At 34.0% G+C, this 133239-nt stretch overlaps 6 protein-coding genes across 8 annotated transcripts in view; 2 read left to right on the top strand and 4 right to left on the bottom strand.

Annotated features, from left to right (window-relative positions):
- LOC132699435 (cysteine-rich motor neuron 1 protein) overlaps positions 1-21096 on the top strand; it is a 341296-nt gene extending 320200 nt beyond the window's left edge. The window contains exons 3-5 of the mRNA XM_060666138.1: positions 6749-6872; positions 12521-12799; positions 20906-21096. Of these exons, the coding sequence (XP_060522121.1) occupies positions 6749-6872; positions 12521-12799; positions 20906-21081 (579 nt within the window). The 3' untranslated portion in view covers positions 21082-21096. The remainder of the gene's footprint in view (positions 1-6748; positions 6873-12520; positions 12800-20905) is intronic.
- Positions 21097-29632: 8536 nt separating this feature from the next.
- LOC132699434 (uncharacterized) lies at positions 29633-83114 on the bottom strand. Of its 2 annotated transcripts, none has more exons than XM_060666137.1 (12): positions 82979-83114; positions 68684-68939; positions 68502-68628; positions 49431-49544; positions 46602-46868; positions 46373-46544; positions 41424-41712; positions 35887-36124; positions 35727-35829; positions 33262-33401; positions 29826-30003; positions 29633-29770 (listed from the first exon to the last, which is right to left on the bottom strand). In XM_060666137.1, the coding sequence occupies exons 1-12, from the start codon at positions 82985-82987 to the stop codon at positions 29645-29647; spliced, it is 2019 nt and encodes a 672-aa protein (XP_060522120.1). In that variant the 5' UTR covers positions 82988-83114; the 3' UTR covers positions 29633-29644. The 2 variants fall into 2 exon arrangements, with proteins under 2 accessions (XP_060522120.1, XP_060522119.1); XM_060666136.1 differs by having other exon boundaries at positions 49419-49544.
- Positions 83115-86542: 3428 nt separating this feature from the next.
- On the bottom strand, positions 86543-92140 carry LOC132699350 (uncharacterized). Its single transcript, XM_060666007.1, has 10 exons — positions 91888-92140; positions 91540-91809; positions 91273-91488; positions 90964-91215; positions 90607-90914; positions 90298-90555; positions 90003-90246; positions 87250-87527; positions 86926-87196; positions 86543-86874 (listed from the first exon to the last, which is right to left on the bottom strand). Exons 1-10 carry the CDS (start codon positions 92026-92028, stop codon positions 86743-86745), a joined length of 2370 nt encoding a protein of 789 aa, XP_060521990.1. The 5' UTR covers positions 92029-92140; the 3' UTR covers positions 86543-86742.
- Positions 92141-92576: 436 nt separating this feature from the next.
- LOC132698946 (guanine nucleotide-binding protein G(o) subunit alpha-like) lies at positions 92577-94919 on the top strand. The gene is made up of 5 exons (XM_060665288.1): positions 92577-92911; positions 92969-93314; positions 93371-93614; positions 93676-93850; positions 93916-94919. Exons 1-5 carry the CDS (start codon positions 92788-92790, stop codon positions 94104-94106), a joined length of 1080 nt encoding a protein of 359 aa, XP_060521271.1. The 5' UTR covers positions 92577-92787; the 3' UTR covers positions 94107-94919.
- A 1087-nt stretch (positions 94920-96006) lies between these two features.
- Positions 96007-98205, bottom strand: LOC132698947 (synaptogyrin). Its single transcript, XM_060665289.1, has 5 exons — positions 97931-98205; positions 97283-97517; positions 97085-97224; positions 96816-96990; positions 96007-96766 (listed from the first exon to the last, which is right to left on the bottom strand). Exons 1-5 carry the CDS (start codon positions 98057-98059, stop codon positions 96735-96737), a joined length of 711 nt encoding a protein of 236 aa, XP_060521272.1. The 5' UTR covers positions 98060-98205; the 3' UTR covers positions 96007-96734.
- Positions 98206-98341: 136 nt separating this feature from the next.
- Positions 98342-107087, bottom strand: LOC132698945 (cytochrome P450 9e2-like). Of its 2 annotated transcripts, none has more exons than XM_060665285.1 (7): positions 106690-107086; positions 104905-105068; positions 104683-104848; positions 104467-104629; positions 103458-103659; positions 102755-102997; positions 98342-98873 (listed from the first exon to the last, which is right to left on the bottom strand). In XM_060665285.1, exons 1-7 carry the CDS (start codon positions 106884-106886, stop codon positions 98434-98436), a joined length of 1575 nt encoding a protein of 524 aa, XP_060521268.1. In that variant the 5' UTR covers positions 106887-107086; the 3' UTR covers positions 98342-98433. The 2 variants fall into 2 exon arrangements, with proteins under 2 accessions (XP_060521268.1, XP_060521270.1); XM_060665287.1 differs by lacking the exon at positions 98342-98873 and adding an exon at positions 102377-102507 and having other exon boundaries at positions 106690-107087.
- Positions 107088-133239: the final 26152 nt, after the last annotated feature.

The following is a 133239-nucleotide window of genomic DNA, read 5'->3' on the forward strand; positions in this document are numbered from 1 at the left end:
TCCTATAATAAACTGTTTTAAATAAACATACTAGTTTGATGTTTTAATTTAAATAAATATTTTTTGCAACATTTTTGTTTACGGTAGGCCTTAATACTCCCGAGGACCTTATTAGGTTTGTCTACGGTTTGAGGAAATTTGCATCACTGTTATACAATGTTATAAAATGGCTCAGAATGAATGAGCGCAGAATCCTACATTTGTCGGCATTTTTGCTTAATGTAATAAATAATCCTAATTCGCCGGTTTTTATAAAAAATCTCTCAATATTTCATAACACTGTCCACAATATTAACAATAGAAATAATGCCAAACTAACTAACTGTGTCACATCATAACACTGCAATCTTTCAGCGCTCATTTTCATATAACGCCGTAAAGTATTTTAAGTTAATTCCCATCCTGTTTCTTGACATGTCATTACATAATTTCAAAAAAAAAAAAAATAAAAAATATCTTTTAAATCTCTATTAACGGGCTTAAACTAAAATAACTAATATTGACCTACATATCACTGAGGCCAAAAGTTATAAAAGCACTTAATTCTCCTCCAATTTGTTTTTTCTTTAACTTATTTCGGTAGGTATAATTACAGTAATTTCTCTAGATAAAACTTTTATAGTATTTACATAATATTGTTACCTAGGTTTGTCTCTTTTTGGTTCAATAGAGTAGACATCTAGGTCAGGTAAATGAAATTATTTCTTTGTAATAACTTTGTCATATCGTCGTTATTATTATCGTTATTGATTGATTGCTGCACTGTAATTATTTGTATATGTTTGTTTTACGACAGTATCCTAAGGAGATCCGTGCACTTGATTTTTTATGTGAACGCAAAGAAGAAATAGATAAATGTCAAGTTTAGAGTGTTGGCTGGTCAACCAATTTTCCATATTTAGAAAGCAAATTTTTCATGTGAGAAGGCGCACCACAATATTTTGTGTTGATATATTTAAGGACAGATCTTTTAATTATCGTGCTGTTCTAAAAGTTTCAAATAATGGTCTTAGTTAATTTGTGGTCTACCAGTAGTGGATCCAAAATAACTGTGTCTATAACAAGACACAAATCATTAAACGAGTATTACAGCTTTTTCTTGCAGTAAACAAACTTTAATCGATCCATAAAATATATTCTTTTAAATTATTATATCTGTTACACCTATTTAAAACTTTCAAACAAAACTGCATACTCCAATGGCATTGTTTTGCACTATGTAATGTGTTTCAAGAAAATTATAATAAAATTAAGATAAAATATATAAGGAGTAATATTAAAAACATATCAAATAGACTCACAACTTAGAAAATTTGTAGTGTTTTGTTTTACATGTCATTTAGGAAGAACTTGAAAAACTTATATACATATATATATATATATATATATATATATATATATATATATATATATATATATATATATATATATATATATATATATATATATATATATATATATATATATATATATATATATATATATATATATATATATATATATATATATATATATATATATATATATAAACTCCGACTGGAATCCTGCAGATGTTTCGCCAAAATCTCACTTGGCATCTTGTTTAAAAACAAAAAAGTTACAGCCAACCAAAATGTTATCAAGATAAATTGAAGGCACGGTAGACCAATCGGTCAAAATTGTCTCCTGATAAATTCAAACGGTTTCTTAAATCTGCGACGCGTAAGTTAGTAAAAATCACACTTCGGGGTCTAGGTTTATACAGGCTGTAAGTAAAGTAAAGAAATGAAATAATATTCTATGCAACAAGTGCGGTAAACAGCATTTGACTCACGAGTTTATTTGATACGAGCGGAGCGAGTGTTTAATAAACGAGTGACTTCAAAAGTTTACCGAACGTGTTGCACACTATACTTTTTCTAAGACTCTTAGTCTTTGAGTTCATTTTCGCAAAAAAACAAATACATTCACTGACATGACCGTCAGAATTGACAAACGTCAAAATTCAAAGCGTGGGAAATATCTCTGAAAACGTCCGATTGCTCCCAAATACATGCGGTAAAATCAGTGTAATGTCCGAAGTGTTTTGGATTTGTGGGAAACTAAACTTACGTGGTAAAGTGACGCTTCCAACACGCTAGATGGGTGTGTAATTAGGTATTTTATAGACGGGAGTAGAAAAACGGCATTTGACGCGGAGCGAGTTTGAATAAACGAGTGACTTAAAAAGTTTACTGAACGTGGTGCATACAACACGAATATATTCACTGGTAAAATTTCAAAGTTTATTAATTAATAATTAAAAATTAATAACTATTTATTAATTAATAGTGCCAAATAAACTCGTGACTCAAATGCCTTTTATCACACTTGTTGCATAATATACTATTTACTAACATCATTAACATTACATCATGATATGATAACATTAACACCTTGTTTAATGATGAATTTCAAATGAGCGGTCAAATTCGAACAAAGCATATTTCAAGGGTAATTCTTGTTTAAAAATAAATAAAAAGTTTTGGTTTTGCGACAACCTATCACAAATAATTCCCGCTATTCGCATTTAACGTGGCATATTTCACATTAGAAATCTTAATATATACGAAACGAACAAACGTCACTTAAAAAGAATTTCATCCAACGTCGACACGTCACACGTTTACGATCCCATAAAGTCGGTATGGTTAAACCGAGAAAACTAAAAACAAGCTCGCTTCACGCTCACAAAAATCTTTTAGAACAAATATTTGACCCTGTCGAAAATATTTGCGAATTTTGCTTTCCTTTGACGTTTATACGATCCTCGAGATATCAGAAATCGGCGGTATCAGCGAAAAAATCGTTATCGAACATTATTTGCGTCTTTTATTTCATACGATTGTCCCGTTTCTAAAAATGCGTGTTAAGGGAAATCTCCTATTAAATACCTGAAAGTGATGCCTAATCCATTTAACTTCTCTATGGATCCGAAATTTATTTATTTATTTATTATAACAAGGTACCCTAACAAACCAAAACTAACGTCGCAATTTACAAAGGTAGACTTACACTAAATACACTTATCTTAATTCAAAAAATTAATCAAAACTATTTCTAACCTCAAAAAAAAGAAAAGCAAGAAATAATGTAGAAATAAATGTTTTCTACTCCCGTCTGTAAAATACCTAATTACCCATCGATCTAGCGTGCGGGAAGTGTCACTTTACAATGTCAGTTTCGTTTCCCATAAATTCGGCCCACTTCGGACATTTCCGGGATTTTACCGCTCAGATTTTGGAGCAATCGGATATTGTCGGAGATATTTCCCACGAGTTGAATTTTGACGTTTGCCAATTCTAACGGTCATGTCAGTGAATGTATTCGTGTCGTTTTGCGAAAATGTACCCAAAAACTAACGGTCGTAGAAAAAGTGTAGTATGCAACACGTTCGGTAAACTTTTTAACTCACTTGTTTATTAAAAACTCGTGAGTCAAATACCGTTTACTGCACTTGATGCATAATATACTATTCCACCAATTATTTTTAACAAAACCTATATCCATGGATTGTACCGAAATCTGGAGATATCAACTCTCCTCTGCGCTGCGCTGCGCTCCGCTCGTGTCAAATAAACTCGTGAGCCGTTTACCGCACTTGTTGCATAATATACTATAATTTAGTCCTAGCGAAAAACTCTTATTGCTTGAATCCTAAACGAATTGAGTGACAAAGTAAAAATATCTAATGCAAAAAGCAACTGTTATAATTTCTTTTCACGAGAGATATTGGTGAGTTGCTTCGTAAATTTGTACTATATTTAGGCGCATAGAAGTTCTTATCATTAGCACCCTAGCATTAAAGGATAGTTTAGCAACAGTTTTCGATTGTCTACTCTTTCAAAAATATTCTGCAAAAAATGCCACTATATATTATTCGGCTAACAGATAATTTCAACATACGATAAAAGTCAAGGCTTGCTTCATACGATACACCTATTAGATTGTGGTTATATCTAAAGTTCATGAGAAAAATATTTTGTTTTAATGCCTTCAATTCTGTTTACATACTTATGGCGAAATCAAGATGGACAAGTTTCTGTAAGCCCGTTTCACTATGTTTTCAATATTAATTTCAAAACTCAGTTTTTTTAATTTACTGAACTTAAGATAGTAACATTTGTTACTATTTCAAAACAGTCGATTTTCTAAGCAGAAGCCTAAAACCTATCAAAGTCCTCGTGAAACTTGCAACAGTCATCGATACTCCTAGAACTAATGTATGATTGAAGAGTTTTGTAAAGATAACCGTGCACACCGAGGTTTTTAATATAGCAACATCAGTATCTTATATAGTATGCTATGTTTGTTTTTTGATTCACTGCTTCCTTCTTTTCTTTTTTTTTTTTCGCATAAATTTGACACCACTTAAACTTTACATTAGGTGCCCTTTAAAGTCGTAAAATGTAGAAATTTTGCCTGAAGTCGGCGAAAGATCTGAGTACTAGATTAACCTAGATTAATTTTTTCCATATTAAAATTATTAATTCTAAATTCTTGATTCTAGTTTAATGGTCACCTCATGTTTCTTCTTCAATTAAACAGTCGTGTTTGATAAACCCCACACCTGACACCAATAGATACATTTTGAAATTGGTCGGGTTTGTCAAATGCGATGGTGAAATTAAACAAGTCGCTCCACGTAAAACCTAACGGAACTCATGTAAGATAACTTTGGCTTTGTACTTTGACCGCATTTGAAACATATTGTATTTTATTTCAAGAATGTATTTTGGCAAAAACACTATAAGCTGGGACAAATTAACTTTAAGGACTTCATATTAAATTTTTTAACCAATGGCGACTGTTTAAAATGTGAAATTGATATTCTCTGGAAAAATGTTATGCATATATCCGATTATTGGGACAAAAAGCACTTGTGTCACATATGACACATGTAAAACTTACATTTGAAGCCATAAAATGCAAAAATTTTGACTTCAGTTTGCGAAATATTGGATTGACTTGGATAAATTTACTCCATATACAGGGTTTTTAAAATTATTGATTTTAGTTCGATTGTTAGCCACGGGACGCCATGTTCTGATAACAACGAACGATTCAAACATAGATCTGGCAAATATTTGATTCAATAATTAAACAAAAACTTTGCGCTACATTCTAATATGGTCATTCAGAAATGGGTTCAAATGATAGCTATATCAAAGGTACCATAATTTGGAGGAAAAGAAGAATAAAAATAACTAAAATTCGACCGTTTTGGATAAAATAACCAGAATCAAGCAGCGAATTTAAGTATATAATAAAATATAGGGTCTGCTGCAGTTGGTGCAAATCAGGGGTGACTCAAGTATGTTCAAAATGAAAATAGAGAAATTATATAAATTATTAGTCTTGTGTAAAGTGATTAGTAGTGTGTAAGTAGTTAATGACTTTAATGTTTCGTTAAGTTATACGTTTGTTCAAGTGGGGAAGTTTTGAAATTCGTAAAAATTATTCGGGTTCTTCAAACTTTTCAAAGTTGCGACAAGTTCATAACTTCAGCAGTCATGGTTTGGTGTAACATTTAATTTTTAATAGATATTCTTGTGAAAGTGTTTTGCATATATGAGATTACTGGGACAAAAAGAAATTGACAAACATATTGTCATAACTATGAAAGAAAAAAATGTTGATCATAAAAAGATGGACTCATTATTCAGGAAACAAGTGGACATTTTTATACATAGCCTGTTCAATACTTTAATGTTCATCTATTTTCCCGTTGATTTTAAAAAGATATCGTTAAAAAAATGTTCTAATTTGTTAATATTTTTTCCTCGATTATGAAAAAATATCCCAACAATAGATAAAACAAGAGCACTAAGAATGAAGATATCAGGGATAAGTGCAAGATTCAGCAAGAGGGCTCAGAAAGTGATTCAGTGGAGTAAACACGCATTAAGAAAGATTCATTACGACGTCCACTAGGACCAATATGAGGTGCAAGGACTCGCTGAAGTAAATATGTCCTGGAACTATTAATAAAAACAAGAAGTAGAAGAATATCCACCTAGTGAACATAATATTAGACTGTAGGGGTATTAACGAATAGGGCTTAGGAAACTTTTATATATCTAAATTAATAGTTTCTAAATTGGTTCTTTTATCGCGTACTAATAGAATATCTTCTGATTTTGCGATTATTATTTGTTTATTTACAATAGCTTGAAAATAATTTTTGGTAAACTTTAATTTATTAATTGTAAAGAGTAAATAAAGCTACAACCAGAAACAATGAAGTTTAAAAGGGAAATTAACCCTAGAAAACAAACTAGTATATACCATGACTGGAGATGGCGGATGCACAACAAAAAATAAATCTAAACCACCCGGTATAGCTTGATAATTTTAACTCTTGCACTCCAGAACTGCCACAGAAGCCGCAATAAACTTATCGGATGATGTGAAATGAATGAAGACGAGAGCGAAATTGATTAGACTAGATTGATTAGATTAGATTAGATTGATTAGGGTTTTGGAACCCCTCGCGTCCCCCCCCCTTCAAACTCAACGTTTCTCACAATCTAAATGACAACTGAGAAAATGGATCGTCGTTCGCGTCTTCGTCCCTTTCGTTTGATAGAAAAATAAATCGGCAAAGTAGAACAAACTCGTTGAAGAAAATCATACGAAAGTTGAGAACGTTCTGTCGCTATACCAACATCAAAAATGTTCACTGCGGGAACATTTAAATCGCATACATTAAACCAATCTTTTGTCGTAGATCTATCGAGTGGACCCCTGCGAATTCTGCCTCTGTTTGGACGGGGAGATGTTTTGCTGGTGGCAAGATTGTCCTCCCACGATGGAGGGGCCGTGCAGAGATAGAGGACCGTTTTCGCCGTGCAGTAAGTTTTCGAAATTTAAATTCAAAAAATAAGTCTAAGTCATTATGTCTTGAAATTTTATATCTATGTTTTGCATACTTTGTTTCAAAGTATACAAAATATTATTTGAAATAACCTGCCGTCTGCAATAACACACTTGACAAGTAGGCCAAAGCATCAGGCACGGACGGGATAAATATTTTATTATCTTCACTTTTTCAAAGAAACTTAAACAGGCTACTGTAATACTATTTACAAAGCTTCTGGATTGTCTGCGTCGGTTGTTGTTGAGTCGAAGTTGTTGACGTTTCGAAAATCATCATATTGGCTTCTTCAGAGCTTGACTGAAAATATTTATCTTTACTTATAGAAGATACTATAAAACTAAATGTATACACAGTATCAATATTTACCTAAATAACTAAGTTTTTATCCCAAATTTATTTCATTAAGATTAATTACAATGGGATCTATATTATTTTTTATGCAAATATAAGAATCTTTTGCATTTTTCCAGCTCTCAAGAGATATATTAATAATGACCTGGTTACGTAAATTTACTTAGTGCCATGAATGTTTTAGGACGTTGAATTGCTTTGCGTTTGCATCTTCAGGATAATCCACACTAGAGTCCTTAATATTCTTCGAGATCGTAAAGCAGTTTGGAATAAATCGCTCTTGTCTGACAGTTTTTAGTGTAATCAACCCATCTTTTGGATCCTAGATCATGTATATCGATCCAAGTTGTATCTATGTATATCATGCATCAGTTACCGGCTCTAAACTTTTTGATTTCCTGAAAGTCATTAAATCCCCATATATTTAAATATCTTCTAACTCCCTTGTCAGTTTATCCAAAGTAAGAACAATCTGATTTTGATAAAAGGAATATATTTTTCTTCTTCGCCACTGATTTCTCTTAAAATAAAAATCTACAATCGTTTTTAAAGAAATTTAATTTCTTGATTTTTTTTTCAATCCGATGTAAAAAAATAAAAAACCTCTTCTCTGCATGGTCACAACAATATCGTTAATATGACAGCGTGCAGAGAGTTATTGTCATTCTTTTTTAAATAATTGGATATCTGTTTTATTAAAATCTTTCAAAAAAGTACGAAAAGAAATAAAATAAATATAAATAAGAATCGTTGGTTCTTGTTAGGATGTTAGGTTATTTTTCTTTCTGAAGGACACTAATTCTCGATTTGAGCAGTGAAGTGGCGACCTAATTTCCCAAAATATTATTTGCTCATAGACAGTCAGTGGCACGCCACTGATTTTGATCTCTTCATTTTTTTCAGTCCGTTGGTATGTGGCCGCAGAGCTAATTTACTGCTTACATGCGCAAGATGTATTATTTTAAAAAAAGAAACACTTTCTAACATTAAAATATTGCTTTCTGTCATTTTCCGTTTTTCCAGTTTATTCGGTTTTAGATACGGTAGTGTCTGTAGAAAAAAAATATTTCAAAAACTTTTGCCCCCATTCGCCTCCAGACAACATTTAATGTTTTTGATTTATGTTGTAATTAAAAAGAAAAAATAATAAAAATAATATTATGATTTTTTTTTGCGTATACCTAAAACTTTTATAGAAACGAATTTTTTTTGTTTTATTGAGAAGACACTATGCAAACCAAATTCTATTAGGTGAAGTTTTCCTAGGGTTAAGCATTTTTAGATATACAGGATGGTTGCAAATTAAAGAGAGATGTTTTGAATACTGCAAAATCCTTGTTTGAATAAAATCGGAATTCAAGCTGTTCATGAGACTAGAAATAGATAGCTTAATAAGAAAAATAAATAAAAAAAATCTAACATTTTCCATTTGATAACTAAATTCTTTTGTTACATAGTGAGCAAGTGAAAACATGAATCTTAAAAGAATAGATGTGTTTAATTTCTGTATTGATAAAAAGGGTTATCATAAAGATAAAAATCTACAAGTATGCCGCGAGATCTTAAATATAATGAATATCAAAAGCCCCAAGTTTGAAGAGTCTATACAAAGAAAAATTGATGAAATTTGCGACCAGCTATCCAAATGGTGGAAAAAAAGTAATGGTACGAGGAGCAGATTTTTAAAACAAAACACTAAACGGTTAAATAGTACTGTTCTTCTATTCCCGTAAATGGATAACATGCAAACGCCAACAAACTTGCTGGGAAGACCCGAAAAGTCATTTTCCTCGAGTAGTGAAAGAAATAGAAGAAGCAAAATTAAGGAATTAGCAACAAGTTGCGAGGAAAATCAGTTAATTGGGGCAACAAAGTTTAGAAAAATACGGAAAAAGAGATGAAATCAAACTGCTTAAAGAGAGTCTCGAAACCTCTCCTACTAGAGCCTCAAAAATAATAAGCAATTGGAATATACAGAAATCAAAGCAAATTATACCACGTAAGCGAAGAAGCACTTAGCTTGACAATTGGGACTAAGTTATCAAAAAGTGACTATTTAACCATCAAAAGATAAGGAAAATACTTTTATGTTTATCTACAAATTATGTTATTATCTGATAATATTGTGGTAACAGAGTTATCTGTAAAAATGAAGATACAAGGGCTTTTGGACCATACTGTTTTCCGAATTATTTTATATCAATCAGAAGTTTTCGAAAATACATCTGGACCTCTTGACTTAATTTTAATCACAAAATGGGGGTGTGATGGTAACACAGGTAACAGTGAATAGAAGCAGTTTATTAAAACTGAAATTGCTTGGGATTCAAACATTTTTTTAACTTCACTCGTACCTTTGCGATTATTTGGTTACTCAAAAATCGAACCGACTCAAAAAATAACTTATTGGCAGAACCCTAGACCATCGTCAATGAGGTATTGTTCACAATACAAGAAGCAGCGGAAAAAAACAGCTAATTTGTTAGTAAACAAATATCCATTTTACTATATGCAACGTGCATTAAGTTTTAATTCATGATGCATCAATAATTTCGGCGGCAATACTTCCTATAGGGATGTTATCAGAAAAAGCGCAGTAATCACATAACAAAGATCTTAAGCACTACAGAGAGCATTTTTCAAGAAAAAGGTCCAGAATTGATACCAACCAAGATCTTTCAAATAGATTCCTAATCTCTTCTGATCTCTGGGTTAAGAAGCTTGCGCAACAAAAATTAACATTTTTTTTTCTGAAGCTTTACATATGCTTAGGGACGATAGTTCATCATTGGTAAAAAGTGAATCACCCTATTCCGAAGAGGAATAGTATTGTTAATAATTATCTTTCTTAGTTAATAAGTTCAAGTAAATTTTTTTTGTTTATCATTATTTCACTTGCTTATTATAATTTAACTAATTTGTGTCGCCTATTTTCTACTGTAAAAAATTAAAATCAAATAAAAGAATATTTTGGCGTTACAATCGCAAATCCCTCATCCATTGTTTCTATCTATATGTTATATGTATGATTCTATGTAAAAGAGCGAACCTATAAAACAATCAACTAAATAATTAACTTCTTTTCTGTTCCAAATCATAGAATTGTATGGATACAAGCGACCCTAACATTTCAGCTAGGATAAAATACATAGTCGCAAATACTATTTGATAACGGGTGGGGGGGCTCTCCCCATTGCCATTTAGTTAATTTTCTATGGTCCTACCCTTTTTCGCAAATTCTTAGGTCACACACATGTTTTAAATCTCATTCCTAAAATACTCATACATACAAATAAGAAATAATCCTTCCAATCTTTTCCTTAACTCTGTATAATTTTTTATGATGTTTCATTCCGCACCATATACTGTCTTATGCTAGTACACTTTATAAAATTCTAAAGTTTATTTTAAACAAACAATATTTTTTATCTTTTTGACCAAAATTGTTATTCCAGAGATCACTGCGCATCAGATTGAAAGAAATAAAGAAATTAAATATCTAAAGTAGTATTACAAATATTTTTTTAGACGGTCCGGTATCTTAATTATTAACATTCAATTAGAAAATACCCTGTATATCTAACTTAAAAAGTTTCGAATCTTTATAAACAGATCTAACCAGAAAAATAAAGCAAGTACCCCAAGGGACCATAAAATGAAAATAACGGTATTAAACGAAAATTTATTATTATTATTTTGTTAATTATTGTACTGTAATATTGTACTGAGAAATTATTGACAATACTTTGGATACTTTTAGAGTTAATCATAAATTATGTAGATCCTACAGGTTAAACAAAGCCAGGACAACAACTAGATGTGCTAACAATAGAGATTTTTTGGTCTTTTACTAGCTTCCCCTCCTGTAGTTCCCAGGAAAAAAGTTAAAAAGTGATTTCGCTGAACTGTTTTTAGACGTTTATAATAAATGTTAAAAATGAAAACAACACTGTATAGGCATTATTATTATTATTTATTGAGTTAATGTTCATATTGTGTTTTTTTTTTATAAAATTCAAAATATTTATTGTTTTATTTTTTGTAGAATTGCTTTTCTGAATGAATTTATTTTGGGTTACCTGAAAATAAATAGTAAATTATGCAACAAGTACGGTAAACGGCATTTGACTCACGAGTTTATTTGACACGAGGGGAGCGAGTTTTTAATAAACGAGTGAGTTAAAAAGTTTACCGAACGTGTTGCATACTATACTTTTTCTACGACCGTTAGTTTCTGGGTACATTTTCGCCAAACAACGCGAATACATTCACTGACATGGCCGTCAGAATTGACAAACGTCAAATTTAATGCGTGGGAAATATCTCCGAAATCATCCGATTGCTCCCAAACCCGGGCGGTAAAATCCCGGAAATGGCCGAAGTGGCTCGGTATTTTACAGACGGGAGTAGAAAAAAGCTTTTTTTGAATGAGTTTATATGTAGAGTATTTCGCCGTGTTGTGCTCTTTTAACCTTACACATTGAAAAAGAATGGAATATGATTCCTGAAAATCCCATTTAAGCCTAAACACTTTTGAATCTTCTTTCATACTACTGGGGATTTTGTTAAACACTCTCCGTTTTATTAATTTTATTAACTAATTAAACTACCAAATCTTTAATGAAGACTATGAGTGTTTTGTAACAGTTCCCTGTACCTTTGGTAAGTTACATTTAACAGTATGAAGCAGGACGGGCCAAAAACTGCACTACAATATGCAGGCTCCGATAGAATCAAAATAGTACAGAGTTCTCACATATAGAAACCTGCATTATATTTATGCAGGAGTCGGACAATTATAAACGGACGTAAAATCTTTATGACTTATTAACTGAGAACTAAGTGCCAATGACCAACATTTCTGTCTTGGTACCATTCACACCATGAATCGATTGAAGGTCGGAAAAAGAAACGTATAGTTGTTGGCCACGTGGTGAGAATTACATAAGACACATTAGGTAATATAATTCCTTCCCTTCTTCTTCATCTATACTGAAGGTAAGGTTTATGCTTACAGACCCGCAAAGCTTTTAATATAAAATTGTGTGCTATAATAAGCACCAGGGTCAGTTTACGGTCAGAGGCTATGAGAACATCATGTGTTATTTTCAGTAGGTGATAGGATAGTGTGGTTTTATGAACTTTACACTTTTGAGATACAAAGAGGTTGGAATTAGTCTTTTTGAAAATATTCAAATTGCTTAAAAATGCAACAATATACAAATTACAATTTTCTAATGTAAATGTAAAATTGTAATGATCTCATTCCAGTGAGTATTCCGGTAGCTCCCCCAATCAAACCGCAACACGAGGTGGCTCATTCTTCATCAACGACGCTATCCGCAACCAAAACGACAACCCTGCAAAACAGTGGCGTTTCTAATATTCAGACGACGAGTGAGATGTCTTCCGAAGTGAATGAATTGCCTAGCACCACCGATTTTCTCACGGACACGTCGGTCTCCACGGGAGTAGAATCTTTTAATGCTAGCGTGGCGGAAGACAAAGTGATCAGCACAACAGAGGAACCTGTCACGTGCATTGTTATGGGTATGGTTATCAACGTAATATAGCTAACCGTCTTTTCTCTGTAACAATATAGAGAACGACTTACCAAGAATTCCATCCATGTCAGTGCTATCTAAAACGGAAAGTTGCGATATTTTTAGTTTTTAATTACTGCCCTGTTAAATTTTTTTATAGTTGTTCTGTCTCAATCCTTAAATGCACGAATTTTTGTTTTCACAAATGCTGTGTAGGAACATGTTTAAAACCGTTATATCTTTATAGAAACACAATGCCATTCAACTCTTTTCGCATGTGTGTGCCTTTGGGACTATGCATCTAATTTTGCTTTCTTTATTTGTAGACCTGGGTCCTATTTTGGTCACAACCTCCTTTAAGTCGGTCATTTTGTTCATTTTTTGTCTAGCTCGCTTATTTGAAATATGGTTTCTTCTAATTCGGTACGAAAATCTGCTTGTAACATTGTTTTGTCCATTTCTTTCCTTATTGAACTAACTCATTTACATCCAGTCCAGTAAAAATTGATGCAGAAGTTGCATGTTCTAAAATCCTAGTAGCTAAAGTAGAACTACCAAAAAGGGAAATTGGTTTTCATTTACAGTTAAAGGTTTCAAAATTTTTCCTTCTGCTTCTCTCTGTATGCTAGGGAGATATTTGTGGTTTCATCAGGATGTTTTAATTAAGCATTTCTTGTTTCTCTTTGTCCCTCTGTTCTTTGCTCTTGTAGGTTATTTCTTCATTGATCAGATTCTATTACTTTTTCGTCAAAATGTTCATTGGGATCTGGCAAATACTTATGATCAACTAAGCTATTCGTATCACTCTCAACTCAGTGGTCTCGACATCACTCTCGAAACCACCATTTATGTTTCTGATGTCCACGGTATTTATTTTATATTAGTTTGGCAGAAAAATATAAAAGCCTTTTATAAACAATTGATGGTGTCTACTGTGTACCACAAAATTTTGTATTATTTTTGAATCTAGCTGAAGGATAGAAATATTATTGTGATTGACTCATATGATCCATTTGTTTCAGTATTCTAAAAATAAAATGACCTCTAGCTGGATTGAACATTCTAATTGGGTATCTCTATAATTACCTAGCAACTAACATGTACACCGCACTCATAGAGAACGATCATGGAATTATCTGACATCGTTTGTATTGATAGGAGATAAAAATTGCCGTTGCCTGGAAGATTTCCCATAAGAAACCTGTCGAATACGATTTCATAGAACAAGTTATAACATTGTTAAGGAGCTTCGAGGGCATAAAGCAGATGTCGAGCAAGATCGTAAAAGCTACAGTCTTGGGTCGCAGACTAAGGGGTGCTAAAAACAGTTTGAAACTATTTTACCCGGTTTCATGCTGTTGTTAAAAAAAAAACATTTCAAGCAGATTCTCTTGAAATTAAAATTTTATGAAAATAATAGCATATAGAGTTCATAGAATGCAATTAATTCATTTTAAAACGTGCAAAAGAAGATCAAACCAATCAAAACCAACTCGCAGAAAGGAAAACAAAGAGAAAAGGTACATAAAAAATATTAGGAGCAAGTTAAAAATAAAAAAGGTGGGTAGAAAAGTAAAATTGAAATAAACTTTAACAACTTAGATACATAAGAAGGTAAAAAGAAATTTACGTTTATATTTTATTGTCAATAAGCATAAAAGACATAATTTTTATTTGATATTGCGTTTTAACTATTTCTACTTTCGGTAGAATGCAAAAAATGAAGTAATGCATAGGGTTATTCTATTTAAAACACGGTAATCGTTTGAAACTGTGTTATAAAGGAAATAGTCTATGATGGTGGTGGTAGCACCTTCTATGTCGGGTGAATTAAAGCAAAGATTACTAGAAACACACGTTTCAAGCAAAGTTACTCTTGTAGAAACATGTAAAAATGGGATGCCTGAGTATCACAGTTGAACCTAACATGCAGTTCAGGCTCTCCTTAGTGGTTTTTAGGCATTTTTTTTAAAACATTCGCTCGATCTGGATATAAAGCGGTACATAGCTGCACTACAGCTCTGCTACATATATCGAATGATATATTTAGGGCTGCAGATGAAGGCAAGCTTTTAGCTTCATTCATCAAGCATCAAGAAGTAACATATAATGGTGTCACTTCATTCTTAAAATTAACCAAAGGTATACCTCAGGGGTCCATTTTAGGACCACCTTTCTTCACTGTATATGTTTCACGTTTCACAAAATTTCTATTATCGGGTTCTCATAATTATTATGCAGACGACATACACATTTACCTTTCTTCTTCCGGGTGAAGCTAAGCAAGCCTTTGCAGTCCTAAACTGTCGCTTGGTCAGAGAATAAGAGATGTACACTAAGCAATTAAATGCTAGCAAATGGTGATAGGGAGAGATTTCTATTTTATGGTCATTCTGTGGAGATTAATAATAAAAAAATTAAGTTCTAGGATGAAAGATTGGAGATTTTCAGAGCATATTTCGAAATTTTTACAAAAGGCCTATTTAACGTTAAAATTTATTTTATTTTTAAGTAAGAAACATAAAATAGTGTTCTGCTTTGTTATACGCCGCATTCAAAAATTGAAAATTCTTGTCCGAGGTTGATTTTTGGGGTTCGAAAGTTCGACAGAATTAGAGACACTTCAAAGAGTTGGTTAAATCTGGAAATAGAATATTAGTTCCATTTTACAGTTTACTCCGGCAATGCGGGCGACTGAAATTTTTAAAAGCTTCTTTTCATTAAAAAGCTTAAGCGACCTCAAACGTTTTAGAACTAAACTTTTCCAAAAACTACTTGTTGAACAAATTTAAAAAAAATATAGGTAACTAGGTAACGGTAGGTATAGGTGTTAAATGAATTGAAATATTATAATTACCTTTTGATTAATTCTCACGAACGCTGTACTACATCGGTGTTTGATAGTTAGGACTTATAAAATGGAAATTTGTGCACTTCTTTTTATCCTCTCTCGTTCCTCGGGTTAAGTAGGACAATACCACTTGATCAACAAGTTAACGGAATTTATTCATAAAAATGAAAATGCAAGTTTATTCGTCTAAATCTATATTATCCCTTTCAAAGTAATCCCCATCGAATCCTGTTTCGGTATGTCCATCAGCGCTTCCTGCGATTTTTCCATTACTTCCTCTTGGCTGCTGAATCGCGTTCCCCGTAGTGATTTTTTGACTCGATTGAACAGATACAAGTCACAGGTTATCAAATCAGGCGAATTCGGTCGCCGTTGGAATCTTTCGGCGAATTGCTTCACGCAAACAATTCATAACGCCCAAATAATACTTTTTTGTATTGTCTGGCCTTCTGGCAAAAATTCACAATGCACTGTTTTTTTTTTTGGTATGGACTGCTTGTTGTACTCATAAACCCACGTCTCGTCTTACATGAAATTGAGGTCTTTTGTCACCAACTTTGGTGCTACACGATGTGAGGTAAATGTTGGTTTCCTGTAAGGCCTGCGATAAGTTTTTTATAGGACCAGTACCATAGGCTTTCTGGAGATCTACAAACATAAGATCAGTGCTTGATCTTTTCTCTATTATCTGTTTTAGACAAAAAAAAACGTTGTCTGTGCACATTTTGCCAACTCGAAATCGCGATTCCCGATTCATCCTCAAATTTCTTATATTCTGCTTCAATTGAGTATCTGATAATACCTCCATCAAACGACTAAGGTGCTTGTGACTGAAATATCTCTGTAGTTGGAGCAATCTAACTTATTTGCTTTTTTATGCTACTTTCCATTCGTCTGGTATAGGGGTCCCGTTAAGGTAATGATTTATACACCGAGTAAGTACCATATTTAATTAACTCTGCTGGAATATTTCCTGGACCTGCAGCTCGTTCATTTTTTATTTTTTGCGCCCCTTTTCTAAGCGAGATCGATTTCAATTTCTTCTCCCTAAATTAGTGTTTCAGATGATGTAATCGATGCATACTCACTTAACTTAACACAAGGAAAGAACTCAATAATGGGTGAGCCACACAAGAAACTCTTTGATCAAGGGTTACATTGACTGTTTGTGAACAACAATAATTTGAATTTTGTTGTACATATTCGAGAATATTTGGGAATATTGATGCTGGGATATTTATTATATTTATTCGGATAACGTTTTTCCTGTAATTTCTTTAGGCCCATATCGCACCATTGCTTTAAAACGAAAAAAAAAACTTTTCGCATTTTTATAAAAAATTTACAAATGAAATAAGAATACGTTTTTTCTTCAATATAAATAAACATTTTTGATTTTCGTGATTTTTTTGTGAATTTTGCACAAAAAAAACCTGTCATATTTTTTTAAAAAGATGTGACATTAAAACATTACCCCGTTTAAAGTTTTGTCTTAAAATTAAGTTATTGTGGGAAAAGTTGAAATAAAATAATTTAAAAAGTTAACAAGAATTTAGCTCCAGAAACTGTTTAAAATTTAGTGCTGGAAAAGCCAAATTCTTGTAACTTTTCGAAGCTAAATACTTGGCATACATTAACTCTTTTTTGAAAAGTTGGTAATATTATAAATACAAACAATTAAATCCAAGGTACAAACAGAAAGAAAACATCAACTGTTTAAAACATTAAATTATAAGTATATGCCCGAGCTAATGGGATATCTAAAGTTCGCTCCAAATTACCCTGCGATATAGTATTTTTTCATATTTAGCATGTGTACAAACTTAAATGAATTTTCTTCAAAGGAAGTTTTATAGAAAAATAAATTCGGTTCACTTTTTCCCACCTTTGGCACATTAATGTCACGCCATTTTACTTTCTTTTTTTCATTGCCTGTTGTAAAATTGCTGCCAATTTGTTCTTGAACACGATATCGAGGGCCATTTTTTTATACATCTTTTTATGCGTTTCTCAATGACCTTGTGAACATTATCCCCTTCGTTTTGGGAATGTTAATTTTCAATTCGGCTTCTGCACTATTCGCCGAACTGTCGGTCTGTCAATATCACTCGATACACTATATTCCGAATTATCCTGACAAATGCCTCTGCTAGCGTCTTCTAGAAAGTTAAGGGAGAAAACAAATATTATATTAGCAAGTGAACTAACTTACCTAAAAGCTCCGCTATAAGATTCCCTTCAATGCCACAAAAACTGTGACGATTTCTTTAATTTAACCAGTTCAAAAATAGGTAAGGTGTTTTAAACACTTTTCTGTGCCACTGACAAAAGCCCTTTTGTTTATTTCATGATTTTTGAAAAAAATATCACCTAATAAAAAATTAATCAAATTTAAGTAAAAATAAAATATAATAATCTGAAGTGATACATATTAAAATAAAAACAACAATTTGTACTTACGTTTTCTTCAAAACTGATTAAAATTAATTAAAAATATTGTAAATAAAGTTCAAACAATATTCAGATAAAACACCTTCGACAATTCTTTACGCGAATATTAATTGCAGAAACCGTTTGTGTGCAATTTATCTTTTAAAATGACACTTGCGACATTTAGCGACATTATAAAATAAATTTGAGAAGGTTTTGTTGAGAAATAAAGCGTTTTTCTCTGAATAGGCTGATACTATTCGCTCAAAAATCGCCATTTTTGAAATGTGTCACTTTTAAAGCAAGGGTGCCTTGTATCATGTGACTGATGTTAAATTTGGATTTCCAAATATTACAGTGGATCAGTTCGTTAGTTACCTTAATTAAAAAAATATATTCCTCTGAATACGCTGGGTAAGTAAGCGTGGAAATATAATAATAATATATTATTTACGCCTTGCACCACCTCAAAAAATAAATTAATTTAATTACTATACCACATAAATCTGACGTTGTCGAAGAGATTCAACCAGACCAAAATACTCACCCGCTTTGATAAGATGAAGATATAAAACTACCCCCAATAATGAAATATCCAAAAATTCGTTATATTGATTTCGCAATCTCAAAAAAACAGACAGTACAATTAAGATAGAATTTAATGTTTCTAAGTAAATTTGAGTCATTTTGATGTATTGTCAATGTATTCAAAACCAGAGAGATTAGTTTTGTTTCGAAGACAATGTTGTAATACGGATTTTTCAATAATTATTAATATCAATTATTCAACTCAAATTGCCAGAACATGAATATAAAACACAAAAAATGAAACAAAGACATTTATGGCCACATCTAATAATCGCCATTCATCGATCTACTCTTCTTGTTTATATTTATTTTAACACAGTCGGTTAAACAGACGCCATTCTACCACCCCACACTGTTGCATGATAGTATAAAGTTACAATGAAGTTAGAGAGGAATACAAGAGCAAACATAGGAATCAAACAACAAGCAAAAACAAAAAGTAACTCTTTAGACATTAGACCACTCTTTTCCCTTCCTTCACATGCTCTTCCCCGCCTTCCTTTCATCTTCCTGATATCTTCATTTTCCGAAACAGATCTACAGGTACTTCTTATGCAGTTCTCAAAGGCATTTAAACTTATCTGAGAAATAACACAATTGCTATTATGTTGACAAAAAACATCATTATAACTTTTTACACACAGTGATAAACATCATGACAATCATTTTCTTGGGATATAGTTAGTTCTATTAAAGTGCAGACAACTAATACAAAACAGCGGATCTATAAGGCTATTTACAAAAGAGATATTAGCAAAAACTTTGCGACATTCGAGGGTTTTCAGTTTCTAGAATACCAAATAGGAATAATAAGAAAAGTAATGTTTTGCAATGGTCTATTGAACCTATAATTGACTACTTTGATAAATCTTTTTTGAACGTTTTCAATTCTAAATTCTGAATTTCGAAGAATTCCCAACAGAAGAATATTTAAGGACCGGTCTCACAATAGAGTTATATAATTAATTTTTGGGAATTTCATTTAATAGGGTAGTTTTGTACCTTCCCGGCGGTCTCAAGGTTGTTCGCATTACGTCATTTTAAAGCTCTTCTAAGTGACTCTCTAATGGTCTAATTGAATATCTGGGACAACGTCACATTTTTTTGAGAATGTGAAATAAATATAAGGAATTTTTGGATATTTCATTATTGGGGCTATATCTTTCCGGCGGTTTCAGAGCGGTTAAGCAATACATAACCTTTAAGCACTCCTAAGTGGCTCGTCGAAAGTCTAATTCAATATCTCAGATTTTTGAAACTTACGAAATAACTATAATTTTAATAACTATAATGAATTTTAGAACATCCTGCCCTAAGTGGTCTAATTCAATATCTGGGACAACGTCTGATTTCTTGAGCTTTGCGATATAATTATAATGGGTTTTAGGGCATTTCATTATTGGGGGAACTTTTATATCTTCCCGACGATTTCAAGGTTATCATTCTGAAACTCTCCTAAGTGGATCTTGATGGTACAATTAAATACCTGGAACACGTCAGATTTTTTGAGCTTGCGAAATAATTATAATGAACTTTAGAGCATTTCTCTTTAGAGGTGTATCTTCCTAACGGTTTCAAGGTGGCTGGAGCAATACATCATTTTGAAGCACACCTAAGTGGCTCCTCTGGGACAACGTCAGATTTTTTGAGCTTGCGAAATAATTATAATTAATTTTTGAGCCTTTCATTATTGGGGTAGTTTTCCATCTTCCCGACGGTTTTAAAGTGGTTGAGCAATACATCATTTTGAAGCTCCCCTAAGTGGCTGTTCAATGGTCCAGTTGAATATCTGGAACAACGTCATATTTATTGGAGGTTGTGGTATAGTAATTAAATTAATTTATTTTTTGAGGAAAAGGGGTTATTTTCTGTATAGCAACTTGGGATAAGACTTTTTGGAAATTCGCTGATAATATCTCCGTGCGTACTTACCCAGTATATCCATAGGAATATGTGCTTTAATAAAGGTTAGTCACGAACTGGTCCACTGTAATATTTGCCAATCCGAATCCAAATCCAAATCTAACTTCCGCCACATCTTCGTGTCAGTATATTTTTGAACCCATGCAATAGGAAGGTAATTGACTACGCAATTTTGGACCCTCTTAAATCGAACCAACATAGAGCTACAGTGTCGTTTAAGTGTTATTCCGTATAAGAACACTTTAAGTACATTTCGAAGCTTGAAATTTTAAATAGTATTACGGAGAAAACTAATTTGAATTCATTCCGCTAATTTTACAGGCAGGGAGTACCAAATAGGGGATAAATTACCCCACGACACCGGCAACTGTTTGGAGTGCATCTGCGGTCAGGGGGCGAAGGTGTCGTGCTCTCCGAACCAGTGCGCCCCAGCGGGAGACGAAATGAACGACTATCGCCCGCCAGGTCCGCGCCACCCCATACCAGACGTATTTTAATATAATGCAGGGACGGGAAATTAATTTTCGGGAAAATGTCTTAGTCGGTGGTGCCTCTCGGTTGAGGGGTTTTGTTCATTTCGCGTAGATCAGACTGCTTAACGCGGGCAAAATCGGATTTGGCTTGTGATTAGTTTTAGTTTGTTGTATTCCGAAACGTTCCGTGACGGCGGAAGATTATCCGTCTTTACGCAATGAACTAAACGTTACACAATAACGAGTTTTCCAGTCTTATCTTTCGCGGTTCCTTATTTACGGACGTTTTGTGGCCCCATTTTTAAAATGCGAATCGAATTTGATATGAAGGCACCTGATCTGGTAAACTTGATGAAAACGGTTTTACACTACTTTCCGGGTATTAAATCAAAAATGGATTTTTCACATTCGTTTCGCCATTAATCCAGAGTACAGAGTATTCCATTTTGGGAAGTTTTGAGGGCGATCTCCGTTATTTTTATAGATGGAAAATGACGGTTTCCGAGATAGCATGCTACTTTTTCATAAAACTAAAAATGCAGTTAACAAAATTTTCAGAACCCTTCCAGTTTTCAAAACACTGAATTAAATTGAAAATATTGCATTTCAGGCACCATCGTATATCAATTATCAGATAACTTATCAAAAATGTGAGATCTACCTCTTATATTACTTTTGCTAGATTTCAATTCCTCCTTCGGAGTCATTGTACAGGGCCGGGTCCAAAACTTAAAGGGCAATACTTTGTTTTTACTTTTTTTTAATAAAACACCGCGTATTAGAGACTAAAAAATTTATCTGAAAAAGTATTATGTATTATTGAAAAGGTAAAAGAAAGACACATTTTACAGTATATAAATATACAGTCTTCCATTTCAAAACATAATGTAGGTATAAGTTATGTCTGATTATTGATACGAGGGGTGCTTGAAAATGCAGTATTCTTAATCTAGCTCTGAATCTTATAAATTTTTTAATTCATAGTCATAATCTTCATAGCTCTTTTGAGCTATGAAGATTTTGTTTACCGCATCTTTGGTTTCACGAAAAAGTAACGTACTCTCACAAAAACTTCAACTTCCTATCTATAAAAATAACAGAAATACCACTCAAAGAAACCCAATTTGGGACAGCCTGTACATTTTGCGAAGGTTTTACAAGCCATCGCTTGATAGTAAAGATAGAGAAACAAATGATGCCACCCCTATTATGTCGGTTATGCTAACCTTATTAGAAAAGTAAAAAGTGGGTATATTGTCCGTTTTCACCCAAAATTCAGGAGCATATTCAGATTTTTCTTCAATTACATTCTAGAAATATTCCAAGGTAATCTTTTTTTTTTTTTGATAAGACGGTCACTAGCACCCAAAAACATATACAACTCTGTAGTTGCTCTGAATATTATTCTTAATATTTTAGTTTAAAAAATATATATTCATTTTTGTTAGTTGACAATGGCAGGTTATTTTAAAAACACCATAACACGGTCCCGTCATGTCATTCAGAATTTTTGTCAGATTACCGAGGTTTTGTGTTTTTTGTATTTTTAAATAAACATGACTATGACTATGACTGTTATAGTAATTTTACTATCAGATAAAAAATTCAAACTACAAAATACAAACATTAGGCTATGCAATGACGGGTATGTCTTTGATTAGAAGACCTCCAATGAACTACGACAATGTAATCTGGAATAGTTTGAGACATCTCAGTACGCCATTGAACTCTAGATTAGACTTTGTAGGCAATTATCTTCGTACATGCCCAAAGAAGAATTTATAAACTATGCGAGAAATGACTGACAGCTGGTGGAAATCAGTTTGAGTAGTTTCATTTAAATTTACTGCTTTTTGTATTGCATTTTTGTTTCTTTCCGTATTTCAAAAACACTAAAACCGGCACCTTCGTTTCACGAAAACTGAGTTCCCTATCTCTAATAATAACTGTGATGCCCTCCCCCTCCCCACCCAATAAAAACGAAAAATGACGATACTGTACAGTATTTCTAGATCTTGCCGCACCCCTATAAAAACATTATTTCAAGAAACACAAAAAAGATTAAGAAAATTTTTGCAATTTTCTCTAACAATTTTTAGTATTCTAAGCATCAAAACAAAATACCATCGGCAAATATAATTTTTGTTCAACAGGACACCCTATAGACAAATTTAAATTCAAATTCTTCTCTCAAACAATATCAATCTGTTTTTTTTTCGTAACAGATTCAGTGTACCTTTTACTTGAGAACATGTTTAGTTTTTGGTTTAGTGTTTGGTTATGAACTAGTTTTGATCCATAACAATATTGACAAAGCAATATTTATAAACCGGATAATAATTTCTCAAGAACCCTTTGTACGCAGAAAACTGTTTTTTAAATAATCTATTTGGGAAGAATATGAAAAGAAGCTAACTTGACCAAATTGTGCTTAATTTCGTTAATTAAGCAGACACCCTCAATTATTAACAACTCCTCAAAGGTTGAAATTGATTTAAGTGAAATTAAACTTGTGATAGTAGTAGTGAAAAGATTTGAGATTTTCTAACATCACTTCGACATCTCTATTATTTTTACCCCCTCTTCTTTTCACTCTCTATGGAAAACTTTAATAGGGTTGTAAGTCTTTTCTTTTGGTAAGAAGAGAAATCTCTAAAACTAAATTCTCTAGCCAAGTTAAAACGCAAATATTTGCAAAGCTTTGATTTCAATGTAAAATATTGTAATAGCCATCAGAACCAAACAGAAAAACATGCCCCAAACAGTATGGCGCAACCCGTTAGCTTTAAGCAAAATTGCGATCTAATCGCAAAAATGCGCAATATTACAAAATATATATAGACTTATATATGTAAAATTGTTTTCCTCTCACTAAAAGTCGGTCTTGTGACAGATAAAACCGCATATAATCGATTGGACAAACAGCAAGCCAAGAATTTCCATTAAAGCCGCTGCAGATGGGGGGATTTGTTGCGCGAAGGGAAATAATAAGTGTATGGATGAGGAATGCCTTCTTAGATGTTTGGAAAACTGTTTACCAAAAAAGGGGGGTCTTAAGCCGTCATGTTTCTATCATAATCTGAACGTTATCATCAAAATTACGAGTACGAGTACAATAAATAAATGCTGCATGCTCCGAATAATTTATCATATCGAAATCAAAATATCATTATCAAAACACTTGGTTTACGGTCTTTTATAACCGCACACGCTGTACAGGGTGGTCCTCGTAACGCGACCCACTATCCGATCTGAGGTAAAATCCACAAAAACAAATTGAATAGAAAAGATTATTATATTGACATAAACTTATTAAATATATTGTTTTTATGTGTACAGGGGCATTAGTTTTTTCTAACCAAGAACAAAAGTTATTATTTTATGTGGAACTCCGTATATATTGAATCCCTTTCGCAAAAGGCGTTCCAAAACGAGTTCAACGATATATCGAAAGATGCCTGTGATGCGACGTTTCGTATGCAGAAACATTTTTCCTCATTATTTGACACAAATATTATAGATTTTCATATAAACATTAAATAAAGGATTACAGGTTATACTGCCTTACATTAAGAAAGCAAAAAAAAGCTACAATTTGCGTTTTGTAAATTTATTCTAGTTTTTCGAATGGTATCGCCTATATATTATATTACAACTCAATTTCGAGTTTCCGATGTTAGAATAATTTAAAAGGAGTTTTAATAAACATGGGTCTGAGAACGGTGTCAAACTTTAAAACAAATTTGTTTTTCATAAATTTTGTTCACAAGTGGCTTACATAAATTAAAATTATGAACATTTTAGACAAAAAATGTGCGCCACTGGCTTTTTTACCCTAACTAAAAACTAAACTAAAAATGCAACTTTCTTATCTCTCGAATTTTTTTCGTATCATGCTTCGTTTTCGAGGAAAAAAAATGTATTGCATGTCCCTAACTGGAAACAAATTAGGTTTTCTATTAATATCTTAAATTAACTTTATCCAGATTCCTGAGGCAATTTTCTTTATTGTATGAGAGGGCTAACTTATCCCTAACTAATTAAAATTAAAAAGTCCAGTAGCGTTCCGGGGCAAAAGTTTGAGAATATTTTCAACAAAAAAATTTATCGTGTATCTTGACATTATCCTTTAAATTATTCTACTCTCTGTATGATATTATTATGAATTATCGAGGAAATTACTACATGTAGATAGTATATTAATATATTTTTAAATTGTTATAAGAATATTAATAAACAAACTCTCCTCCTAGTCTCTGTTTCTATCCAGTTTGGTATGTGTATGTATTCTATTAATCGCATTATATGACGGAGATGGGTTGTTTTTCTGATTTTTGTTGTGTGATTGTTATCTCTAAAGGCATAAAATACCAGATTTCTATTTTTGATTTTTGAAAATAAAATTAAGTGAATATTTTATTTTATTGCGCAACTTAAGTAAATATAATAAAATGTAGATATAGTATAATATTTTTAAAATATACAAAAGACGAAATGTGGCAGCACTGTAGCAAGTTGCTTATTTTTTTTTACTAGCAAAATGCAGCAAGATCGTCCGTTTTTTTATTTTGAAGATGTACAATTTGAAAAATATATACTCTCCCTGCGGCAGTCAAAAAGTAATTAAAACGCCTCTCGACACGAAACGCCATATCACACATCTCTACTATTACATATCATTTAACTCGCGTAAAGACGCACACTCGGAATATATATCAAAATACCAGAAATTTTGTTTAAAATAACAAAGTTCACAAATAGGCAGAAAAAACCTAACGCCATGTTTAAAAACGATATAGTTAAGAAGTTTAAGTCAATAAAGAAATTTTGTATCAAAGTTTTTTTGCAGATATCACTATTTCTCAGATCGCCATCTTTAAGTGGACCACGCTGCACACCAATCTAGATAATAATAATAACATGAGTGGGAACCATTATAAATAAAAGTACTGAGCTAGGATTTCTATTAGCATTTTTTTATTATAGGCATAATTGAACCAAATAGTATTTAAAAAATATGTTAGATATAGACGGGAAATGTGTTATAACGGGAATAAATGTATTCTTCTGAAACCATTCTACAAATTACGAGGTAATGAAAGATAATACATATACAATTACATGTACGCACGTCTGAGGTCAGTATTAGCAAACTAGCCGTTAGATTTGTATTCGAAAATAAATGACGTGGCTTAATTAATAACAAAATCCGGAGGTCTGAGATTCCGTACCTAGTTAGAGCATTCCTTAATTGCACGAAGCAAGAATAAAGACGATTTTCTATTTATCCTCGATATAAAATATCCTAAAATATTTTTCGAGACTGCGTCGTGGTTACTGCAAAGTCAGTGAGAAATTTCACTTTTTGCAATAATATAAATAATAAAGAATTCGCACAAAGAAGACCTGACCAAAGCGTCAGAGACTCCATTTAATAAGCAAGTGTAAGTTGTGAAATATTTAAACATAAAGAATTTACATTGTACTTTAAGTTGTTAATTGCGTTTGTTTATATTTTCTAGTGGCAAACTTGGTCTATCTGCTTTAAGTAATGAAAGCTTTTTTTTATAAAAAAAATTTTCGCCTGTACTCAAACCGCATGATTTCTCGCAATTTTAATGGTTGCTTTTCCACGCCTTTTTTTTGTAATACGTGACCCCATAAAAGTATTAAAAGTGCAGAAAATTTGCTTGTTACATGTTATATACATGAAACTATTTATAGGCAAATCCAGTCTTATCATGAGAGGCACTCATTAGATGAATCAAATCAGAAAACACAAACTACCAAAATATTGTGCAATAAATAAACACTTCAATTTATTTTAGCCGCTATCTAAAATCACTAGTATTTAAGCAGAATAATTATTTCCAGAAAACAACACTGGAAACAAGGACGTATAATCCAAAAATATGAAAACCAAAACAAACCATTTAATGTTCTTCTTAGTCTTCTTCCAAGATACTGTTGTTCTGAATAGTTGTCTTTAAATCATTTGGTACCACTCCCTAAGGTTTCTCAGCCAAAATTTGAGTCTGCAGGAGGGCGTGTTCTGTCTATGTTTTCTTGCAGGACCAATTGCAACAAGTGATATTTTGTGCATGTTTGATATTCTAACTTGTACCTGTGAATGGTTTCTATAAATTCCTTCTCCTTTCGCATCCATACCAGTAATCGTATGTACTCTCGCCATGCAAGAGATGCGGCACATTCGATAGTACGTTCCTGAGAGTGTCATAAACCAATACCAAGTGAACATATCATCAGAATAGCCTTGTTCTAATTTAAATGTCTATATGATGGAGCATCATGCGTTGATCTAAAGGCAGAACGTGCCACTTCAATGCTAGTTTTGATCTCTTGAAGACAATTGCCATCACTATCCAAGCAGTACGTTTCCTATTGGTTCATTCATGTTAAGCAGGAACATGTTAGGAATGTTAGGATTCCTAGTTACTACAAACAAATGCGACGATTATAGGATGATTAGGATGATATTATATAATGTAAAGCCACTGGGAAACATGTTTAAGAGTAGAGACCTTAATTTACAAATCAAACTAACAAACTAAGAGTGCTGGACATTGACGGAAGCGTCCACAAAGAAACTTGAAGCCTTTGAGATGTCGCTCTACAGACGAATTCTTAAAATTCCCTGGATTGATCACGTTTCCCACAAAACAGTTTTAGAAATGCTTCAGAAAGACACCGAAATAGTGGCCATCAATAAGGAACGTAAATTAGAATATCTGAGATATATAATGAGGAACCAAAAAGATATGGTCTGCTTCAGTTGATAATCCAATCCTTGGACAGAAGAGGACCTGGAAGACGTAGAATTTCCTGATTGAAAAACGTTAGAACTTGGTTTTCCCTGTCAACACGAGGATTATTGAAAGCAGGAGTGTACAAAGTTCAGATCGCTTTGATTACCGCCAACATCCGGAACGGATAGGCACACCAAGAAGAAGAAGAATGTGAAAATATTTCTTTAAAAATTGAACACGCCAAACTCACTATCTGTGACTGTTCACATGAAAAATCTTCGGTTGAAGTCCTTTTTATAGCGAAAAACTAACTTTTCAATTAATTTTCGTAGTGATTCAAGTCGAATTTCCAAGACACTACGTTTTTTAGAGTCTCTTTCAAAACTGGAAAAGTTATATTGGTTTTTGATCTCTATAAATCATAAATCACATTCCCAACTTTCATTTTCAAGTCTTGACTCAAATTTTCTTTGGTTTTCTTCGTTTACACTTCTTAGCCTTCTTATATATTGTTTTTTTTTTCTTGAATGAATACAAAACTCATTAAACTGAGTCCCAGTATTTCCTTGATACTTGTTATTTTCAACTTTATATTTCATTTCCAAAACAGTTTATCAAATTTAAAACGTCACTTAAAAACATTTTTTATGCTCTGTCTAATAATGAAAATATTCAATAAAAAAAATCTATGGTGTATCTCGAAAACTGTTTGCCCTTATATAATCATATTCTTCTTGAAAAAGTGTCCTATGTACTAATTCCAAGATTATGTTTGGCGTATTTTGGGCTTTAAAGAAAAAAAATAAAAAATCTAGCTTTGTATTTTTTTCAATTTCTCAAAAACTATCCACGCTGGAACGATTACAATACCTCTGTGTTATTCCAACCTTATTTTGGACACACTGTATACCTTTGCACAGGATAACTACAAGCTACCTTGCTTGTGGTGACACAATTATATAATATATTGTAATCAAATATTCGCGTTTTCAATGTGCAAGTTTTAGATATTTTATTGCCACAGTAAAGTATTTTTTTCTCTAATTCATACAAAAGTCATTAAACTGAGGTCCAGTATATCCTTGATACCCGTTAATTATCTTCTACTTTATATTTCATTTTCAAAACAGTTTATCAAATTTAAAACCATTATTTTTGCTTGGGAATGAGGTGGAATACGAATTTAAATGTAGTGTACAATGAAACAGGATATAAAAAAACAAACGTAAAAGATTGTCGTTAATAAATCGAAGACCGGCATGCTAGGACCGGTTTTGACTATAAAGATTTTTAATCAGGTTTTGCCAATACTTTGGAATAAAAATGTTTTTTTTTATGTTTCGATTTGAGCAAAAGAACGATGTGAACATTTACACTTTGCTTTTCTTCTTTTTAAATTATCAGTTAGATCATTTACGCTCTTACATTACCTCTTGCAAAGAGGTCCCATTGAAGCAAAAATTTCTCTACTTTCTAAAAATAAAAAGATAAGGTAGCAGCTTATAAGAAACTCGTAGTCTTGTTGTTTCGTGGTACGGAATCGAAAATACATATGTTAATAATTTAATATATCGTTATATAAATATAGACTGTATTTCATTGTGGTTCTAAATTCTAGTGAAAATTGAATGCGTTGTGTATTAGAGATTTATTGGTTTCTACTTTTACATGTGTTAGATTTTGTTAATAAAATTTAATTTTAACTACCGCCTTTTTTTATCCGGCAGGCCTTTCCAGCTCAGACTTTTCAGTCAATATCATATTTCAACTGGGAATTTATTGACTAAGCATTTGTATGCAAAATTGTGACGCAATCGAAATTATTCTGTCTCCAGCCTCAGTATTCTCAATTTTCCCTGGTCGGCCATGATGCAAGCGGCATCATTTTGACCTCCGGCATATTTGGAAGACGAAAATACAGTCAAAAGTTTACCTTTTTGTTGCACCTGTAAAACCAAAACCTCCGTCCCTGTCGCTGTCAAACAATATCAAAATCTATACCTGAAACCCAGCTAAAACCATTTGATGCGCTCTGATCAGGTGAGTGAGTTGATTAGTTTTCAGAAATCTCTCTAGGGCTTCGACGCTGAACACATGGGCTGTACCCCTTCTGCTATTTATTGCAAATCCTTCGTTTGCCAGGAGCTCCATAGCAAGTTTATCTGTAACCGCGTCGAGCCTGCAAACATAAAACTCAAAGAAAAAAATTATATTTTCAGAGAACCTTCCGCAGAACTTGTAAGTACTGAAGTACTGAGTGGCCAATTAGAAAGGGCACTCGGCCCTATGTCGAAAAGTAATTGTCATAAGGACTTGAAGTAAAAAAAATTACTACTACAAGTTGGAAATTTTAAGAAATAATTTGCAGGTTTAACCAAAAAGTAGTTTTGTCCCAACATGTTTGACATGTTTAGTTGTGTATTATCTTCATATTATTATTTAATTCACTCCATTATTACACACACACACACGCACACCCACGCACACCCACACGCACACGCCCACACGCACATGCCCACACGCACACGCCCACGCACACGCCCACCCGCACACCTGCACGCGCAACCCACACACACACTATACTAACGGAGTGTATTAGTATACGTGGACAAAAAAACAAATTGCATGGACCGGTCGGACCGACTCTGCTCCAGCCGATCAAAATCAAACATTTAATAAAACAAAAGGTCAACACCGTTCCTGCTCCAAAAAGGAACTGGTTAGTCGGCACTTCTTCGCCTACCTCATCTCCCACCTTTGACAATAGAGGGCGCTCCGCACGTCACTACCGCACAGTACTACACTCCCACCAATTTTTAAACCATAACATAACCCCCCTACTTAAACCTAACACGATACAGGCATTCGGGTTAGGTACAAACTAAATTTCTGTTTTTTTACTAAAAAAAAATCAATATACATTGATATTGATTGATGTTTTGTTTAGAGACAACCCTGTCATCTAGATCGCTTATTTATAACCTCGTATAGCAAGAAAAATTTATTTGCTTACTTTATCCGAAGCGTCCAATTTAGAAGCTGGTATACTTTTTCGTCACTATCGAGAAGTCGCCCATGTACTAGCACCCAGATCCGTTCCAACAGTGGGTTGTGATATATTTCGTCCGGGTAATTTACAAATTTATCCATAGGATGTATCGGGCTTTTGCCGAACTGCAGATACATATATCGGTTGTTTGTATGTGGTGCATTGTTAACGTTGATTTTATTTTTAGAATCAAGACCATACGTCTGATTTGCCGAAAAATATAACTGGGTTTTCCCAAAATCGATATAAACATTATATTTTTTGAGCCGGTCACAACCATATTTGTATTTAAATTGGGAATTGTGAGGCATGGAATTTCTAGTTCAAGTCCATTTATGTATACGGTTAAAAGGGTTTGTTGTGAAGCCCGTGGTTTTTTTTTCTCCAACCGCTACTGAAACAAAGATGTCATTTGCTGATAAAATTGATAGATTTAAAGTCGACAGATCGCCTTCTAAAAAATCGTGAAATATCGCTGTTACTTCACTCCCGCTATTTATTAGAATGGCGTGTTTAGTTTTATTAATAGACGCTTCTATAATTGGTGAAGACGTCTCGTCTCGACCATTTCAAAATCGCTTTCAAGGTCACTTAGAATATTTTCAGGATCCTCCTTAAACTTCGTAGTTATAAGGTGAAGGTTTGAATTATTTCTGGTTTACTTGACGAGTCTCGACGGAGACTGCTCTGGCATCGGTGAAGCCGATGTTTGGCTGTAAGTTTCGTCTATTTTAAGCAGATAAGCCTCGACTTCATAGGCATCGGCATCGGCATAGCCCTTTATATGTATATCGCTACAAAAATGTTTTTATAGCATTGTAATTAGCTTTTCTTCTGGTATTTTTTCTGATAAATATGAAGCTAGGCTGACGAGCTATAGAAAATGCTCAGAGCGACTTCTCGTTTCAAATTGACCGTAACTGAGCTCTAAATATAAATCGCGTTGCCTATCCACCACCCAGAATCAGTCCAAGAATGAAGTTTTGAAATCGTGAAAAGTTTTAAAAGAGGCTTCTTTTAATGTACCCTATTCCAAGGTTTCAAGAATAATTTATTTAAAAATGCACGAGGGTGTAACTTCCCCGCAGGACCAAAATGCAGTTTGATATATAAGATTTATCAGAAATATCGTTAGCTATCTTATTTTTACAAGCAGTTATATTTCAATCTTGTTCTCTAACTTTAATAGTTTTGGTTAGTTTTGTTGTTTTGCTTGTTAAAGATGGAGGACACCTGGGGTGAGTTTCCCTAAATAATTTTCCATATTTAAGTTGTCACGATCTAAATCCACAGATTTGTGCGCAATGTTGACGTCAGAGTTCCAGCTCTGTTTCTTAGCTTCTGGCATTAGGACTCGCACAATTGCGATAACAAACGCAACAAAATATTGTCACTATCACTTGGCACAATTTTCCGTGCCAATATCGCCGCTTCAGTCTCACATGTAGAAATACCAATTGTAGATCCGCTAGATTCTTGGATTTTCTTTGAGTTACTAATTATGTTTCGTGTACCCCGTTGCAAATATACCTTAATCCATGTACTTTTAAAACTTCTGCCCCCCGTAAGGCGCCACATTGAGATGGATGTGTTTCTACCGAAGCACACCGGGTTCAGAAGCGTCGAAAAACAATACACACACACTATACTAACGGAGTGTATTACTATTATTATTACAAGTTGGAAATTTTAAGAAATAATTTGCAGGTTAAACCCAGAAGTAGTTTTGACCCAACATGTTTGACATGTTTAGTTGTGTATTATCTTAATATTATTATTTAGTTCACTCCTTTATTACACACACACACACATACTATACTAACGGAGTGTATTACTATACGTGGAAAAGAAATACAAATTGCATGAACCGGTCGTACCGACTCTGCTCCAGCCGATCAAAATTAAACAATCAATAAAATAAACAGTTCGTGCCTCAAAAGGAACTGGTTAGTCGGCACTTCTTTGCCGACCTCGTCTCCCACTTTTGGCGATAGAGGGCGCTCCGCACCTCACTACCGCACAGTACACTCCGACCAATTTTTAAACCATCATAATTAAAAATATTTGATTAATTTTCGCATAAAAACATATAATAAAAAAAAATGGCTGTTTTTGGTGATTTTCTTTCTGGTAATGTTAAGTTTGTTAAAATTTCCAATAATCTAATTTTTTTGGCACATGAAGACATCGCTGACGACACACGTCAATAAAAAGAAAAACAAAAAATAGTAGCAAAAATTTCAAAAACGGATCTGTTCGGTCGCATGGAATTGTTGAACGATTAGACAAAGAAAAATTAAAAAATAACTTTTTAAGTTTTTATATTTACTGGAAATTCTGACAGAAGAAACGTCAATTTATTAAAAGTTTAATTGGTCCAAACGATACCTGACTGGATCGTTCCACATTAATTCCCATGCCAAAGGACTTTGGGTATCGGGATCGCTTAAAATTGCCGGTATGTCATTGATGGCGCTCACCAAGGGACACAACCACGGTGGTGGCACCCCACCATGGCAACAAAATATCTAAAACTTGACCATTCAAAACGCGAATATTTGATTACAAGCCAGTCAATAAAGAATTTTGCGAGGCAAGATACTGCTGAAGTACGATTGTGACACCACAAGCAAGCCTGTAGTTATACTGTGCAAATGGTATACATTGTGTCTAAAATAAAGATGGAGAATGGTTCAAGCGTGGATAGTTTCTGAGAAATTGGAAAAAAATTCAAAGTTAGATTTTTTATTTTTTTCTGGAAAGCCCAAAATACGCAATCTTGGAATTAGTACATAGGACACTTATTCAAGAAGAATATGATGACATAAAGGCAAACAGTTTTCGAGATACACTACAGATTTTTATTTTGTCTTATTGAATATTTTCATTATTAGATAGAGCATAAAAAATTCTTTTGGAAAAACAAAACTTTTGCAGGCAGTTGGTAGATTATATTAAACTGGTATTAAAGTTATTTTTTAAAGTCAATAAAGTAAAAAATGTGCAAAAATTTTTACTTACTAATTACATTGGAATACTTTTTACAAAACTTCTGGATTCCTCCTGCGTCGGTCTTTGCTTAGTCGAAATTGCTGACGTTTCGCCAATCATCCTGGTGGCTTCTTCAGAGCTTGATTGAAACTGGCTAGTATTTTACTCTGTACCTGCTTATATATTGTTTGAGGGGGGCGCTAATGAGGGGTATAAACACCGTCGGATGACTGATTCCCAAATTGGTGACAGGTAAAGACCTGAGTCGCGGTTAAGATTGTTAGGTTGTTTATAGATTTCTATAGACTCTCGGATTCTTCGTTGGTAGAAGAACTGATTACATGCAAGAATTTTAGTTTTACCTATTAAAATTTTATGCCCAGTTTCATGAGTGTGTTCGGCAACAGCTGATGAGTTTATTTGTCTTAGTCGTAAGGCTCTTTCGTGTTCTTTGAGCCTAGTTGATATTTTTCGTGCGGTCTCTCCAATGTATTTTTTGCCACATATGCGTGGAATGCTGTACACTTCTGGCGTCTCAAATGGAATTTTGTCTTTGACGGACCGCAGATGTTGAGAGATTTTTGGACAAGTGGTAAATCTGGTTTTGACGTTATATTTCTTTAGAACTTTTGATATGTGGTCAGTGATGTTTTGAATGTAAGGAAGGACCACAGTGGCAAGTATAGGATTGCTTTCGGCCTCATTGCTATTGGAAGGTTGTGGTGAAGTGTATTTTTTGATGAAACGTTTAATATCTTTGATGTGGAAATTATTAAAGAGAGAAGAGCAGAGGTAAGATGTTTTCATTCAGAAAATGTCGAAATTATTCTCGACAGAAAAATTTGTATGCATTTTTAAATAAATCAAAATGCCACTTTTGTATTGTAAATCAAGTTAATCTGTCAATAATGACGCTCATTTTATCAAAGTCCATATTTATAGCTATAATTGGACTTCCAAAACTTTGGTTTCTTCGAACGTCTGTTGAGATCCATCATGGTCTACTATAAAAACAAAATCAAAAAATCGTCATCAATTAAAAGATTTTTTATGCTCTATCTGAAAATGAAAATATTCATTATTCAGAAAACTTAATTTGTGGTTCATCTAGAAAATAAATGGAGACATTCTATTTCGCTTTATGTCGTTATAGTTTTCTTAAAAAAGGTCTTCCAATAACATACTAATCTTTTCTTTTCTCGAAGGTGACAGAAACGACTCAAGCTGGAATCATGTGCGAGCATTTTTAAAAACAGAGAAATATTATGGTTAGTTCCATTTTCATCAATGCAGTAACTAATTTATGGATCAGTTCTATCTCTTCATTGATTAAAGTACTGAGGTTAAGGCAAAAAGAAATGAGAGAAATCCACAATCGCAAAATAAGGACACCCTACATAAAGTGCCCTGTAGACAACAATATAAATTCAAAGTAATGCCAAATTTTAGTAAACATGCAAATATGCCCTCGGAAAAGATAATTTTCGGGTATTCTTAGTATTTTGCCTATTACCGACACATCCTGTACATAATCGAAAAGATGAACGAGATGTCCCGCATTTTTTAGGTACAGAAAAAAAGATTTAAAGAAAATTCTTCCCCAAATTTGCACACAAGATACATAAATACATATAAAAAAACAATAACTACAAAAAATTATGCGTAAGTGTTTTCTGAAGATAGACTGTTGGCTTTTTCTGAATTCAAGAATTTAACGATATTGTTTAATTTAAACTGCATTTGCAGCGTGAATTGGAAAGATTTGCCCACAGTGCATCGTCTCCATTTTATCTTTGCTAATGTTCGGTAGCAGTTTCCTATCAGAAAACTTCTCTATTGACTAGCCTATTAAATCTACGTGCTTTGCCGTCAACCACTGCGGCCAGAGGCATCGCGTCGAAGGCACCGTTTATGGCACCCCATACAGCGTTCCCGAGTTTTTCCCCAAATTTTAGGCAACACTCTCTACAAAACAATGAAATTCAGGGTAATATGGGACAACTGAACGTTCCGCGTACACACCTGAAGAAAGTAAATAGCTTCTGCACCTCTCTGATCTCGTGGTTACCCCGCAATAGGCTCACTTTGTGGGGATTCTGGATTTTGTACGAAAACAAATAGGCTATCACCTCGATACTGTACAATCCTCGGTCAACATAATCCCCCAGGAACAACAAGTTGCCGGGGCTTAGACCGGGACCCATGTGCCACAGCACTTTTTCGAAGTATAACAAGTCTGCCACGTTGCCGTGTAGGTCACCTGTTTGTAGGTTCAAACAGCAAATTTTTACAAAAAGACACTTTCAATATTGCCAGATGTTTTTCTTCCACAAGATTCGAATCAGCGGTCGGAAAATGTACGAATTAAATATGTAAAGTAAACACTGTCATTCTCAGCGAAATTATGATCCATGAGTATTCATGAGTTCTCACTAGTTTTACATACTGCATCTACGTTTCTCTATATTGCTGCCGACGGTTCATTTGAGTGAACAATAATTAACGAAAAAGTCCGAATTTTTAAATTCAAATTTTTGTTAAGCACCTTTTGAAGAATCTAAGTGGAATTGGTTAGAGCTTTCACGGCCAGTCAATGAGGCGTTGTCCTGATCCCTGAATTGCTTCCTCCAACGACAACGACCTTTAGACCCGAAAAAAGTGTTTGGTGAGATGACGTAGTATGTGATATGTCGTAATACCCGGAGAAGCAGTGTGCACTCTGACGTAATTTCACCGAAGCATCCAAATATACAGGGTTTTTCACTTAAAACTCCGCACGCCAATAAGTCCAAAACGAAAAGAAATATTTAATTTATGTAAAAAGTAGTCAAAGTGTGGGGTCAAGTAGATATTTCCTAAAGTTTAAAAAATTCGACGCCTGCAAAGAGCTGGGCGTCGCGACGCGTCGAAAAATTATTCGATTGCAGAGACTTTGGAAATACGCGCATACAAAAGTACATATTATTTAAAAACTTTTTTGTTATTTACTCAAACTTATTTACTTTACCCGTTTCTAAGTTATACCGATTTAAAGTAAACATTTCTTGATTAATAAAACATGAGATTAACGCTTATTTTTACAAGTATGGCATGAATGTTAGTTACTATGGCAACCATTGTTATCGCAGTTGTTTTAAGTGCAATTACAAACATAAGTTGTTATGGCTGTATCAAAAAATTGTCACATTTTGTCACAAGAAATATCCAAATTTGTTCGGTTTAAAAAAAACTAAGAATTATTATGTGAAAATGGTGCAATTTAGCAATGAGGAAAAAGTAGACATGTTACTGGTGTTTGGAGAATGCTGATGCAATTGTAGAGAAGCAAAAAGAATTTACGCACGGCGTTATCCGCATAGAAGAGTCCCCGATGCAAAAACCTTTTCAAGTTTATGTAAAAACTTAAGAGAATATGGCAGCTTCATAAAACCTAAAAGAGATAGGAACAGGACGGCTACAAATGATGAAAATACTGCTGCTGTAATTCAGCAGGTTGATAATAACCCCAAGATATCCCTATCAGAGATAAAAGAAAATACCGGTGTTACCATAAGTTCTTCGTGGAGAATTCTACATAGAAACTCTTGTCACCCGTACAAAAGTAAACTAGTTCATAAACTAGAACCAGGCGATTATGCTAGAAGAATGTATTTCTTAGCGACATTGTCCGATTTGTATAGCCAAGATGCAAATTTTCTCTCGAAAATTTTATGGAGCGACGAAAGTCGATTTCAAAATAATGGAATCGTTAATAGACACAACTGTCGTTTTTGGTCCGAAAACCATCCTCGTTGGATTACAGAAAGAGGTAACCAACGAATTTTAAATTATTATTTGGATTCCTTATTGGACCTTACTTTTACGAAGGAACTTTAAATGCAGATCGCTATTTAAGATTTCTTCAAACTACACTTCCGGAACTATTAGAAGAAGTGCCTCTTGACACTAGAATGAATATGTAGCTACAGCAGGATGGAGCGCCTGCACATAATGCCCAAATAGTACCGAGGTATTTGAACCGAGAATATCCCAATAGATGGATTGGTACTAACGGACCGGTAAGGTGGCCGGCGAGGTCCCCGGACATTACACCACCAGATTATTTTCTTTGGGGCTACCTAAAAAACGTTATCTATGAAGAACCTATCGAAGATATGGCTGATCTCATTAACAAAATTAGTGCAGCGTGTGCCGCTATCACAAGAAGGACTCTCCTACAAGTGACCCAAGCTCATCTGTTAAAAGTTTTTGATAGTTGTGTTCGAGCAGATGGACATAATTTTGAAAAAATTTTTTGAAATGTCTTATTATGTAGTTAATTGCAATAATAATTTTGGTTATTAACTTGTAGGTATTTTACTGTTTTTTCATTTATTTATCATGTTATCAGAACTAAATCGATAAAAAATAATAAATAAAATCATACTAAAATAGTTGAAATCTATTGTTTGTAATTGCACTCAAGACAACTGCGATAACAATGGTTGCCATAGTAACTAACATTCATGGCATACTTGTAAAAATAAGCGTTAATCACATTTTTTATTAATCAAGAAATGTTTACTTTAAATCGGTATAACTTAGAAACGGGTAAAGTAAATAAGTTTGAGTAAATAACAAAAAAGTTTTTAAATAATATGTACTTTTGTATGCGCGTATTTCCAAAGTCTCTGCAATCGAATAATTTTTCGACGCGTCGCGACGCCCAGCTCTTTGCAGGCGTCGAATTTTTTAAACTTTAGGAAATATCTACTTGACCCCACACTTTGACTACTTTTTACATAAATTAAATATTTCTTTTCGTTTTGGACTTATTGGCGTGCGGAGTTTTAAGTGAAAAACCCTGTATATTGTGAACGTCGTTTTTTCCCCATATCGCGTTCATTTGTTCATTTTTCCTTCACTATAACCTTAAATTAATATTGGTGGTTCGCGCGACGTGATACGAATCCCAGGGAAGTTTTTTGCATATCTAAATGTGCCCAAGTTTTATAAACCACAAAGAATGTCAACAGAGTCCAAATGGACTTGGCAGGCGGTTCTTTGAAGGAGGCTGCATAGACCTTTAAGATTTCTTGGACTACCCTCAAAAGGAGATAAATCATCAATGTGAAAAAACTGGTTAAACATATTCTTCTTTTTTCATGTGCCGTATCCGGTGTCCCAACGTTTCAGCTCACCATGGCGAAAACTGTTAAGGGAAAAAGTTCCCTTGCACTACGAAGACTTGAGCTTAAGGTTCCTAGTCTCCTCTTATATATTATCGTTTTATGTCTATGCTATGTCTAAGGAATACGAAGCATTCGTCCACATTTCGAATGCCTCCTGCTGGTTCATCGTCCATGTCTCTACTGCGTCCAGCAGTACTGACTACATTAAACCATATGTCAACTTACCTTCAAATTTAGATCATGTATATAGCGATTTAGTCCACTATACATGTAATATACTGCCTCAAACGAGAGATGTTACTGCGTATGGTCCGCAACCGCAAAACTCAAGAAATGTATTTATATGAACTGGTATAACCTGTGACACATGTTATATACCTGGCATATTCCGAAACAACTATTTACTTAATATCTTTCAAAGATGATAATATATATATATATATATATATATATATATATATATATATATATATATATATATATATATATATATATATATATATATATATATATATATATATATATATATATATATATATATATATATATATATATATATATATATATATATTTATAACAATAAGAAATAAAACAGTATAAGAGAGGAGGGTGGCGAGATCTAGCAAAGCTACTCACCTAATGAATGAAAATAAATAAGAACTAAAAGTTCAGATTTCCACCAAATTATATATTTTTACATGACAATTGTTTCGACAACACCGTGTCTTTATCAAAACATTTGAAGTAAAAGTAAAAGCCACCTCAGTTCAATCCACCATGAATGAAGTGAATTTATGAATTATTCTACATTTACTTGATTGTGTCACTTTGAAGGAGAGGTTATAAAAATACATTTATAAACATTTCCACAAAAAAAGGTACCTCAAATACATTTTTATCCTTAGTCACTTCAATGAAACGGGGGTGCTGTAAGGAACTACACAAATAAGCAAAATAAAAAGAAAAAAAATGGTATTAATTAGGCAGTAGATTAGTTTTAAGGCGGTTTTTAAAGTCCTAAGGGGTCGAGCAGCACTTGAAATCATCTAGAATAGAGTTGAAACATTTAGTGACGTTATAGCTGAAAGAACACTGATAATTATAACGAGTGGAGCGTTCATGAATACCAGATCACTTGACAAGTTTTTCAAAAAGATACTTTAGCTGATCGGACTGCGCAATTTTCAAGATTAATGTATAGGTTGAGAAAGAATCTTTGGTCTAATTTAAGCCAACGGGATTCGCAATAATACTGTGTAATCAAATTTCCTGATATAACAGAACCTTAGACAGCAGCCTCTGTAGTCTTATCAGATGTTTATTGAAGATGGCAGGCCAGTATACTTCATTACACTATAAAAGGGAAAAAACAAGAGAGTCGCCTGACCTTAGTTTGATGTCTATTCAAAATATCTTTGAATATATAGAGGGTTCTTAGTTTTCCACACGTGCGATTCGAAACGAGGATTGCTTTTAAAAAACACACCCAAATTCTTACAATAATGGGTAATATTAATGTTCTCATTATTTACGACAATCTTAAAACCAACGAGCTAGCGTTTTTTCCAAAAAAGAATACCTTAGTTTTCGTTTCATTTATGAGAAGAGCTTGGGCACAAGAAATTTTTGAAACAATGGGCAAACAGAATTAATTTGGCTGTTGGCCAGCAGTGAGTTTACAAACTTAAACATATCATCAACAAGATCCACCGTGTAGACTTCTCTCTGTATTTTTCTGCGGAACCTCCGTGTAATATTAGAAAATGGTGAAAATGAGTCGCATAAGCATACTCTCTGACTTCGTTCACTTAAATGGCTTTCAATGAGACAAACAGGCAACTAGCTAAGACCGAAGTAATGGAGTTTAGCGCAAAGAACCTCGTGATTAAAAGTGTCAAAGGCCTTGCTGTAGTCTAGAAGCATAAGACAGGTATCTGTTAATTCAACGCTACCCTTGAAAATTTCATCGCTTACCTTAAGATCATTTTATCAATTTTATTAATTTTAAAGCATTTTGCTTGAGGTCTATGTGGACATGGTGTCATAAATTAATCATTTCAAATGTCAAATATCAAAAGAGTGAAAAATACTACCCAAAACCGGCACGAAAACCAGATCATTTGAGAGGAAGAATATTATTCACGTCAATACTAACTCCGTGTTCTAAAATTTTCTTAATTAAAAATTAGTTTTGGACAAAGTAGGCAACATTAAGATTGCTCTCAGGTTGACAGGTCCCAGTGACAGAACCCACACATTAGCAAATTTCTACTGCTCAGAAAGATATGATTTCTTTGAACTTAAATCCATATAAATTTTCCGACCACCTGATAATAATTTTCTGGATATTTGGCTTCCCAAAAACCGGAAAAGCTCTAACCGTCTTACCCATTATATAAACGGGTGAGGAGATTTCTAGAAGTCTAGGTTCGTTCCAAAAAATTTCTTTCAATTGGCCACAGATCTGTATCAGATTCCTTGCAAAGTGGGTAGGGTCCAACTGACCCCAGCTGTACGCAGTTGTCGCCTCATTGACATTGTTTATGGTAGTTAAGTACCTCACGCCCTTCAAGAGTTCATTGGACAACGAGCGTTGGCTAAAGACATCTAGCGATTGCCTCTTGCTATGTTCATTTAGCGGTTGCTTGAGTGTCGTTGCTGAAATGGCGCCTTGAATCTGCGAATATCCGGATTACTATATGGTGCATTAAATTATAATACGGCCGAAAATTCCAAGTTCAAGAGCGCACGTGGTGTAACAAATAGTGCACGATCAAATGGTTGAGGGTTATGTATACTTTATGTGGAACTGAATTTTTTTTTTTCTTCAGAAATTATTTTATTTCAAATTGAGAAAACTTTGTGTTCAAACATCCTCATTTTACATTATCACTTAGTTTCGATTGTCGCTATTAATATGTGTTACTTCGTTAATTTTCGAACCCGATTGGAGGGCTGATTGAAAAACTCTACTGATGAGGAGTTTGACATTGCCCTAGGAACCTGAATTCGTAGCAAAATTCCACTGACATGGCAATTTAGTGCTAGAATATTCTGATGATTGTGCCCAGTTACAAATTATATTAAACATAAAGGACAAATAAAATAAATAAATCAAATCTTTTCTTGAAACTTCATAAAATCTAAAATATTAAAACTTATAATTATGCAGATAAATATAATAAATACCAAATATAATAAATACCAACCAACCTTACTTCTTAATCAGTAATCAATAAGAGTATTATTTACACGCAGAATTGAACACATATGAAAGAGCTGGAGGTTGTTTTTAAAATTCCATTCCATTTAATGGTTTCCTGATAATGATGTCACCACATTTTGAAAAGATAATACAGAAGAAAAAACACATATATACTTAAAACTGTTAAATTGACGAAATATCAGCGATCATGTTGATCGTTAAATGAAGCAAGATTATATTGTTTCAAAGCGGGCCTCCATATGTCTTATTACATACTCTTGGCCATCATATTTAATTAAGAAAAGCCATTTTAAGGATTTTTTAAGTTTCGATCAATTATTAAATCACTTTTTTTATAGTCTATTTCAGAGAAATGTAAAGTAATAAAACTTCGGTAGGTATGCAAAGGCAGAATACTTTAGATACATTCATTGTTTGTCACTGATTTTATTGCAAAATTATTTCTCCTTATGGGAACCATACATACATTCTCAAATTCAGAAAATGGTGTGCAATATTTGTTTGTTATTAAAAATTATACAAAAAATACTTTACACAGAAATTATATTACAAAAATATCAGAATATTGTTCGTCATCTGCAACACTGTCATCTCGTCTTGACGATCAACTGGCCACATTTGAACGTCGTATTGTGCCTGGCCACAAATCTTTTGATTTGCTATAGAATTTATTTAGGAATGATATGCTGGTCTACTTCAAGATGTAGTTGAGTCTTATCTATTCGTCGTGAATGATAGCCGAAGATATTTTATCATTTCACCAAGATAATCTTCAAAAACGTCAGAATTTAAGACACGACTAACAGATTAGCCTTCCTATTTTTAAATTCCTCTTCGTGTCAATTATTGACGATTATTGGTTTCTCCCTTTCTCTTGAATGCACCTGTTGACAGGCCAGTTATGTTAAATTCTTATTTTTTTAAGTTTTCTGGAGTTCTTTGGTTATTAAACTGATCAAGCTTTTTTAAAATAATAACATTTATTCTAATTACGATTTTGGTTTTTTCATCTGAGGAGGTTCCTACTGTATTGCTCCCCCACAATAACTTTAAAACCAACGAACACTGGTTGATAATTACTTGTAAAGTACGTTTTTGGTAATTTTATTGGTGGGATATTAATTATGGGATAATATCTTATCTCAGCATCTGTAGGATGATGATCTATCAGCATATTCCCAGATATCATCCGTTTGTTTCTTGAACTCCGATTGGAATCCTGCAGACGTTTCGCCAAGACCTCACTTGATTTTTGCAATGCTAGCGCTCCAAAATCAGTTTAAATACTCCTACTTAATTTCAGAGTGTTAAAGAATTCAAATTTTTTTGATTTACTCGAACCTTAACAAATTTATCCAAAACGACTGTAGTAAATCCAATAAAATTTGGAGGGTAAGTGTTATTTAGACTAGTACATATTTCACAACAAAAAGAATTTGGACAACTTGACCATTAAACTTTTCTAAAAAAACGCGAGAGGGTGACTCTTTGTTTATTTGATAGCAAAATCAAGGAGGCTGAAGGAAAGGTTCTACAAGTAATTAGTAATTTACTGCGTTTATAATTCCACAAGTTTACGTGTTTTTTGTTGCATTCATTACTTAAGGAAAACTGAGAACTTGAAGCCTTTAAAATCAAACTCCAGGCGCAAAACTGAAAATTTTACCCTCTTTCCAAAAATCAAAAAATCCAAAATGGCTGCCATAAGAAAGATGATCGAGACATGTCATACACGCTATCAATTGAACTATTTCGGATTTACTGTGGATTGGAGCCACATAATCTTACAAAAATTATTCCAAAAGCAGCTTGGGAATCCACACCATCCGCACAGAATAAAGGAAAATATGATGAAAATACCAAATTAGTAAAAAATGAAGCTAGCAGTGATCGAAAAAACTATTGTTAAAACAAAAAAAATAAGCAGTTCAGAAATACCTAGAACCTAATCTCCACGGAAGCAACCAACTACTCGCTGTGATAGGCAACAAGGAAGCTAAATAGACCACAGCAACCTACAGCACCCATAAAAGATCAAAATATAAAATGGGCGAGAAGTAATAAAGAGAAAGCTGTTGCGTGCAAACCGTTAAATGAAGAAACCACCAAAGAGGATATTGATGAAATAAACAATTACCTAGAATCCCCCTTTCAAACGGATAAACCCATAAGGAATTTCAGTTGCCAAGAAATTAAAGAAACAATTCTAAAAGAAATTAATCCTTAAAAAGGATTCTCCAGAAGATAACTGAAAAAAGAATAAAAGCAATTATTTAATGATATTATAAGACTCACACAGGTGAAATAATAATGCTCCCAAAGCCAAGTAAAAATCCAATATTAACAAAAGTATTCAAAAAACTTATTATATTAAAGCAAATTGAACCTATACCTGTTAACAAAGATATTATACCGCATCATCAGTTTGGCTTTCGTAAGAAACACGGCAATGTGGAACAGATTGATCGAGTAGTTAAGCAAGGCAGCGATGACCTAGAAAATAAAAGGTTTTGTTCCGCAGCCTTTATAGATATCAGTTCAAGCCTTCGATAAACTATGGCACCAGGGCCTGTTGTTTAAAATAAATCATAGTTAAACAACATATTTTTCCCAGTACAACACCAATCTCTCAAGGAAGTGTACTACCTGTTGCTCACCTCCGACTTACCAATTACAAATCAAACCACGGACTCCACGGATCAGCAAGACTAACTTCTCACCGATACCAAAAAACAGCAACCAGGAAAGTGCAAAATAATCTAAATAAGATAGAACTATGGCTAAAGAAATGGAAAATAAAACCCAGAGAGAAGAGAGAAGAGACCACTGTGCTCCAGTAAATACTAAACGACAGTGAGTTAACACAAGTAGAGAGCGTAAAGTGTCTGTGCATTAATCTAGACAAACGATTAACATGGAGAACACACATATTCAAAGAAAACAACTAGGACTCAGACTACAATGGCTCTACTGGGTAATTGGTAGAAAATCGCAACTGTCACTACAAAATAAGATCCTAGTATATAAAACAAATATAAAACCCGCCTGGACATACCGCATACAGCTATGGGGATCTGCCTTCCAATCAAACAAAAAGACATTAAACGCTGCCGTGAGAGACATCCAAACGTGCTCGCGGGTGAGCTATTTAACACAATTAGTCAAGTGCGCCGCCTAAAACGTTTCAAACCAACAGACCGTTTGACTAGATTTAATTAGGCATTTATACATGCAATCAACATTAAGTATTTAATTTAAGACAGGAGATACTTTAACAGAAATATCTTCTACATGTCACAATTTTTGTATCATAACGTTTATTTATTATTTATATATTGAAAATAGTTTATATATTGAAAACAGTTTAATCTGCAGCCGGTTATCAAAAGCACTAAGTTTCCTTTAAAACTTTCCCCACTAAATCTTTGCCGTCAGAAAAGGTGACTTTTAGGTATAGAAAGAATATAAAAAGTATCTAATATAGAGCATTTTTTTTAAATCAGAAAGTTGTGAATTGTCCAAGAAAGCACAAACGACCTGTATAAACAACGTTTTAACAACGTAAATGAATCCAATAAATCTAAGTTTTTTTGGTATCTTAAACGAAATCGGTGGTGTGACTATTGCCATTTTATTTTTGATCTTCTAACAGTATGAACCATATAGCTATAAGATAATATAGTGGCCCTACTACGGTAAAAATACGGTGGCTATGATTTTTTCATAGAGAAGGTATGGAACTTTTGGGCACGCGTGACCCCCAACTGACCGAGTTGCTACATTGCCGTAATTTTTCTGGAAAATAACTCCGTACCTTATTCACAAACTTGGATAATTTGTGCTTTTAATACTTTGTTCTTTTGCGAAATTACAGCGAATGTATAATGTAATATGAGGACCTGATAGGATCTTAGAGAAACTGTGATGCCTATATATTTAGCATTTAACAATAAATATTCACAATAGAGATCGAAAATAATGTCGATACACCAAGTTTACCTACGAAATTCAACGGAACCGGACGCAATTTCCCATTTTATTACTCCACAATTTTCTCAAATAGCCTATAATCGAAAGGCAACAGAAGATTTTTTGAAAAATGACTACTCACCTCCCTTATTTCGTCCACGTTGATAGCGTGGCCGCTTCTTCGAATTTTAATGGTGTGAACGGCAATTTCGTAATCGACACTTTTCAATCCCGCTGTGATCATTCTACTAGGACTTTCCGAGAAACGGTAGTTTCCCACCGCCGTTTTCGTTACAGTCGTTGCAGCCTTCTCGCTGCAAATGTCGCATATTTTTATAGCGAAAATCGGACAATACAATACAAATACAGACGAGATTTCCCGCAAATATTTTATGACGCCGATCGGGGACCTGAAAATCTGCGAAGTGCCCCTAATTTTCAAATCGCAAACGGCCCTTAGAAAATCGTTGACGTTAATAGTTCGGTTATCCACGATTCCCATCGATTTGTAGGTATCTTGCATGTCCTTGGCGATACTTTGCAAGTCCAAAGGCTGATTTTTGCTTTGTCTTAGATCCGTTAAGAGATTTTTAAGCTCGTCATATTTTAACAGGCCGTCCACGTCTCTGTCATAGAATCTAGAAGTTTATTTAATAATCGTAGCAATGCGTGGTTCATTGTAAATGTTAAACACCTCTAACTTTTTTATTTTACATTTTAGAAAAAACGTATAATTCAAAATTTCTATATGCAGATTTAATATGACGTAATTTTACTTTAAATTATACTTGCACACCCTGTATGTCAATTAATTTCCTGGAAGTTCCTGGAAGAGCTCAGATATTCTTTCCTGGCATGCAATTTTATATGGAACATAAAGGATATTTAAAAAATAAGACTTTGTGCGGAAGTTTTAGGAAAGACGTTTTTTGTTTTTTTTTTAAATATATTTCCCCATTTTTAAATTTTAGGAATAAAACTTACTCAATTTTGTTCGTTTTCCTATTCCAATCTCTTAATTTTTAATTAATTTTCGTGATTTTTAAGTGATATCGACATTGAACACTGGCATTTCGAAGAAAGTTTCGCACATAGACAAATAAATAAAAATCAAAAAATCATATATAAATCACAAGACGTCAAATTGGGTGATCTAGGGTGAACTCCAAGCCTGAGCCAGCTGTCGTAAAGAGCCGTTTCAGTTGCAAACTCAAAGGGCTCTGTAAATTTGGATGTGATCCAAAAATTCTTCCACCGCATTTCTTAAGATGTCCATGTACCTTTGCGACAGTGTGATTTTCGTCATATATATCAAATTTTATTCGATTACCTATTATGAGACAAGGAAACGGCGGCCCAGAAATGTTTATTTCTCCGATTGCAAAGTCCATCCCTGAAAAATTTTGGTTCGTCTGTCCATGTCACTATGCTTAAAAAAATTCTTCTTCTTGGGATTTTATTAAAATCAGTTTACAAAAGTCAATTCGTTTTTGAAAATCTTTTTTATTCAAAGCATGGATGAAATTTGTAATGGTACATTCTATCTCTAGTTATATATGTATCTACCTATTCAGCTTCTTCGGTCCAATATTGAAACAAAGTATCCCCTAATTGCCTCCATGCTTCTCGATCCATCCATCCCGGACACGGAATTTTCGGAAAATCATCTATCCACCGCATCTGAGGTCTTCCTCTTTCTCTTTTATTTCCCCAATGTCTCCTTTGTATGATCACCTCATTCCACCTTAGCTCAGCTTAGCTTAGCGTAGATATTTCTTGTTCTTTTATACTTAACGTTTTGTCTTCTTTATTTTCTTTACGTTATCTTCTGTAAATGCCTCATATGTAAGTACTGGAATGTAAATATTGATTTAAAACTCTGTTCTTCAGGTATTATGGATATTTTTTGTTCTTTAGGAGCTTTCCAAAATCATCTATCCACCGCATCTGAGGTCTTCCTCTTTCTCTTTTATTTCCCCAATGTCTCCTTTGTATGATCACCTCATTCCACCTTAGCTCAGCTTAGCTTAGCGTAGATATTTCTTGTTCTTTTATACTTAACGTTTTGTCTTCTTTATTTTCTTTACGTTATCTTCTGTAAATGCCTCATATGTAAGTACTGGAATGTAAATATTGATTTAAAACTCTGTTCTTCAGGTATTATGGATATTTTTTGTTCTTTAGGAGCTTTCCAAATTCTACCCAGGCATCTCTTTTTTATTTCTGCTGTGTGATTCTCTTTATGCATCTTCATCTGTTGTCCTAGATATATGTAACTTTTAACTTGTTCTATATTGCCCTATTCTGATTGTAGGGTTCTCTTGTGTATTTGCCATGGTTTTGGTTTTATTGTAATTCATTTTGAGTCCTACTGCTTGCATATCTAGTTTTTCGATCACTTCAATCAACTAGTTGTTGTTTACTATTAGTACTAGGTCGTGAACACATCTTAAGTGTCTCAGTTTCTGTCAGCCAATATTGTTTCTTTTTCTGCCCCGATTTAGATTTTTGAATATATCTTCCAGTATTATATTAAAAAGTTTCGGCGATTTTGCGACTCCCTGTAAGTATTTGCTTTACTAGTAAGTGGTCGCCTGTACTAAACCCTTTTCTGGAACCTGCCTGTTCTTTAGATCGGTATCCATCAAATTTTATTGTTAGTCTATTGGGTCAAATTTTTGTGATCAATTTATATATTACACGTTTTAGATCTGTAGTTTTAATGTCTGCTTAATCTCCTTTTTATATAGACAGGATTGGAATATTGTCATCCCAATCGTTTGGTATTCTTTTCTCTTGTAACATTTGCTTAAAAAGTGTATGGAGGGTATTAATGACTAAGTTTCCACAATTTTTCAGCATTTTTTCTTGGAGCTGTATCGCCCTTCATGTATTTTAAAGATTTCTTTATTTTTGATTTATTGATTTCAGGTTTTTTATGAGTTGTTTTTTATTTCTTCTGGGGAAATTGTATTTTTAAAATATCCTTTAAAATGTTCCTCTGTGTCTAGAACTTCCGTTCGTTTTATTTTTAAAATATTCTGTACGTTTTTTTAAAATAAAAAAGCTAAAGGGGCTAACATTTATAATAAGAATCCAAATAAAAATTACTATCGATCACGTCACTTTATATTTATCCTAAAAACACTATACCTACGCCAGTCATTAAATTAAGAAATGACACTCACTTAAACATGTACCTGCATCGTAGCTCGGCTGCGGCGCCTCCGTGCGATGTGTTGGGATCGATTGCTGCCAAAAAGTACAAAAAATCCCTGAAGGAAAGTCCGTATCTGTTATTCAGATCAGCCGACCTAAGAAGATTGATTATCAGCGCCCGGGACAAAATATATCGCCTAAATCGCTTTTTTGTTGTTTCCTATATATGTAAGCATTTTGAATCTTTTTCAGGTGCCTTCAGTTTTTGAGTCGCAACCCAAAAATGCCAGGTTGTCATTCATGGAAGAAATTGATATTGAGATTGAATAAAATAATGGCAGCTGGTGGTATTCCTACAAAGTCTACATATATGCATGCTATACGTTATTAAAAAACACACATATTTTGAGCATAAAATTCAAAAATGCTGTAACATAACATCCATTTCTTTTAAAAAATACAACGCGATCAAAAATCTGTGCACTAATGCCTACTAATCCATCTAAATTTAAAATTCCTATAACTGATGCCTCTATCACGTTTTTCTTGATAGGAGTAAAAATGTATTTAAGAAAAACTTTAACTAAATAAAAGCCTTAAAAATTCGTATAATCGCGATTTATGAAATTATCCAAAGTTATAAATACAAGGTGTCCCGGAAAGTTTTCCCCATGTGTTTTGAAAGAAAACGCATAAAGGACTTAAAATTCAATTGGTACAGGATTGAGAATACAGTATCTAACGCTTGCAACGAGGCGCTCTTTCATTTAGACGGGTAGGTAAGCAAGCATTACTGGTCCTCCGTAAATCCCCAGGAGACACATCAAATACAAATAAATATGGGCTGCAATAAGCACTTCTGGACTTATCGGACCTTATTTTTTCCAAAAAAATTACGGTGCTCTACTTACAGTTACTGAGACTAATTCTCTGAGAATAGATCTCGATAATTTTGCTGGTTTCATTGAGAACGCGTGATTCCAAAAGGATAGCGCAACCTCACATACTGTAAACTTCTAAAGTAACCTCTAAATAGGGGGATATTAAGTCTTGATTTATCTCGCATGGATTTTATGTTTTATGATACCTTACAGAAGGAGTATACAGCACCACCCTAATTTGACCCAGATGTTCAGTTTCGTTTCCCACGGATCCGAGCCAGTTCGGACATTTCCGAGATATTAGCGCACGGGTTGAATTTTGACGTTTGTCAATTCTGACGGTCATGTCAGTGAATGTATTCGTGTTGTTTTGCGAAAATGTACCCAAAAACTAAAGGTCGTAGAAAAAGTAAAGTATGCATCACGTTGGGTAAACTTTTTAAGTCACTCGTTTATTAAACACTCGCTCCGCTCGTGCCAAATAAACTCGTGACTCAAATGCAGTTTACCACACTTGTTACTATTAACATTGATAAAATCAGTTAAATTAAAGGACACGACAATGAGAGCGACGCTTGAGTGTTACAAATACCGACAAAATTTTAGTAATGTTAAATTCATTAATCGTTATATATACTATAATAGTATATTATGCAATAAGAGTAGAGATATGTATAATATAGGCTTCCCCCACTCCTCTCTTTTTTGTGGGCGTGTCCTCCTTACCCACGACTCTCTAGCTCCTCCGCCTTTACCCATAATCCCTTGAAACTGGCCCCCATTGGATAAGCAACCAGAAATGCGGTTTAATCAATCTCCCCACCTCTAGTTTGCGATGGCGGCGAAGCCAATCAGAGCCCAGATATTTTCCCACCCGTATGAAAAGCAATGGCGTCAATGAGACTTGATCATATTGTTCGCGTGACCATCTGCACCCTCTAGCGGTTCGAATGTAAACTAGTGTCCCCTCTTGGAATAAGATTTTCTTTAATAAGGTAACCCCACCTAGTGAATATTGACCAAAACATTTATTTTAAAAACATATAATTCTGCGAATGTGTACCCTCGCGGGTACAAACTGTACTTTTATTGCGCACAAAGGACAGGGGAAATAAAGACGAAAAGTATTGGATTTCTTTTCTCGGGACTGGAAGCTGGCAGGCACCACCAATAATATCTGCAAAACAAAAACCTGGTTAAAATTTTCATTAATAAAGTAGGATATTAGAAACCATATACATTATTAATTTACTAAGCCATCTACCGTGCGTTAACTTCATACATATTTCCGCATGCTTCTGTTTTAAGGTATCGTGAGATATTTGACTATTTATCTGGGAAAAGTTCATATGTCGAAAATATTATGTGTATGTGGCCGTGGTAGGCTTTCTTTGCTATTATAATTTTATTTTTATTATTTAATATTTACAAAATTAATTTATCTATCTTATTGATAATTTTGATTTTCTTTGCTATTTTATTATTTGTTTTAATTATTTAATATTTTCAAAATTAATTTATCTATCTTATTGATGATTTTAAGATATCGCAGTCAACTTTACTATTTCATCAATTTCTTTTATTTATTGCTGATCTTTGAGGATAGTGTACATACTTTTTTTTTCGTAACTTATCTGTATCTACCCTTTAATTTCCTATCAAGCCATAAAGCAAACTCGAAAGGCATTTTAACTAAAAAGTCATATACTTTAAAGCTGCTGCTACTACTACATGAAAGTGTGTTTCTATGGCAATTTCAACAACAATGAAATCTGGACGCTTATACTAAATACTGTAATACTCTTCTCTGCTAACGCTCTAGGAGACGCTATTTGAACCCTGTTCAAAGAAAAACTTCTACAGCCCAAATAACCTCTCTGAACCACACTTAAGCGCATCACTCTTTCACTGTCTTGCAGCCTTTAGATTAATATTCCGTACTAACTACGAATGCCATACACGAAACGTTCTCTTTCTAATTTTTTTCTATGCGCTACATTAACGAACAGGATCTAAACTTTTCTGTCTGTGTATTTTGTTAGCCACCTTAAAAAAAATAAAAAAAGGTATGCGAACCTAGAGGATATTTTCCATATTTTTCACAAATGGTGACAACAATTAATGCAAGTATTATTTTTAATAATAATCCATCTTTCGCTATGACACGAAAACATCGATTTTTTAATTCTAACTTTTCTCATAGAGCTTCCCTTTAGTCTCTATCTGTTCTTTAACTAAATCCCCGCCTTTTTGAAAAACCAACCTCTAAAAATAGTTAATTTTCTCTAATTTAAATTTGTACGTTTTACGCAATATGTGTGAATATTTTTGCTAGAGCATTTAGTTACTTAGTACATGTCCTAATCAATATTTTAAAAATATAATTCTAATGATACGTGTTTACGATTTGAAGATAACGAAACATTCCCCAGTTTTGTAAATGAGAGCTCACCGCCAAACTACCAAACATCACAGTACAAGCTACCGTACTACGCCCCCCTGGACAAAATCAGGTTAGTCAGCGTTATTAATTCTACCTGCGTTAACGAATAGCGTATTTTTAATTAAGGTTTAATACGCAGAAAGTTTAAGTAACAAATAATTGCAATGAAACTCACTAACATCATAAATTATTTTAAAAAAATTAGAACAGTTGGAATTTACTGGAGTAACCAATTTGGCACGAAAAATGGAAATTTTCGATACTCTACTTGGTGCCTACAATAAATTTTACTATTATTTTTAATGCAGAGACACAACGATTTTCTAGTTCTGAATTTGATCAGGGGTATATGACCATAGTTTACGCCGACTCTAAAAGGCATGCAGTCTATTGTTTTTGAACGCCCCATTTTGTGTATTATGTTCAAAACAGAGACTCTCTGGGCTTACGACTACAGCTACCAGCTACTACTTTCAATAATATTAACACAACAAAAGTAGGTGGCATTTCTATAATACGTGCAAAGTTTATGTGAAACTGACTGGAAGACAGAGTAATGCACCAATATGTTACTAAACATATTTCGATAGAATTCCGTAAGAGCTTACCTCCAAGTTTCCTCATTTAGTCAGTCAAAGCATCAAATGGGAAATTCCAATCCAACATATGTAGTGGTGGAAATATATTAATCGCCTACGTTACCGATGGTACCCGACTGAAGCTTCTGCGTCTTCTTTACCCCACATGCCTACTTAAAATGATACTGGTCTAAGTCTCAATATTCCTGTTAAAAAAAAAAGAGAGGTTCTATATTGCCATAAATATGTGTTTTCAAAATTTTACCTGAATGGTTCGTGATTCCTTATATATGCAGTGTTGGCAGCAATGTGGCGACGACTACGCTGAAACTTTGCATATCTCGTGTCCCCATGACTCGTCTGTTTCATATATCAAACCTCACCTCGCACGGGTTTGAACCTCCTTTAAAAAAAAAACAGGCAGACTTATACTTATCATATCAAAGTAATACGAGGAACTTATATTTTATGCCAAAACTTATTTCATCACCTCCAAAGGGGAGTAGGGGTTTCTAAAGTATGGTAGGTACATCTCTTTCATTTTTTAATTAAAAAAGTGACACAATTACGCGACGTAACTCGATCCGGATCGTTAACGCGTCTCAAGATGGGGGTTTAGAGATGCTGAGGTCATTAAATTGATTCACTAATACCAGTACACACTGAAACCCCTTATTTCCAAAATAAAAAATTGTTAACTGTTAACACAACAAAAAAACTATTTTCTCACCAATTATATTTCTGGGTCGTTTTCAGAATTTGTCCAACGTAGAATCCCAAGAGGATAGGGCCGCAATTTCGAAAAATGTTCATGTCTCCCCACTATGCATTTGTACAAGAAGCAGGGCCGGATTAACAGCAATTATATTCTTGTCAGTCAACATACAGCCGCCGATTGAATTCTCGGATTCTGCTTTACTAGTTGCCACGGTCTGTCAAATATGTTACTTAAAAATTGTATATATTTTTTTACAAATAATATACCTTTCCTAAAATAATTCCGCGTTTGTCAAGTTGGACACGGGCACGTCTGTCCGCTTTGAAAAGCGCAGGCGTATGTATCTTCCAAAATGATCGAAGCAGGCTCGGATTGCCAGCAAATACACAACTCGCCGATTCAATTCTGAGATGTTGCTTCACGAGTTACCATGATCTGTCAAATATTTCAATTAAAAAAAAATCTATTATTTAGCAACAATATACCTTTTTAAAAATAATTTCGTCTTTTTTCAAGTTCAACAGGACACGTGTGTTCGTTTCAGTTGGACAAGGGCACGTCTGTCCGCTTTGAAAAGCGCGGCGTATGTATCTTCCAAAATGATCCAAATTGTTAACCTTTTTTTGATTCCTCGTTCCCCGATTCAATTCTGAGATGTTGCTTCACGAGTTACCATGATCTGTCAAATATTTTAATTAAAAAAAAATCTATTATTTAGCAACAATATACCTTTTTAAAAATATTTTCGTTTTTTTCAAGTTCAACAGGACACGTGTGTTCGTTTCGAAAGGTTTCGTAGTCTGTAGCTCTGTCGAATTCTCCAAAATTCGTTAAACCTTCAGATATTTTCAAAATTTGTCCAACGCAGACTTCCACTCACGCAGTTTCGAAAACTTTCTGGTCTCCCCGCCATGCATTTGTACACGAAGCCGTTCTGGACTATCAGCAAACAGCACATCCGTCATTTTTTCTTCTCGGATTCCGCTTGACGAGTTACATCGATCTGTCAAATATTTAATGTAAAACAATCTTATCTATTACTTTTACCCAATATTAAGTACCTATTCAAAATTAGTAGCGCCTTTTCGAGTTCGAAAGGTTTCGTAGCCTATAGCCCTGCCGAAATGGCATTGCATTTGTACACGAAGCAGGGTCGGATTGTAAGCAAACAGCACCCCCGGTCACTTTTCTTCTCGGATTCTGCTTGACGAGTTACATCGATCTGTGGAATATTTAGCGAAAAAAAAAATTATCTATTGCTTTTACCAAAAATGAAGTACCTTTTTTCTTTAAAACAGTTCGTTCTTTTCGAGTTTGAAAGGTTTCGTAGCCTATAGCCCTGCCGAAATGTCATTGCATTTGTACACGAAGCAGGGTCGGATTGTCAGCAAACACCACAAGCGTCACTTTTCTTCTCGGTTTCTGCTTGACGAATTACATCGATCCGGTCAAATATTTAATATAAAAAATATCTATTTTACCAAAAATACGTACTCTTCTAAGATAAATTAGCTCTTTTCGAGTTTAAGAGGACACGTATGTCAACTGTAGGATGTTTTATTATTATATTTTCCAGTGTCTATAAATTAATAAACAACAGAAGCTTCCGAATACAAAAATTTCAACATGAGTTTTTTTTTCTTGAAACTTAAAAGTTCTAACCCCTAAAACCATATTTTTAATACGCTGGCGGACGTATAACAATCCCCAAAAATTACCATATTTAAATTGTTACTATTGATATATTTCTATTCCGAACTTAACTCAATACATGCAAAAAAAAAAACTAGCGAATGTTATTTATTATCTCCGATGGGTGGATGATTGAGAAACGTTTAAATAAATCTACCTTTCTGTCTCTCTTTTTCTGTATAGGTCACTCATTCTCTCTATCTGTTACTTTCCACAATCCGAATTTACACTTGGCCCCCCAAAAATCTTGTAAAATTTTATCTGCTTAACTTCTTCGCGTTGTTCATATGGCTGAATTTTTTGGGAGATATATCGTGCGTTATTTCTATTAAAATTCTGTTTCCTTTTTACCTACTTCAAAAACGTAAGCGAGCATTTTTGGTTGTTTTATTAAACAAAAATTGATACTAACCAAGATCCGTATCTCCGACCTCAGCCTCCTTTGATCACTCCCCAATTTTTTTTAATTAAGTATAGAAACCTCGTCGAACATATACATAATACTAGGTCAAAATGTTACGCGGTTACTCATTAAAGTCGCAATTCCGAAAGCTTCTTACCTATCTTTTTCCAGTCTTTTTTGTTTTATTTATCCGTATATGAAACACACATTGAATACAAAACTTAAACTCGTTGGCGATATTGCATTAAGCAACAAACGCGTATAACAGAAACGAACCCTTAACACAAACGCTTCTTTAAACTTCGACTGACACGTGAAACAACCCGCATTCCTACGAAAGGCAGGTAAACCAAGCAGGTCAAATTTTAAGCTACCCTCCAGTGTCGTCGTAGGTTGGGGCATAGTAAATAGCGAATACAACAAAGCGGTAATTTATAATAATTTAATTTGCATTTTATTTAACTTAAGTTGTTTTGTAGAAAATGAGACATTTCTACAATTAATCAATATACTACGAGTACTTTTCCGCTTAATTACTATTTTTAAGAAACAAAAGGAAACGTTAGATTCCATTCAAACTTTTTCGGTTTTCATGATATCTCGCGTTTATTTAGAAGCTAATGGCCTGTGGCCTTAACCAGACGTTTCCAAAGCCTGGTTTGATATTATGTATATAAATCTTAACAAACACGAAAAATAGAGTTATATTGCCACCGAAAATCTGAATTTATGTTTAAAAATGTAACTTCCCGTATTTAAACTATTGCCTGCATTGGCGCCTATATTTTATAGTTTTTTTTGTATCTTATTTTTTTTTTGTTTTGCTTGCAAATGTGTGTCCATTTTTCGGGTACTGAATTTTTTTTTCTCAAATTATTACAAATTACTCAAAACGGAGTTAAAAAGAGACGAGGAGAAAAGGGAAGAACCCTTATTTCTCCGACACTGACCTCCGATGTTTATAAAAATTGACGCCTTGACACCCTCCCCGTGAATATTTTACAAAGGATTTTTAAAATTTAACTTCCAAATAACGCATACTCTCGCCTAGTGTCACAGTTTTGGGCCCCATTTTGCTATGGTTAGACAGGTTTATTCTTGTACATTGTCGGGACAAAAGAAGCATCTCCTTCATCCAAATTGACTTTTTCATACCTAATATAACAGCTGCCGGGCATCATCTCGCCTTAATTGTTTCTATTGAATTAATTTTAGTTACAAAAAAATAGATGTTCGTCAAAATTGGCATAAAAAGATAATCAAGATTTAATTAAAACAAGAATATGCACAAAAGAAAAGAGATAAACTCCGACACGGGAAACAAGGAAATATTTTTAAAAATAATAATTTTTCAAAAGAATTCTAGGCTAAGCTAAATACCTGGTGCAACAAAATATTGAAGGATCTTCATGATCCTACCTGTGAGCGAGTAGAAAATTATTTGCAAAGAGGATAAAGGTATATCTTAATATAAATAGTTTCACTATTGATAATATGTCCCCTTTTAAAATGGCGCATTATTTGATACGTACTTTTTTCTTGTCAGAGCTTGTCTAAAAAAAATCGGGATGGATGGAGGTTCTCCGTCAGGTTTTTTTCCTGTCGAAACAAGTATGTGCGGCGTTCGCTTTGGATCTGGGGAAAGGGTGGGGTTATACATATATAAGCTATAAGAAATTTTATTTTTTTATTCAGTTTCCACTCATACAATTTCGTGATAAGTGCAGAGTGAGAAAAATGTCCGAAGTCGAAAATTATCCAACGCAAGCATTGGATTCGTGGGGAAGATTTGTGGTCAATGCGGAAATAATCCGCGAACAAAAATACATTTACGAGGCAGCAATTACGCTGACGGAATTCGGACTAGAAATTACCTCAGGTCTTAGCCCAGCAAGAATCTTCACTCCGGCAGTGAAAGTGAGCTTTATCCCCTACGTTTTGGCGGAGAAATAATACAACAGCTTCCATTGTTATTGTTAGCAGGCCCGACTGGTAAAGTTATGTATTTAACCTGCTTCAAACTCAGCTGTCTACAATGTGATGGTGAAGTCTTGGTCAAGATTGAAAATAGCGAGGGTATACTCTATATTTCGAAAGACTGGGTACAGGAATTAATTACCATAAGCAAATTGGTATTTAAAAGAATACGAGTACTGTCTCGTTTGAACTTTTACGAGTACTACGATAGAATATTGTATTTGACTATACATGAAAATTTACTGGAAGACGCCAAAATCTTTCCGCATATAGAATATTTATGTTCTACAGAAGAGAGTGAGCAGAGCTACTGCATGGAGGACTACGTGCGTTTTGGAAAAATGCAGATAAAACAAGATATCAACAAAAGGATAGCATGGGACATACCTGTGTTTTAATAGAAATTTACCTGTAAACTAATAATAATAAATGTATTTTTAAAATTCAGTGTGTGTGTATGTTTTATCCTTACCCCCATAAAAAAAAGTAAAAAAAAACAAGTAATTGCGTAAAATAACTTTATTAAAGAAAAAAAAATAACAACAAAATATAACCAAACAAAACATAGTACCACCGGAATGAAACCATCAGAAATTACCCCAACAACGGAGATTCTCGCATATAATTTACCAAAAAAAATTTGCAGTGCAAAAGTCAAAGTTCAAAGCTGGCGATGCAGTGAGCATAAGTGGCACAAAATCGGTTTTTGACAAAAGCTATGAAATTAATTGGACACCCCGAAAATTTCAAGATTGTTAAAGTAAGTGATTCCTTTCCTCTTACGTATATTTTGGAAGATATGGAGGGGCTTTAAATCAAAGCTTCGTTTTATGAAGTCGAATTACAAAAACCGTACTACCAAATAGTCGATCGACGAATATTTCCTTGTTTCCCGTGTCGGAGTTTATCTCTTTTCTTTTGTGCATATTCTTGTTTTAATTAAATCTTGATTATCTTTTTATGCCAATTTTGACGAACATCTATTTTTTTGTAACTAAAATTAATTCAATAGAAACAATTAAGGCGAGATGATGTCCGGCAGCTGTTATATTAGGTATGAAAAAGTCAATTTGGATGAAGGAGATGCTTCTTTTGTCCCGACAATGTACAAGAATAAACCTGTCTAACCATAGCAAAATGGGGCCCAAAACTGTGACACTAGGCGAGAGTATGCGTTATTTGGAAGTTAAATTTTAAAAATCCTTTGTAAAATATTCACGGGGAGGGTGTCAAGGCGTCAATTTTTATAAACATCGGAGGTCAGTGTCGGAGAAATAAGGGTTCTTCCCTTTTCTCCTCGTCTCTTTTTAACTCCGTTTTGAGTAATTTGTAATAATTTGAGAAAAAAAAATTCAGTACCCGAAAAATGGACACACATTTGCAAGCAAAACAAAAAAAAAATAAGATACAAAAAAAACTATAAAATATAGGCGCCAATGCAGGCAATAGTTTAAATACGGGAAGTTACATTTTTAAACATAAATTCAGATTTTCGGTGGCAATATAACTCTATTTTTCGTGTTTGTTAAGATTTATATACATAATATCAAACCAGGCTTTGGAAACGTCTGGTTAAGGCCACAGGCCATTAGCTTCTAAATAAACGCGAGATATCATGAAAACCGAAAAAGTTTGAATGGAATCTAACGTTTCCTTTTGTTTCTTAAAAATAGTAATTAAGCGGAAAAGTACTCGTAGTATATTGATTAATTGTAGAAATGTCTCATTTTCTACAAAACAACTTAAGTTAAATAAAATGCAAATTAAATTATTATAAATTACCGCTTTGTTGTATTCGCTATTTACTATGCCCCAACCTACGACGACACTGGAGGGTAGCTTAAAATTTGACCTGCTTGGTTTACCTGCCTTTCGTAGGAATGCGGGTTGTTTCACGTGTCAGTCGAAGTTTAAAGAAGCGTTTGTGTTAAGGGTTCGTTTCTGTTATACGCGTTTGTTGCTTAATGCAATATCGCCAACGAGTTTAAGTTTTGTATTCAATGTGTGTTTCATATACGGATAAATAAAACAAAAAAGACTGGAAAAAGATAGGTAAGAAGCTTTCGGAATTGCGACTTTAATGAGTAACCGCGTAACATTTTGACCTAGTATTATGTATATGTTCGACGAGGTTTCTATACTTAATTAAAAAAAATTGGGGAGTGATCAAAGGAGGCTGAGGTCGGAGATACGGATCTTGGTTAGTATCAATTTTTGTTTAATAAAACAACCAAAAATGCTCGCTTACGTTTTTGAAGTAGGTAAAAAGGAAACAGAATTTTAATAGAAATAACGCACGATATATCTCCCAAAAAATTCAGCCATATGAACAACGCGAAGAAGTTAAGCAGATAAAATTTTACAAGATTTTTGGGGGGCCAAGTGTAAATTCGGATTGTGGAAAGTAACAGATAGAGAGAATGAGTGACCTATACAGAAAAAGAGAGACAGAAAGGTAGATTTATTTAAACGTTTCTCAATCATCCACCCATCGGAGATAATAAATAACATTCGCTAGTTTTTTTTTTTGCATGTATTGAGTTAAGTTCGGAATAGAAATATATCAATAGTAACAATTTAAATATGGTAATTTTTGGGGATTGTTATACGTCCGCCAGCGTATTAAAAATATGGTTTTAGGGGTTAGAACTTTTAAGTTTCAAGAAAAAAAAACTCATGTTGAAATTTTTGTATTCGGAAGCTTCTGTTGTTTATTAATTTATAGACACTGGAAAATATAATAATAAAACATCCTACAGTTGACATACGTGTCCTCTTAAACTCGAAAAGAGCTAATTTATCTTAGAAGAGTACGTATTTTTGGTAAAATAGATATTTTTTATATTAAATATTTGACCGGATCGATGTAATTCGTCAAGCAGAAACCGAGAAGAAAAGTGACGCTTGTGGTGTTTGCTGACAATCCGACCCTGCTTCGTGTACAAATGCAATGACATTTCGGCAGGGCTATAGGCTACGAAACCTTTCAAACTCGAAAAGAACGAACTGTTTTAAAGAAAAAAGGTACTTCATTTTTGGTAAAAGCAATAGATAATTTTTTTTTTTCGCTAAATATTCCACAGATCGATGTAACTCGTCAAGCAGAATCCGAGAAGAAAAGTGACCGGGGGTGCTGTTTGCTTACAATCCGACCCTGCTTCGTGTACAAATGCAATGCCATTTCGGCAGGGCTATAGGCTACGAAACCTTTCGAACTCGAAAAGGCGCTACTAATTTTGAATAGGTACTTAATATTGGGTAAAAGTAATAGATAAGATTGTTTTACATTAAATATTTGACAGATCGATGTAACTCGTCAAGCGGAATCCGAGAAGAAAAAATGACGGATGTGCTGTTTGCTGATAGTCCAGAACGGCTTCGTGTACAAATGCATGGCGGGGAGACCAGAAAGTTTTCGAAACTGCGTGAGTGGAAGTCTGCGTTGGACAAATTTTGAAAATATCTGAAGGTTTAACGAATTTTGGAGAATTCGACAGAGCTACAGACTACGAAACCTTTCGAAACGAACACACGTGTCCTGTTGAACTTGAAAAAAACGAAAATATTTTTAAAAAGGTATATTGTTGCTAAATAATAGATTTTTTTTTAATTAAAATATTTGACAGATCATGGTAACTCGTGAAGCAACATCTCAGAATTGAATCGGGGAACGAGGAATCAAAAAAAGGTTAACAATTTGGATCATTTTGGAAGATACATACGCCGCGCTTTTCAAAGCGGACAGACGTGCCCTTGTCCAACTGAAACGAACACACGTGTCCTGTTGAACTTGAAAAAAGACGAAATTATTTTTAAAAAGGTATATTGTTGCTAAATAATAGATTTTTTTTTAATTGAAATATTTGACAGATCATGGTAACTCGTGAAGCAACATCTCAAAATTGAATCGGCGAGTTGTGTATTTGCTGGCAATCCGAGCCTGCTTCGATCATTTTGGAAGATACATACGCCTGCGCTTTTCAAAGCGGACAGACGTGCCCGTGTCCAACTTGACAAACGCGGAATTATTTTAGGAAAGGTATATTATTTGTAAAAAAATATATACAATTTTTAAGTAACATATTTGACAGACCGTGGCAACTAGTAAAGCAGAATCCGAGAATTCAATCGGCGGCTGTATGTTGACTGACAAGAATATAATTGCTGTTAATCCGGCCCTGCTTCTTGTACAAATGCATAGTGGGGAGACATGAACATTTTTCGAAATTGCGGCCCTATCCTCTTGGGATTCTACGTTGGACAAATTCTGAAAACGACCCAGAAATATAATTGGTGAGAAAATAGTTTTTTTGTTGTGTTAACAGTTAACAATTTTTTATTTTGGAAATAAGGGGTTTCAGTGTGTACTGGTATTAGTGAATCAATTTAATGACCTCAGCATCTCTAAACCCCCATCTTGAGACGCGTTAACGATCCGGATCGAGTTACGTCGCGTAATTGTGTCACTTTTTTAATTAAAAAATGAAAGAGATGTACCTACCATACTTTAGAAACCCCTACTCCCCTTTGGAGGTGATGAAATAAGTTTTGGCATAAAATATAAGTTCCTCGTATTACTTTGATATGATAAGTATAAGTCTGCCTGTTTTTTTTTTAAAGGAGGTTCAAACCCGTGCGAGGTGAGGTTTGATATATGAAACAGACCAGTCATGGGGACACGAGATATGCAAAGTTTCAGCGTAGTCGTCGCCACATTGCTGCCAACACTGCATATATAAGGAATCACGAACCATTCAGGTAAAATTTTGAAAACACATATTTATGGCAATATAGAACCTCTCTTTTTTTTTAACAGGAATATTGAGACTTAGACCAGTATCTTTTTTTAAGTAGGCATGTGGGGTAAAGAAGACGCAGAAGCTTCAGTCGGGTACCATCGGTAACGTAGGCGATTAATATATTTCCACCACTACATATGTTGGATTGGAATTTCCCATTTGATGCTTTGACTGACTAAATGAGGAAACTTGGAGGTAAGCTCTTACGGAATTCTATCGAAATATGTTTAGTAACATATTGGTGCATTACTCTGTCTTCCAGTCAGTTTCACATAAACTTTGCACGTATTATAGAAATGCCACCTACTTTTGTTGTGTTAATATTATTGAAAGTAGTAGCTGGTAGCTGTAGTCGTAAGCCCAGAGAGTCTCTGTTTTGAACATAATACACAAAATGGGGCGTTCAAAAACAATAGACTGCATGCCTTTTAGAGTCGGCGTAAACTATGGTCATATACCCCTGATCAAATTCAGAACTAGAAAATCGTTGTGTCTCTGCATTAAAAATAATAGTAAAATTTATTGTAGGCACCAAGTAGAGTATCGAAAATTTCCATTTTTAGTGCCAAATTGGTTACTCCAGTAAATTCCAACTGTTCTAATTTTTTTAAAATAATTTATGATGTTAGTGAGTTTCATTGCAATTATTTGTTACTTAAACTTTCTGCGTATTAAACCTTAATTAAAAATACGCTATTCGTTAACGCAGGTAGAATTAATGACGCTGACTAACCTGATTTTGTCCAGGGGGGCGTAGTACGGTAGCTTGTACTGTGATGTTTGGTAGTTTGGCGGTGAGCTCTCATTTATAAAACTGGGGAATGTTTCGTTATCTTCAAATCGTAAACACGTATCATTAGAATTATATTTTTAAAATATTGATTAGGACATGTACTAAGTAACTAAATGCTCTAGCAAAAATATTCACACATATTGCGTAAAACGTACAAATTTAAATTAGAGAAAATTAACTATTTTTAGAGGTTGGTTTTTCAAAAAGGCGGGGATTTAGTTAAAGAACAGATAGAGACTAAAGGGAAGCTCTATGAGAAAAGTTAGAATTAAAAAATCGATGTTTTCGTGTCATAGCGAAAGATGGATTATTATTAAAAATAATACTTGCATTAATTGTTGTCACCATTTGTGAAAAATATGGAAAATATCCTCTAGGTTCGCATACCTTTTTTTATTTTTTTTAAGGTGGCTAACAAAATACACAGACAGAAAAGTTTAGATCCTGTTCGTTAATGTAACGCATAGAAAAAAATTAGAAAGAGAACGTTTCGTGTATGGCATTCGTAGTTAGTACGGAATATTAATCTAAAGGCTGCAAGACAGTGAAAGAGTGATGCGCTTAAGTGTGGTTCAGAGAGGTTATTTGGGCTGTAGAAGTTTTTCTTTGAACAGGGTTCAAATAGCGTCTCCTAGAGCGTTAGCAGAGAAGAGTATTACAGTATTTAGTATAAGCGTCCAGATTTCATTGTTGTTGAAATTGCCATAGAAACACACTTTCATGTAGTAGTAGCAGCAGCTTTAAAGTATGTGACTTTTTAGTTAAAATGCCTTTCGAGTTTGCTTTATGGCTTGATAGGAAATTAAAGGGTAGATACAGATAAGTTACGAAAAAAAAAGTATGTACACTATCCTCCAAGATCAGCAATAAATAAAAGAAATTGATGAAATAGTAAAGTTGACTGCGATATCTTAAAATCATCAATAAGATAGATAAATTAATTTTGAAAATATTAAATAATAAAAACAAATAATAAAATAGCAAAGAAAATCAAAATTATCAATAAGATAGATAAATTAATTTTGTAAATATTAAATAATAAAAATAAAATTATAATAGCAAAGAAAGCCTACCACGGCCACATACACATAATATTTTCGACATATGAACTTTTCCCAGATAAATAGTCAAATATCTCACGATACCTTAAAACAGAAGCATTCGGAAATATGTATGAATTTAACGCACGGTAGATGGCTTAGTAAATTAATAATGTATATGGTTTCTAATATCCTACTTTATTAATGAAAATTTTAACCAGGTTTTTGTTTTGCAGATATTATTGGTGGTGCCTGCCAGCTTTCAGTTCCGAGAAAAGAAATCCAATACTTTTCGTCTTTATTTCCCCTGTCCTTTGTGCGCAATAAAAGTACAGTTTGTACCCGCGAGGGTACACATTCGCAGAATTATATGTTTTTAAAATAAATGTTTTGGTCAATATTCACTAGGTGGGGTTACCTTATTAAAGAAAATCTTATTCCAAGAGGGGACACTAGTTTACATTCGAACCGCTAGAGGATGCAGATGGTCACGCGAACAATATGATCAAGTCTCATTGACGCCATTGCTTTTCATACGGGTGGGAAAATATCTGGGCTCTGATTGGCTTCGCCGCCATCGCAAACTAGAGGTGGGGAGATTGATTAAACCGCATTTCTGGTTGCTTATCCAATGGGGGCCAGTTTCAAGGGATTATGGGTAAAGGCGGAGGAGCTAGAGAGTCGTGGGTAAGGAGGACACGCCCACAAAAGGGAGAGGAGTGGGGGAAGCCTATATTATACATATCTCTACTAATAAGTGCGGTAAACGGCATTTGACTCACGAGTTTATTTGACACGAGCGGAGCGAGTGTTTAATAAACGAGTGAGTTAAAAATTTTACCGAACGTATTGCATACTATACTTTTTCTACGACCGTCAGTTTTTGGGTACATTTTCGTCATGACTGTCAGAATTGACAAAAGCCAAAATTCAAAGCGTGGGAAATATCTCCGAAAACATCCGATTGCTTCCAAATCCGTGCAGTAAAATCCCGGAAATGTCCGAAGTCGCTCGGATTCATGGGAAACGAAACTGACGTGGTAAAGTGACGCTTACCGCACGCTAGATCGGTGGGTAATTAGGTAGTTTAGAGACGGGAGTAGAAAAACATATTAATAAATGCAGTAAATTCTGTGGTAAATTTAACGCCAAGGAAAAGTTTTCTTTAACCAATTCCTCGGTTAATATTTCAAATTCTTTGACTAATACCACTAATTCCTTTTCTATTACCACTTATTCCCAAAACTTGGATACATTTCCCTCTTTTGGGAAAACTAGATATCTCAAAAGAAAAACTTTTTGAAAACTTCGTATTTTGTACTTCGTATCGTGTACCGTGAATAGCCCCTTACACCAGCTATAGGCAACCGTTATTAAAATAACAAAAAAATGAAAAAATAGGTACAACGTTATGATTAAATCGTGCAATTTAGAATTTTCAAAATTATCGTCACTCAACCTAGTACAATGTGTTGGTTTATTAAGTTTCATCAGAAATAGCACAACTCCACGTCTTCAAATTTAGATTTTAGGAGTGAGTTTTCTTGAATTTTCAAGTGTATTGGAGCATTTTGTAGACTACTTTTTGTTGGAATAGCAAATAAATTGAAACAGTCTTCCAGGTTTTTAAAATCGCTGTTCGAAAATTGTTCCTATAGTAACTTAAGTTGTTCGGCATAAGCCATATTTTCGCAGAGATCGTGACAAAATGCTAACTTTTACCAGTGCTCACGACCAGATTTTGTTCTGAAACGCTTTCAAAATGCTGCACACATTTACTAATGGTCACTGTTTCTGAAGTTTCTTGTAAGTTCGACCAGAAATGCTAAGTTTTCGGCCACTTAATTCAGATAGTGATTTCTAAAAACTCGTAAATACCGTTTTAGCCAGCCTTCCCTAGCCATCTGACTACACAATAATATGTTACGTCGTCAGAATCGTAACATTCTGGAATCGAATGGACTGAGAAGACAAGTGCTAGATAATGTAATGAAGGACTACCAAATCCGCTTTTTGCACGTTTAATTCAGTTGCTTTTTAATTCAATCCCGATGAAACCTTTATATAATCCGCCCATAAAGGATGTTTAGCCCCAGTAACAACCCCTCAAATAAAAAATAAATAACCGATTGAGCTGTTGTAGTCAAATTGGTGCTCTCATTTAATGCTGTGGAAAAGGATTTGCAACTACCCATTCGGTCAGTCAAACTACTAACTACTCCTTCTTGATAAATTCTTCTTCAGCAAACGGTTTCAATGACTTTACCAATTTTGAACTAACTATAAAACTAGCTTTATCTGTTTGTCTTTTCTTATTTGGTCCTGTCAGTGAGTGCAGCGTGAATTGTTTCTTCCCCATAATGGATTCATTACACAGCAAACATATAGGCTTACCACCACGCATAATATTTGTCCACTTCTCGTTCGATAAAAAATTATAATTAGTAAGCACTTAAGATGCACACAAAGCCATAACAGTTCCCGCGTAATTGAGGTTATCCCTTTTTATTTTTTGTACCATTGTATAAATAGCACTGTCAAATTTGGCATGCACGTATATTATAAAAATGTCTATTTCTTGACATAAAAACAATATCTCAAAATGTGAAAATGATAGCAGGGTGCCATTTTCGTCAGTTTAATAATGATTATTATCATTGTACGGTAGTGTGTGAATTGCCAATGTCACAATATTTAATTTAATAATTCGAATTTCATTAGTTTTTTCTATTCGTTGCTATTTAGTATTTAACCGACGTTCTGTCGGTAGTTTTAAGTTCTTTATTTTATTAGTAAGTTCAATAGGTAGTATCAATTGGATCTTGTGTTTTACGCGCGGGTATTAGTGCAAAAAACTGAAGCTATTGTGATTTACATGAAGGAGTTAGATTTTTTAATGAAAGATATCCTGAAAACCCCATCAGACGGCAATATCTCAGAAGCAAATTTTTTACTAGTGGCACTATTAACAACAACAACAGCAACAAGTTTCAGAAGAGAAACAGGTTGAGATTAGCGCTACCGTTGTCAACAATCCGCAGAATTCGACCAAAAATATTGCCTGTAAGCATTTTAGAAAACAAAAGTTTTGAAAATCGACATGTTTTCCAAGATTGTCAAACACAATATCCGCAAAAAATAAATGTTTGGGCGGATTTACTTGGTAATCGTACTATCGGTCCAATATTTATCGATTATAATCTTATTGGTGAATTAAATGACCAGCTACCTAGCCAGACCTAATACCCCGGGACTTTTTTCTTTGGGGAAATCTAAAATTTATGTTACATAGCCAAATTAAGTGGAAGATCAGAAAGACAAAGTTCTAAATGTTTGCAGTGCAGTTCTTTCAAAAACTTTGCAAAATGTTAGGAACAATTGAAACAATAGAAAAGTAATAAAAAATTTGCAAGCATTCATTTCACTTTCAAACACTGACGAATCAAATATTTTCAAGATTTATGTGCGAATAGAACGCGAATAGACCTTTAAAAGAAGGTATGACATGACCCCTCATACCATTTAAAAAATATATGCTTAAAATGAACGAATGATCTAGAATCGTCTAGTGTAGAATAATTGAGAAGCAATAATCTTTTGTTTTGCCGAGCCTTGAAATGTTGGATAAGTTGATTCCGTGATTATGAGTAAGTAGTGTATTTTTTTTAATTAGATTTTTCAAAATGTCTCGCGGGCCGTATTGTATTTTAAAAACCCTGTTTCCCTGCGGTCCCCTAGCCTTATCAAAAGTTTTTATTCATACATGCACTAATTAATCATTCTTATACCTAAATAGAAACGGAGCTTGTTCCTTAGACCAACCCAAATGCATAATGAATTTCGTAAAAGCCCTCAGACTCATGAAGAGCGACGGATAACAACCGAGCAAAAACTCTCGATAAATTTCTTCCTGAGCTGGAAAGCAATGCAAAACTTCAGATTATTCGCGATTTTTTTTTGGGCTAGGTACCTAACTTATCGATTCCCGAGGAATCGACGAGCTGCTGAAAACTGGTGGTTTTTCCCGATACCAAGATGTCTTCGGTCATTTCGGAAATATTGTTCGCCGTCAAAATCTCTTCCACCGCTTCCACTTTGGTCCGGGGATCTGGTTCGAAACCTCTGGCCTGTCGATAAAGCTCCAGAATCTCGGGCGATTTTAATACGTTATTCTTCCATAACGCGCCCAAATCTTTATCCGTAATCCATCTTAGTTTACCCCTGTACTAAAACATACACAGGCTATTCCCGTATACGAAGAGGTAAAAAAAAATGTATCCACTGTTTAAAAGTCCACAACTTGCAAACTAATTCACGGAGTTGACTCATTTTTCCTGAAAATGTAACCTAGCTTTGCTGAGAGATCCAACTTAAAGATATCACTTTAGGTGTTCGAAATGGTCACCATTATTGTAGACACACAAACAATGCCGCTGAACAGCAGCACGAACTACTGACGCAACGTGTTCAGTTGGATATTTGCACATGAATGTACGATGGATTATCGAAGTTCATACGTCCTTAACTCCTCTGGACTTTTACCTGCGGAGAACACTAAAAGACGTCGCTTATCGACAAAAGCCACATTGGATGAACTTACACAAGTTATCGACTTTTAAACAGTGGATACATTTTTTTGGAGCCCTCTGTATTTTGCAACCCCAAGCCGATGGCCTATTATAGTTTTCTGGAATGACATCATTTTTGGTTATTTTTGTTCAATCTATGCCAAATGACAGACAAGAACATTTTTTAGTTACGTCTTTCAGAATATATTCATCAAAATTAACATTGATTTGTTTTTACCATCAACTTGTGCAAAATACCGCGAAGATATCTTGGCTTTCTTTCAATAAGAAAAAGGTCAAGCCAAAAATGGAATCCTATGGCAAATTGATAATGTAATTGCTTCAAATGAAACCCAACGCAGCCATACAACAATCATCAATATTAAGAAAAGAGGAATAACGAACGGAATGGTTTACCCCCAGATGTCTCAAAAGCAAGCAAGAGGTGAAAACAAAAAATAGAGATTACTTTAAAAAAATGGATATGTTACAATACATCCATTTTGTAAAGTAATTTCAATTTTTTTGTTTTCACTTCTTCCTTGCTTTTGATTTGATTTCATTTTTGATATATTCTCTCAAGAAATTGATTCTCTTGTAGACGATGTGAGATAAATTCGTCAGGTATTTTCTATTATTTGATTTCTTCCACCTAAAACCAATGCGTATACGTACGTATTTTTTTAGCGAGGTGATCGAAAAATTAAAATGTTTTTTATGCAATGTTTCAATACAGACTTTGCATAAAAAACATTTTAATTTTTCGCTCAACTCGCTACGTTTGGTTTTACGTGGAAGAAATTAAATAATAGAAAATACCTGATGGATTTATATCACATCGTCCACAAAAGAATAAATTTCTTGAAGCCATCAGACGACAACAATGTTGAAGATATCTTCGAAATTAGTTCTGATTCTGAAGACAGTGAAGCGGAGTAATTTTGTTTAAAGTCTTGTCTGTGAATTGAATTGAAAATTGAAATAATATTGATAAAAATGGATAACTGGCGTCAATTTGTTATATTGCAAACAAGGAATAAAGCACAGATTCAAGCATTTATATTAAGGCCTTGTGACCTTATTTGCAAAGAAAATTTCGTTTTTGAGGTTATAAAATCCTTTTGGAACAATTCCGGTGACACTTTCGAGCACCTCCAAAACTGGTTTGGATTCAGGAAAATTTTTAACGGCACGTGCCAGCCATTTTCGAGAAGTTAAAATGCAAACGGAAAATGCAATTTTATATTAGCTTTCGCCAGAGCTGAAGGCAACCCTCTTATCCGCATCACTGTATACATCTAGGTTAGGAGTGATTGCTTAAATTTAAATAATATGAGAAATACGCTATTTCAAATCAGTGTGACGTCATTGCAAAAAGGTAATACGTCAAGTATATGGAGAATGGATAAAAATAAGCCTATAAAAATTGGTTTTGGGCCCTAGCAGGCTCTATTTTCGAAACATTTAAGATATTACAGCGTTGTCACATCTACTTGAACCACACATCAACTTATTTTTTTTATTTGAATTCCCTATATATTATCACATTTTTAAAATGTACAAAAAAAAAAAAATTTCGTTGCAAAATAGATTATTTATTATTTATTTATACACACAGGGTTTTCGAAAATAAAGGGAGATATTTTAGAGGACGATTCCTGGTAAAAATATTTTAAAAAAGCGTTTATAAATATAATTCCGGTAATGCAGAGTTTTCAAGATACATTACAGATATATTAAAATAAAAAATATACATATTTATAGATATTTAAACAAATATTCACTACATTCTATCGAAATTTAGCAGTGTTATTTGGTGTATTAAGAGGCTAATTTAACCCTAAGGGATTAAAATTATTAAGTGTATTGTTAATTACTTTTCTATGGAGTGACGAAAATCACCATGCTTACGTGCAATGTCACCATCAGGAACATTTTTTAAATATGTGGATCTGTATTGTTGAAAGTAACTTAATTGGTCCTTTTTTAACCCTAAAGTTGGAAAGATATATTTTTAACAGATAATAATTTCGTGAAAATCTGAACCTTTATTTCTTATTTATTTTGAAAATCGGCTGGATTATTTTGCTTGCGTTTTTGATTTTTTTTTTACTTTTGATACAATAAACGACTTCATGCGAAACTATTTTTGGGTGTATAAGGAAAATTCATGACCCTAATACTAAAAAATAGAAATTATATTAATTTACGTATTTTCAGTGCAATTATCTTATATTTAATAATGATAATAATAATAATAATAACCTTTGTTGCAAAGAGCATGGAAAATTACAATACATTACAATCGCAGCCACCCAGGCAAAACTCAGATACCATTAAAGTCTCATTTAAAAAGAAAAATCATTGTTCCAGATAGCAAAGAATAAGCCTTATGTAGCAAGTAAATAAACATGCAATATCTAAGAGGGAATGAAAAGGGAATAGCTAAGAATAAAGGGAGAGCAATAGGAAAATTTGAACAAAAATGAACAAGTATTACAAGACACTACTGCTGACAGTTGAGAAACCAGACCAGTGCCGGGAGTGATCTTGTAAAGCAATATTATAAGAATATGACCTTTTAAATACTTCCTTTCTGTTACGCAAATTAAGCCCATGGAAATTTGCTCTAAAGGAAATTTCATTAAACAGGTAGCGAGGTGATTTATTTTTAATAATCTTGAAATAAAGAGACGCCATATGCACCTTGAATCTATTGTGCATATTGAGCCAACTAGATTCGTCATTTATTCGTTATTTATGCTTCAAGGCGAAGCCTTTAAATACTTAGGACAGTGGTTCAGCTGAGACAACACCAAAGAGTCGCCAAGCCTCTTTGTCTCTCGTGATTAATAGTATCTATAAAAATAAATGAGTTTTAAAGTACCATAAGCTTTTTTCAGTTTTCATTTCTATGCTAAAGCAAACGACGTTTAGAATCCAGGAATAATCCCAGGCATTTACTGGAACCATAGAATTGACGGGGAGCATCGTTGATTGTTAACTAGAGCTGACTTTAAATTTTCAAGTTAGACATCGTTTCCGATTACAGCAGCTGATTTAGTAGGATTAATTTTAAGTAGACGATCCGTAGCAATATTATAGAAGTTATTTAAATCAAAATTTATAATTTCATTACTTTAGTGAATGTCGTCATTGAAAGTTGTGTATAGTCGGGTGTCGTCAGCATAAAGATGATAATCAACATAATTTAGCGACATGTGAAACTGATAAGTATAAATAGTAAACAAAAGAGGACCCAAGATGCTGCCCTGCGGCACCCCTGAAGAAACGATTTTAGATAGAAATGATTTTAAGAGCTTTAAGATAGCAAACATAAGCTTATGATTAAGCACGTCAAATACCTTACTAAAATCTAGTAACACTTATACCGAGATTTTGTTTTCATCAGCCCTGGCATGGTGTCTCAGTTGCCTCTCTATTACTCTTTCTATGACTTTTGAGAAAGTAGGAAGAATGCTGATCTAACGAAGATGACTGAGCTCGGACGGATTCCTAGTTTTTTGAAATGGGATAACATCTGGATGTTTCCAAGCCAGTGGGAAATGTATGTATGCATTCATTAATAATATGTGTGATGTACGGGCCAACCACAGGACAGCATAACAAAACGAGCGTTATGTTAATCATATCGCTGCCGAATGATTTAGTTTTTATGTTTCTAAATATACTAACCGACCTCTCCGACCAGCTCAAAATCAAAACCGTCCGATATATTTTCAAATACATTATAACAATATATAACAAATATATTATAACAATTCAGAAGTTCGGCTTTAGGAGTGCTGTTCTCAGGCGGTTGAAATAGCAATTTTACCGTTATGAGAAAGATATGTTCCAGACAAGCATTTTTCAAATATTAAACGTCGGGAACAGATATGAGTTCTCCATTATCACCAGTCACCGCTAATGTATTTATGGAAGCATTTCAGAAGAAATCTCTCGACACCTTCCATGTAAAACCAAAATTGTGGTAACGCTACGTCGATGATACTTCTCTTATTTGGTCTCATAGTCTAGATTTACTTAGACATTTAAACTCCATACACCTTAACATACGTTTTACCATTGAAATAGAAACAAATAATAATCTCCCATATTTAGATATTCTTATCAATAGAAAATCAGACTTGACAGAAAACCTACGTGCACACGCCGATACCTTAATGCATTGTCACATCACCATTTGGCCCAAAAATAATCGTTTCTCAACTCTCGTGTTTACAGAGCCGATCCCGAGTCACTAAACCCAGAATTAAAACACCTTACTCCTGCTCTTTTTTGTAATAATTTCCACATTAAAGATATTAAGCGCTCAATCACAAAATACACCTTCCCGCAACCTTCCAAAGGCAATGAGTCGGAAAGCAACCCAACACTTGATACTGTTGTCCCTCCTTACATTCAAAATATCACTAACCATATATCAAAAGTTCTTAAGAAAACGTCAAAACCCCATTTACCACTTCTCCGAAAATTCCATTTGAGACGCCAGGTCTTTACAGCAATCTGTGCATATGTAGCAAACAATGCATTGGACAGATCGGACGAAAAATATCAATTACGCTCAAAGAATATGAAAGATCCCTAAGACAAGGACAAATGAACTCGTCAGTGGTTGCTCAACACATTTGGCAAACTGGTCATAAAATTTTATTGGATAAAACTAAAATTTTGCAAGTAATCAACTCGTCGACCAACGAAAATTCCGAGAATCTATGGAAATCTATAAGCAACCAAACAATCCTAACCGCGACTCAGGTCTTTAGCTGTCACTCATCATCCGAGAAGATGTTTATGCCCCTCATTTAACTCCGCCCCATCAAACAATATATTAACAGGTACAGAGTAAAATGCGAGCCAGTTTCAATTAAGCTCTCAAGAAGCTAACAGAATGGATTGGCGAGACGTCAGCAAGTGCGAATCAACAACAACCTGTAACAAGTTTCCTTGAAAAAATGGCTTCTTGAACATTTGTTCCACTTAGATTTTTCTGCTAATACTGCTAGAAGAAAAAGTCAACTGTATAACACCTTTGCTGCAAATTGGATTTCCACTTCGCTCCGCTGACGTAAATCCAATACATTTTTTTATATGGGGACACCATGAAACGCTACTCCCATGGAAACAATACTTCGAATTCATTGTTCAGTGATTCGTCGAGTGAGTACGGAAATGGATGGTGGAGATTTCCCATATTTGTGGTAGTTTACTTTATGTTATGGACACCACTGAACTTAATAAGTTTACTTCCTTTTACTTAAATTTCACCGTCGATCAGCGTACGTTCGGGTCGAACGTAGCCGCCAATATCGGTACCGTCAGAACGCTGATACCAACAGCTACGATAGAGATTCTAGACCTGGACGGAGTCTCCACTGAATCTGACGTCCGTGATGCACTTGGGCGAGACTTCACGGCAAACCTTGAAATCAAGCGAGTCAACCTAACTAAAGTTACCCAACGAGGTCAAAGAGCGGCTTTTTGCGAGATTGACGAGACCAATGCGGTCAAGGCCCTCAATAAGGCTCGCATAAAGGTTGGGTGGGTTAGCTGCCGCGTACGGCCGGTAGCGAAAGTGGTACGCTGTGCCAGATGTCTCGGGTATGGGCACGCGATGCACTCCTGCAAGGGGCCAAACCGCAGCAAATGCTGCTTTAAATGCGTAGGAGAAAGTCACAAGGCAGCGGACTGCATCGAGCAACCGAAGTGCTTTCTATGTCCGAATGACGCTAAGGACAGCCTGTGTCATATTCCTGGCTTCGAAGCTTGTAAAGCGTTCCGCGCAGCTCTAGCTGAAGCGACAAGGGCACACAAATGATCAGAGTCCTTCAAGGTAATCTGAATAGGTGCATACTAGCACAACACCTCCTTCGCCAAAGGATCTTTGATGATAAAGTCGACATCTGCATCATCTCCGAACAACATTCAAACTTCCAGGGCGGGTTATGGTTCGCAGATAAAACTGGGACTGCAGCACTATGGATCGCAAATACAAAGAACATTACCGCAATCAACAGCGGAAGTGGAGCAGGCTTTGTCTGGATTCAAACCCCTACAGCCTACTTCATGAGCGTCTACCTCTCGCCTAACGAGGGAATCACTGTGGCGACCATAGAGGACGGTATCGGCAAGTTTAACGGCGGAGTCATTGTAGCTGGTGATTTCAACGCCAAATCGGCAGAATGGGGCGTAGCGTTCTCTGATACCAGAGGCAATGAAGTCGCTGATGCCGCAGCAAGACTCGACCTCATTGTACTGAATACTGGAAATACCACGACATTCCGGAGACCAGGGTACCAAGAATCCATTCTTGACATTACGTTAGCGACCCCAAGGATTGCGAACACGATTGAGGGCTGGACCATATCCGAAGAATACAGCGGTAGTGACCATCAGTATGTGACCTTCAGTGTTGGACTTACACCTGGCTCGGCTCCGCAGTGCACCCTACACAAAAGGAAGTGGAACGCTAGCAAGCTTGACCTCGATGCTCTACGAACTTTTCTCATAAGGAGCATACCAACTCTCCAGAGAAACCCCAATCCAAGCACCCGCAAGGAGACGGCAGAAATAGTGACAAGAACCATGAATATTATTCTCGGCTCATGTAACGCTTCTATGCCACGACTGAAAGTTCGGGGTGCACACAGACCGGCATACTGGTGGTCACCGGAGATAGCAGAATTACGAAGAACATGCCATGTGCTACGTCGCCGCGCAACGAGGGCTGCAAAATGTTCACCCGATCAGGAACTGTATGTGAACGAGTACAAGCACGCAAAAAAAACCTTGAATAAAACCATCAAAACAAGGAAAGCGACGCTATGGAAAGACTTATGCAATGACCTCAACAATGATATCTGGGGTAAAGCCTACCAAATTGTCACTAAACGACTCGGAAAAGCTGCACCAGAAGCGCCAAAACCCCCCTCCGTGATGTATAGCATCGTGGCGGAGCTGTTTCCCAAACACCCGCCGCGGAGGAAGAGACACTATGTTAAAAGTGGCGGAACGACTCCCTTTACTACCAAGAAATTGCAAGACGCGGCAAAGACCATCAAGATAGGAAAAGCACCCGGCCCAGATGACATTCCAGCCTTGGTGATCAAGACTGTAGCCCTGGAATACCCGGACATACTCCTGGGCACCTACAATGCATGTCTTGCAACTGGCACGTTTCCCACGGTTTGGAAGCGGCAGAGATTGGTCCTGTTGGACAAAGGAAAGGGAACCTCAACACCTTCATCGTTTAGACCACTATGCATGCTTGACATCGCTGGGAAACTGCTGGAAAAGCTCATTCAAGGCAGGTTTCGAAACGACATTGACTGTGCTGGAGGTTTTGCTACCAACCAATACGGGTTTCGGAAAAGTAGATCGACGATCGACGCGATTCAGAAGGTGATAGAGACTGCAAGAAGAACATGGTCTGGTAGTCTCAAAACTCGCAAAGTATGTTTACTTCTAACATTGGACGTTAAAAATACCTTTAACAGCGCGAATTGGGGAGATATTCTGGACGCCCTAGAACATAAATTTGATATAGAGCCAGAAAATCTGGAAATGGTCGACGATTACCTCGGCGAAAGGACGCTAATTGTAGAATCGACGGAAGGCCCGCAGGAGCACGACATAACGGCCGGCGTGCCTCAGGGCTCAGTCATGGGGGTCCGATCTATGGAACGCAGACTATGACCAGCTCCTGAGGATCCCTCCTGAGGAACTTGCGGGTTTTGCGGATGACGTTGTGGCTACATAGAAGTGGACAGTGTCGAAGAAGCAGAATTATTAGTTCGGGAGACCACTGACACCATCGAAACCTGGCTTGAGAAACACCACCTGACACTTGCCAAGCAGAAAACAGTGGTGGTTGTACTGACTCGACAAAAATGGTTCCCTAAACCATTCACCGTAAAGATGGGAGGTACAACTTTGACGTCAACGAGAGCTTTACGCTACCTAGGGGTAATGATAGACGAAAAACTATCTTACCGTGAACACATTGATAGTGCATGCCGGAGAGCTAGCAAGACGGTATCCAGCTTATCATGGCGGATCATGGCGAACACGATGGGACCTCGAACCAAAAAAAGACGAGTCCTCCTCGAAGTAGTTCACTCGGTACTGCTCTACGGAGCAGAGATATGGGCGGACATCCTAAAGCAGAAAACATACAGGCGCAAAATAGCAGCAGTGCAACGGAGAGGCGCTGTTAGGGTTGCCTGTGCATACCGCACCGTCTCGGAAGCGGCAATACTGATCATTGCGGGAGCAACGCCTATCGACCTGTTAGCGTTTGAGAGAGCCAAGCTCTATGACGCTAAAAGGAAATGCGACAACTTCAAGGAGGCAAAAACAAGGATAAAAGCGGAAACCCAGCGAGAGTGGCAGGACCGATGGACGACGGGTGAGACGGGCAGATGGACGGAGCGTCAGATTCCGAACATCAATGTCTGGCTTTCTCGGAAACACGGGGACACAGACTTCTATCTGACCCAGCTACTGACTGGACATGGACAGTTCACCGCTTATCTTTTTAAGATGGGCTTACACAACACCCTTATGTGTAAGTACTGTCCTGATAAAATTGACGACGCCGAACATACGTTCTTTGAGTGTGCTCGGTGGAAGGACTATAGAAGTAGCACCGAAGAAATCATAGGCGCCAGGCTCTCCCCCTCAAGTCTGGTGTCGTCTATGATCGAACAGGAGGGAAACCGGTCGGCTGTTGCAACCTACGCACAGCGCCTTCTGAAAGATAAAATTTCAGAAAGGGACCAGTAGCCAGGAGTAGGCGCCATGGAGCGCAGCACGGACTGGATTGATGTAATGCTAACGCGGTTCCAATCCAGTCCTCCCCGTACCATCTGCGTGGAGAGGGGAAGAGGAATGTTTTTTTTAGTGGGTAAAAATCTCCACACTACCGCCTATCGATATCTGCCGCAAGATGGGCGGCAGAGTTTACGATGACGGTGTCTTTTGAAGATTTTTTTCGTACCTCTTTACAAAAAAAAAAAAAACTTAAATTTCACCAAGCTCGAGTGTATATTTAGTTAGATATTGGTTGGGTTTAGAACTTCTTGGTATTTAATCAAAATCTGAGGGGATCGTTGGAAAATTGTAAGGTAATAACTTAACTGGTGAACGAAGAATCGTAAAGAAAAAACATTACGCTATTATGCAATTGTATGTTATTCACTCGTAAATATAAATATCCCGATTTTTTGTTGAAAGACAGTGCGAGGTTTTTATCGCGGTCCGAGAGGGTTTTTTTATTGTGTCTGTTTACAGCTCAAGACAGCGATTAAGATGTGCTGAAACAGCATGTGTAAAAATCGCGCATGTATCCTGTGTAGCTGCTGAGGACAAAAAATCGGACGGCTCATGGAAGTGCCAAACAACCATCCTTGAAAGAAATACTCAGCGAAATCAAGACAATTAAAGTTCTTAACAATGACATGTAGAGTCGAGGACACAAATGCAATGATATAGGCTCAGGATAAAAAAATCACAGATTGCCTTGAAAAAATTTCCCTGTTGGAAACAAAATGCGTTTCATAGGAAAAAGAAAACGCAGAACTGCGTGGTAAATTAAACTATCACGAACAATGTAGCCTTCTCAACAGTGTGGAGATTTGCGGGATTCCCGAGGTCAAGGAAGAAAACCTTATGGCAGCAATTGGTTTAGCTGGCAGAGCACTGAACTTTCCAATTCATGAAAACCAAATTGATGCTTGCTACAAAGTTGCAAATCAAAGACCAAACTCTGAGCCTAAGAAGATACATTTAAGGTTTGTTTCCAGACTTACCAAGGAGAGTTTTGTTAAGGCGAAAAAAGTTAATAGGAGTTTGACCTTGAAAGACTTTGATTTTCAATGGCCTGGCGACAGGGATAACAGGAAGCCTACATACATAACAAGGCTTTGACTGCGCAGGACCAAGTGTCGGGAGTTTAAAAAATCTGATAATATTCAGTTTTTCTGGGTTAAGAACAGGAACATTTTCATGAGAAAGTGTGAAGGTGAAAATGTGTTTAAAATAGACTCAACAAGCAATTTCAATGACGTGCACTAAACGTGTCTTTTGTTTTTACCTGTTACTACCAAAATGTTCAAGGGATGTCTTCAAAATTAAAAGACTTTAAAATTGCACTTTCACAACAGGATTTTGACATAATGGTACTAACCGAAACGTGGCTTAACCTATCAGTGTTTGATTTTGAGTTTTTTGACAATAAATTTACCGTTTGTAGGATAGATAGGGACCTTATATCCACAAATAAAAAAACCGGTGGAGAAGTTGTTGTTGCAATAAATCGAAGAATAATTTCCAAAGAACTTTCTATTCAATGCCTGATAAAAACGTTGAAGATATTTGGATTAAAATTAACATTAAAGGAGTAGAAATAGTCTTATGTGGTCTTTACGTTCCTCCTAATTCGAGATTTGAGCTTAGTAAAGCTTATAATGTTAGGAGATTTCAATATCAATAGAGTGTGCAACTTAAGTAATTTACCAAATTTAACCAATATTGAAACAAAGACTTAATAAATTAGTACGATATACAAAGTTATAATACGGATTGATTTGGTTCTGAGTAGTCGTAAGTTAACCGTCAGTCGTAGCGATTTTTCTCTCCTTATTAATGCTCGCGAGCATTGAAGATGCCAAGTGAGATTTTGGCGAAACGTCTGCAGGATTCCAGTCGGATGCAAGATTTGCAGGATTCCAGTCGGATGCAGGATTCCAGTCGGAGTTCAACGAGCGAACGGATGATATCCCGGAATATAGTGTCATCATATATATATATATATATATATATATATATATATATATATATATATATATATATATATATATATATATATATATATATATATATATATATATATATATATGTATATATATATTGTGTTGTGCACAAGTTTCCAGAAAATTCCTACATCAGAGTGTATGTTATTTTCAGCACATAGTATATACTGCGTGTACGCATATATATATATATATATATATATATATATATATATATATATATATATATATATATATATATATATATATATATATATATATATATATATATATATATATATATACATATATATATATATATATATATATATATATATATATATATATATATATATATATATATAATATGCGTACACGCAGTATATACTATGTGCTGATAATAACATACACTCTGATGTAGGAATTTTCTGGAAACTTGTGCACAACACAAGGAGGTTGCTTCGGACTTCATGTTCTTTGAGGAGAGAGAGATTAGTGGCAACAGTGAGATAGCCCAAACCTTTGCGGATTACTTTAAAAGTGTGTATTCAGAAAAGCCGGCTACATACAATCTTGCAAAGAACGACTTTACACAAATACGACAATAACCATAAACAAAATTGCGAAAGATCACATACTGGAGGCTATTGCTAAGCTAAAGCCTAAAAAATCATGTGGACCAGATAATATTCCGCCCTATATTTTTAAAGCTTGCAGGGAGCTTCTGGTGAGACCCCTAGAGATCCTTTTTAAATTAATTTTAAAAACTCAAATACATCCGGATATCTGGAAATTTCCAAAATCTGTCCAATACTAAAGAGTAATAAGCATAATAATATAAAAGAGTTCCGCCCTATTGCTTTGATATGCGCGCCAAGTAAAATATTTGAAACGATTTTACATAAGAAAATATATGCTCATATCAGACCGGTACTTGCGGAGGAGCAGCATGGCTTCACGGCGAAAAGATCCACTGTGACAAATTCAGCGTGCTTTTCTCAATACGTTAACTCGGCTCTAGACGCGAATATCCAGGTTGATGTAGTATACACTGATTTTGCTAAAGCATTTGACCGTGTGTGCCATGATGTTCTTCTGCGGAAGTTGTCGGGGTTTGGTCTCTCGGGGGATCTTCTGAGTCTCTCAAGTTCATATTTAAGCTCCCGGAAACAATATGTGGTTTACAGGGGTGCCTCTTCGGAGCCCTTTGCAGCTCACTCGAACCTTGAACCACTCTTCTTTGACATTTTTATCAATGACATGCCACAATTTGCAGCAAATTCACTTAATCTTCTTTTTGCCGATGATTATAAAATATTACGAAAAATTCGATGTAGACAAGACTGTGAATTGTTGCAAAAGGACTTAAATGAAGTAATCAAATGGTCAGAAACAAATAAACTAAATTTCAATATCAGCAAATGTTGTGTCATGACATTTAGCAGAAGATCAATTATCAATTATCATATATAAATATAAAATGAAAGAAATTATAATAGAACGAAAAACGGAAATGAAGGATCTTGGTGTACTTTTTGATTCCGGATCAAAATTTAATTTAATAAATTTAATAAACATATAGACAGCATAACAAAAAAAGGTTGCAAAATGTTAGGCTTTGTGGTTCGAAATTCTTCGGATTTTCAAAATAAGGAAACGTTGAATCTATTGAATAATGCATATGTTAGGAGTCCGTACTATTATGTATGTAAAGACGAATTAGAAAAGATTCAAAAGAAATTTTTGAGGTACCTTTATTATAAGAACTATGATATTTATTATTTTGATGTACTCTATGTCGTTTTAACTGAAGAGTTTGGTGTTTGCACACTTGCAAAAAGAAGGAAAATTGCTAAACTGGTTTGGGGCAGAATAGATTGTTCTTTTCTAATTAATGAATTAAGATTTATTGTGCCTACATATTTAACAAGGAATAATATCACTTTTGGATTTCCTAGAGCTTACACTAATATATGACAAAATAATATATTGCACAGAATGTGTAACTAAATAAATAATGAAATGCGTGATGTGGACATTTTTCAAATAGGTTTCTGTAAATTAAACTATAATTTTAAACAAACTCTAATATTGCTGTATATGCTCATATTTCTTTTTTTTTACTGTTGTGTTCCAACTTACTGTTATACCATAACTTATAGTCTAATTAACTATTAAAAAGTAGCATGCTAATTTGTTAGATTAGTACATAGATGAAACTCTTTGCCTTACTCTTTAATTTTTGGTTGCTAACTGTTGATTAATTGTAATCTATTATAAATAATTATTCAAAATAGATGTGGTTTCTTATAATACGTTTAGATCAAGAATGAATCCCCCTTTTAATGCCGCAATGAAATACAGAGGTTACCTTAAAAGCTCACGTTTAATTTACATTTATACATTATGCAAAATGTGCAAAATTTCATTGGCAAGCCGTATACAAAATTTGAGATTTGAATCAAAATTGGTTAATAATTATTTTCGCAAAATATTCTAAAAATATTTTTTATTTCCGAAATATATTAAGGAAGCTACAACATACATATATGTTTGTTAGAAAGTTTGAGAATTTAATAAACATATATCTTGGAAATAGATATCATATTCAAAAATTTCTGCATTTGAATTTTTAAATGCAAAAATTTCCTTATTCTCCATATACTTCTAATAGGTCATCGGATGGCTGCATAATAGTATCACTACCAATGTTTCTAAATTTTAATTTTAAAACCACTGATCTTTATTTTATAACTTAAAATAAATTAACGGAATAGAGTGAAATTCAAACGAGAAACATTCCCTTCATAACAAAGCTTCTATTAGAAATAAAACCAGTCTTCAAAAATTACGGACTGAAATTCGACATTCCTCCGTACGTACTTTACCCATCGAATTTTTGGTTTTGTTTTTAACTCCAACTTCAACACCCACGTGGAAAACACAATGGATCAGGGATACGCTTGAGTCTGTTTTCGGCAGCCATATTTTCGACAATCGCAAAATTGCAATGTTGGCATCAAGGACTCCCAAAATCTACCATCAAAATTTTAATTAACAATCCACCAATTCGAAGTTGTGCTCGTCATTTTTGTTTCGTAAACGCATTTGCTAAAGTAGTTAATTGTATTATTATGATTCAGCATAATTAAATATACAATAAGTAGGTACAATATCGGATATTTTAAATAGATTTTAGTCATTGAGAACATTTGGACATTTAGCAGTTCCGATGGTCTTGTCACACGTCACATGTATGTATTCGTGCTGTTTTAATATTCGTGGAAAAAATATAATATGCCTAGTTCTCACTCAAGAAATATACCATAGACCTACAGACTTAAAAAAATTGTCATTAGTCAAACTTATAAGATTCTGCTTATAAGCATAAAGATCTTAATAAAAAAATAATCTATGTTTCAATGGCATTCTTAATTTGATTTTCCTTGAATTAAGACAATTTCCATTTTATACGAAATAATGAAATTTTAAACAACAAATTTTAATAAATTTAATTTTTTTATAGTTCGACTTCTATTACTTTCAAACAACATTAAAATTTCAGAAAATTATATACTTAGTCACTTGGTACCATTACATACAAATATTTCAAATGAAATTATAAAAAACTGAATATATTAAAAGATCACACTTCTCTTTTATCAAAAAATTATATAGAAGAATTAAGTAATAATTATTATCAATATGTAGAGAACTTTTACCAACGAATGTGTGACCAATTTTATCAACAGTGACCCAAGTTTTGATGCAATATATAATTTAATTAAAATTAAACTATTGAAATTGAAAGAATAATAAGAAATTGTCTATTTATATGTTTTAAAATACAAATTAAATATCAAAACATATTATAATTAATCAAAAAATGAAAAAATTTGTTGCAATAGCAAATATCTGTAAAAACAAAACATATTCTTTCATAGTTTACCAAAAATCTTAAAAACTGCTTTACAAAAACACAAAAATTTAAAAAGCCACAAATTTAATTTTAAATAAATTAAAAATTTTAACATAAGGTAATAATTATTAAAAATTGGCTGTAAAAGAAATTATTTATATTAAAAAGAAAATAAATGCTGTAAATGATGGAAAATGTATTCATAATTTAAGTCAATTATATTACAATATAGTAACCTAATCTAAATTTAAAATGAAATCACCTTAACTCATAAATTAACCCTAAAATTAAATCAACATTCAATTCTCACAAACCCATTATAAACATCAAAGTCAAAATACTAAGAACAATTATCTTTACTTAGTTACTTTATACATTACAATATACGTTGAAAGTAACACTAATATATGTAAATATTTTAATGGAAAAATTTAATTTGTATAATAATTGTATAATTTTTGTTTATTTTACATTCTTGACTAAGACCTATCCACACAGTGATGGAAACGTTAAATATGCGTTTTATAAAAGCGGAGTGCATTGCTAGCTTATCAGTTAGCTGAAAACAGGTACCAGAAAGAGTATAGAAACGTTATATAAATTATTAATGATGTGTAACTAGTGACTATTAATTACGCCGAATGACTTGTGTAGCATCACCATCTATCCGTCGATAGACGAATTAGCACATCACCACGTAGAAGTAGATTTATAAAAGATCTTTTGTTTAATATGGTATAGCAGGTAGAGACGCTGACAATTTTTTAAAGAAAGATCTTCATCCTTTTAAGCATATATGACTTTTTTTAAAACGCGCTTTTGTCTTATGTCAAGAATTTTTGCGTTTGATTAGTACAATATCATACAAGGTATACACCACCGACTAATACAGCTTTAAAATGAGCATAATGTTAACAAAAGTAAATTTTTGCGGTATAGGCGAGATACGTGGATGCGTTTTTTATTAAAACAAGGGTATAAATACTTACCTCGCGAACTTCTTTAGTAATTAAAGCGGACCAGCTCGAGTTAGGCACGCTTTTCACGCTCGCAATCCATTGATCACTTAAATTATTTTCCGAAACTAACAGTACGCTATTGTCGGCGGGACAATAAATCAACACGGATATCACGTCGCAGAGTTCCGAAATTTGCGTAAACATTTCCGCGAATAATTTGACGGGACTACGTGAATTTTGAAATAGTTTTAAAACGATATTGCCTTTGCATCATTTCATCGCAAATTCATGTTCATCGTCCTATCTACGGGACTTGAATAGTTGAAGACGTAGATATCAAAGTGACTTTTCTCAAATTTCATTTTAAATTCAAATGAAGACTGTAACAAATGAACACCCTCACCACCATCTATTCGCAAATAGTGAACTAACCGTTGACCAAAACATCGTTTTAAAAAAGATTCGTGCGGTTCCGCTAGAGTGAGCCACAGAGGACCAACATAAAGCAATGAGAGGTTGCTGCTCGGGGATGAGATTCCCGTTGGCGAGTGTTATTCGGTATTTGAACCCCTTCTATTTCAATTTGTTCAGTTTTGGTTCTGTATTTAATTACACTCCCGGATGTAACAGTTTCTAGAATAGTATACTATGCGACAAGTGTGGTAAACGGCATTTGACTCACTCGCTCCGCTCGTGTCAAATAAACGAGTGACTTGAAAAGGTTACCGAACGTGTTGCATACTATACTTGTAAGGCGCATTTTTTTTAAGCTGCCCTATAAAATTTTTGTACGTACGACGCAATAAGCAACCACTGATGAGCCAAATGTTTTCTTAAAAAACCGCATTTCTCTGTTAGTCAGTTATCAAGGATCAGGAGGCAACTCACAAAAAAAGACCATTATAGTATTGTATTGATCGATATCAACGAATGCTCAATGATCACGAAAGCACATTGCACCACATCTACCCGTGACTTCATTCGTTTTCAGAACTAATTTTGGATTGAAGTTCTGGGAGGTTTTGGTCAAATTTCGACCTTTTGACAGTCATAACCGCGAATTTTCGAAAAAAAATCGTTCTTCAAATATTAAGACTATTTTTCCCCTCTGTCAGTAAGAACAAAATAAGCACAATTTTGCCATAAAAAACGTAATGGTCTTATAAAAACTTCCAATAGGATTTTAGCCTCCCATTCTAACCAAAAATTTCTACTGATTTAGTCACATTTTTTTTGTATCTATATGTACACCTCAACGTCATAAAAGCAAATCTTTGTGGAAGCGGATTTTGAAGGTGATTCTAATCAATTACTACACTTTTTACAAATTATTAATTACATATTCCTCTCTCGCATTCTACTTTCTTTTGTTATGGTAATAAGCTGCTATACAGGCTGTTCTGCAATTAATGTACCAAATTTTTAAGACAGATTCTACTTCGAAAATAATATATAGTTTCCTATACGAATATGCCCGGAAACGCGTCCTTCCCAAGATAAAGGGTATTGAAATTAAAAAAAAAAGAAACACTTTAGATATTTTAATTTACAGTTTTTGTACCGCTTAAACGAGATTTGTATGGAATATATTTAAAAAAAAAGGGGCGCCCTGCTTTTTCCTAAAATGCAAATTATTTTTGAAATGACATTTCAATTTGGAACCATTTTTTTACATTTGATGACATTTACTTAGATATATAATAAAAAAAGGTGAAACTATAAGTCACATAATTTATTCTTATAAAATAAAATTAGCACAGTCGTAAATCCTACAATTGCATTTGCGAATTGGCCATTTTTGTGATGTTTTCTAATATTGAAGATTTTAATTGCAATTGCGCCTGCACTTCATTCAACCTCGTGATTTTTTCTTTTAGGCTTTTTTCCAAATCATTGACTTGCTAAAATCATAGACGGTCATAATTTTTTCCACGGCCCAAATACCTACTTACCAAAACATAATTCTCTATACTGGACTCTGCTTTCTTTAACGTCTCTTCCTTCTTCTGCAAATTTTTCTGCAACTTTCTACCGTTCTCATCGGCCTTCGCGAACAACTGCTGCAATTTGTTTAACTGCTCTTCAACATTATTTTTCACTTTTGTCATTTCTATTAATTTAGCTTTTGTCTCTTCTAATACTGCTTCCGTTTCAGAAAGGGCCTTTTCCTTGAGTTTAAGCTGGCTTAGGCAAGCCTTATTTTTACCTTTCTCCGCTTCAACTCTGAAAAATAATAATGCAGTAATTTTTGACAATTTTTTAAACACATTTGCAACCTGTTTTGCAAGTCCCTAAGCATTACATTAGTTTCCTCCTTCTGCTTTAAAACTTCTTCTAACTTTTGTACCGTGTGAAATTCAGACTGCTGGAGCTTATTGTGTTCAATGGTCAGTCTTTCAATCCGGTGCTGAAGATGTGTACAATGCTTCGTAGAAGCGTCAATGCTTAGCAAAGCAGCTCTTTCAGCTTGGGTGAGATATGATATTTTATAACTGTAGAGCTCCATCAATTCCGAGGTAGATATATCTTTTGTTTCATTCCGTGCTATTTTACTCTGAAATGATACAATACTTTACAATTACAAAATTTCAATTTCACAGTATAAGTATAAGTTATTAGGATATCTAATTGACTTAGGCCCATAATTTGCAACAATTTAAACTTAATTAAAATAAAAAAAAACTAAATTAAACCAAAAGAAAATGTGCAAGAATTATTCAAAATATTTTTTTTGCCTGCTCTAGAAAATATCTTCATTACTGTAATTTTCCTTAAATACATAGAAAGCAGATTGTCTGCTGATTAACAGCTCAATTACTTTTAGGAACGATAGCTGTAGTTTGATAGTTATGGTTGATTAGAACTCGTCTCGAAGAATGTTTTTGAATATACATATACATGTAGGGGGTGATCCATTTAAGATGCTCGTGTACCTTGTCCCAATAAGTCCGATATTGAGGAAAAAAAAAGTTTGTCCTAAGTATAGCATTTTTATGTTCGGTTGGAACAAGACAGTAATGAACTTTACTTTTTTAAATAATGCTATGTCATTACATAGCATACGAAATTTTAAGTAGTTTTTGTGAAAAATGAGCTTTTCTATTTTTTACACTTTACACAAAATTGGGAATTTGGAAGTGGATAATACGTAATGCTTTGACCTATCTATCTATGTCGAAAATATGTTATACAGGATGATCACAAATGAACATCAAAAAATGTTTTTTCCTAATTAAAAAAACTCTTTTTTTTTAATGAAACACCCTGGGATTTAAGTCTGTATCATTTTTGAGTAAACATATTTTTTCACGGATTGTACTTCTCCTAACTTGCATTACTTTTTAATTTTATATTGTATTTAAAAAAAACTTAGCTAAATACAGGATGTTCTAATTAAAAAAAAAACAAGTGTGACCCTGTATAGTATATTTTCGCCATAGATATTTCGAAGCATTAAATAATAACTACTTCCGTGGATCCACAATAAAAATTTCCAATTTTAGTTTTCAAGTGTACTAAAACATTTTTCCAAACACCTATTTTACTCAAAATCAAGCGAATAACTATAATTTTTAAAAATATTCACAACATTCCAATTAAAAAAAGTAAAGTTGGTCAACTTTTTTTCATTTTCGTACTTATTAAAAAAAGTACAGGAGCATCTTAAATGGTTAAATGGACCACCCTGTAGTCGATGTACATAGATAAACAATGTACTAACACTGCAAATATCTGTACGCAGTAAAGTAAAATTTGAATCATTTAAACATAATTTTAACTAAAGTACCTAAGTATGTAATTATAAAACTCATAACTAAAGCGGCCAATAGAAGATGATGGAAATTTTCAATTTTCTAAAATGACTGCCAGCGGGCGTAATACGGTTTTTAAATCTTGAATTCCACTTTTTGAGAAATAATCTTATATTATACATAGCAAAAATAGGATAATTGTTTTAATTTACGCCTTAAGGGAAAGTGGTGGGGATATTCGAACATTGTAGGAAATAAATGTCAACAACTTCAAAACAGCTTCACATTTTGTCCAACTTGGAGTCTCTAACAAGGGCGCTTTTTAGGCTATCAACGTCGCCCAGGGCGGATTCATTTAGATTGCTTGTATCACCGCTAGAGGGCATTTTGGTTAGTTTGGTTTCTGTTAAATGTTAATAATATAAATATGTTTGAATAATACCCATCTATGAGCATAAAATTCGAAATTTTGAAAATTTAACTGTGCTTTGGAAAACGAAATAGCAAAGAGGAAAATGTCGATATTGACATCTCATTCATATTTTTAGTGTATTTTGGTGCCCTCATTTGTAAAAAAATGCCTTGCCACCTGTAGAAGTCATTGATATGTTTCGTGTTTATTTTCAAAACATTTAAAAAAAACTGTTTCTGTTAAAATTTATGAGATGTAGTATATAATAAATATTATTGATATTTTAAATATATTGTTGAGATTTTAACAGTAATTTTTTGCTAAAAGAACAAGTATTAGTATAATGGTACTGCAACTGAAGAAGCAAACAGGGATGATTGGCGAAACGTTAGCAAGTTCGACTCAACAACAACCGACGCAATAGAAATCCAGAAGTTTTGTGAATAGTATTACAGTCGCCTGTAGAAGTTTCTTTAATAAGTGTAATAGTTTGTTTGGAAAGAAAGTGTAACACATAAAATTGATGCAATAAGGATTAACCCATTCAATGTTTTTATCAACCATCACTCTCAAATACTTTATAATATTAGATTCCTTAATGGCCTGTACTAAAGGATCAAAATGCTCAAAAGTTGAGATGATTTTTCTCAGTATAGAAGAAGGTATATAATTAGTCTTACATATATCAAAATATAGTTTAAAAGCGCCCAAAAACATATTTTTCACCTCCATAGAAGAATCACCAAAAACAACTAGTTTATACAAACTAACCCTGTCTCCCACATATAAATTTACAAATTCAGGTTGATATATACGAATTAAGTAATAGTTCCCTCAAATTAGTGACTGGCAAAATATACTTTACTTCAATCTTATCCAGAATCCCATCCAACCTTTGATTTTGCGCGACTGGAATGAGATTAAAAGCAAACTCCCCATTTCCAGAATGACTGCATGGTTCCTTATTAACAGTTGTCACTAAAGATTGGAGTTTCTCCAATGCCTGGGACACCTCTACACTGCAAGAAGTGCCTGACAATTCCAATGCTAATTTTTTGACATGAGTCGGACTTTGGCAAATAGCGCGCGCAAGAATTATATGCATCTGTCTATAAATTTAACCAAAACATAAACTAACCCATAAGACTTATCGAATTTACCTATTGGAAAGTAAACTGTTTAAAAATTCTAACCAACTCTTATCACATTTCACTAACTCGGCAATCAGAGCTAAACCATAAATGTATAAATTTACAGCCTCAATAGTGCATGTATCGTCTCTATATTCCGGAGAGTCATCTCCCAACAAAGGCCGGAAAATTTTGGAGAGCAAATCTTCATGTAGCTCTTGCAGTACTTTCCCTCTAATTGATTTAACTTGCAACACAGCTTTCAACAGCTGAAGTAAAGCACCTAATCTATGAACCACTTTTATATTAAATCTAGTGGACCAACAAAAATTCTGTTACCTTTTATGATGTTGTACATGATTTGGCATAGATTCCTCATTTAGTAAAGCCAAAAATACAGGAAGTCCTACCACCAAGGCCTCTAACATACCATTATTTTGTTTCTCTGCATTCACAGCAATGGTTTTTAGTAGCGCGAATGCTTGGAAAGATGCCGGACTTTCATTTATCCACTTGACTGCGAAACTTATGAGTCTTGGATATTGACTTGACAGTGTTGGTACCTTGAGATCAGCCAAAAAATGTATAAACTCCAAAATTTGCGACATGCATTCTGGATCTTGTTCATTTGTATTATCTTCAATCATCTAACGAATGAGTTGTTAATTTACATTTGAAAACAAAACACCAACTTACTTCTAATATCTGGCTGATATTCTCGGCCCAATTACTATATTGATTTAATGGATTATTGTGACACCCTCTTACACTATCTACGAAAAACTCAACCACCTGTCTCAACAGAACAATATCTCTGTGTGTGAAAGCGTCTTTTATTGCTATAAATGTGCTGTCAATAAATTTAGGCATTATTTCACAAGGAATGTAACATGATATAGTCTCAAGAATTATAGCAATTTGACAAACATAGACTTCTACAATTGGTCCCTAAAATTGTAACAAATCAAGACATATAAACTACAAAGTTAAAAATGCACAATTCACTTTTAAAGACAGACATATCCGTACGAATTTCTTCAAGTCCACATTTCTTTGTAAAGTATAAATGGCAGTTATATTTTTGTAACATAAATTTACTAACACTGCCAGAGAAAGAGTTACGACTTCTGGCTCAGACCCTTCTACCCACCTAGCTAAAGTTGTCATTAAATGAGTTAAGTGTGGAAACTGCCAGGATATTTTTATCCCACAAGATAAATCCTAAAAAAGGATGTTATGATATCAAGCTTACTGTGGGAAGATCTAACTTACCTGCATAAGTTTAAGTAAACGAGTCTTTTTATCAGTGGTAAGGTGATCTCCAATAAGCCTTGCCAGGCAAGGGATGAAATTATAATTTTTAATTAAACTTTCCCTAGCTGAAGTATTTTTGCATGCATTACTCAATACATCAATACAGTACCAACTTGTCAGAGACCGCGGTTCCAAAGTGTTGAACAAATCATATAAACTAATGAAAAACTGACCAGCAATGTTTGTGTGCGGATCAAAGATTGTTAACTCTAAAGATAAACTCAATGCCTAAAATACAAAATTTATATTGATTTGTTATTTAAATGAGTTAAAACTGGGGTTTTGTATTTTGCACTGCTAGCCTACCTGCAAATATTGGTTAATTAATATTGCTTGATCTTCGGCACGGGATTCAAGAAATTGTTGAATTGCTGCTAAGAGTCTTTTCATTTTTGTAAATTTATTGTCGATACTGCTACCATTAAATGTTAATCTGGTATCTTCCATTTTTCAACTCGGAATTATTATTATGCAAAGGACGTTTGTATTGTTATCATTAGTTTTGTTTTTGCCGATTTCTTTAACTTGTATCGAAAGTTTCCATGTTAACGGTCGAAATTCAAAAACAGTAAACAAGACGCACAAGCACCCCACAGATCATTTACTTCTTCTTTGCAATTTTTCAGAGCGTTCTTGCTCTTCACAGGCAGAATTACCATAATCACTCTTTCATTACCGAACCGAATCACAGTACTCGCAGAATAATGACATTGAAGTTGAATATTCTGTAAATACCTCAAATGTTTAAAGTTTGTGGGTTCGAATCCCCCCGTTGCCATAGTGTTCACAAAAATATGTGAAAAATAAACTTCTTTAGGAAAATCTGAAAATGTACTGCACGCTTTATCCGTGATAATATAATTATTCCTTAATTTATAATATTTGAATGTGGAGGTGACATGTGATATAGTACAGATCTGAAAAATATAATCCACAGATAACACACAATCATGCTTTTGTCAATAAGTATTTATCTATGAAATTCCCTACTGTCGTTTCAGTGCGGCTTGGGTGCTATGGTTGTTTAAAGGGCAATTAAAATACAATACAATTTTGTGTAAAAAAACTTTTGGCTTGCTAGAGTGTGTTATTTAATTTCCAGTGTAGATTCAAGGGGATAAAATTAAACAGCTTTGATAAGATTGTCCTCTATAGCTTTAAAGTATTGTTGGGTATTGTATATGGGAATCTCCGGGATGATTCGCTATGGGGGCATGCCTAACATTGGAACGTGAAGAAGGAAGAGCCAAGAGAAGAAGTGAAGAAATTGATCGACAGCTTGGTGAATTTGCAAAACAACAAAATAATGTTATCAAAATTTTGCTCCTTGGTATTTGCACCTTATATATATATTGTGAAATAATCAATAAGGTGTTATACTTTCCAGGCGCGGGGGAAAGTGGGAAAAGTACCTTGGTTAAACAGATGAAAATCATTCACGCAGATGGATTTACACATGCTGAGTTAAGCAGCTATCGGCCAACAGTATTAGATAATTTACTTTCATCCATGAAATATGTGTTAGCAGGAATGGGTTTACTTCGTATTAACTTGGAATATATTAGAAATAAAATTCATGCTAAAAACGTGCTTGCTGCTGATAGTTGTTTTGATATGAGTTTCCAAGTACTGCCTGATGTAGCTGCATCTCTACAAGCTTTGTGGTCTGATAGAGGAGTTAGGTTGGCAGTAGCAAGGGGATATGAGTATGAGTTAAATGATTCTGCTTTATAGTAAGCTTTCTGGTTTGTTTATCAATTTAAACAATAATTATTTTGGGTATTTTCAGTTTATTTGAAAACATGGAACGAATCTGTGATCCAAAATATGTGCCAAATCCTACAGATGTTCTCAGAGCCAGAGTTCGTACCCAAGGTATTATTGAAACCCAGTTTCGCATTCAAGATATAATTGTGAGTATGTATGATGTCGGAGGACAAAGATCTCAAAGGCGTAAATGGATTTATTGTTTCGATGATGTTAGAGCTGTATTATTTGTTATTTCACTCAGTGGATATGATATGACATTGATTGTGAGTAATTAGTAATGCAGTCCGTTAAACTTCAACCTTAATTAACGTCGGTTGATTGCAGGAAGATCCTACAGTTAACAGATTAGAGGAAAGTCTAAATTTATTTGGCCAAATAGTCAATAACCCTTTTTTCAGAGAAGCGTCCTTTGTTTTATTCCTCAACAAATTTGACCTTTTTCGTGAGAAAATCGTTTATTCACAGAGACATTTGAGACTGTATTTTCCTGATTACAAAGGTATAGATATTAATTGCTGCATTATAGTTCTTGAAATGTACTAGTAGCTTCTTTTGTATTTTTAGGACCAGATAAAGATGTAGATAGGGGGGCCCTGTTTATACAGCACAAATTTATTTTAAGAAATAGTGATTCTAGGAAAGTTTTATATCCCCACTTTACTACTGCCACTGATACAGCTAATGTGCAAGTGGTTTTCCAGTCTGTGATGGAAATGGTAATATCTGCCAACATGGGTCAGGTTACTTTGCTCTGAAAGTTAGATGAAAAAAATTCACTGCCTTTAAGTAACAGCGATACTCAAAGTAGATCTTAATAGACATAGCTTTTATTTTCTATCTTATGATTTACAAAATTTAAATTTAAACTTTTTGAATAGTTAGTTTTGTTCATTTTCGATGTTAAGATGTGTACACTTTTTATTTGTGTAGTTTATCTCATTGTCCGTACAGAATAAATTATTTCAGAATGCACAAACCTTTTCTTGCCAACTTTTTTCGTAGTTGAAACTGGAAAATGATTAATTGTGATATTACTAAGGTTCTATGTGCATTTGTTTTTACAATTTTTTATTTTCACCTTTAATGCCATAAAAATGTCGATTTTAAAACAAAATATTTAGATTTAGTTTAAAGCTTTAGGTAATTGTTATTATTATCCTGCTACAAAGGCATAATTTTTTTTTGTGAATATTATGCTTTTTGTTTTTCGATCTCTCTGTTTGTGTTCACTTATTTGAATTAAATTCAACTCTAGGCAATTAATTTTGATGTTTTGATTTTTTATTAGCCAAGAAAATTTGGAATTATTTTCACCATTTAGGAAATTGTAATTTCCAGATTGAAAATTGCATTTCCCTATCAAATTGAATTTTCTATAAAAATGAGTGGTTCCCTATTACCCCATTCTTCTTTTTTCGTTGGAAAAAATGTCAGTCCATTATGAAACTGCAATTGCAATCTGTGATAAAAGTAGCCTTACAAATAGTGCACATATTTTTAAATGTGATGGGAGCATTTAACTGTAATACTTGCCTCTGCATTTGTAGACATTTTGTGCAGCCAATAAATGAAAATTAAATATTTTCAGAAATTTCATTTAAGTCCCTCCAACGAAAGAAATAATTCAATTTTGATAACATTTATTTGTAACTTACATAATTACAACTTTATATGTATTTCAATAAAACAATTAAATAAAAGAAGCTTGATAGCAACATATCAATGTAACAAATAATATGAAAATAAGGTACTAGTAATTATTGCAAATATTCACGGAGTATTTTGTTCGACCAATTTTTTATCGTTTAAAGATTTAAATTAAATAAATCAAGTGTTTGTTCTATGGCTGCCTGAAATTCCGTATTTTAAAAGTACCTCCGAGTTGTCTAAGGGACCTACGGATTTGAGTAGGCCAAAAAAATCGACTGTTTTTTTTTAATAAAAAATGTATAAATAAAATGATTAAAAATAACCAAAAAAAAGTTTTAGCTCTTAGCAATAATGAGAAAAGGTGTAACAATTGTATTTTCATTTTTTTGTTCCTGATATGAGGTAAAAACAGCCAATCACTTGGGGTAAAAATATTGATCTCAATATATTTTCCAAGAGACTATAAAAATCAATATTGTTCTTTTTTGTATATTGACTTGTTTCTTACTTACAAAATTCCAAAATGAAAGTTAAATCATTGTAAACAATTGAATATCCTACAAAAACAAAAACTTAAAAAAAATATCTTTATAAACAAAAAAAAAATTAAGAAACTTTATAAAAATAAATAATGTTCTTTTTTGAATGTTGACTTATTTGTTACTTACAAAATTCCAAAATGAAAGTTAAATCAAAAAAGCTTATTGTAAACAATTCAATATCCTGCAAAAATATGTACAAATAAATATTTTTAAGTCAATCGTTTGGCTGTTTTGACCTAATGGAAAAATTGAAAATACAAATAATAATATAAAGAGCTCAAACTTTGAGGATATTTTTGTTCTTTAATTTGAACGGTTTTATCCCTATATTTTTCATAAATCATTGTAGTTTTTTTTTGACCCAATCTACTACAGATATTTGTAAGGTAATCTTGCATGAAGTCATAATTAGACTCTTCAATAATATCGCGTATTCCACAAATAGCGAATGGAAAGATATTGGTTTTGATCTTTTTGTTTTACTCCTATTCAAATACAACAGGCACTAACTCTAAATCTACTTTAAATACACAGATTCCTTTTTCCTATTTTTTGAAACATTCTAACCTAACTAAATCACAAAAACAAATCACAAATTATTACACTTTTAAGGTTTTGAACTAAAACGTGTCCACCAATGTTTAAAAAAACAAGTCCAGTGATCTATTTTGCTGCTTATTATATTTTGTGTTCGAGTGAGCACATTGATCTTTAGCAACAGGTGTGGACAAAAATTCATTTTCTTACTCGAATCTACATCTACATAACTTTGTTAGCTTCTCTCGCCACTACAAAGTGTGGTAACATACCGGAGACAATGATAAATGTTCTGGCAATCTATTAGCAGATTGAAATATACACATTTATGACACTTAAAGAACTGTACATTGCACAATACTATCTATACATATATTTCAACACTCTGGGTTCATCTTCTTAACTTTATTTTATATTATGCAAAGTATAAAAATCTTGCAAACTATACATTTACTAAAACAAATAACACACAACTGAGGAATGAAATAAATTAGGGGATAATCATTCGAGGGATAGTTGCCAGTAAAAGTAAATAATACTTTCCTCTAAATACAATGCATGTACAATCTAAGTACAAATAAACGACCTGGCGAGTGTGTCGAACACACCAGGAATTTTTTGCAGCACAATCTTGTTAACAAAGTTGCCTATTTGTTAATATGCTGGTGCTTGGAAATCCGCAGGCCCTATTAAAAAATAAATAAATTGTTCTATGTAAAATCTTTTTGAATTTACCTCTTGAATTGGGTCCAGTCGAGAATGGAGGTTCTTGATAATGTTGGTCCGTTTCTGGCCCACCTGGATATGACGGGTAAGAAGTGGGCATTACATTATCCGCCTCGTAGTTGGTTGCGAAGGCTGCGTCAGATCCTTGCCTGAAACGTTGAAAAGCCAGAAAAGCGCTGGCACCCTGAAAAAGTTCAGTTTTATCTTCTATTGCATCAGTAATCTCTCATCTCCTAAATTCCAAAATCAATAAGATTTAAAAAGCAATTTTTACTTACCCACGTAAAAATAGAAAAAAATGAGAATGCAATTGCTGCTTGAACATTGTTCACTCCAATGCCATTTTCGGGGGTGGCGGATTTCCTCCATTGATTGGCCAAATAACAAAAACCAACGAAATAGAGAAACGACCAAAATCCTAAACAAAATTAAAACCGCTGGAGCAATTTGAATAGAAAAAATTTACTTAAAATTACCTGAAAACCCTAGATCGGCCAAGACATAATGCTTTCTTGTCTTTACTGAAGACATTTGTTCAAATAAATACTCGCCTACAAAAAACACCAAACTGGCCAGAAAAGCTATCACACTTATACCCACTCCATAATTGCAAGCATTAGTGTCTTCATTATACAGGCAGACCATTTTGTTATCCTTATTTGGTTGCCACCCCTGTGATGAAATACATCCAAATACTATGATGGAAAAAAGCTAAAAATTTAAGACAATTTATCCATTAAAAAGCAACATTAATTTGGAACTTATTTATGTATTAAATGATACGCCTTTATTTACATTATTAATTATTTTAATAGCTAACAAAAAGTTACAATTCTAATCTAAAAGAGCGCTTACATCTTTTGTTTACATCTTTAAAAAGCAAATTTGCTATTGGCCCGAAGTTAATTTTAATTTCCATTTTTACAGTTTATCAACCGATAGATAAGGCCAATAAAACTACACATAAAAAAAATTAGCTACCCAAAATTTGTGTGACCCATTTCGAAATTCAAAAAATCAATAACCGCCCCCTCACAAGGACCAGTTCCATTGATTTTTTTAAAGAAGATATTTCTATGGGAAAATACTCAAACGAAAGCGAAAAACTTAATTTTTAAACTTACCCAACATGCTGCGCGCAATATTACATGCGGCCTCTGGATAAAACTCAGAGGATCGAAAGCCCCGCCGGCCTTACCACCTCCGTAAGCACCTGCACCCTCCATATTTTGATTGCCAAACAAATTTGACATTTTAATGTCAGGGGTCAAGTGTCAAACTACTTTCATGATCAGCGAGTACACTGTTTAAAAATATTTTAATTTTTTAATCGCTACGAGAGCAACATACTCCGCAACAACTGCTATTTTAATAAACGTGATAAAAATTCGCTATCGGATTTTAGATTGAAATGGTTAGTCCACTTGATCATGGAATAATATACTGTGCTATAAGGTTGTTCGTATTACGCGTTAACCGTCTGTCGATTTCTGACATCATCATTCCAATAAAATTATTATAAAATAATAAACAAAGTGGACGATTTATTAAAATCTGAAGTTTATTTAATTGTGCACATATTAAAATATAAAAAAAATCAATAATACACAAGGTGCAAACTATTTTATCATTTAGCAATTTTCTTTAGTCCTAACCACAACCCTTTATCTGGTCTTATGTTAATTACAAATTTTTTGCTCAATTTTATGGGGACTTGTGTTTTATCGATGACTAAAAGTTCAAAATTGTTTAATACGTAAAAAATTACAGTTTTTACTTCCAAGAGTGCAAATCTAGAACCCAAACAATTTCGTGGACCTGATCCAAATGGCAGATAGGTGTAAGGGGTTATTTTGTGTCTATTTTCGGGACTAAATCGTTCGGGGTCAAAGTTTGCAGGATTGGGGTAATATTTAGGATCGTGGTGGATACCATAGAGAGGTATCTGCACAGGTGTTCCCTTCGGTATCACAACTCTTTTTTCTTCGGGATGTGTGGGTTCTATGACATATGGTTTTGTACATTCGCGTCCCAGTGCTACGAAAGACGGCCATTTTCTTAAAGACTCTGAAACCAATAAAACGAAAGAATGTGTACCTATATACGTATATGATATTTTTACATACAGGACGTTTTAAAAAATTGATTTCAAACGTTGTGGAGGTGAAAGTAAATTAGCAGTTCAGGGAAATCTCTTGACGTTCAATATATACTATAATTCTTGTACACCTTCGGTGCATTTAATAGCGGATATCATTTAGTTGAAGACTATCGCCACTTCAAAATTTGCAAATTAATAGCTGAGTATTTTATTTATATATTTTTTTGAAAACACGTGTCTTGTGACGTCAGCGCCTAGAATTAATATGCATTCACAGAACAAGCAAAATCGTTACTAACCAAAAAATGAAGTCCATGTTTATTTGGTTGAACCCTAACAACACTTAATGTGCACAGTTTGTTGTAATAACACATTAATTACTATATATGTAGGGGTGTGTCGGAGAGGTAGTACCTTTTGTTTGGGGCGGTCACTCCAAGCTTCGTAGAAGGGCGGAGGCCTCTGACAACTGGCCCTCACGAGACACCCAACTCTCACTTGTTGGCTCCAAGCGCCACACCCCGGTACACTGTGTTGACCCACAGACTAAACTAAGTGAGGGTAGCCAGATATGGTGAAACTGCAGCGTCTGACCCAAAGTGGGCGGCTGCAGACAGCGTATGTTCTCCATGTTAGGAGCGGCTGATATAAAACCAGAGAAGGCAACGGGAAACCACTCTGGTGTTTCTTTCCCAAGAAAATCACAATGGCAATACAACAAAATTTAATGGCCCCTAGTCCCGGCAGGACTTAAATCTCCAAGGGGTGCGAAGAATCCCCGGGTTGGCTACTCTGAAAACCTTACAGATGGAATTTAAGATAGGGACATGGAATGTGAAAACTCTGTTTGAAACAGGAAAATTTGCAAATGCATGTCATGAAATGGACAGACTGGGCATCCAAATACTTGGCTTGAGCGAGGTTAGATGACCAGGCTCAGGAATAACCAGAGCAATGAATAAAATACTTTAATACTCCGGCAACAATGACTCCAAACACTACAATGGAGTAGGAGTAATTTTGGAGAAAGAATACAGTCAGGCGGTTACTAACTTTCTACCGGTCTCTGACAGAAACCTGCTAATATAGATTTCGGGAAAACCAATGAACATAAATATAATACAGACGTATGCTCCCACAGCCGATAAGTCCACAGATGAGCTTGAGGCGTGGTACACAGAATTGAAGGAGTTAATAAAAGTTACAAAGAAACAAGATCTTACAGTCATCATGGGAGATTTTAATGCGAAGATAGGCCAAGGGCGAGTGTCGGATTTGGTTGTCGAGTTTGGGTTGGGCGACAGAAATGACAGGGGCGAAAGGCTCATTGAATTTTGCCAACAACACAACATGGCTGTAACAAATACCTGGTTCAAACATCACCCTCGCAGACTTTACACATGGACGTCACCACAACATACGAATACCAGGACAGTCCGAAAGCAGATCGATTTTATTATTATAAACAAAAGATTCCACAACTCAGTTACTAACGTCAAAATCTATCCGGGAGCCGACATTGGCTCAGATCAGAGCCCTGTTATAGCTAGAGTGAGACCAAAATGGAAAATCATTAAAAGGCCAAAACCTCCAGGAAAACCAGATGTGGGACTTCTGAGGGACGTCACAATAAAACAAAAAGTAAGTCAAGAACTAAACGAGCACCTCGCAAATGTCTCTCGGGACCTTGCCGTTACCACTGATATGGATAGCAAGTGGAAAGCTACAAAAGACATCTTAAATGGGGCCGTTGAAGCAAATCTGAAACCAACTCCTAAAATAAATAGGAGAGAGTGGATGACAGGGGAAATCTTAAATCTGATGGACTCATGGAGGGAATGTAAAGCCGCTAATGACATAAATAAGTACAGACATCTTAACAACAGAATAATCCGCACCAAAATAAAAAGTGCTAAGGAACATTGGATAGGAGACAGATGCTCGGAAATAGAGGAATTGCAAGGACGCCATGACCATTTCAACCTACATAAGAAAGTGAAAGATTTTACAGCGACGAACAGAAAAACTGTAGTCCACAACATATTAAGCTCGGATGGAAAATTATTAGACTCCACAGAGGGAAAACTACAAGAATGGGAAAAATACATCAAGAATCTGTTCGAAGGCGCCAGAGCAGAGCCCTACGGACATGAACGCGGAAGAATCAAGTATTCTGAAAACCGAAGTAGAGTACGCGATAAAACAACTCAAGGCAAACAAGAGCCCAGGGCCAGACGAAATATTACCCGAAATCTTAAAGCTAATAAGCGAAGCAAACATCGACCTGCTTGTCGCTCTCTATAACCGCATTTATGAAACTGGCAAAATACCTCAAGAATGGTTAGAATCAATTTTCGTACCATTGCCAAAGAAAACAAACCCCAAAGACTGCGGAGACTTTCGCCTAATTAGTTTAATGAGTCATGAGTTAAAAGTCCTACTGAAAATAATTCATAACCGCATCTCTAGTAAATGCGAAGCGAACATTGGAGATGACCAATTCGGCTTCAGGAGCGGAATGGGCACGAGAGAGGCTTTGTTTAGCCTACTGGTGCTAGCGCAAAAATGCTATGATCAACAACGAGACATCTTCATCTGCTTCATAGACTTCGAAAAAGCATTCGATAGAATGAGACACGATCTGCTCATGGAATCGCTTCGTGGCGTGGGCCTGGATGAAAAGGACAATACTCTAATACAGAACCTATATTGGAACCAGAGCGCTAGAATCAGAATAGAGGGATCCAAGAGTTAGACAGGGCTGCGTCTTGTCCCCTTTGCTGTTTAACCTTTATTCAGAATTTATATTTGACAGAGCCCTGGCAGACATCTCAGAGGGAGTCAAAGTTAATGGCGTGAACATAAACAGCATAACAACATAAATAGATACGCTGACGATACTATTCTAATCGCCGACTGGGATGTGGGTTTGCAGCGACTCCTCAACCGCGTTAGCAATACCTGCGAAGAGTTCGATATGAAAATAAACGTTAAGAAAACTACGGTAATGGTAATTAAAAAATCAAAGAATGTCCCATAACCAATACAAATAAATGGAAAGATACTAGAAGAAGTGGGCAGGTTTCAATAGTTGGGATGCTGGAAAGATAACAAATTAGATGCAGACACAGAAATAAGATCGAGAATAGAACAATCCAGAAACTCTTTTGTACGACTCAGAAAGCTCCTACGACTCATGAATCAACCTCGAGCTGCGTTTAAGACTCTCAAAATGTTATGTGTGGTCTACTCTCTTGTACCGAGTCGAAACATGGACACTAGAAACACAAACCATTAATAAACTAGAAGCTTTCGAGATGTGGACATATCGCAGAATACTTAAAATACCATGGACATCGCATACCACGAACGAAGAAGTTTTGCACAGGCTGGGAACTGAACGAGAACTATTCAAGCTTGTGAAAGTCCGTAAGACTGCATACCTGGGTCACATCCTGAGAAACGACAAATACCGATACGCACAGCTCATCGTCAAGGGAAAGATCGAAGGCAAGCGGGGGCTGGGTCGGAAGAAACTGTCATGGCTGAGGAATATACGTCAGTGGCCTGGCATGGACTTCGAAGAGCTCATAAGATCTGCTGAAGACAGAGAGAGATTTGCCACTGTGATATCCAACCTCCGCTGATGGAGATGGCACGTCAAGAAGAAGAATATATTTCAAAAACTTTAATATTTGAATATTTCTTTTTTTAATATGTCTTAAAGGAGCCTTCTTAGATTTCAAAAGAATTGTATTGTGTTTTATTACGTATTTACGTTTTAAGCTCCAAATATTATTTTTGTTTAAATAGATGAATAAATAGTTGAAAATTGTATGAGCAGTACCTGATAAAACCATGTCCATGTATTTCATAGAAGTAAGGGCTTCAAAAGTGACTTTGCCGTTAGAGGCATTCAGAGTCTCCTGAATTTCCTGCCTTAAGCGTTCCTGAACATCCGGATGGGTGGCTAATTCGTAAGTGGCGAATGTCATGGCAGACGACACCGAATCAAAACCGGCAAAGAAAAATATGACCGCTTGCGCGGTGATATCTTCATCGGTGAGTTCTTTGGTTATTTTAGATTTTGCTGCAAACAAAAGCGACTTTATAACAACATTGGTAGATCTTTTCAGTAATCACAGTTACAAAAGTGTTGTATGGTTGAATGTTGGTCTGTAATATAAGAATTTCCAGATCAATCTTAATAGTCATTAAATTGGTTCGATCTATATTAGGTTATCTTTAGTGCTGAGTAAAATAAATATAAGTACAATTATAATTTCAAAAAAATAATGTAAGAATACACATTTTATTAGCAAAACAGAAAGTAGACTGTTAAATGAAAGATTATTGTGAAATATCCTGACTATTTACAAAACACTAAGCTTTGGCAATTGTGTTCTCAGTTTTGTGTAAACTCTATGAATCAACTATTCTGGACTTTGGGTAATAGTTTAATTAATCGTGAGGGTGGCCTAATATAGGTTGAAACGTTAACTTGGGCAATATCAAATTGATCGATATCCTCGTATTCACGCATTTCTCACCAGGAATGAACTCTTTCGTAGCGGCAAACCCCACTTCGCCGATATTAGTTTCTTCTTTTTCCGCACCTTTTTTTGCTTCGATTAGGATCTGTAACATGTCGGGCCTGTAAATTCCCTTTGCTTCCCGAGTTCGAATGGTATCGGTTATCACTCTGGTGAAGAAATCGGTGACGGCCTTTCTGAACATTCGAAACTTAAAACGCTTAAACAAAAAGTATGAAAGTTAGAAAGAAAACGGTACAAATGCCATGAATTTTGCACAATATGAAGTGTGTTAAAAATAAAAGCATTTTTTTTTAAAAACCTCATTGCATAGACTCTAGAGTAATCCCAGCTAACAGAGTGACGTCCGGTCACGTGGAGTGACATCGATCGATGGTGACATGTTATTTGTAAAAGACTTGGATAAGTGATGCTATGTATACCATATTGGTTATAAACTTGATCAGTTACGATCTTCATTTTTTTATTCCCAGTAAATTAATTTTTATTCAGTCCAAAAATTGTCCAACCCTTTCAAAGAATGACCTATAGCACAATCAAAGGAAATTGTCTATCTCACCATATACTCAAAATAGTATGCTAGCTATACTGTTAGTAAATGCTGTAGGTGCAATGAACTGTTGTAATTTGTTTTGATTTATCACTTAAGTTATAAAATATTTTCAATTAAGAAATGAAAACTATTCTCGATTCTTAGTAGAATGTTAATCTTTTGTTTCAGAGTGCAATTATTTTATTTAATGGTAATTTAAGACGTATTTCAAACGTCAATGAAGTTATAGCACAGATATTTTGTTTATTTATTTTATGAGGTACATTTCACGTGAAAATGATATTGACTGTTATTTGGGATAAAAGCTCATTTAGGAAGAGCAAAGATTGGAGAGTGAAAATTAATGGACAGGTTTGTTTTATTGATACTTGCATCTCTTTTGGGCAAAATATATATTACATTTTGTGGAAAATTGGAAAAAAAACTAGAAAAAAATTAATATTATTTTCCTACCTTAAATAAACTAGGAGAGAACCAAAATACTAATAATTTGAGGAAGAAAAAGAAACTGAGGTGAGTTATCTCTTTGCCCATTAAGAAGAATTCGTTTTTCTTCTCTTCTAGAGAATTTACTTGAACCCCGAACGATGTGGTCGCTATTACGTCAATCGTGAACCTAAAAGGCGTGTTTGCAAAACTCCTCAAGAGGTTTAACCAATCGCTCTATACCTCGTGAACGCATCTTTCAATTCGACCTCTAGAAGATCCTCGTTTTGTTTTTTAAAATATTTAACAAAGTTTTCGGCCGCATCTGTCATTAATGCGAACATGGCCTTCATTTTGCTGCTCGTGAACGATCCTGATAAGGTGGACCTCATGTTCCGCCAATCATCACCTGCAAAAATTAATTTGGTTATAACATTTTTTATTTATTTAATAAAAATCTGATACCTCTTAGATTGAGCAGATTTTTTGCAAACAGGGGATCAGCTTCGGGATCGACCATCGCCACATGGTCAACGAAATGATCGAAATCCTTGACCGTAATTCTTTTTATGAGCTCTGGGTCCTTGACGACGAATTTCGGTTTCAAAAACTGATAAATTCCATAATATCTGCCAACGATTTTAATTTGAAATTGCTAACTGGCCCTGCGTGTTTTTGTTTTATGCAGATTTTTTATAAAAACTACCTTGAAGTGATTAAAATCTACATAAACAAAGGCTCAAGTTCATTCCTGTACAAATTTTAAATGGAAAACCCGTTTGTCTCCTCATTCTTCAGGACTATAGACTCTTTTGAATATAGAAGGGATAAATGTGGTTCCAACCATTCTGATAGTTATAAATATCCTACATAAATAAAAGCTAATAAAAAAGAGAAAAATTTGAAAACATGGGAATGGCTCTTTCAAGGGTCGTTTCAAGTCAAGCTAAGAATATAGGGTAGGTGTCTACAGAATATTATATTATATGAACGTTGTTATGCGAGCAATGCGACAATACAAAAGAAATTTTCCTCGAGTACAAAACCAAAAAGTTCAGTATTTTCATTCAAATAAATGAAATATGAAATATGAAAATACAAAAAAAAAACAATTCAAAAAACGGTAATTCAGAAAACACTAATATCACGTTATTCCCACCGGGTGGCCAATTTTAAAGTTGGGATAAATTTGGTTCTTTTTTTGTAGAATGTTTTTTGTGTCGCATTTATTGCTACCAAAGATAATAAAATTAGGGTCTAATACTTCAGTGAAAACTGCATTATCAAATACTAATATTCGTTCTTTTAGCGAAATATACATTTTACTGTTAAAGTACAAAAATTCTGTTTAAAATAATGTCAATAATAATGGAAACTCATTCAATATGATTGATTATTATTAATCTAACCAAGTGAAATTCGAACATTTTAAATTTCAAGTATGCTTTTTTGCCAATCGCACGTATTTATACTTGATATGTTGCATGCATGATATGCGGCATTCAACAATCAACATGGCCGCTGACAGATCGTGAATAGGTTTTGATGATTTTTACGGTAGTATTTTCACAAAATAGGCCTGAATATGAATTAAGTGTGTATAAAGTGTTGTTTAAGAAGAAAATGGCGACATTACTTTGTTTTTATTTCTTTTACTGATATTATACGTTAGGTACGAAATATGAAAGTGCAGTTTTCAATTAAAGTGTTAGACCCTCATTTGGATTTTTTTTGCGATAAAAGTGATATCGTTGCATTTAATTTTTTTGAAAAAATTAATTTTATTTGTAGAGATGTCGCAAAATGCGATCTGGCGGCGATACAAGCAACCGAAGTCAATCAGCTCAGTTTGACAAAATGTGTTCAGCCATTCTGAAGATATCGACATTTATTTGGCCAAATATTCGGACAACCCCTACCACTTTTCTTTAACAGGTAGAGCAAAAAGTATTCTACCACGAGAATTGAATTTATGCCAACTGTAGTTAGCTAGAAATTTAAGATTATTTCTCAAAAACGGAATCTAAAATTCAAGAATACAATTACGCCCTTTAGTGGCCATTTTAAAATTTAAAAAATAATTTTCAGCATTTTCTCTTAGCTGCTTCTACGAAAAATAAAGACATAAAAATGTAATTATAAATTTTCGATTATTATCTTTTAAAATATTTTGAAATGCCTCTCAAAAGCGTATTTATTTACTTTTTCTGGTTGCGCATCAAAATGCAAGTGAATGTAACTTAAACCCACCTTACGCCCGGAAATTTATCGTAAAAATGTTTAATTGACTGGGCGACGTCCATGAGACCGAACATAGTGCCCCAAGTATCTCCTAAAAGTATCCATGGCTTCCCCTGTCTTACGCCCTTGTCCTTCCAAAACCGATGTGGTTTTATCAGGATATAGTACAAGACAAACGCCAGCACCAGTATTAACCAAAATATCATGCGAAAGCCGTTTTCTTTACGTAACGGCCGATTTAGGATGACTTTGCACGACACTCACGTACCTTAAATGTTTTTGTTTAACCAACAGTTTCGCGTTTAACCGCACTGTGGCGGCGAAAGTTTGATAAGATCACATAGTATACGTATTCGTATATGCATTCAGCCTGGAACTCTGCAGGGAAATGTGTTTGGACCATCGATAACAGAATGTAACCAAACATTTTTATCAATTATTCACGTCGTTAGTTAATAAATTCTTTTATACCGTGCGCTCAACATTTAATGGTAATTTTGTGATCGTCAAATTAAGATGCGTTTTTGTTTAAAAAAATAGACAAAGTAGCACCGGTATTCAGTAAAACAAAATAATTGTACATATACAGGGTGGTCTGTAATGAATAGAGTAACCATAGACTAGACGTCTATATATATTTTAATTTTCAGTTTCTTGTTTATTCCATAATTTGAACAGTTTTGAAGAAAATAACTTGGAAATTTGGATCATGGAGATTTTTGTGGTAAGGAGTTTGGGTCTTAGTTTCTTGGTTGCTTGCAGAGGGTGCTAGTTACATACATTATAATGGAATACTTCAATATAAATTTAAAAAGGTATTCTTGTTTAATATAGAAAAAACGATTAGTTTTCGATACAACCGTCATGAGTCATTTATTAATTCATGAATACTTTGACTTACATATAGTTTTCAACAAAAACAGATATCAATATTTTTCTAAGAAACTTCCACAGGCTACTGTAATACTTTTTACAAAACTTCTGAGTTCCTCCGGCGTCGTTTTTTGCTGAGTCGAACTTGCTGACGTGTCGCCAATCATCCTGTTGCCTTCTTCAGAGCTTGACTGAAAATGGCTCCCATTTTACTCTCTACCTGCTTATATATTGTTTGACGGGGGGCGGGGGCATAAACACCATCTCGGATGATTGATTCCCATATAGACTCTCGGATTTTTCTTTGGTAGACGAATTGATTACATGCAAGAATTTTAGTTTTATCAAATAACATTTTATGTCCGGTACATGGAATGCATATGCGGCAAAGAATCCATTGGAGAGAGAGCACGAAAAATATCAACTGGGCTCAAAGAACACGAAAGGGTCTTACGACTAAGACAAATAAACTCATCACGCAATCACGAAACCGGACAAAAAATTTTATCCGATAAAACTAAAACTCTTGCATGTAATCAATTTTTCTGCCACCGAAAAATCCGAGAGTCTATAGAAATCTATAAACAACCTAACAATCTTAACCGCGGGAATCAGTCATCCGAGACGGTGTTTATGCCCCCATCTCCTCTCATTTAGCTCCGCCCTTCTCAAACAATATATAAGCAGGTACAGAGTAAAATGCGAGCCAGTTTGAGTCAAGCTGTGAAGAAGCCGACAAGATGATTGGCGAAACGTCAGCAACTTCGACTCAGCAAAAACAGACGCAGGAAGAATCCAGACGTTTTGTAACAAGTAACGTATATCAAAAGTTACCAAAGTATTGTTTCCGTTATTTTTATATTAATAAATTTTAAAATACGAGACATGATTTGCTCGTATGAACAAAGTAATTACAAAGGACATTCCGCAGCTAGAAGATATACTGAATTACACTCGAACCACAGGTAGCCAAAGTAAGCTAATCTTAAACCATTATTATTTTCGACCTCTATCGACGACCTGTCTGATAAAATGAAATGTGACTTTCTCCTATTTGCAGATGATTTAAAAATTTATAGATCTATTTCTTCCTACGAAGATACTATCACGGTTCAACATCAGCTCTGTAATGTTTGTATTTTTTATTCTGAATCTCTATTGCGATTGTTTTTTACATATTGTCCCGTAATTGGTTTGAACTGACATTTATTTCTACCTTTGGGGTAGCTTGGAAGGCTTAGTTGATAATAAAGATCCATGAAGAAGTTGATGCCATTTGGAGGCACCTGGTTCAAAGTAAGATAGCATTTAAATAAGGGAATAAGGAAATGTATTCAGTTTAATGGTAGACATTTGGCTCAGTTACTGAAATAGATAGTTCCTGTGACTTGTTACTGAAAATATTGATTTATTATTGTAATTCTCGTGTTTATTAATTTGTTTTAAATTGTCAAATCCTACTTGGGTAAATAAACCAAGCATCACGACACCTTCTGTCGAGGAAAAGTGGGTTTTATTTGTTTGGATTTTTTAGTCAAACAAATAAAGTCTACTTCAGTTTGTAATCGAATCGTAATCTCTTCTGTAAAATACCTAATTATACACCATTCTGGCGCGCGGGAAGCGCCACTTTACCACGTGAGTTTTTTATTATATTACCGCGTTGGTTTGGGAGCAATCTGATGTTTTCGGAGATTTTACCGCACGGCTTGAATTTTGACGTTTGTCAATTCTATCCGTCGCTTTTTAGATAACTTCTGGATTCCTCCTGCGTCGGTTTTTGCTTAGTCGAAATTGCTGACGTTTCGCTAATTATCCTGTTGGCTTGTCCAGAGCTTGACTGAAACTGTTTGAAAAATTCTATCGGTCATTTCAGTGAGTGTATTCGTGTTGTTTTGCAAAAATGTACCGAAGAACTAACTGTCGCAAAAAAAGTATAGTATGTAACACGTTTGGTAAACTTTTTTAGTCACTCGCTCCGCAGCGCTCCACTCGTGCCAAATAAACTTGTGACTCAAGTGCCGTTCACCGCACTTGTTGCATAATATACTATTCTCTTAGAAACAGTCAATGTATCGGATATTTCATCCAAAATTGCAGAAAAAATTTTTTGTAAAAAAGTTATAGTGAAAATATTTCATCGAAAGTGTGCAACTAGCGCCATCTACAGGCAGCCTAACAACTAAGGTTCGATTCAGATTTCTCTCACACATAAACACCACTTCTTCCAAATTTTTACATTATTTTCACCAAAACGGGTAAAATTATAAAATAAACAATAAATCTATCGTATCTTTTAAACGCGCAACATTTTATTAAAGCATTTGATTTGCTGTCTGGTCTACAACCTACGGTTACGGTATGACCCATTCATTACGGACCAACCTGTATTGTCAAAATGGGTCTTATCGTGCGTCTCAGGATTTATCAACGATTGTTTTTCTTATCTCTTGCTTAAATAAAATTTGTAAGATAAAGATAAGCTTCAAATATTAACCGGCTTTAAAGAGTTTTAATTTACATCTTGAAGTGACAATATGAATAATAAAAAACATTTTTCTGAAAATTATAATATATAATACCGACCAAAGACTAAGAAAGCCAAATACTGAGGAGCTGGAAATGGAAGTTCGGAATGTGGTTTACGATTTATATAGATTAAAAAACCAATGTAACTTTTGCAGTTTTGAAAGAAACTTAAAGAACATAGTGTTATGAATATTGTACTTGATTCAAAATTAATAAGAATGTTAGATTTTCGCTGTAAAAAGGACTGTAAACGAAGATTTACATGTTAACAGTCAGATAGTGAGTGAGTGTGTTCAGTATTTAAGATAATATATTGAAAATTACACATCAAAATCTAGGCAAGTGCTATTTTTTATACATAGAAAAGTTATTATTGTGCAATTGCTTAATATTGTTACTAATTAACATTAACATTAAAATTAACATTTTCCTAGTATCAGTGTTTTCTAATTTGATTCATAGAGTTAGTGACCTTTGGACCTACACGATAAGACTGATTTTGAAATTTTACCTGCACTCCTCGAAATTTTCTTTCCAAGCAATGATCTCTGATTGAACGGGATTTAGTCATATTTTGATAAAATACTGCTCAGAAAAATGCCACATTCAAACTATCTAACCAGTTGATGAATTGTTAAACTTGGCAAGATATTATTGGGCGAAAAGCGATGTGAAATGATAGTTTTGGAATTACTCGCCCATGCGCGTATTGAATATCCCTTCTCAACATTTTTTGTATGTGTACTTCAAAAAGGTGCTACTTATGGTTATGGTTAGGTATATCATATATTAAATATAAACTAGATATTTGAACCTCGGAATACACAAAAACCAAATCCTTTTCAAGCAAAGCACATACTTCAATATCTTAAAAAGCTACCAACAAATATGACTTTACTCGCTCTCAAAATACACTTTTGCATTCGATAAAACCAATCATCAAAGCACTTTTTCCACATCGAGTAGAGCACCTCCAAAACACGCTTTTTAAATGCATCAATCGCTTCTTCTGGTGTCAAAAATCGTTGCCCAGGTAATTTATTCTTAATGTATCGGAATAAAAAGAAGTCAATAGGTGTTAAATCAGGACTATATGGTGGCTGGCTCATCAAATCAACGTTTTTAATGCTCGAAAAGATCTTTGTTTGCACTGATCGGTGAGAGTTAGCAGATTTGTCATCGGTGGTTGGTTTTTCTAATTTCTTCGAATACTTTCGGCAAAGAAATGGTTGTGTACCATTAAGAATTGACTGTTTTACCTTTCACCAAAGAAACAGTTGCAACGTGGCCAGTTTTCCTGAAAAAACAGGCTACCATTTGTTTCGAGGTGCTTCTCACACGAACAACATTTGCGGGCTTTGTCTCATTCTGAAAGACGCAAACCGTCGACTGCTGCTTACTTTGAGGTTCATATGCATAGATCCACGATTCATCACCTGTCACGATATCATAGACGTGTTTGAAAGTATTGTTATTGAGCTGATGTCAAATTGTGTGGAATCCAACGCGAACAAACTTTTTTGGCGGCCAAATGTTCATGTATATATCCTTAAGAAAACTACGACCAGGATTGAAGTCCGAAAACCAGCGATAAACAGTAGTCTTCCAAAAGTTGAATTAAGTTCATCGAAAAATTATTGCAAGGAAATGATCCCGATTAATTTCCATTTTTAACCGTCACAATTGTTGTAATTTATGACGAAAAACACAAACAACACTCTTTCGCCAAAACCTAACTGACTAAACCTAACCTTAAATTGTCCAACTTCCCTATGAAAACGTTAGTCGCCAGATGGCAGGACTAGTTTAAGAAAATCCCGAAATATAAAACGCAGCACTCGTATATACCAGAAAATTACAACTAATCGATGCTTTCTGCTCTAGAACGTCTAAAAATATGGTTTTTAAAAATTTTTCAATTTAGAATTGTTCTTTTGAATTTAAAAATTTTATCGCTAGAATCTAGATAAATTCCACTGATAGTTTTAGTTAGTATATTTTAGTTTTTAAGATCACACCTTGAATGAAACTAATATGACTGCGGTGCTACTACAGGTAGATTATTAAAATTCTTTAGATTAGAATTATAAAGATTTGATTAGAATTATAAAAATCACAATATTACATGCAGCTAATAATTTCTTCTTTTTCTGTTGCAAGTGATTTTATGTTTTGAGTTATTTTTAGTAACGAAAATTAATTTCCTTTATAGTTTTCCACTATTTCTTCTTACCCATGGTCTTAAATAAAACGAGTATATTATTCTTTTGCTAACATCCTAAATTATTAGTTTCTTTCCTTCCTGGACTTATTTTTGAAATACTAAGGCACTAGTAGATCAGTTGAGGTGGTTGTGGTAGTTACCTGCCTGTCTACGTCTGTCTACCTGGCACTCTCGGGACCCTTGACAATAATCAAAGGTACAATACTACGCCTATGGAATGCGGCTTAGACTACTAAGTTTTACAGTTCAATAATGGTTTATAACTGTCACGCATTAAGAAACAGATCATAACTACGAGCAAAGAAATTGTTGTTTTCTGTGGTAAGACTTAAAACTGCTTTTAAAATACATTTTCTTGAGTAAAACTGTGTATGAAGCCTGGAGAACCCTTTTCCAATACCTGCATATTGCAAATGTGCAAATAATATGTGTCTTATGTGATTTGTAAACTTATTTTGGCAAAATATACCTTATTTATATTCTTCTTTTTTAAACAATTTAATACCATCGCAGTATTACCCCATTGTCTTTATACGACATATTAATGCCGCCATAAACTAATGCACATATAGTCGTAAAATATTTGAATCAGTTTGTTTACTTTAAATTTTTAGTGATTGCAGTAATTATCTGATCTGCACTCCAATGCAAATAGATCGACAATTTAGCATTTGTTATGTGGGGAATTTATACAGAGCAGTCGAAAAAATTGCATTTCAATCTTAATCAAATCAAATGGGAGAGCAGAAAATCTTGCTCCTACTTTAAGTCCGACTGTAACACATTTAATTAAAAATTTAATTAATACTACACCTGTTGAGAGATGGAAAAATGGCACACATTTGTGTACAAAGTAACATAGAGCGTCATTGTAATTAATCTTAATGACGGCTCTGAGAGAGAATAACAACGTAATAATTGATATTTTGTGTATATTGTACCCAAATAATAATAAAGTAATATCTTAACTTTATATTTTTAAAACATCTTGATCGCTGATGCTTTGTCCTACTAGTTATTTTATTGCCGTCGCCATATTATTTCGATAATTGCCGTCAAAACGCTATATTTTAAGACATACCATACCGATCTAAGTAGTGATTTTTTTAACCGTCGTGTTTCGACTAAAAACTTTTTGGTTTTAAGGTGGTTAAAACCGGCCTGATTTGGAGATTCTTCAGATTGTTGCTATCTCGATAAACGGGAGACGTGTTGCTAGGCAAATTTGTTTTTAAGTGATAAAATATTGTTAAGTGATTGAACTAATAGGATCGGATGATATATCAAATTTTTTGTATAAACCTTAAGGTTAAAGTCGCATTACTTTAAAAATTGTTTACACCAATAATGAATGTGTCCGCGTTATCTTCAGCGCAAGGGCTATTGGTTTAAAACCAATTGCGGTTGTTTAGCATATGGAGATGGAATACATAATCCGCAGGCATTGTTTTTACGAAATAAAAATTTACGAAAGATAACATTCAAATGTGTTTGACATGTGTGGTATTGCAAGTCTCTGTGAAACACACTTTAATGTCACTTTAATTCGATTTTATTATTAACCAACACTTTACACATATTTTGCCTAATTTTGCTAAATACACTAACAAATGGAAAGCTTGGCCATATATCCGCCGATCTGTATAAAATTTTTACAAAGACATCAACGTGTAGAAGCTCGTAATAACTAAGTGTAAGATATAAAAATCGATGCCTAGGGGTGTCTTTGGGGAGTAACATCACTGACTTAAATTCTCGTATCCCGTATGGTAGCTGGAAGATAGTCAAGATGATTGCTCGAACAGCTGACAAAAACAGTGCCAAAAGACCGTCTAAATGCTGAAATGATTTCAAGATGTTGGCTATCAACTGAAGGCGCACCACTCAAGACAGATAGCAATGTTGTTAAATAAACCTCCAGGAAATAAATAATAAATAACAGTCAGTATACAGAATTGCCCTAATTAAAAGACATTTATTTTACAACTGAAAACTAGAGGTGACTCTTAAAGAAAATATTACTTAATGAAAAAAGAAGATTGCAGCTTTCAAACTGCTATTTCAAGCCTTCCCAAGAGTGAAAAAAAAATTGTGAAATTGACCGGTCAATTTTTTTTGTGTCAATTGACCAGTCAAGTGATCGAAATAATTTTTAAAATACCATTAAATTTACATTGTGCGTTACATCGCCAAGTCGATATTTTTATTTGGATTCCCGAATCCCGAAGTGATGTATTCGGATATTTGTTGAAGGTAAATTATGTATTAATAATGATGTTATTTAAAACGTTTTTTGACTAATCAATTAAGAAGTGGTCAATTAAAAAGTGGCAATTAACCAGTCCCAACACTAAGTATTGTACTGAAAATATTTTGTCAAGAAAATTACTTCTATAGCTTGAATGAGTACTATACGCACTGATGTCTGTCATTATTTTTTTCTTGCAATGCAATTTACTTTCAATCTGGAAACCTCCAGTCTTTTAAACGCGCCCTATCAAAAGTCAATCAAACCCCAAAGTACTTTATAGTTAGCATTGATTTTGAAAAAGTTTGACACGTTTTTGGTTTTATTTACATAAAAGATTACCTGATTTATTGGTTCTACAATAACATGAAATAATATTTATTTATTTAAATACACAGAGAAAATGTGATTTTTTCCAATTATGAGGGAGAACAAGATTAGCAAGGTGAAGTCATGCTATGCATAGGCAGTTCAATTCACGTTAGTGGTAGTTTTGAATTTAAAATGTTTAGATTAACTCTCACAGTCAGTAAAATAAAATAAAAAAAATTGCTTCAGTTGCGCTTTTTATTAAATCATTTTTAACATTAACATGTGCATGATAACTTTTATTACGAATCCTTTATGAAACAAGGATGATGCTTGTATTTGAATTGGCAGGAAGAATTTGCGTATATAAATATGTCAATATAATATTTTAATAACAATATTTCAAATATTCTAAATATCACAAAATTGATACAGTGGTGGTGATACGCTGTCATTATGAATTGTATCGATTTGGAAATAGAATTAATTTGGCGGTCATGTTAAATTAACATTGAATTATACCAGCCAATCGCTTTAAAAATATGTTTTTTTAAATAAAATTATTTGAAGGACCTTAAATTGCGAATAGCTAATCTACCTACCTACCTACCTAATACCTACAATTTTATTATATAAGTCGAGCTTTTGATTTTTTGCATCCTTAATAATTACCACGGGAGATTTTATCGGTAAAACGCTTCCAGAATTTCGTTTTCTTTAAGTGCAATTGGTGTATATATTATATTAATGTGCCTCTTCTTCCTACCAAAAAGAAGTATTAATAAATAATAATGAAATGAATTAACAAAATTTATTAGCCTTTTAATTCATTCTTGTATAGTTCCCAAAAAACTTATTTGCTGAGATAGGGGATAAATAAGCTCCGCCATGTTGGATGTCTTCCCAAACTATGAACCGACTAAATTTGTCAAATGATTGATGATTTTCGTAATGCTCTAAGATTGCCATGCCTTTATTGGATTAAAGATTGAACTATGTTATTGTTTCATCGTCTATATTATGAAAAAATGAAAAATACTCTTATTTCAGCTTTTCTGCAGCAAAATTAGTTTTACAGAAATTCTGCTCGCAAACCTTTGTCTCAAATGTCATATAAATTATCCACTACACAAATATGGTATAATTGTATAAACATTGTTTCTGTTGTGTTGGTTTCTAAAAATTGGCCTTTTGAAACTATTTGCGAATTATTTAAAAATAAAAGTTATAAATTTCATTTTTATTAGTTGGGCAAGTTATCATGATCGGATATGGAAGACATCCTTTTCTATCCTTTTAAACCAGATTCCTTTAAAAGAAAAGTGTAATATTGCCCAGTTACTTATTTAATACCAGAAGAATTACAAACGTACATAAAATGATTAATATTAAAGATCTTTTTTAGTATTACCGTAACACAGATAAATAGAAAATCGCTGTTTTCAGCAAAAACGTGATATATACAAACTTTGTTGCTGAGATGTTTCATTAAAGAAGTGGTAGATCAGTATTACTTTTCAATATTTCAAAACTGTCGAAAACTGGATATACCGTATCGCTAATCACATTGTCAATACCAATAAGCAATTTAAACAATTTTTTTAAGGCACATGACTTCCTCAATAAACTTATCAAGGAACAAATAAATATCACATACGACGGTGAGACGAAATGTACTAATTTTTTATGCAATGCACGCGTCGGAGTTTATTAAAATTTTGACATCAACATCATTATTGAAGTTGACTGCGAATGGTCGGTTTTTGTACGATTTATGTATCACCTGTTTGCTTTAGTTATTTAATTTGGAATGAAACCGGCAGCTAATGGCTGGACAAACCGTTTAATTTTAGGGTAAATATTTGGACTTTGAGATTTGGTTTTCGCACGTAAGTCATTTAAATAGTGGATTCGAGGAATTAGGAACGATCGTGTTATTTGGCAAGTATGCTGCTATGCTGCATTATTTCATATCTTCTATTCTAAAAGCTTATGATTGTATTCTTTTGAAGGAATTAATAATTTTACTTAAAAGTCATAAACAATCGGGAACGAAAAGATACCCTCCTTAGGTCAAAATCCCTTTATAATAATAATAATAATAATAATAATAATAATAATAATAATCTTTATTTACATCTGTAAAGAATAAGAAATAAAACAGTATAATATAGGAGGGTGGCGAGATAAAGCAAAGCTACTCACCTAACCTCAAACTCACCCTAAATCAGGAAATTTTATTGTATCAGTGAAAGGGAGGTTATAAAAATAAACATTTTTATAGTTAGTCACTTCAATGGAACGGATATGCTGCAAAGAGCTACAGAGATAAGGAAATTAAATTTGAAAAAAAATAGTATTAATTTTACAGTAGATTAGTTTTGGTTAGTTTTGGTTTTCTAAAGTCGGAATCGGTCGAGCAGCACTTTATATCATCGGGAATGGAGTTGAAATATTTAGTGACGTTGTAGTTAAAAGAATACTGATAGAGGGCAGTACGGTACCTCGGGCGAGTGTACAAGTTTTTCCAAAAGATATTTTGCCTGCTCGAACTGCCCAATTTTACGGATTAATGTACATAAGTGAAGAAATAATCTTTGGTCTAATTAAGCCATCCGGATTCGCCATAATACATACGGTAAAAGGTGATAAAATTTTCTGATATTATAAGAAAACCTTAGACAACTATTTTGCAGCCTCTGTAGTCTTATCTGACGTTCGTGTACTACTTTGTATACGGGCTAGTATACTACATTACAGATCGATTTTCCCAATCGACACCTTGCAGGTTTCTTGCGCTTTCCTTACGCCCTGTTTCCAATAGGTTTTTGGTCTTCGTTTATTGTTGTCATTCCATTGCTTGTTTGGGAAGTCTTGTATGTGGCATTCGTGGCACGTGTCCATACGAAACTAATTGTTTCCTTTCAATATCATCTACAACGGTTCCTTCCATGCCCATTCTTCTTTTTTTATATTTTTCTGCAAGTCTCCAACTTTCAGCACCATGTAGTAGGCTGGATTTTGCTAATGATTCATATATATTATATTTTCTTTTTTTAAGACATGCAATTACTTTTTTGGGTGTAGTAATTATTTTTTTATTTTCTTGTTGTCTGTTCCTGTTGTGTTAAAAGTACATCCCAGATATTTGTTTTCTTGGCAATGCTTAATGTGCAATGTGTAGTTTAATTGTAGATAACCAGGTTATCCACCAACACATAGATATTTGGTTTCTTCTATGTCAACTGCAAGGCCCCATTTCCCATATTCTTCGATCAGTATACTCATCATGTACCCCATATCCTCTTTATCATTTGATATTACTGCTTGATCGTCTGCAAACTGCAAGGTGTATAAATAAAAGTCATTAAGCTTAATCATAGTTCATTGCTTTGGGGCTGCAGTCTGAGGTTTTTATTTACTGGGAATTCACTAACTTCACTCTTGATATTGTTCCATTATACAAATATTGGAGTGTAGCAATGAGTGTATGATTGATGGTTGTGTCCTTTAGGATTTTCCCAAGTTTTCTTGTCGATATTGTATTTTATCGGCATACATAAAAGTTGTTAATAGCAAAACTCTTAAAAACAGAGACACAAGCATTTATTTCGGGTAAAAATGTTTTGACGTGATTTATTGATAGGTTGAATTGATTTTTAAAATATTAGAATGTCCGTTGTCTAATTTTTATTCACTAGCGCGTTTTCATTTGCTTAGTATGTAAAACAGTGCAGTACAACAGAAAGGCTTGATCGACATTTACATACTACAAGCCCTAATACGTCGGAACGAGTATATTGCCATCCATTTAGTCTAGCTTTATTAAGGCTATTGTGTTAATGAAAGCTAGAGATGATACTCTGGAGGCATCTCATCTTGGTGACATTAGCCTATTATGCCCAAATGGTAATGACTTATTACATTACATGGGCGGACATTCTTGGGTTTATATTATTGCATCTAACTTAGTTTTTTAGCTTGGTCTATCTCATTTCTGTGATAAGATGTTAATCTAAGGGGTATATTACCGAATGTTTTTAAAACCTCGCCTACGAAATAAGTTTTATCATACGGTTTGGTTCTTAAAGCCGGAACTAGATGTTTTATTGTATAAGTATCTTCAAAGGGCTAATGTGCTTTGCCACTATCTCATCTTTGCTGCTGATCGTTGATACTTTTTTAGCTAAAATGTTGTGGTAACTAGCCTTATCATAAAATATTGGGCTGCGTGGTGGGATATTTAGAAGAGAATTTCTTCATAATTCTCTAAAAGTTCACTTGTCATGTTCTGATGTTAGTCTAATGAGACGTTTTTAATGCCTTTTTTTGTTGAAAGTAGCAAAGCGTTTTTCATCCAACTTTCACTAGAGCCACATATTGAATTTTGGCATCTTTTCTTTCTAGTGTCAGGTCATGATGAATTGATGAATCTGAGTTAAATATTTTTGCCTCCGATCCACTAATCGTTCGGTCTCTTTAATGCAACTAAACTTGTCGATATATTTAAATCGAAATCCGATTTTCTGCAAAAATCGGTGCAATGTTTCACGACTACCAGTAAATAGACCATTTTCTGTTAATTTCTGTTGCTATGATTCAATTGCAATGACGGAATCTGATTACTCACATACATGGCATACACTTTCCTGCGAATCCAATCTGTACCACCATTCCTAAACACTTTCATTATGCTTTCCTTTCTAGGGAATTATCAAGGAATCGACGCAAGGTTGACTATGGAACTGGCAACATCCAGGCCCTCTGACGTTTTTAGAAGACCTGCATTAAAAAATATAAATAATTATTTTTTTTTCATTTGCTGTTTTAAAAGAATGTTATAGTAAACGTTGACTGATATCTTTTCAAACAGGTTTTTATAAATTTTACTTCATGTACTCCTAAAACGATTCTGTTGCGGTACATATTCAAATGACACTTTGTTTTTGGTACTTTAGTCTCCTGCCTTCGGTATTAGAAATTTTCTTCATTCCACGGTTTAAACATAACAAATATTGACTGTAACACAAGTATGACACATGATTTTGAAATTTTTACTATAATAGAAATACGTCCCTAACGGCCGTGTATGATAGGCCACGCAATGCAGGTAAGTGATCATACAGTGTGCTGGAACACCACTTTGGTTTTGGTCTGAACACTTGCAAGCTTTTATATAATGCTGCTCACTCATCAGTACTACCTCATGGACAGAATGCAATCTGTGAAACTGTAAAATGAGTAACCGAATCACATGTCATTCCTCAGCTCCATAGCTGTTCGCACTATACGCATCACAGCTGACCTCCCATTTAAGATTCACATCTGCCCACTTATATGTGCTGATGATACTCAATTGCACCTTTAGTCTTGTTCAGAGAACATCCATAGAGTAAATAACTGGTTGAACAGTGATCTGGAGGAATATTGTTTGTGCGTCCCCAAAGGAGGGATCTATGCTAGGACCTTTTACACATTAATCTTAATAACCAAGGTCTTGAGTATTCAAAAATCATGTGATAGTCTTGTCTTATTGGAGTGACATTATGTACTATTCTTGCCTTTTGGAGGGTCATGCGCGATGAAGCCTATACAGTTGTGCATGTGTGATTGAGAGTATCAGACAAACTAATAAAACTAAGTTTAGATATGATGACCATAATTTGAACTTAATCCATGAACAAATTCTTTGGCCTCCGCGTTCATGAAACATCACTCTTAATGAGGTGGTTTTTGTACCAGTTTTATTTAAGTTTTATTAAGTTTGTTTATTAAAAATTCTTCTTAATCTTAAAATTTTAGTTCCTACAATATGGAAAAACGGCTGCTCGTAAATAGCCGGGCAGTTGAACTGTAACTGTAACGGCTGCAATATAAATTGCCTTATTTAAGTTTCCATCAACAATGGTTTTTCTGTGGCCTCCTCGTATAAGACAAAAAGTCAAAGAAATTTATAATTCTTAAAAGTGAAGTGTATTTTTTAATTGAGCGTCTGATATTTTGATAACGGAAATTGTTTGAGAAAAGAACTGAGGTGCATTTATTCCTGGTGAAGAGTTTGGGGTAGAGGTCTGCAGGGAAGTTCTAGGATTTTAAGATGTTTGAGATGATGTTTAGTGTTTCAATATCAGGAACTTTAGTAAATAAAGATTCAACGTGGAAACTATCTAGAATGTCGTCTGGATCTAATATTTTTTTAATTTTTGAGTAAGATGGAAAGAACGTTTTAAAATTAAGGCTAGATATTTTGCTAAAGAGTCCACTGATGAACCGATGCTACTAGCGAACGACGTAGATTTATTGTGCAAATTTTGAGATGACCGTGGAAGTTGAGGAGTTGTGTATTCTATCTAAGAAAAATTCGTGGGTCTATTGAAATCATCAAATATCCTAGGAAAATGCAAGTTTCTATATGTGTTCCATTTGGAATTCGGTAATCCATGAAACCATTTCTCCTTCCCATTACTCTTGCCGCTTCCAGGTTTTAATCGGCCCTCAGATTCAAACAGCGCTCTGAAGTCGTAAGCAGCGTGATTGGCGAACTCTCAACAAGACAAAATCAATACCAGAGTCAGTAAAAATCCAGAAGTATCTATCTACAAACAAAGAATTACTTCCTTCTTTCATTATTATGCCAGAGTGTACCTCAAAGACTTGGTCGCAAATGTATCTTACTTTAAATTTCATTCATGAAGAGAAAGACACTTTACGAATATTTTAATCACGTCAAAAATCTATCAGCTATCGGCATTCGAAAGTAGTAAATTATCACAAAAAAAATCTAAAGTCAGTGTTTTCCTTAAGATCCATATTATTGAGATTTAGTCTGTAGAATTTATGATAAAAGTGGCGTTTTCCTGGTCTGTCTAGAAAAGGATCTTATTTGGAGTTTGGAATGATAATTTATTTAAACTAGATTCGACGGTAGAAAATACAAGCTTCTAGCTGTCTTTCATTATGGATTTGGTCATCAGTAAAGCGATTAAAGCTCCCCCTACAATTCTCCTCCGGAAGGTTTTTACTCCACTTTAGTTTCGGACAGTGCTCTGAAGAACGCCGCATGTTTGGCAAAACGTCGGCCAGACAATGTCTGCCGAGGGAAATGGATAAGATGTTTCTCTACTCCCGTCTGTAAAATGCCCAATTACACACCGATCTAGCGTGCGGGAAATGTCACTTTACGACGTCACTTTCGTTTCCCACGGATCTGAGCCACTTCGGACATTTCGGGGATTTTACCGCGTGGGATTGGAACCAGTCGGATGTTTTCGGAGATATTTTCTACGCAAAATAAATAAGAACTAAAAGTTCAGATTTTCAGGAAATTCACCGTGTCTTTATCAAATGTAATATCTACAAACTACCTGCTACTATATATATACCGAAAAATGACCATAAAACCTTAATTAAAGTTGTTGCGAGAATTTAAGTTCAGTAAAGGAGAGGTATTTAAATCTAATTGATCGTTAAGCAATACATTTGCAATGTCTCATTTTGTGTTTTAATGCTTCCAGTTTGGTCAGTTTGAGCCGGCACATTTTTGTGTATTTCGGTTGAAAATTCCATCTTTATTTAGTGCATGGAATAGTGTCGTTTTTTTGAATAAATCGATTTTTTCAGATATTACAGTTACAGTAACAATAAAGTTTTGGTTATTTCCTCGTGTGGATGTTGAGTGCACAATCGTTTTAAGGACTAAATTGGTTTGAAAATGAAAGGTGTTCCTCAAACTAACTAAAAACTAAAAGTTCAGATTTTCACGAAATTATATATTATGACATGACAATTGTTTCGACAACACCGTGTCTTTATCAAATGTAATATGTACAAACTATCTACTACTATATATACCGAAAAATGACCATAAAACCTTAATTAATGTTGTTGGCTTCCAATAAATTTAATTTTCTACTTTTTGTGGCTGTGTGTAATGTATCAAAATTGTCGTCAAAAATGTGTTTTTCTGTGTTTAAGTGTGTAGCATAATTAGAATCTAGACTATTATTTTTAAACGCTCTTATATGTTCGTTAATGCGTTTCTTGAAGGATCTACCTGTTTGTCCAATATAAATTTTAGGACAAGATCCACATTTTAACCTGTAGACACCTGATTTTTGGGATTTTGGATATTTCGATTTATTGTTTTTCTGAAAGCTATTTTTAAACCACATTTTGACAAATATTTTGAAACTTTTTCGCTAGGTTCTCCTAAGTATGTAATTGTTGTGTTATCGAAACAATTGTCATGTCATAATATATAATTTCGTGAAAATCTGAACTTTTAGTTCTTATTTATTTTGATAAATGGATTTTCATCAAGTAAAAGCCACCTCAGTTCTATTTTCCACGCCTTGAATTTTGACGTTTGCGAATTCTGACAGTCATGTATTCGTGTTCGACAATGTACCCAAAAACTAACAGTAGTAGAAAAAGTATAGTATGCAACACGTTCGGTAAACTCGTGCTCGTGTCAAATAAACTCGTGAGTCAAATGCCATCTACCGCACTTGTTGGCAAATATACTATTACCTACAAATTAATACTAAAATTTGTAAAATGTTTAAAGGAAATCAAAATATGAGGGTAATACTCAACCACAGTATTTACGAGATCTAGGAGATTATTTCATTTATTTTTAACTCATTCAGCAAATAGTACGGTAACCAACAACACCGTCGTTGGTTCAACCCGGTGACATCTCTTTTGACTGATCAATTAGCACATGCATTTATTGAACAATTCTCGGTATTTATTAAAAATCTATAGCGGTGAATGTGCGCACAAGAGTGGCAATTTGAGAAAGTTTTGGTACCTTATCACACTCGGCTTTCGTCGTTCCTAAAAAAAAAATATTTTTTTTATTCGATTGGTAGCAGTTTCATCGTAACTGGAGCACAGCAAAAATTCTTTGCTGTAGGCTTTATACCCTCATTATATCTTTCACGTGACAAGGAACCTTATTGTCTGTTTTTACCCTGTACTATTTATATGTGCAAATCCCCAGTTCCTTATGGTTACTTTTTTATATTTCTGACTCACAGAGTAGAGAAGCTTAATATTAAACTCCGAAAATGGTTGATGATTTTTTGCCAAAATTTATAATAAAACTGGCTGGTTCGACTTCAAAGGATTACAATTCCAGTAGCCGATCACATAAAATCCTTCATAAAGATGCTAATCAAAATTGAACAGTTTGTGTGGACTTGTCAGAAAATTAAGGGGGATTGTTTCACTCGAGACATTTAAGCATTTTTAAATGCCAAAAAGTGGGAATGATCGTTTTTTCTAAAACTACTAATCTTTCCTGGTTCGACCCAATGGGAAAACAATTATTGAACTGAGGTGGCTTTTACTTGATGAAAATCCATTTATCAAAATACTATTTAATTGTTTATTTTTTGATTTATACTTTGCATATGAAGATTGCAAAGGTATTTGGTTCATTTGTACGTGTAACAGAATTCGAACATATTGTCGTCAAAATTCTAGGTGCAAATCGAATGAGTACACCAATTTTGTCAATTAAAATTGTATTACGTATCAGGTCATTTTCGATTAGATTGCAATACCGTTCCGTAAAGAAAATCAGGAAAAGCAATGAACAAACTTTTCGCATATCTTTCTTTATTTTTAATGAGTTTCAAATTCGGTTTTAAATTATGTCAATATAACATTTTTACAATTAACTTAAAATGATGTACTACCAAACTTAACGAAATGTTTGTAAACTTGAGTTTCGTTTATTGCGTTTATCGCCTTTGAAACGATAATTACTGCTATTTCGATTAACTGTAAAAACTAGTTTTTATTTTTAACAACAAAACCGCCTGCCTTTTAGTCTTTTTATCACAGCGTTCGTTGCCCTTTCCGGGGCACGATTGTTAAAAATGCTCGTTAACATCTCGAAAATTTAGCCGAGAAATTGTATTACCATGACATTAGTCGGCAAGTGATTTACATTTTTTATTGGAAGTATGGTGACACACTTAATCGGGGTCAGTAATTAAATCACACCGGCTGTGTTTCAAGCGATGCGATTTAGAAGGTCAAACTAGAGATAATGCCAATTGTATGGTACATTCGCAATAGCCAAAATCTGTAAAATATTTCTTCTCTCCTTTACTTGCGCAATTCGTTTTTTTTTTTTGGTTTGGTACTAAACATTTCCTATGACTTTTAAACTCATACCACAAGTAAAATGCATTAGCGACTTTACTGTTGAGAGTCTGACGCAGCGGGTCCTCCCCAAACCCACATTTTCAAAATTTGATTGAATAGATATCTACAAGGACTTTTCTAATACAATGTCAAAAAAAGTAGTCGCAGTTGTTGTCGTTTTGAAAAAATGTTCAGTTTTCCAGATATCGGTGCTCAAAATTTGACATAGAGCAATTTTAGGAGTTTTAACAATGGCTCATTATAATACATTTTTGAAAAAATTATTATGAAAGGATTTTATTTATTTATCTTTTAAGTGTAAAGGGGTGGAGCACTATCCTGTTGAAAATAAATCTATCTGCCTGGCATATCAGGTCAAATAATTATTCAATGGTTATTCAAGATTCCTCTAAAACATTTATTTATTGTATTTGTAATAGGGTGGTCTTGTACAGACGATACTTTTTTTCTTTTAATACCAGCAAAGCTGTTTGTCGGCTAGCATTATTTGAAGCTGCTTGCGAAGATGCACGTTGGGGGTTATTCTCATTCATTCATATGGCGCATTGACTTTATTGACAGAAATGTAATTGAAATAATTTAAGAACCTTACTGGTACAAGCTACTTACCTTTTTATTCTTTTGCTCACCAAAAGTTAGTGGTAGTGTAGATAGCGTATTCTGCAGGAATTATGCGTGAAATATGACTCAAAATTCGAAAATGGATTTACAAATATTGGGTCCATTTAAAAAAAAAACCGGTATTGACATCAACTTTTTGATCCACCCTGTATATTTTCAATTTATTGTAAGAAATGCGTAAGAAAACATTATGTTCCAGATTTCATCCGTTCACTGTATACTACCCAAATAATAAATCAACCATTATTCTATTTTATATACTATAAAAGAGATTTTTTTTTAAATTCAGTGGAATAAAAGTACATTAACTTCAACACCCTGCAACTGTTTACTTGTCAACTTTCTGCCTAAGGTTTAGCTCAAATGGCTATTTTAGTTTTGAGTTTCTATAATCTATTAAAAACTAACTTTTAACTAAACTTTTAATTAAATAAACGTCTTTATAAATATTTTAATTTTCCTTTTATAAAAAACAGATTTTACATTTAAAAGGTCATATAATCAGCAAAATTCACCCATAACAATTTTTCATTTTCATTATTCGTAGCTCTATGAATCTTTAGATGAAAACCAACGATCTTTTTGCCTTTTTGCTGATATCTCAAAAGCTTTTGAGGTGGAGTCAACCATCAACTGTTATTAAAAAAATTAAAATTTTATGGTATCCTCAGGTGTTGCTTACAATTTAATATCACGTTATATGATAACAAAAGACAGTGAGCTACTGTAAGAGGATATCAAGACGTAACCTGTGGCGTTCCTCAAGGAGCGGGTCTCGGACCTCTTTTATTTCTTTTATATGTGAACGACTTTTGAAATTAAATTTCCTTGGAAAAATAGCCAGTTACGCGGATAACACATCAATGTTTAATAGTGCTGCTTCTTGGTTAACCTTAAAGAAAAATTTTTGAAAAGATAGTTAATTGGCTTCAAAAAAATATACAAATAAAAATATTATTATACCCGATTTAAGTACCTAGTTATAACTGTGGCAGTCCACAGTTAAATTGGAAACTTCACACTAATGAAATAACTAGAGAAATTCGTAGCTTAATATAAAAATTTAAACGTTTAGAAGTATTTCTAGACATCAGACATCTAAGAATATTTTATTTTGCGGTTTATTAAAAAAATAAATTTTTGCTCAATAATGAAAAGATAGATTTAGCAAACAGACAGACATCTTATGCATAGCCTATTTAAAACTGTTTAAACATCCACTTATATTCCGACCAAAAAAAATCTTTCCTAAAAAAAAACAAGTTTTAATTTATACATGATTTTTATTATTATTTATATATGATTTTTCCTTTAACGATAGATAAAGCCCCGAAATTTAAGTAGAATAACTCAAATAGTAACCAAAATATTAACGGATAGAATTTTTGGGTAACTTTTATTGTAAATTATAATATTTTGTACACAAGATTGCGTGCAAGCAGAATGTCTTCTAATTTGTCGATTATATTTTCTTTATTTACGATACCTTTAAAATTATTTTTTGTGAACTTTTACTTATTTATTGCAAACTAGCAATATTATTAAAAATTTTCCTTTGTCCAACTTTCAGCACCGATGTCTCGAAAACTGGACATATGATCGAATTGGCTCATGAAGATATTTGTTCAAGGACTACGACATACTAAATTAAAAAAAAATAGGCCGAAAGTCATTTTGCATAAGAAAAGTGAGGGGGTGTGAGAAGGCTTACAAATGTACTCATTTTAGGCAGGTTTAAAGTATATTTCGGAAGCGCTTTGGAGATCACAAGTTCCATATTTACCGATGGCATTAAAAAAAAGCACATATAAACATATCATTTATTTATAAATTTTAATTGAAAGAGCCAATAGTGATATTACCTAACTAGAATGCTATAAATTCATCTCCCGTTTTTAATTAGGTATCACGTATGCATATGCCTGCCTTGCTCCAGGAATTAAATTGCAAATTTTACTTGGCGCCGAATTCCTACGTATCAGCGGAAACCAAGAAAAGTTAGTCTCGCGGTGTCATGGTCGTTGAATTTTTAATCGACTTTATCGCGTTGCCGAACAAGTCCAATTTTTATCGGGCGTCATGTCTTAAGTGCATCCAATTTTTCCACTGAAAAAATTATAAACCCAATATTTGATAACATTAAAGATTTCCTGTCTGATCCAACAACGCTGTTTATTAACAGAATGTTAATTTAATTTGTATTGTTTTGTTGTTGCGTACATTAGACAGGCCAAGATTTTGGTATTTGCGATTTTCAACTGTTGCTTCGAGGAATCTAACAGCACAGGACCGGTACCCATTTTCTTATCATACGCTCGAAAAATAAAACCGCATTGGATTAGAAACTTTGTGTAATGGTTTCCCTAGTGATATCTTCCACTCATCCAGAATGTAGTTTATTATATGCGTTATGCGTTATTTCTTTATATTTGTCGTTGCACAAAATTAATTTCAATTAATCTATATCTCAAAATCTAGATCTTATAGAAACAGCACATTAAAAACTTCTAAAATCAGTTGTTGGATTTCCTGCATCATTGTTGTTTCATTTGGTTATCCTGTGTTATAGCTGTATCTATAACTACTGTTAATTAATAAATCGTTTAGAAAAGAGCTTATCAAATGTTTTTCTTGAAAAATTACTGATTGGGGCAGCTTTTCAATTTTTATCATAAAAAAAAACCACGTTGAAATGCGATTGATTCAAAGGGGGATATTATTTTAATTATTATACATTAATCTTCCAATTTGTTCAAGAAATGTGGCGTTTTTCTGAAGTATTGAGAATTCTTTCCGTTTGTTTTATTAAAGTTTTGGTTAGATGTTAAAAATGTCTTTCCCAACACTCACTACACTTTGTCTATATGAAAATGTAACATAATTTCAAAGTGTTGGCAAAAACCAAAAACACAGCGTAAAGCAAAATATGTGAACTGAAAGTGTCTAAGTACCAATTTGCCACGTGTAATATATCTATTGGTTTTGATGGACAATTATTTTAATAGTTTCGTCGTCCCATGTTTGTTGCCGAGATATTCAAATTTTTTTTTCTCTCTACGTTGGTGAAATTGAGATATTTTTATTGCAAATTTTTAAACAAAATATCATTTCCTGTAAACTTAACGCATAAACATTCATAAGAAAAAACAACTTTTACAGTACAGTGAATAGTTGATACGCGACAAACAGTCTGGGTATTAAATAACTAGTCTGAAATCTACCTTTATTTTTTCGAAAAGTATGTGCTTCCAGTAAACAAAAGTAAACGGTTTAATGACATTTAAATCTGACAGATATCAAGCGAAAAATCTGCGAAAATTTTTGCTTGCCGTATTTTTTGTGTCTAAAGCGACGAGATTGATTTATTGTATATTTGCTTTATTCGAAAATCTGAATTCCTGTATAATACATTTAGCAAATAGCCAAACTACCAAAACAAACGCGGTAATTTTCCTTAATGCATATTAATTTCCGTTGGCGAATTGATATTTTTTTTTAGATAATAAATATTGTTGGAGAGTAAAACATTTTTTCTATTCCCTTCTGTAAAATACCTAATTATACACCGATCTAGCTTATATTTTGATGTTTTTTAATTCTGACAGTCGGGTCATTTGATGTATTTGTGTTGTTTTGCAAAATAGTATATTATGCAACCAGTGCGGTAAACTGCATTTGAGTCACGAGTTTGTTTGGCACGAGCGGAGCGAATGTTTAATAAACGAACGACTTAAAAAGTTTCCCAAACGTGTTGCATACTATCCTTGTTCTGCAACTGTTAGTTTTTGGGCCCATTTTCGCAAAACAACGAGAATACATTCACTGACATGACCATCACAATTGACAAACGTCAAAATTCGATTGCTGCTATACCCGCGCGGTAATATCCCGCAAATGTGGTAAAATGACAGTTACCGCACACTAGATCGCTGCGCTCCGCTCGTGTCAAATAAACTCGTGACTCAAATGCCATTTACCACACTTTTCTTTATTTTAAAATGTAATTTTTGAGCAAAAATGTTTCGTGGAATTTTCGGTCCCTTCATTTTTAATATCAACACTACGACAAAAATTGCGCATTGGCTATTTCGTAGGAACGATATCTATATTTTATTTTGCATATTTTTTATTGCATTTTCCGTTTTGTTTAATAAATGTGCATATGGTAAATCTTAGTGATATCAATCATCGGCTAACGTTATCCTATAAAACGTTGTAAATTCCACCCAGGCCTAATAATTTTGCACTCCAATCAGCAATTTAAACAAAAAATGCGTTTCATTTGCAGGATATTTTTCTAGAACCGTGTTTGTGCCTATGGTTTATTACGCAGGCTATAAAACGTGGCGATAACAAACTTCTATTCTCGAATTTATGACATTGCTATTATTTCAACATGGCCGACGAATCATATTTTAAAAGCATCACGTACGTGTCATTAGAAATTGTTAATCAAGAAACGAAATGTCTTCCTTTATTTATTGTGAAAAAAATATTAGCGAATATAACAAGCTGATTTTGACATGATTTAATGAAAATGCTGCATTTTTCATTGAATGGTTCTCATGTGTTCGGTTCGCCGTTCAGTAGGAGTTTGTTATCTTCATTATCGTTTCTTTAAAAGGTATGATTTATTAGCAAATCGGAACCAATGTATGTCCATCTATATGAGCCTTTTTGGTAAATACGACAGCGCAGTGCGTAATGTTGGACATACGGATTTTTTTTAATGTGCGGTCCATGACCGATAACCTAAAAGTAAATTTTGACATAAGTCGCATCATCAATGTGTTTAACTCTGCAACAACGGAGAAAAAAACTTATTTATTTATTTAATTGTATTTTACAGGCCATTCAACAGGCAGACGCAGCTACCCAATTACACAATGGCACAATAGGACTATTACTATTTAACAAAATCGGGAAAGTGAGCAATAAATTTCTTATATATACAACGAAAGCAAAGGTTAGATACAAATAAATTATAATTACGATCTAGAGAAGTTTATATTTGTTTGTTTTAAATAAACTGAGGCTTAAATTAAACCTATTTATATCTATGCCGTTTTAAAAAATACAATTATTATAATTATACAAAAAGAAGAATCCACAAGATTATTTACAACTTTGTAAAGAAAAGCAACATTAAAACAGTTTCTTCCAGTTTCAAGCTTCTTCAAATTGTAAAATTTTCAGTTTTTTTCGTACGAGTAAAAGTGTCGATCTCTGTTGTATCTAAAGTTAAAATTTTTCAAAAGTTTTTTTTGTATGGTTTCTATTCTGTTGATATATTTACCTATAAATATGATTCCAAACTGTGGCTGAGTACCTACTTTAGTACAGACCTTATCATGCTAGTATAAATGATTATTACTGACTGATGCTTCTTGAATCCTTTGGTCATTTTCAAAATGAGCCTCAAAGTTTAGCTGAGGGTCAAGAGCAATTCTCAAGTCTTTTATTTGGTTAACTCTTTTCAGCTCTATTATCAAGCATTAAGTTAATATCTATAAAATACTTTTTCCTTGTAAATAGAATAGAATGGAATAGAATGGAATAGAATTACTATCCCATATGTCAAAAAATTATAAGACCTGGTGATACACTCTGTTGCGTACTCATTAAGACAAAATACACTTAGCAAAAAGACTTACAATTCATATAGAGCAACACTAGTGCAAGAGGAAATTCAAGGAAGTAATTTTAATCAAGGGAAGCAAAAAGGTCTTCAGCAATCCAACAGTTGAAGTAAACACTCCATGGGTGCAGCAGTCGCAATTCAATCACGAGCACACAGACCAGTTTTGATAATTTTATCATTATGCTCTTTATAACAGTCGGCGATATGCCAACCCAAATCCAACGAATCTGAAGTAAGTAAAGAACGAAGGAGATCGCTACAATGAAGTTTAGGTCTTACAGTGACACTTTGGACACTTTGCGTTCGACTGCATAAGTGGGTATTTTAGATTAGGGACTAGAAAAAACTTGTTTGAAAAAAATGTTAAGAATGATATTTTGTATACAAAGCTGTATACGAATTTTGGAACAAAAAGAAAAAAAATGTCTTTGTATATTGTAACAAAAGCAAAGCTAATCAAAACTATCGTTTCGATTTTAAAAAATGTATAGCTTATATGTAAAAAATAAGAGCGATTTTAGAAGCATTAAAAATAAATAAGCAGAATTTGATATTTTTCATAATATATTTCATAAGCGTCCGAAGTGACACTTAACGCACGCTTAATCGTTGCATACTAGGGAGTAGAAAAAAAAAGATTTCCCAATCTGACCATATAGGTACTAGAGATATGGAAGATACTGCCTAATAGCTATAATACAGGAATTTATGAAGCAACTAAGAAAATAAATTAGGTATATTCAACATGCGCATGCGCAAAATTTAAAATCCAGTGTTTAACCTTGCGCCAACATGACTGACAGATCATCAGTAAACTTGGATGCTTGATTTTTAGGATAGCATTTTGTCAATGTCTCGCTAAATTTTCTGGGAGAACGGATTAAGTTTGGGGAAATCGCTGTTTAGAAAGAAAATGGCACAAAGTACAGGTTAGGAGGTGAAATGTAGATGCTTGCGAGGAAAAACATTCCCTTCTCTACGAAAATATTAATGGCACCTGAGGTGCATCAATTTTTACTGTAGTAGGGCCGCTAGATTATGAAATAGCTATATGATTATCATGTTCATTCAACTCATCCAGAGTGGCTTTAAAAAAAACCATTTTCCAAAACTTGATTACAGTTGACTACTTTCAAAATAGCACACCTTAACCCATTGGAAATCCAACGAGCCGCTCGTTCTGTCCATTGAATTTAATGTCACACTTCTGGATATCACTCAAGTATGAATTTCTCTTCAAACACACATACAATTCTTTTGAAATCCATAAAGGTTTTTTAAAGAACTATTGAAGAAAAGCACCGCCACTTTCGGATCGGAGATATGGCCTTTAAAAGAAACGACAGATAAGAAACTAAGAGCAACAGAAATGGATTTTTGGCGACAAGCAGCAGGAACATCAGGAAAGGATCTAAAGACCATTGAAGAGAGCACCCCGAAACAAATCATAAATTGGCAAACAAGAGGCAGAAGAGGACCAGGCAGATCAACAAAGGAAGATTTAGAAAAGAAATTGGTTAATAACGATTCTTATTATTATTATTTTTTACATTCTTTGATAATGACTATATCGGTCTGACTTTAACCACCACCAAGTAGCAGTACAAATAATCAAACAAATATATGTTTTGGGAACCATTGAAATTAGCGTTAGGCCTGGTTTTTTTTATAATATCTTTATTCAATGTACACCTCTGAAATATGGCGCGTCAATTGTGTTTCATTTTATATTATGTCCGACAGTGGGGGAATATTTCAAGGAATAGATGTTATGCACTATGAAGGTTATTTCTGCTGAAATTCAGAAAAATTAAAAAAAAAACAGATTAGAAAACATGTAGATGTTGATATTGACACTTTAGCAAAGAGATTTTTTTCACAAAGAAAGTTTTTTAGAATTTCCTAAAGTGGCAGTTGAAATCGCATTTTTTTAAA

Source organism: Cylas formicarius, unplaced genomic scaffold (assembly GCF_029955315.1).
Source record: "Cylas formicarius isolate icCylForm1 unplaced genomic scaffold, icCylForm1.1 PGA_scaffold_3__17_contigs__length_32017465, whole genome shotgun sequence".
Classification (NCBI taxonomy): Eukaryota; Metazoa; Arthropoda; class Insecta; order Coleoptera; family Brentidae; genus Cylas; species Cylas formicarius.

What these genes read in the sequence shown, in the direction of transcription:
- LOC132699434 (XM_060666136.1), bottom strand. An exon ending in CAAGCTCCGTTTCTATTTAG is followed by an intron (nt 49,545 to 68,501) that starts GTATAAGAATGA and finishes CAATCTTCTTAG; the next exon opens with GTCGGCTGATCTGAATAACA. An exon ending in TGGTTTTAGCTGGGTTTCAG is followed by an intron (nt 29,771 to 29,825) that starts GTATAGATTTTG and finishes TTGGTTTTACAG; the next exon opens with GTGCAACAAAAAGGTAAACT.
- LOC132699350 (XM_060666007.1), bottom strand. Translation starts at nt 92,028, where the DNA reads ATGGAAGATACCAGATTAACATTTAATGGTAGCAGTATCGACAATAAA. An exon ending in GGATATGTCTGTCTTTAAAA is followed by an intron (nt 91,216 to 91,272) that starts GTGAATTGTGCA and finishes TTACAATTTTAG; the next exon opens with GGACCAATTGTAGAAGTCTA. An exon ending in AACAGTTTACTTTCCAATAG is followed by an intron (nt 90,247 to 90,297) that starts GTAAATTCGATA and finishes TTAAATTTATAG; the next exon opens with ACAGATGCATATAATTCTTG.
- LOC132698946 (XM_060665288.1), top strand. Translation starts at nt 92,788, where the DNA reads ATGGGGGCATGCCTAACATTGGAACGTGAAGAAGGAAGAGCCAAGAGA. An exon ending in GATATGATATGACATTGATT is followed by an intron (nt 93,615 to 93,675) that starts GTGAGTAATTAG and finishes GGTTGATTGCAG; the next exon opens with GAAGATCCTACAGTTAACAG. An exon ending in GTATTTTCCTGATTACAAAG is followed by an intron (nt 93,851 to 93,915) that starts GTATAGATATTA and finishes TTGTATTTTTAG; the next exon opens with GACCAGATAAAGATGTAGAT.
- LOC132698947 (XM_060665289.1), bottom strand. Translation starts at nt 98,059, where the DNA reads ATGTCAAATTTGTTTGGCAATCAAAATATGGAGGGTGCAGGTGCTTAC. An exon ending in TATTGCGCGCAGCATGTTGG is followed by an intron (nt 97,518 to 97,930) that starts GTAAGTTTAAAA and finishes TTAAATTTTTAG; the next exon opens with CTTTTTTCCATCATAGTATT. An exon ending in GGCCGATCTAGGGTTTTCAG is followed by an intron (nt 97,225 to 97,282) that starts GTAATTTTAAGT and finishes AATTTTGTTTAG; the next exon opens with GATTTTGGTCGTTTCTCTAT.
- LOC132698945 (XM_060665285.1), bottom strand. Translation starts at nt 106,886, where the DNA reads ATGATATTTTGGTTAATACTGGTGCTGGCGTTTGTCTTGTACTATATC. An exon ending in TTGAAAGATGCGTTCACGAG is followed by an intron (nt 104,630 to 104,682) that starts GTATAGAGCGAT and finishes CACGCCTTTTAG; the next exon opens with GTTCACGATTGACGTAATAG. An exon ending in TCTCTCCTAGTTTATTTAAG is followed by an intron (nt 103,660 to 104,466) that starts GTAGGAAAATAA and finishes TTTTTGTTTAAG; the next exon opens with CGTTTTAAGTTTCGAATGTT.